This window comes from Lampetra planeri, chromosome 1 (assembly GCF_965212315.1).
Source record: "Lampetra planeri chromosome 1, kcLamPlan1.2.h2, whole genome shotgun sequence".
NCBI classification, from domain to species: domain Eukaryota; kingdom Metazoa; phylum Chordata; class Hyperoartia; order Petromyzontiformes; family Petromyzontidae; genus Lampetra; species Lampetra planeri.
The window spans coordinates 12,814,350-12,941,225 of record NC_136107.1 but is presented as its reverse complement, the minus strand read 5'-3'; the positions used below and the strand labels follow the sequence as shown (position 1 = coordinate 12,941,225).

Here is a 126,876-nt window from a genome sequence, read left to right as displayed (position 1 = left end):
CCAGTGCTTTGTTTGTTAGAGCAGGAAAGGCATCACGGGCGCTTTCCCAGTTTTTTTTAATTCAAGCCGTGACGATGTGCTTTTCTTCGAGACCCTTTCTACCTCTCTTCTCTTGATATCCCTTAACTTTCCAAACTGTCTCCATCATTTATCCCTTCACATCACAGCCATTCCATCCCATTCTCTTCCCCTTACTACCTCAAGCTCCCGGGCTGCCAATTGCTCACTCCACCACATTGAGATCCTCCCAACAGAAAGGAGTACATCAATAGGGGGAACACAGCAGCCAACCAAAACAAGACAAATGCCCGCCCCCACTGAAGGTAGATTAAATAGCACCGTGTTTAATTGAATTATCTCACACCATTTCATTTCTTTGGAAAACTATTCTAAGAAGTTCAGCTGAAGTGCAACACTAATCATTGCACGACCAAGTCACCAAATGGTGTTGAGTTTAGTATTTATTTAGGCAGCAATGCGCATTTGTCTACACTAGAACGTATAAAACTCCATCCATACAGCTCCACATTAAGCAAATTCTTTATAAGCACATGGGTGCATTACTATCTAATTTACATCTGAAAGCAAAACCTAACAATGTGCCTGATACAGTTCAAAAAGGCTGACTTGAAACGACACTTGACTTTTTTAGCTTTTTATAAATGTCAATCAAGATGTAAAACATGACAAAAACATTACTTTTTAGAAACGTACATCATAACATGATCAAAAACGGATATTGAGGAAGGTCACAACAAACACAAGTGTCAATCTAACTACAACAGCACGGCAATAACGTTAAAGTTTAACGTGTAATGGTCACAACTCGAAAACCACGGGAAATCTACTATGGACCAACAGCATGCAGGTCTGCTCCACGTTCAAAAGACGCTCTTAAACGCCAAGGCAGGCACGTGTTGCTTTCGCAATCGATGTTCCGTCGTCTTGCTGCCACCTCACATCATATCCAGCTGTAGGGAAGGAAAAGTATTACCGAGAGCCTCGCAAACCAGCAGCCACCCTCCCAACAACCGATTCGTCACGTGCACCATCTTTGTAAGCAATCAGGGGTAATGCGAGTTGTAGAGCTTTAACCGTGCATAATTCAATATAAACTGCAAGTTGAAGATCATAACGGAACTGTGGTGCATTTTCCAATTGTGTTCAATCATGTTGAAACTAATGCTAATGTCAGGTTTCTTTTTCAACCAAAAGGTGCGAGTACACGTTATTCCCAGCCTTTCAGGCAAGGCCTCTTAACGCAGTGTAATTTTGACATTGGCTGCTCGTGTGTACCTGTGTGGGCTAGGACTGCACACTCGATTGTCATGGTAAAACTGCACCATGGATATTTTCATCTAAAGTTAGTGGCAATGGCTATGAGAGCAACACAAAGATATCACTACAATACCAAGGTTGAGCAGGTCAGGGAAACACTGGGTGATGGACTTCATGCAACTTGAGACTAAAACGTGTTTTTATCTGTAAAGCCTCAGTAAAGCTGAACTTATATTTAGGTCTTGTTTTGGTATGTTTGGATAATCTCCTGAGTATGTCCACGTGGGGGATAAAACAAGAGTCTTTAGAGAAAACTCAACAGTGAGTGTAGATCACAACCTCCACACACAGGTATGCCAGCAACCTACTTGCTGTGTTACATTGTACAGGCAGCTCGCTGCCCTGCATGTGGGTGTCTCTTGAACTTCATACCTTCATCTCTACCTGGTCCTCCAACCCTGCCATCAAAGCGGATTACAAGCATATGCCTGAAATTGTTTCTCATCTCATAGGAATAAGAGTAAATGGGTCAAGTGACTCGCACTTACCAGATCATCGACATCTCCTGCCGGCTCAGCAACCATCAGCTCTTCCTGCTCCTGTTCCACCACAAAGAACTGCACAAGAACAATCGCAGACAGCATTATATGGGCACAGCGGCAAACAAGGGGCAACACAATGCCATATGTTAATGTAAACGTACAACTGACGATCTCTTCTTCTCTAAGCATGTATATACTGTCCAATCAAAATCGTACTGTATAAATTGTGTTGTGATCAACATTTAAAGGGAAACAAAATAGACTACAGACACAGAGAACAGTCTACTGCAACATAAACCCCTGAAACAACGAAAAAATGTACACATAAAACATGTTTTAGTTCAGGGGAAAATGGTAATTTGAGCTGTACATGTACATGTTGCCAAAAGCTCTTACGATTGTAGTTTGTTCTTCAAGACCTATGCACGTGACTGCAAAACATATCCCAAAACAATGAGGTGCTCATATTGTATATTGCACTTGACGTGCATGGTCTTCATTGCTCCCTAACACAAGGGGTCACCTGCTCAGCTTCCTGGCCAGTCACGCTGCTCGCTGAGTTTTCCTCACAGCTGATCAGGGTCAGCCGATCTGAGTAGCAAGGACAGAAACACGAAATGCAAACTTTTCAATCCAGTATCATTGCCTTTCCATACTACAAAACAAAAATTTTAACTTAAAATGAGTACAGACTACGTCTGAAAGCTGGAAAAACTACAGAATGAAAATACTAACATTACAGACACTGCATAACTATACCAAAGAAGCTTAGTTATGACAGAGTAATATGGCCGCAGAATAATAAAAAAATGTATCACTGGTCAACATGCCAGGTGGTTACAACAGTGCACTGCAATTACTGAGGGTTATTGTGCTCCATAATATAGATTTTTTTTGGGTTAGACCGTGTAATATTTACACGATCTAACCCAAAAAAACGATATTATGGATATTGGTCGCGAAAGCCTACGTGTTAAATAGTTATTGTGCTGTGGTTTCAATCATTAGCTTTTCCGAGTAGAGAAGTACGAAGGCAAAGATACCCCATATAGCATTCAGACTTTGGGGGGCAAGTACTGTTAGCAAGCACTTGTACACACACACACAGCGCACACCAGACAGAGCACTGATGGAAATGACCTTGCACCAGCAGCTGCCAAAAGTCCTGCAGGCCCAGATCTGCCACCAGCTGCTTGAGTCTCTTCAGGAATGTGTTGTACTGGTGAGGCTCTTTGGCCTGCCATCACAACCGGCACACACGGCCCACACGGCCACCAACATGATGGGGAAAACGTTTAATTTGCAGCACTAATTTAACGATTTCAAGTTACGGTTGTAAAAAAGTGTATTGTAAATTTCACGACAACAAGTTGGGGCGCACATCAGACTTTTCGATTAACAAGTAACGCTTTTTGAGATTGCAAGACGATTGCAACCACTAGTATGTTTAAGTAACTAAAATTAGGTGGGGATGCATTCGTATAGATAAAAAAATTAACCCGTAAAAACAAAGTTTTTCACTATAAATTCTTTATATGCGTGGCGGCTAGAGTCCTCTCGTCCTCTGGCTTGAGATGGCTGCCACCTATGGGTCAGATGATTGCCTGCCACCATTAAGCAATTGGTAATTAAATATAATTTTTTTTTTCCTTCCTAAAAAGTGTAACATTTTGGAAAAAAAATTTCACGAAAATAAATTGTCACGCACAACGAGTCTGTGTGCAAAATGTCAGCTCGATTGGATCACGGGAAGTGGATTAAAAAACGACCGAAAGATTTGCACGGTCGTAAGCGCGCAAGCAAGCAAGCAAGTGAACTTAATATAAAGGATTTAAAAAGATAAGCAATGTCTCTTTCATAAACCTGTCTCTCCATATTAAAAATAAAAGTATTTTTTTACACAACCCAATGATCAGTTTGATCATGCATACAGTAAATACACAATCCTATACCCTGCATTCCTTATATCTGCCTACAGACAGCCAAGTGAATTAGCATTTGAAACTCAGGTGTTGGGGAGGGCAGGAGAGAAAGGGGAATTCTTGTTGAGAAAGGGTGTTGAGGGAGGAATGTGTCTGTATGTGGATGCACGTGTGAATGTATCTGTGCCTGTGGTGTGTGCCTATGGCCACCCCTATTACTGATTGGACATCATTGTGGTTGTCCGTGAAGGGGGCCAGACTGCTTCTTACTTGAGAATGGCAGATTATTTTGTGTGTTCATGCAGAGGTATTTAATAAGAATAAAAGTATGCCCTATCTTTTCGCTAAAAAGGTAAAAAACATACAATATTTGTATAATTTTCTACTTTTTACATTACTTCCCTACAATGTCTGAATGTTATGTTTTCATTCATTGACTATGCAGGCACACTTCCTTATCTAGTTTCCCTGCCTGGTTTGTGAAATCTCTCTGCGCTGAGGTTTTGCGTGAGATGATGCAGACATTAGGCACTGGCCCTTCATAGCATATATTGTTGTAATCATCACAAAAATGGCCCTTGAATAACTGTAATGGCCAAGTAATGTACAGCCTGATTGCAAAATAACAATGACGCTGCAGTTCTTAACGTGGGATGTGCAACATTATACAAACGCAACAAACTAATGTACAGGAAAGCTAGAGTTCATCTTCGGATTAGGCGGCACATACCTTGTTAGCCTCTTCTCGGTATGCTTTTAGGCAGTCCAATGTCTTCATGTAGTAGGTCCTCTCCCGCAAATCCAGGAACTTTTCCAGGCACCGTTCCAGTTGCTCAGACACTGGGTGCAGACGAGAGAAACATGGATTTGCTCCACCCCCTACAGTGCAATCTGGATACAGTCTGAAGGGAGGCTTACAACGTTGACTTTCGAGTCCCACAAAAGCTAAATGTCCTGCTGTCTGAACTTCAGCGCTACTTGGTGGACACAACCTCAGCACCTTCTTGTGCAATGGATGTTGCCACTGGGATAAGGTACACAATGTGATGCACACGCATGCGTTGTCACACATTTGGGACTTTGATTTTATACAACTAATGCAATTACACTGCACAGTCGAGCAAGATCAGAAAGAGAATTGCTAATGTAAAGCCCACTGGATGACTTTATTGCGTCGCAAAAACAAATGTTTGTTTTATTCATAAAATGTCACAGAATAAACAACACAATGTAGTTTCAGCAGGAATGCACATTTATGCTACTGAAATGCAATTGTGATACCTCATCAAAAGCACCATTTAAACAGCCACAATCAGAAAAAAGCATTACCACTAAGTGTAGGCCAATTCAACTTATTCAGCATTTTCAACAGGATTCAGGTTTGAAACCCAATACCAAAACTGCTGAGATGGATTACGATATAGAATGAGGGTAAAAAAAACCAACGTCTGTTAAATACCAACAATTCACTGTGCGGGCCGGTCTGAATTAGAGTCTGTAGTTGAAGTCTGGGCCTTGTAAAGGAATGCAGCATCCTGCCTGGGACCTTAAACTGGCCCTGTGTCTTAATGCTCCGCACAGCCATAACATATGGAAATTATTAAGGGCTGCATACTCGCTGCACGACGCACAGGCAAGACCGTCAACGTCAAGCTACCAACACGGGCCCAATCTTAAGGGAAATCTAATGTGTGGATTTTAATTATGGCTGCAATGTTTTTTATGTTGAGTTTTTATTGTTTAGGTTTGTAAAAATAACAACGAACACCACTGCGAAACTCCAAAGTTGGTTGATCACAATTAGAAAACAACCCCATGTGACTCCAAGGCATTCTTCAAGACAAGGATGCACAAAATATTAGATTTAAACATAAAAAATGACGTCATTCCCTGTAATGCTACGTGTGGAAGTTTCAGACTCATATTTGGATATATTTTTATACATTTAACGGAATTGTTATAATTTTTCATCACTGTTGTGCTGTCCGAGCAGGTGCCAGCCTCACACAATCTGATTTAGGGAAATAAGCAAAAGGAAAGCTCTTGGCGAGTGCTCTGTGGACAGACGAGCATGGCCCGTGCGGATGCTTACTGCAGAAACTGCTGCAGTGTGTTTGCCTTGGCCAAGACCTCCTATTTACACACATTCGTCTCCTTGTAGCGCACACTCAAACACCGGCAAAATGCAGACAGAAAACACACAGGCTGTCCGTCTTAAGCACAGCAAGACGTTGTTTTAAGTTTGCTATGGCACTGCACAAAAGGGCTATATAAGTTTGCAATGTTTTAAACTAAAATACGACTTAGCAAACAAAGTTTGACGGAATTGCAACAGTTTAATTGAGAGGAAACAGATCATGTTCGTTAACTGACAGTAGTCATTTTAATTTTTACAGCAGATAATATATGCTTCACTTTTGCAAATTAAAATGAAAAGGCAACTAACCTTCCTTGAAGGAAAACTCTTCTCTTCTTGCACACAACACCTGAAAATCATTGCGAGGATCGACTGTGCCAACCTGCAGGGGGTGACAATGCTCATTAACACAGTTTACAACCAGAAAAAAATACAATGTAATTACACACGTTCACCCATGCAGGTGACCTTCAACAGATGGTACCAAACACCTTATTCATACCAGGGAGCGCTCCAGCCAAAACTCAGCGAGTGTGGTATATTGACGAGGTAACATTTTGTATCAGCTGCTCAAGTGTTCAATGTTGCCTGACCTTGCTGACCCTGCCTCCTGCTACACTCGCCACAAGGCACGCGCTTCCATTCTCGTCCCTGTCATCTGAAAAGCGAGGCTTCTTTTCTTCAGGCTCTTCGCGATTCCTGCTGGGCAAAACATGGCGCATTGCTTTGCGGAGATGCAGGATGTCGTTTTAAAATGAAGGACTACAATTAATTACTCAGTTGTTCATTATGTTCTTGTTTTTATTCCTAAAGATCTCCAATTTAGCAACCTACCTGTCCTTGAAGATGTCCTTTCCAGTTAACTGCTCCTTCTTGGGAGCAGCTTGGAGCGGGAAGAGCTTTTGGAGAAGCTCGAGGACTGGCACGCTGGCAGCTGTGATCTCAGGAGGTGGCTCCAGCATGGCCAAGAGGTTTTGTTCCATTGGAGGAAGAGGCTCCTCAGGGAAGGCGGCCTTGTGCTGCAGGCACTGACAAGCGCACCGCACTGTGTGTTCTGTGGTTGTGTTGTAGAATCAATTCCTTTCTCTGCTATTAATATAATAGCTCACCTCTTTGGTCATAAATACTCAAAAGCCCAAGTGAATTTATGCTAAAATGATTATTGAGGCTGTTCTCATCCCCTGTTTACAGCTCTGAGTCAGTGGTGAAAAATCCTCATTCCTATGGTGCAAAATGCGCCTTTTGGCATCCTCTGGTCGAACACCGTTTGAGACGAGGCTCAAAAGAAAGCTGTCTCTGGTGTGGACCAATCAGTTTCAAAGACAATGCATAAATTATCAGAGTATATATATATTTTGTATTTTGACTACAAATATTGTGGTTAATGCAGACATGATTCATTGTAAAAGGTTTCAGTTTGGTGTTTTAACATCTTAACACCTGTTTTGTTGCCAGATAAAAGGGGAAAAACCTATTCTCATAAAATAATTACATTTTCATAACTAATTCAACTGTTGGCTGACGTGTTTAAAACAAGGGCCATCAAACCTGGAAAAGGCGCTGGAACACTGGGTTCGGAATCTTGGTCGTCTTAAAGAGCTCCTCTACTACGCCTCCATCATCCTCCCGCACCAGGCTCATCCGATCGATGAGCGAGTCCACCGCATTCAGTTGCTCCTCTGCCCAGACCGGACGAGGGGACACAGCACATGGATCCGTGAACCCCTGCAGTAATGATATTTACTTATTCCGAACCCAATTGCGATACTGACATATCCTGGCCACCTCTTCGACTAGCAGGTATGGAAATTTCACAAATCTGTGATATAATACTGGTATCAAATGCGCTAGATTTGAGGTGTATACCACCAGAGACACTTTTTTTTATTAATCCGATCTCAAAACTCAGAATAACAATCTCAATTTGTATTTATCCTGGAGAAGTCTGATGAGCTATGAAGCTCTTTTTCGCAGATATCCAGTCGGGGCGGGTCAGAAAGTTACAACAAACATAATATGAAAAAATTCCTTCTCTCTCATTGGTGTTAAAATGTCCCAATCAAAATAAATCCTCACATCTTACCCGACGGAGTGAACATCTTGTTGTTTAGGAGAGGGGGAAACGTGTAATGCCTGAGGTCCTCACAATATGGCAGCTGCAAAAAAACCATGTACTGGAAACACAAAGGAAACATCAGTTAAAAGGTAATGAAAAAAAATCGACCAAATACATTTCCACACAGAGCACAAGTTGTTGATAATAAGGATTAATTTTTTGAAATCATGCCGCATATTCCGAGACCACAACTCATCTCAAACATTTGAAAGGGCACCCCCCAGTAGTAGCCATCCCTGTGAGTACAAGGGGACTCAGCACCTGGCCTGCAAACGGGCATCAGTCTGCCAGTTGGGGCAAATGATTGCTGTTTATTTCAAATCAAGTTATTTTTCAGGTAATTTTCAAATATGGAAAATGTGGACCCCAACTCTTGCGAATTACGTCAGGGGCTCTCACATCCACAGTGATGGGTACGGTTTTATGACAGTTATTGCACACCGCAGAAATAATCAGGGTGGCTGCTGGATTCGAAGCATGAACCTCTGCAAAAAGTGGGGTCGGCAAACAAAATAACAAGAGCTATTTTTTCCAAATTGGTAAAAAATTAAACATTTCAAGAGCTGCAACGCACGTGAATGCAAGATGGACCGTAATAAATAACATTGCGAAGCAGTCCTTAAAGAGCCACATGTGGTTACAGAGCCACAGGTTGCTGACCCCTGCACAAGACCATGTCACCAACCTAATAGGTTAAATAAAAAAAATATTCTTGAAACATTTGCAGACACGTTTGACTGCCATAAGGCACAGCTGGTGAAAACCCAGTGAACAGCGACCAACTTACTTCATGGTTGCTCTTGATGTTGGGGAATCCAAAGCCGACTTGCGGGATTGAAGCGACATTGTAGGCATAACGGACGATGGCCACCATGTCTAGCTCCTCCAAGGCATGCAGCAGTGCGGAGAATGCCACCACCGAGTGCTACTCACCACAAGGGGGTAACGGCGTCAAATTTAAAGGCTTATCCATACATGCTGGCACACAAGCCTTAACAACATGCAAATCCACAATACTCGAGATGTACATTAAAGTAGGATGGGGGAATATCACACAGCAGCCTATGGTATGGAAAGGCTGTCACTTTTTTGAAGATGTGGTGCTATTCAGCAGCTTGAGAATACACATGGGACAGATTCTGTCTTGAACATACAGCACATGAATGGGTGTTATTGGTGGCGTTCACATGCTCGGCTTGTGTAAATAATGGACTGCAATCAGCTCCGTTAATGACATGAGAAAGAGCTGTAGTCAAATGCACATGAATAAAAAATAATGCACGTGACACGGAAGATACACAAATACATACTTCATCATCTCCGTTGCCAGTGATTTTGATGGTTTGGGTACCCATGTAGTGATGACGTTTTATCTGCAGTGTGACAAGAGCAAAATAAGCAAACCTTTATTTTTATATCCCATAGTATGACTCCCACAAAGTTGAAAAGCAATGTATGCACATAAGTCTGTCTGAAATACTGTATTTGCATAGGCACAGGGTTACTTACATGGCAGGACTTGGTAAAGCCCAGCACATCAAAACATTTCCCATCCAACTTGTACTTCATCTGGCTCTCATCCTCTTTCGAGAATGGGACTATGTCACTTCCATAACGATATCCTGCATGCAAATACATCGGTCTGCAAGCTGTCACGACTTTTTATTCCAGAGAAACATTTTATCTGGCTTACTTGTTTATTGCCAGATTATCGCTTTTACTTAAATAATTACAGTTAAAACACGCAAAGCAATTTCTATGCTACAAGGACATTTCAAATATCCGGACCACAACGAATAACTGTATAAACCTGTTAAGGTGACATTTTTCCATCATCTATTTTGCACACCTTGGATGAGGTCGTCTTCGCCAATTTCTTTCTCGTTTTCATCAAACAAGCAGTAGACTGTCTCCTGCTTTATATCTTCCTTTCTCTTTGACTGCGCCTCAACGGTCGTCCAAGCCTTCTTTGGCGTCTCCAATGTCACCTGGATACGAATGTGTACACAAACACACTAAGGATAAAATGGCCAGCACAGAGCATCTGAGCTAAGATTCTAAATTCATAAGCCGGAGTTATCAACCTTTACAATGAGTATGTCACGTTCTCTTTCACAAGGGAAATATAAGCTGCTTAAATGTTCGAAATCACTATGTACATACAGGGACTCGTCTACTTACAAATATTCGACTTATAAACTTTCACCCATGTCAGGGCAATTAACATGTAGATTGGATGCTGCCTTCCTACTCACAGCCTTGTAGCCTGTAATGCGGATGGTCAGGTTGGCGCCCAAGGTCATTGTGCATGGCCAGGGGTATGGCTGCCGCTCCATCCTCTTAAAGAAGCTCAGACGTTCTAGTCCATCACTGCATACGACACACCTCTGTGCTTTTAGTTTCCAGCGTAACACTGTTATAGTACACGTAAAAATCAACGTAATATACTGTATGAAAAATTAACAAAATTCTATGTCTGCGATTGAAACAAATCCAATTACACACTGTCAGAGACAAAAAATGGCTGGAGACATTTACGGAATAACAAAGCATCCATGTACACAACGGACCACCCGTACCTGAAAGTGTAGACTTCATCCAGCTCCGGCTCCCCCTCTGGCCCCAGCAGCAGATCCTTCAGAACCTTCACTCCCTTGTGTTGCACCGCTGTGAGGCCTTTACCCCCTGGACCTCTATAGCGAGGGCCTTGCCCTTCATTACGGCCATCATCACCAAGATCCATGTCCCCCTCTTCACTTAATGGGAACGGAAGACTGCAGAATGGTATAAGGCAACAAACAGAGTGGGGCATCACAAAACATTATATGGCTGCATTACTCACAACTCATTTACTGCATTTACCATCTCAAACATAATTTGCACCTCCGATAAGCACGGTTGGCTACGTACGCTGTGAAAGAATTAAAAATGCATACATCATCACAGCGTGGAAGTGCTGAATATGTGGTCTCTCTTACAAAAACTGGAGAGAGATATCGGCCTTTTTCAGGTTTTTTCTGATGATGTCAACCTGGTCTGAACTGCAGGGGCCACCAAAGTCGCTGAGCACACAAATGCTTATCCTTTCAAACCGCTTTCCCCTACAGAGCGCATACAGACACAATAGTATTATTCATTACAGGATACAATTGCAACAACAAATTATGGCAGAATATGGCTCATGCATATTGCCAGTACACAAGTGTTTGTCAGTTGTACACTAAATTTGTGGAATAGGTTCACCTTGAAACTTAAAACAGATGTAAAAATATAATTTGATCCAAGTAAAAATATGAATACATATTCAACTTTTTTTCTGAAGGAGGTGCATGCATACCACAATAGCATCCACATCTGCCAGAATATGGCTCATGCATATTGCCAGTACACAAGTGTTTGTCAGTTGTACACTAAATTTGTGGAATAGGTTCATCTTGAAACATAAAAACAGATGTAAAAATATAATTTTACCCAATTAAAAATATCAATACGTACACAACTTTTTTCTGAAGGAGGTCCATGCATACCACAATAGCATCCACATCTGTCAGGCGAAGTCAAGGCCTAAACCAGATTACGCATCAGGATGCCACCTCATAATCATGACATATTCGCACCTGAACAATTTTGTTTGCAGATGTAAAGACCAAAACACAACAGAGGACTTACTGACATGGTGCTTACGCTGTGTGGGCAAACATGGGCAATCAGGAAGTGAAACAAGGCCTTTGATTGGTGCCCCTAATCTGGGAGAGACCACCTGGAGTTGACGACGGAAAAAGGGAAGGTATAGACAGGCCTGGAAAGGAATTGGCTAGAGACAGAGAATTGCAGGGATTGGAGGAAAGATACAAACGCAAAGGGTAGGAAACGAAGGTTGACTAAGAGGACGGTTGAGAACCGTTAGAGAAAGAGGACGAGGATTGGCTGTGGAAAGCAAGTCAGGGAACCTTTGCGAAAGGGGGCTCAGGGGATATAAAAAAGAGAAACACAGGGGGAGGGGACGCTTGGAGAGAAGACTGAGCTGTGCTTAAAGACAGTGTTCGTGTCCACAATAAATACTCTTAATAATGGAGGAACGTATGTCGGTCGTCATTATACATATGCGTGCATTTACTCAATTACACATCTCCAAGCGCTCCTGCGTACTAAAGTCAAACACCTCCAATGCAATTACACGTACAAAACTTTGTGAAACAAGTGTCTGCATCGTTGGAAAATTCACAAGGTAAAAGCCGATTATCGCATACACAGATCAAGGATACAGTCACCCTGGCAACTGCATGACTCCAGAGTTTGGATATATTCGAGGAGCTCAAAATCTGCCACTCTGAGAGAACGAATTGCGTTGATGTTCTGGTAGCCACCGTCTTCAGCCAGGTCATTTTGTGTCTCCTCAGTGCCAAAAAGCACAAGGGCCACCTCATCCTTGCTGTCTGCAAAAACCTGTAGGGAGGAAAAAAGATACCAGTGACAAGCAACTAACAAGGGCTTCGCAAACACAGGCTTGACAGAAACACTCATATAGTGTATTAACATTTCATCATTTTCATATAGAATATTGTATGTACTGTACTGCTGTATAAAGTAAAAACATTTGCTGTTGTGGTAATTGAATAGAAACATCCATATTATCACTTAACCGTGGGAAATCACCGTGTTCTGTATAAAGTATGTACAACTGTCTAAATGTAACAAAAATGGAGAATATATATACTCTACTGGGCAATTAAAAATAGCAGGCATACAAACATGTAATGCAACATTTGTAATTTAAAAAGCAAAAAAGATATGCATGTAAAATTCATGAAAAATGTGAGACTGTAAGTTTACATTCAATCTAACAGCAGTGAGCGTCAGACTGCGCACGCAAATCACGATGAGCATGAAGTGGATAAGGGTTGGGGGGGGTTAGAGGTTAAGGGTTGGTGGTTAGGGGATATGGGGGGTGGTCAGGGCTGGGATTAGGGGGATACTTCTCTGAGCATCGGTGCAAGTACCACACGCACCTGCCTCTGGGTGAACTTGGTAAAGACCTCCTTGGCGAGATCCATGGATGTTCCCTGGCCCGGGACTTGGCTTCCCATGCTCAGCCCCACGTCCATGCACACCGCCATGGCAGACTACGGGGTAGTAGTAGTAGGGGTGGGGAGGGGCATCATTCAGAATGTATTTATACTGGAGGAATCCGATGAGCTATAAAGCTCTTTGTCATAGATGTAATTGAAATAACCAATGCCTCAATGTGAGGAGACAACACTGCCTACTAATACTGGGTGCGAGAAATGACAGAAAATCCTCACTGGGTCTCAAAATATGTTTGCCGGAGGGTCCTGCCAAGTTTTTCACAGCAGGGGAGGTGATGTTAACATCTGTATTGAATACGTAATCCCGATTTAGTAATTTGCAGGCGATATTTCAGCATTTGGGTGTTTGGTAAATAACAATTACATTTTTGGAAAGGGAGGTCCCATGAACCAGTTACATTAAGGAACCTTTTGCCAGTATAAAAATATGAAAAAATAAGAATAGGTTTAAACCTTTCTGGCAATAAAACAGTTGTAAAGATGTTGCATGATTCCTTGCAAAAGGTTTCTATTTGGTGTTTGAACATATTAACATGTTTCATTGCCAGAAAGGGTAAAATCTATTCTTATTTTTTTTCATACCATTGGATGGTGTTTAACCAACTGCAGTGGAAACCCATGCAGAACAGGGGGGAGAACATACAAACTCCGCACAGGAAGGCTCCCAGGTAGAGAATCAACGGTCACCGCAGTAGCTCCACTCGACGCTGTGTATGTGTAGTGAGTCCAACAGAGTCGCAGACGTACTCTTTGGAGACAACACATTTATTAACACCAGCACACGGGGTAACTGCCCCTTAACAGGATAACTGCCCCTTAACAGGATAACAACCTATGGTGGTGGACCACCAGGCTAACTACACTAATTACACCGTCACTAGCTACAACGGACCGGACCACAGCTTGGGTCCAGGTCCACGTGTTGGAGACTCTGTAGTACGTAGAACATAGATTTCTTCACAACAGCAGCCGGTCCCTCTGGGGGACCCGGCTTATATCCTCTGTGGCGTGGCTGGCTCCGCCCTTAGCCACGCCCACCTTCCAGAATCCTCGAGCAGGATCTCGACCCTGACACGTGACCACCCCTAGCCCCCACCTGGGGGCCCCTGTGTAGACTTAACCGGCCACGTGTCCTCTAGGGTCAACCAGTGCCACGGCCGGAACTCCCGCACCCTGTCCTGTAGGGGTCGGCACTGCACGCAGAGCGTGGTGCCATTCAGCAGTGTCAGTCAGCGCTTACCGAGCCCCTCTAGGGCCGGTACTGCACCCATATCCAAGTGGGGTCCGCGATGTCACCGCATATAAAACAGTGGCAAACACGCTACCTTTCTTGGCAGCATCAAAGTATAATCTATTCTTATACAAAGTGTCCTGTAAACCATGCAACCACAACTTTTCCAACAAACCCGTCATTGCACGCAGTTCAACGCTCACGAACATCATTAGTGCGGCTGCCGTCTGTCCCCTGCTCTGGTGCTGAATTCGCGATGCGTTCCGCGTTCTGTGCAAATGTTGTGGCGTTATGGACTGCACCGTCCCGTACCCTCTGCAATGTCCCGTGCTATAATGGCATTTGCCGTGTTGCTGTACGCAACACACTCAATGTGCAATGTTGTGTGTTGTATCAGCAGTGCGTTGCCTGCACCGTGCCCTGCGACGTCACTCTGCTGTGTGTGCCCTGCGCGTGTTGTATGTAAACAGACTGCGCTCTACATCTCGCATTGTATTTGCTGCTTTGTCCGTGTTATCGTGCGCTGCCCGTCTGTATACCGCGCGTTGGGTATCATCTTGCTACTGCGTGTGCGGCAGACCAGAATCTGGTAATCTGTGGTGCGTGTGCAGTGTCTGCCGTGTGAAGAGAGAGAGGGAGGGATGGAGGAGAGGTGGAGACGCTCTGCGGCCCTACCCGCGCCATCGCAGCAGCAGCAACAACAACGACGTCGACTTCCCGCGTAAATCAACTTCCGGGGATGACGTCTACAAACCAGCGTGACGTCATCTTCCCGGGCTTGCCTCGCCTGCGCGTGCCTCGGTGACGTCATACCTCCTGAGGGGCGGTGGGGAAGGGGGGAAGGGGGGGCTGGTGAGGATGGGGGGGGGCTGGTGGGGAAGGGGGGGGCCGGTGAGAATGGGGGGGGCTGGTGGGGAGGAGGCGGTGGGGAAGGGGGGGGGCTGGTGAGGATGGGGGGGGGCTGGTGAGGAAGGGGGGGCTGGTGGGGAAGGGGGGGGGCTGGTGGGGAAGGGGGGGGGCGGTGAGGATGGGGGGGGGGGCTGGTGGGGAAGGGGGGGGGCCGGTGAGGATGGGGGGGGCCGATGGGGAGGAGGCGGTGGGGAGGGTGGGGAAGGGGGAGGGGGGGCTGGTGAGGATGGGGGGGGGGCTGGTGTGGAAGGGGGGGGGCTGGTGAGGATGGGGGGGGGGCTGGTGGGGAGGGGGCTGGTGGGGAGGGGGCGGTGGGGAAGGGGGAGGGGGATCGGCCTCTGTGGAGGAGGAGGAGGCTGGTGAAGGACGATGCTGCTGCTGCTGGGGGCGAGTTGGAGGCAGTCGCCTTCCAGCAACAACGGAGGGCAGAAGAGCGACGCTCACAACAACGAGCAGAGCGCCGGGCGGTTAAAATTCCGCAAGTTGGCACAGTGGGGGGGGGGGGGGTATAGCTGGTGTGCATCTACCAGTGGTCATCTCAGTCAGCCGACCCATGGCACCTGCTGAGTCTGTCCAGAGACCTCCCTGTCGACACTTCACGGTGGTCTCAAAGTGCACCTAGCCTGGCACATGCGCCGCGGTGACGTCTCCGTCACTTAGTAGAGAAGGTGGGGGGGGGGCAGATATTTCATTTAAACACCGAACACATTAAATTAACACTTCGACCAATGTTATGATTAGTAATATAACTTTTTTTGTGTTGTAAATCTTCCTACGCAACTTAATTGATTGTCTGTGTCGGTTTACGACATGTTTCACTAACGCGATTTGAGCTAAAAATCTACTAGGTTACTAAAACTCAACACGTGCCAATCATCCACCTTTAAAAGGACGTATATCTAATAAGCGACGTTTTGGGCATTGACAATGTTTAATATTAATATCACACTCATAACTTGTAAACGTAGGTCGTTTAATTTGTTTATGGTTGCTTTACATGATAACATGCAGAGGTGGGACAAAGTCATTGTTATGCAAGTCCAAGTCGAGTCGCAAGTCATCAAATTCATGACTCGAGTCTGACTCGAGTCCAAGTCACATGACTCGAGTCCACATCTCATAGGTGGGACAAAGTCATTGTTATGCAAGTCCAAGTCGAGTCGCAAGTCATCAAATTCATGACTCGAGTCTGACTCGAGTCCAAGTCACATGACTCGAGTCCACACCTCTGATAACATGTCACCTGTCCTGTTCATGTAACACTTAAAAAAATCAGGGAAAAGGTTACATAAATAAAATGTATTATGAAACAAAATGCAAAAAACTATTATGTATATATAAGTACGTAGTTTAGTCCTTATTCAGTGTCTACTCGGCGATTCTTGGCTTGTCTCTTGTATTCATTAAATGGGGCATCTTTTGTCACTGCCCAGCAATTGTCTGCAAGCATTGATGGGCTCCCATTTGCCCTGATAGCGTTTCTCCATTCTTGCAATCTCCTGGTGAAATCGCTCGCCATTCTCGTCGCTCCCTGCTCCGCAGTTCGGTGGGGGGAAAATCTAGATGAGAGTAATTTATTTTTTAAATCTTTAGTGACATGTTGCAACCAAGGCTTTTGTATGCCTTGAGGAGGTTTTCCACCAACTCCTTGTAGTTGTCTGCCTTGTTGTTTCTGAGAAAATGTGTTGCCACTAACTGGAAGGCTTTCCGTGCCGTCATTTCCTTGCCACGCAGTGGACTGTCAAATGCATCATCTCCAAGAAGTTCACGAATCTGAAGACCAACAAAGACACCTTCCTTTATCTTAGCTTCACTTAACCTTGGAAATTTTCCACAGAGGTACTTGAAAGCTGCTTGTGTTTTGTCCATGGCTTTGACAAAGTTCTTCACCAGACCCAGCTTGATGTGTAAGGGTGGTAAAAAAACTTCCTTGATTCAAGAAGTGGTATATGCTGAACACTTTTCCTCTCAGGCTCCAATGACTGTCGGAGTGGCCAATATATCTTGATGTAGTTAGAATCTATCGCACGACTATCCCATTTGCAGAGAAAACAGCAGCACTTTGTGTATCCAGTCTGCAGACCAAGCAAGAGAGCAACGACCTTCAAATTGCCACAAAGCTGCCACTGATGTTGGTAATAGTTTATGCACCTCAAAAGTTGTTTCATGCCCCTTCACCAGATACAGCCTATGGTGGGGACCACCCAGCTAACTACTCTATACAGAGGAGTTACTGCTACGAAGGGTCGGACGCTCAGTCGGGCCTCGTAGGACGAAGAGCTTCAGATTGAGACGTAGAGCTTCCCGCTTCCAGATGTTGAGCTTCCAGCTTGTCGAATGTAGCGACCCCGGTCCCTCTCAGGGACCTGCCTTATATCCCCCTACGGTCGGGGTTGCTCTGCCCTTGGCCCCGCCCAGCCTTCTCGAGCATTCTCGTTCTCTCTCGATCCTTCTCAAGAGCTCTCCCCGGACACGTGACCACCCAATAGCCCTCCCCCCCCACCTGGGGCCCCCTGTGTGGACTCTCCGGATCACGTGTCTACGGGGTCAACCAGAGTGCCATGACCCGGGGCAACCCTGCCCCTGGGCTGACGCTCACCCACTCCCCCTCGTGGGAGCCCCCACCACACGCTGTGCGTGGTGCCCGCACTATCCCAGTGCTCGCCAAGCCCCGCTAGGGCTGGTGTTACACACAGCCGGTGCTGTCCACGATGTAGGAACATCGAACGGCGCGACCCTTCTGGGCCGGCACCATACAGTCACATCCCCGATGTTACTGCATATTTAAATGAGTAGAAACAGCAATAATACTCTGAGCTAAATGTCGAGTTTCTGAAACGTATGTAGGAGTATTTGATCAGAATAGGGTTGTCATTAAAACGTGTGGCAGTATACACAGGGCATGACAAGATTATGTTTAATGGATGAAGAATTTGAAAAGCTACAATATTGGGGTTATATAAAACAAACGGATTATTCACAAATGTATGCAGAATAGAAGCTACTGAAATATTAGCCCGTTATAAAATGCATGCCACCTGCACATGTGCATGTCAATAAGCCAGAGGTTGTTCCATGTCAGATAACAGAATGCAGAGCTTTAGAAATAGATTCAGACAATAAATAAACATTGAAGTTGGATACTACAATAGTCATTCTATTGATAGAAATGTGAGGTTGCGTTTCGTAGTATATTTAATGTTTGTAAAAAAGAATAGTAAACTTGACAGCCTATTATATCGCGTGAAAATGGAAATATATACAATGATGCCTTAATAGCTGCATGGTCAGTGGGTATTGCATAGCAACCGGAGATGTGCAGTTCACATCTATAACTTAAATCGTACATGCCAGACAGGATGTGAACAAATTACATCAGTGTCTATAGAACGTATTATTTATCTCAAGTCCAAACAACACATTCCTGCGGAGGGAGCTGGTAGGAACGTTGGGTTGCTCGGTCAATGGCCAGGGTCAACGGCGGCGTGGTGTATTCCGCAAATATGCCCGACTGTGAGGGCGGGCACAAGCCGGCGTTAGTAGGTTAAACGTTGAGTTTTATAAGGGCACCACGGGGTGACCAGCCCCTCCCCACCCAGCCCCACCCCTCCCACCCAGCCCCATCTCACCCTACCCACCCAGCCCCTCCCCACCCAGCCCCACCCCTCCCACCCCCCACCCAGCCCCTCCCTATCCTCCCCACCCAGCCCCTCCCCACCCAGCCCCACCTCACCCTACCTACCCAGCCCAGCCCCTCCCCACCCAGCCCCACCCCTCCCTCCCCCCACCCATCCTCCCCACCCAGCCCCTCCCCACCCAGCCCCACCCTCCCCACCCAGCCTCTCCCCTCCCTCCCCACCCAGCCCCTCTCCACCTTCCCCTCTCCACCCAGCCCCACCCCTCCCATTTTTTGATTCACGACGGACGGACACAATAATCCCCTGTGGGCTGGTGGAACCAGGAGGTTCCTACCAGTACAACTTCAATCATATTCGGTTGGTTTTAGGAAGAAAAAAGTTATCTGTTGAACGGACAGCATCTTGATGTCACAAACCATTGCACAGAAGATGCAATTGATTGCATCTCACGTGCAACAAAGATAACCGTAATTGACGTTTGGGACAATTGCCGTTAACGAGGCCAGCACGAGGGGTGGGTGGCCAGCACCACGCCCGGCCGCCTTTGTCTCTCCCTAGGAGGCCAAGAACCGGTTCAGAGAATCGTGTTTGGTGGCCGTGAGCAGAAACCGAAACTCGGGTGGCCGGGCTCGTAGCGCAGGGCGCTCTTCGCTATTCGCGACTCCACCGCTTCCAATTCACGCAAGCGCACACACGGACCCAACGCATATGAATACATCAATACACGAGTCTGCCGATACAGACAGAGAGAGAGAAGGGGCCAGCACAGTGGACACGACACTCGTTCTCATGCCCGCCATCCCGACACTTACTCATCATCCTCTGCATACATTTAGTGTCACCGCGTCCAAGCGCAATCATTAACATCGCCCGGGGTGCGCACGCCACGGACACAAACGTACAAAAAAACATCGAATCGCACGTACGCATACACACGAATAGACACACACACACACAGACACATCGACACACACATCGACAGACACACGTACACACACAGACACACGCGTTTCGGCATACAAACGGGAGTATAAGACACCACGCATAGGCACACACAAACGCGCGTATAGACGCATACGCATATTGACACACGCACAGACAACGCTGTTAAGCAAGGGTTGGGTTGGTGGTGTGGTGGTGGTGTGTGGTGTGGGGGGGGGCACGGGTGGTGTGTGGTGGGGGGGGGCACGTGTGGTAGTGTGGTGGTGTGGTAGTGGTGTGGGGGGGGGGTGCACGGGTGGTGTGGTGGTGTGGGGGGTGCACGTGTCGTGTGGTGGGAAGCTGGGGGCGGTGGCTGTGACCGGCACGGGCACTCGGCTCGCTCCCTCGGTCGTTGCTGTTGTTGGTAGTGTCCAGAGGCCGGTGACGGGATGGCAATCCTGGGCAGGTACTGGCCCCTGGTGCGATTCCTCGCCCCTCTCGCAGTCACCATCCTGGCCTCGGATCTGAGCGAGCAGGTGAGCCACCACCACACGCACGTTTACACCTACGCAACAGACGCACGCACATGTGCAAGATCTGTGTGTGCATCCACATGCTGACTGAATGTTTTTTTTTATACGAATAGTTAATTGTGATGGAACGTCGCCTATGCAAGGATTATCCAGCTGATACGTGCAACTCAATTCACATTTACTGCGCACAAACACCTTGCGTAAATTGCGCATACTGCATGTGTTCCTCGACCTATATAGCGTACACACATCAAATATTACGTCCACACAAGCATCAGCACATGGACGCATTCATGCTGATATATTAACAGACCACTTCGACACACGGATGCCAGGATGCAGGAGGAACGTGTCACTGCTGTTAGCGTGGCGTGGCCAGGGATCAGAATAATACTTTAAATTTTTATAGCCATCATTCATGCTAATATCATTCCATAACGCTGTTACATTCATTATAAAACGGACCAAATCCCACACAAAGCCACAACACGCACACACAACCGTAGATTGAGCAGGCATCATCCGTGGTGCACACAACAGAGAGATATGAACACTTTTTTTTTGGCATTAAGTGCCATTCATGCCTTTAACTATTCCTAAACGTACATGAAGAGTAAACCATCGTAGTCTGCGCTCTACACAAAATCTCTCCTAAATTCCTCTCGTGGTTAGCACACATGTATACATTGGCGTTCATGATATAATTGACTTACGTTATCTACGCACAATGATGGTTGTTGTTATTGGATACTCGCTGCCACCAGAGTATGTGCACGTTAGTACGTTCCCATGAACTGTACAACTCAAGTAAATTCTACATTCTACGTCACGTTTTGGGCCGACCTGGAATATCCGGTATTTATGGGTTAAAGCTGCCTCCAATATGTGATTTGCTCGAGTAACTCTGAAATTTACATCAGCCGCCACTTTTTTCAAACCAATTTTAGTTGTCCTCCATGAACTCCAGTTCTAAGGAAAAATAAGGACTCAAGTTGGCAGTCCCTAGAAACGTGGTATATAATAGGGTTAAACGAAACAGGCCTTATGTATATGTCTGCAATATTCATAAATGAAAACATTTATGAAATTGAATTTTAGGATATATGTATGGCACCTAATGTTAACAAAAATGAGCAAATATTAATTATCTTACATTTGTAAATAAGCAGATTATAGAATATCAAATTCACGGGACCAATACGTGCAAGTTGTTACTTGCTCGTGTGTGCACTGATAAAATTGTTAAGCTGTTAACACCATTGCACAGGATATTGGCAACTTCCATCAGGATGCTGGTTACTAAACGGTAGTCACCAGGAAGGTGGTTCCAACCAACATCCTGTGCAATGCTGATGGCAGCATCATTTAATTTTTATCAGCACACAAGGAAGTTAAACTCTGTACGAATTTGCTTAACGCTTATTTGAGATGGAAAGTTCCATCTGTGACAAATTAACATTGTGCGCAGCTTTGTTACACTATAGGTAGTTTACTTTCGTGAAATGAAACGCTGCTTGTAATTTTAAAATTAAAGTACAGTATCTGAATGTTTTACCCCAGGTGTTAAATCGTGGGATAGCGTCGATGAACAGCAACTCGGTGGAGACACTGGCCAGCTATGGCCTAGCCTACTCCCTTATGAAGTTCTTCACGGGACCCATGAGCGACTTCAAGCACGTGGGGCTCGTGCTCGTGAGCAGCCGGCGGGAGCGCTCCAAGGCCCTGGGCTGCATGGCCGTTACCGGTGCCATGGTGGCTGCCTTCCACATGCTCATTGGTCAGCAGATGCTCATCATTCTGGTTCTACCCCATCTGACCCGTGCAGCCAAATGTTGGCAAATAGTTCCTGACTATATTATAGCTGATTTTTTATTTGTGATGCTTCCACGCTTTTTATGGTTTTAGTTTTTATTTAGTTGCCGAGATTAGTTATGCAATAGCTTAGTCTTTTTAATTTGTAAGTCATAAGTAAACTTCGGAGCAAGATGAATAACTGGAGGAAATTGTGCAGAATAGGCACAAGAAGCAGAGTTCAGTGCAGACCCACTTTGCTCATTAAGTGACTTCTTGATGTTGTGGAGAGAGTAACCGTTTATAGGTGTGCACTAAGATGTAGTCAAATTATTGTCGCCTCAATACAGCTCACGGCTCAAAATGTATCGTGGTTGATCAATATTTCTTGAATGAAATTTTTTTTGCTCAGCAACAACGACTGGGTGTAAAAATAATTGGCCTTTTTGTCAATGCAAATGCTGGGGAAAAGTGTGTGATGCATTTATGTGATCACTAATGTGGAACTCTCATTGTTCACAGCGCTCACTGACTTGGGTTATTACACCATTGATCGGCTACATCAAGTGGACGAGGCTGTTGGGAGAAAAACGCGGCAGGCTTTTCTGTACCTGGCGGCTTATCCTCTAGTTGATGCCCTGGTGAGTTACTGGTGACTCATTACACCAACATCCAACTTAGGGCTCTTCCAGAAAAAAAAATGTTTATCCAGAGAGCATTATGCATAAAGTATACAAGTGCTCTTAAAAACACTTTTTTTTAAATACTGTAGTTGCAATTTAAAAATGTAAGCAAGGCAAATACTGTAGTCTTTGCCAACAATACCAACGATTTCAGCTGTATTTATATGTTCCCTTCAGGCGTGGACACATGTGGGCATATTGCTGAAGCACAAGTACACCATGATTGTAGGCGGTGCCTCCGTTTCTGATGTCTGCGCACAGGCAAGTCAGGCCGCAACACAGTGCATTCTTTGACATTTATGAATTAAAAAAAAAATCTTCAGGATTAAGTTTCACAATTCGATCAGTTTATGCCATGTCTCAACTACAAATGTTTAAAATATGTCCATTGGAGGCAAGCTGCTACTTTTTCTAACCTTTGGCAACCGGTTTGAGCTGCACTTACCAAAAATGTCTCTCGGTGTGTCGGCAGGTTGCATTTGTGACAGCGTTTGTACATAGCAGGATTGAGTGTGACCCGCTGCTGGTCCCCATCCTGGCCTTATACACCGGCGCCATGGTCAGACTCGCCATGGTTTGCCTTACCTACTACATCAAGGTGCAAGGCCTTCTTCTTAAGGAAGCCAGACCCGATGTGGTGAGAACACGATTGAAGACATTATTTCAAATGCTTTTAGAAAAATATTACAATAATGCCTGACTTATAGACCAATCGTTATTTGAGAATTTTTGAAGAATGTGCATAAAATAGTTCTTCGTCCACATGGTTCTCTGGCAGGATTGTGACTGTGCATTTATGAACGCTTGGGGTGTATGTTTAGACAGAGGTATCGGTGTGCAGAATGCTCAACTTCTGGTGGCCATTGGCACTCATACTGGCGTCCCAGAGAATCAGTCGGCCCATTGTCCATCTGCTGGTATCTCGAGACCTCCGTGGAACACCTGCTGCCACGGAGGTAATGCAACGATTGACATTCCATTACGTACTTGGTTATACTGCTTATATGTTTGTTGTTGAAGAAAACTACAAAAAAGATTAATATGAAATATTTAAATGAGGAAACCCGTGTGCAGTGAAATGTCGCTTGAATATGTGTGCAGTCAACTAGTCATTGTAAACAAAACAAGCAGTGTCGTTGTGGAGAATGTACGTAAAAATAAACAGATCATACGGCTAAATCTTGACTTAAAGCGTTCGTGACTGCAGGAATTTATATTCTTTAGGTCTTTCGGTGAAAAAATATAGCGGGAGATCTATATTTTTCACCTGATGACGATTGCTTGTGTTGCGACCGAAACGTCGTGATATTTTTATTATTTTTCTTCTATCTACGTGGCTTTACCGTAACAAATGTAAAGTATTTTTACACATCCCATCAGCCATCTGGCACTCTGGGAGTGCATAATCTCAGCAGGATAAAATAATAAAACTTTGTACCTGTTTTGACATTCAGCGTTTCACAAGCCTGCCCGCAGCAATGTTAGCCAACTGCCAGATTTCGATAGGCAAGGACCCTCCCCACCAGATGCGGTCCCAGTTCGACGAAAAAACAGACAATGCAAAACGAAATAATCATCAGCATCGTGGAGAGTACAAACGACAAGATAAATAAGCAGAGAATGAATTCATGATTCTCCTATTGGGATGCTCAGTGTCGAGGCCAGTTTGCTTGTGTTGAACACATCCTGCTGACATGATGCAATCCTAGAAGGCCTTGGGGCTAACGGGATATGTAAACATTTGTTATTTTTTCATATGGAGGAACAGATATGTGAAAGAAGCTGTCGTTTGCTTATTTACTATCTTGTCCACTGTAGAGATATTTTTAAATGTAGTTATGGGTATGATGTGTAAATCTGATTTCATACTCTGCCAAGTCCTGTTACAAGTGCAGCCTGTCACAAACACACTGCTTTATACACTGATTGCTGTGTTGCCTTCCTGTAGGCTGTAGCAATCATGACAACAACCTATCCAGTGGGACACATGCCTTATGGATGGCTCAGAGACCTGAGAACAATATACCCAGCTTTTTGCAAGGTACAACATTGAATCTGTATATTTATGTAAACATAACACGTAATTTTTATGTGGGAAATATCTGCCTCGTTAAAAAACCCAACTTATTTGTGTGGCTTATATACAACACCAATAGTGCTAAATGAACCATGAAGGTGAAAACTGCTCCCTCAACTAAAATGCAATTGCAAATGCGATGATTTATTACCCAATAATCCCATGGGGTTTAACACCACGCTGGAATCATATAACCAAACAAGAAAATGTATTTTCAGCCTCTAAGAATGTGCAGGATATACATTTGAAGGTCACTCTAAATTTTTGCATATTTAGAAAATGCAGCCTATACTTTAGGGGTTTTACTTGTACAACAACTGTATGCTACAGACTAATCCCAGAAACCGCTCACTGTCAACACCTGGAGGATACTTCTCTCCTGCAGAGATAAGGAACTTCACAGCAGCCTGTTTTGCTACTGCCTTCAGCGTAAGTACAATTCATGATAATTTTACCAATACAATTCTGGTGAATCGCCTAACAGCAAAATTTGTACTTTCTGATTCTGTTATGTCTTTCGTATAAAACAATGTTCCCATACTCTGCCACAGTTGTGCCTGCTGATGTTCTGGTTCCCTGGCCTGGCTCAGAAAATTCTGGTGACCATCATTGGGCTGGAGCCCACATTTGCCCAACGCTGCATTGTTCCACTTCAAATTTTTTCGTTCTTTCCAATCCCAAGTAAGTGCTCGCTTTTTCCAGCTGTGCATGCTTCCCATGTGCATCATCATGGGATCTGAAAAAACCCTCGACTATTTAAATGTCTTCCCTCGATGGGAGGACTTTCAAAACTAGAAATGGGTACACACCCAAGACAGCATCCACTATGGAGTAGTATAGAGATCAACTTGTGTTCCAAGAGATAGGCAGATTGTTGCATCGTCATACCCTGAAGAGTTAATGATGGCTATGGGAGGTCTTTGTCCAGCAGTGGATAGATCATGGTTGATTATGATGAGAATGAAATATTTACAATGGTGCGAGACCATTGGTACCTCATTTGGCAGTAAAAAATATAATTGTTTTTTTACCCTTTTATCTGGCAACAAAACTGACACCTTTTTTACTCCGAGCTCTCATACTCTGATGGTGCATTGTCTTTGAGTTGTGCGCCTTTTGGCGTCATCTGGTCCAACCCATGTGAGACTAGGCTCTAAGGAAAGCTGTTTCGGGTGTGAACCAATCAACTTCAAGGACAGTGCACATTATCAGAGTTATGTTTTTTGTTTGCATTATGACCGCAGGTATTGTGGTCTATGCAAACATGACTCCTCGTAAAAAAGGTGTCAGTTTTGTTGCCAGATAAAAGGGTAAAAAAAAACAATTATCAATGGTGCGAGAGTTAAAAACAATGACCATGGAGTGAGAAGTTAGTACATCCCACCCTTGATCACAAATGACACATTTCATCTGAGCCATACCAGCCAGGGTCCACCCCAAGGTTGATGCAGATGCAGTTATTGTTACTCACTGTTGTTGGTATTACCAGGACTTAAAAAAAATAGCAAATTGTAATTTCTTGTATATTTCTTCTTTTAACGGTCAAGCGCTAAAGATTAATATCTGTCCGATTTGGATTTGGAAGCTCAGCTGAAAATAAGGTTCCATTTGATTTTGCTGTGATGGATTTATCATTCCTATTTAAAACATTAACCACATGCATTATTTATCTTTATAATGTCACAACCAGAGAGAATACTAGCTATCTCAAGACTAATTTAGTTTCCATTTTATTTATTTTACAATTTTATTATTTGTCGATCGACAATAATTATCTATATAAATTCAACTTTGCATGTTTAAATAAATAAATTACAGAAATAAATGCAATAAGCAGGATTCAAAATCGCCTACCTTGTCACACTTTGTATCACCAAGGTCAATTCGATATTGTGCTAGAGCATTACCTTCTGCCACTGCTAGATACCGAGTGATCGTCATGTCTCTTTCCTTCACAGTTACAATCCGTGCACATCTGAGTGGATGGCTCATGATGCTCAAGAAAACGCGAATCATGGCCCCAAGCCCGTTTATTCGACTCACTGTACTCGTTAGCTGCCTCCTCGCCCTACCCTACCTCGGGTGGGCATTGACACAAAGAACATTCACAGAACCACAATGTACAAATCAGAAAACGCAACACATTTGTCAACAAATGCATCACAATGTACACATGCTAATTAGAGTGGTTTCTTGTGCAAATGAGCATCGAGGTAGCAATCAACTCCTGTTCATAGCCCTAAATTAATTATGGAAATTTCCCATTCCTATGGCAGGGCTAAGTCTATGTATATGACAACCACTTCATTTTCCCACAGTGGGCTGTCAATCCCCAAAATACATACAGGTATTTTGTCTACTGTTTCTTAAGTTGAGTTCTTCTGTTAACTGATTGGTGCACTTTTTGTAACCTGAAACTTTCATTTTTTGAAGCATTTAATTTGAAAAAATAAAATGTATTTTGAACAATGACTTAAAATAAAAATAGTTTATTTTATACAATGTTGTGGTACACTGACCTGAACCAAATATTTGGATTTGAATTAGGCAAATACAATACTTAAACATGTCTATGCTTAAAATGTGCACACTGCCAAACATTGGGCGTTTGATCGACTTCACTATGAGCGCCCAGCTTAACCATCTTTTATTAGAGTGTCAAACACATGCTTGCACATCAAATGAACACAAATTAGACCATACATTATTCTTCAATTTGCTTCTCGAGTTTGACGGGAGATGTGACGGCTGTGCACACATGGTGTGTGGTGGTGTGCAGTGTGCACGGTGCCGCTCTGGGTGTGGGATCACTGCTGGCGGCCTTTCTCGGCGAGGCCTTCTCTGTGATGGTTGCTTTCTGCTACATCTGCTACAAACAGGCATGGTTACCTATCTCTCTGCTCTAAAAGCATAAAAGGACAACTGTTGGGGATGGGAATTGAAATAAATTACAATCAATTGCCAAATAAAGTTCAGATGGGCACATATTGCATGCATTATTCACAAGTAAATGTAATCACGTTGGAAACGTTGATACTTTTTTATAGTCATTTCTCTTTATTTGTGTTCTTGTTGTTTTTAAAGCTGCTTGATGTCCCAAAGGGCTTGCCGAGTGCAGAGACGTCCGAGCCATCAGACGAGAGCGACTGGAGCATTTACGATGACGGGACGTGTGAGCGTGCCACGCTTATCAGCGATACGACCGGTGCCACTACCGTTCCACACAGAAAAGGGCTGTACACATAGCAATACTCAGACCAGTAAAAACGGCAGCTTGCAACAGAGCAAATACTCCACCATTCTGAGAGCTCTCAATCAAGACAGTTGACCTCTGGGCCACAGTGGAATCATAGATATGTAATTGGTCAGCATTTAAGGCAAAGGACCTCTTTACAGTATTGTGCAGCCTGTGTCAAAATATAAAAACACGTCTTTGTTGAGGTGGATATTTATTATTGAGGTTTTTATAATTTTTTTAATTTGACAGTTATTCATCTTTGGATTTCATTTGTGTATAAATGTTTACTAAATTTAATTCAGGTACGTATAATACATGTGCATATGACCACATTAGTTCAGGGGAAACAAGAAATGCCTTGATGTAACAAATTCACACCAATTTATTTGTAATATGTACAAGTTCTTAAAAATGTTTGTTCGTGACAAATAAAAAAGGCTTCTTACCATAGAATGAACCGTTGAAGGTATGCTATTATTTCTTCATTTTAAGTGTTTGAATAAAAAACACAGCAACTAAAACCACGTGATACAATCTAAAGCCAACAAAGTCAATACATCTGCAACAATACTTATTAAGCACAAGGCACTTTTATTGGTGTGGATATTTTCTGCTATTATTGATGGCAAACATATGGAGCAAGTCATATTCCAAAATCAGATTTGCTTAAAACCATCAATCTATGCACCGAACATTTTGCTGCATGGTATTATAGAAGCCAGCTGATATTGTTCCACTCATATCTTTATCATCTCGTTGAATTGGATTGCCACTGTAATTAGCATCACTTTATAACAGGCATGAACAGAAAGGAAACACAAGCTTCATTGACGAAATGCAAACCCACTGTAAGCACATTCTCGAATCTATATAATTTAGCACAACAGCAAATTCAAGCCATTTTATTGACCCTTTTTTTATTTTCCCGGTTTACTGTAAGTGTATCACTCATAGCAACACAACTGCATACTCTCGTTGAACTCATTGTCTCTATGAGAGTTATTGTTCCCCCAGTACAAGACAGATGTAATGATTTATATATGCTTCCAGCATTAGAGCGAAATAAAAAAACACCAGTTTGTAAAGCAACTGTACAATAGTTTATTAAAGTCATGAAAGCAGTTGTACTGAATTTAAATGTTGGGGATGGTCACCTTGTGATCATCATCTGTTTCAATGCCAACTTCCTCCTAAAAATAAGAAAACATATATCAACATATTTTACAGTGAACATTGATATTGCTGTAGTTACAATCCAGTTTGGATTTATAAAACGTCTACATGCAGTCTCATCTCTCAGTGATGTTCTATGTGTCAAATATCATCTAGACACAGTATCTCAATCTTCAGTATGGTCATCATGGTAAGCATATAACCTACACATATCCTGAAGGTCTCAAGACAGGATGGCAAATATTTGGAGAAAAAAAAACTTTCGTTCTTTTGGCAAAGTAAAAAAATGTTTGCACTTACGTAAAAGTGTTTTTTAGTCTTAGGGTAGCCTTCCAAAACTGCATCAATCATATCTGTAGCCTGTAAAATAAGATTAACCAATATTTTACAACATATCTTTAAGGAAATGTACAATATCAAATTAAGTCCCAGTTCAATGCAACGTTGCTTTGGTAAATTAAACCACACCCAGCCAATGCATCAGCCATACCATTCTCTTTCTTCTTCTCCACTCCTTCACATATTGAACCCTATGTTTGTACACCTACAAAGGAACAAAAACTTCAATATTTTAAACAATACATCTTCTTTATCAACAGAAGATTCTAGATCTAACGTAGCAGTCAGAACTTGCTTATACAACAGCACATACCGCATAAAATCCATCATAAATGTACCTCTTCCTTCTCCTCCGGCGTGACGACATTAGAAGAGTTTTTGATCGTGTTGAGCCGCTCCTCTAGTGCGGAGCAGTCTGCACGCAGCCGCTCTGTCTCCCCCTTTAGGTCTTCGGTGACCATGGAGTTAGTCAATCCTCGCAGTTCTACACACACACAGCCCATGTTTACGGCTCTTGCCTTGCTTCATGATGATGCTTCATGATGATCATGGACAGCAGGGTGGTGCAGTGGTATCACTTTTGCCTCACACCAAGGAGCTGGTTTAAATTCCTGACTCGGGTGGCTTTCTGTGTGGAGTTTGTATGTTCGTTCCTTATTCTGCATGGGTTTCCTCTGGGTTATCTGGTTTCTTCCCATAGCTAAAACCAAAAAAGGCATTGGTGTTAAATACAACCCCAATGCTGGAAACAGCGTGGCTTTCTTGGGTGATTGATGAAGGAATTAGTATGAGCTATGGGTAATCCACTGCTGGATGAAGGCCTCCCGAAGCTGCTGTGTTTCATATTGACATAAAACATTCTGATTCTTTACAGCATTACAACCTTACAAAATTTCTAAAACTAAGGTTTTATTTTTCGATTTAAAGCTTTCGTGACTGCAGGGATTAATCTTATTGGTTCTTTCGGTAGTGTCACGTAGAAGGGAAAGAACCAAGAAGACTAAGGTTTTACTTTTAAGATTCACCTTGGCCAGGTCCCCATGTTGTATAAATCATCATCAGATCTCTTTCAGATGTACAATACCTGACAGTACGTATATGATTGGATACTACTATTCTCACACATACAGGAGCATACATTTGTGCATGCTGTCACACATTACAAACGCACCCCACGTATGTCAGTTAAACACAGCAAGGTAACACATGCAATACTGGTAAAAAAGAGGAACTCTTACTCTATATGAACCAAATTATTTATGAAGCACAAGCAAATGTCAGATTATTTCCCCATCAGTTGCCATTCCATTTCATTGCCTTAGATTCATAATAATAATGCACAAGGTAAAATATTTGCCTGAAGTGCACAACTGTATATGCACCACACAAACCTGCACATTTTCAGGGAATACTTGGCAGTGCAGTGGGGCAATGTAGCAGTATGCCTTACCTGTCTCCAGCTCCTTGCAGACCTGCTGATTCTCCTTTATCCCTTGATTGAGCTCCACGACCTTCTGGTCCAGGTCCTTCAGTTCATTATCTGCAACTATCGGAAACTGGTCCTAAAAAAAATCAAACAATATTTTGTCATAATTTTGAGCAATTTCCATAGACAACAAAAAAATTGTTTATTCAAGTACATTTTTCCAATTGATAATTTACACGGCTATAAACACGAAGGATTCTTACATCTCTAATTTGCTAAATGCATTAAGGAAATGTCTTAAATGCCAGCTTTGTGTGGGGAAAAAAGTGTTGGTTTTTCACCTGGTTGGCAAAGTAAATCTTCTGCTTTCCATAAACTTTCTCTTTGATCTGCCCTTCCTGAGCAAGTTGGTCCAGGGCTTTTACCACAGCCTGTGTGAACAATTACAGGACACCAGGCATAAACAGATATACTGAAAAAAAAGCCAGCATGCACTTTGAAATAACATTTGTAAACGGTCGATTTGTGAGGATATTTATTTTCCTATTAATCGTTTTTGAAAAAACATACGTGCATCTGTCAAATGCTCACCGTCTTTCCGAAGGCATGTTGCTTGTTCAGGTTTCCCTGTATATCTTGAGCACTGTATGGGCGATTCTGGTGATTCAGGTAATTTAAAATCACTCCAGGGGCTGATAAGACAGAAAAATTGTCATCTCACATTAAACATGTAAAATTTCGGTCTATCAATGTACCAATTCCAGAAACGTGAACATTTAAGGGTGCAAATGCCACACAGACTGCTGCTGTTACTGTCAGCATTTATGCAAGGTCAACCTGTCTAAGCCACGTAAGCGCATCTGCTCTAACGTCAATAAGATTGCATGACGAAGAGGCCAGGGGCCTCTTGTCAGTCGACAGGGCAAATATTCAGGCCCTCTGCGTGGACGAGGCTGAAACAGGGCCCACTGCTCGCCTTCGCAGAGCTCAAGTCACGGCCACGATGAACGCTGGTCCCCAATTCCCTCGCTACAGAGTGGTGGTGAGTTGGTGGAACAGAGCGGGCCCAGGGTGACACTCGCCTGTCGCGTCCTTCGTCTTGCTCATGGTGATGACCGGATACTTGTTCACCTGCGGCAGCGCAGAAAAGCCAGACACCTCAGTCGAATCACCCAGACAGCCCAAGTCACTCAGCATACATTGCCATTCATCAGGCAGCCAAGTCACTCTCCAGGCAGCTCAGTCACTCACTCACGACTACATAGTTACCCAAGGGGTCGCTCACCTGCCAGCCTATACCCTCAGCGGACAAGGTCACCGATTCCGGTCGTCGGGTCAGGCACTGTGGCTCACGGGACACTCACCAGGCAGCCGAGTCGCTCACCAAGCGCGTTGTCATTGACACGAGTAGTGTAAAGTTATTTACTGAGTTGAGTTAATTATTGTAACACGAGTTGTTAGGTTGTGTACGTATTTGTAGGGTGCTAGGAGTTAGTGTGTGAGCGTTAGTGGCTGTCGGTGGCTGTGTTAGTGGCTTTGTCAGTGACCGTGTCAGTGGCTGTATCAATGACTGTACTAGTGACTGTGTTAGTGATTGTGTTAGTGACTGTACTAGTGACTGTACTAGTGACTGTGTTAGTGACTGTACTAGTGACTGTACTAGTGACTGTGTTAGTGACTGTACTAGTGACTGTGCTAATGATTGTGTTAGTGACTGTGTTAGTGACTGTACTAGTGACTGTACTAGTGACTGTGTTAGTGATTGTGTTAGTGACTGTACTAGTGACTGTACTAGTGACTGTGTTAGTGACTGTACTAGTGACTGTACTAGTGACTGTGTTAGTGACTGTACTAGTGACTGTGCTAATGATTGTACTAGTGACTGTACTAGTGACTGTACTAGTGACTGTGTCAGTGGCTGTACTAGTGACTGTTAGTAACTGTACTAGTGACTGTGCTAGTGACTGTACTAGTGACTGTACTAGTGACTGTGTCAGTGGCTGTACTAGTGACTGTTAGTGACTGTACTAGTGACTGTGCTAGTGACTGTACTAGTGACTGTACTAGTGACTGTACTAGTGACTGTGTTAGTGACTGTGTTAGTGACTGTACTAGTGACTGTACTAGTGACTGTACTAGTGACTGTGCTAGTGATTGTACTAGTGACTGTACTAGTGACTGTGCTAGTGGCTGTGCTAGTGACTGTGCTAGTGACTGTGCTAGTGACTGTGTTAGTGTATGTGTCTGTACTAGTGTTAGTGGCTGTGTTAGTGTATGTTTCCGTGTTAGTGTATGCGTTCGTGGCTGTGTTAGTGTATGTGTTAGTGTATGTGTTAGTGGCTGTGTTAGTGTATGTGTTAGTGGCTGTTAGTGTATGTGTTAGTGGCTGTGTTAGTGTATGTGTCTGTGTTAGTGTATGTGTCTGTACTAGTGTTAGTGTCTGTGTTAGTGTATGTGTCTGTACTAGTGTTAGTGTCTGTGTTAGTGTATGTGTCTGTACTAGTGTTAGTGTCTGTGTTAGTGTATGTGACTGTGTTAGTGTATGTGTCTGTACTAGTGTTAGTGTATGTGACTGTGTTAGTGTATGCGTTAGTGGCTGTGTTAGTGTATGTGTTAGTGGCTGTGTTAGTGTATGTGTTAGTGGCTGTGTTAGTGTATGTGTCTGTGTTAGTGTATGTGTCTGTGTTAGTGTATGTGTCTGTACTAGTGTTAGTGTCTGTGTTAGTGTATGTGTCTGTACTAGTGTTAGTGTCTGTGTTAGTGTATGTGTCTGTACTAGTGTTAGTGTCTGTGTTAGTGTATGTGTCTGTACTAGTGTTAGTGTCTGTGTTAGTGTATGTGTCTGTACTAGTGTTAGTGGCTGTGTTAGTGTATGTGTCTGTACTAGTGTTAGTGTCTGTGTTAGTGTATGTATCTGTACTAGTGTTAGTGGCTGTGTTAGTGTATGTGTCTGTACTAGTGTTAGTGGCTGTGTTAGTGTATGTGTCTGTACTAGTGTTAGTGTCTGTGTTAGTGTATGTATCTGTACTAGTGTTAGTGGCTGTGTTAGTGTATGTGTCTGTACTAGTGTTAGTGGCTGTGTTAGTGTATGTGTCTGTACTAGTGTTAGTGGCTGTGTTAGTGTTAGTGGCTGTGTTGCTGTATCAGCGAGTGCTCAATCTGTTGAACGTTGGCGCTTCTCTCTTCCTTCTAAATTGGCGCGAAACCCGACCACGTGACCAGCGAATCAGTCACGTGACTCTCCCGGCGAGCGAGAGGGGTTGGTGGTGAGGGGCGGGGTTAGGGGCGGGGTGAGGGGGTGAGGGGCGGGGTTAGGGGGAGAGGGGCGGGGTTAGGGGGAGAGGGGCGGGGTGAGGGGATGAGGGGCGGGGCTATGGGGTGAGGGGCGGGGTTAGGGGCGGTGTGAGTGTGTGAGGGGCGGGGTTAGGGGGAGAGGGGCGTGGTTAGGGGGAGAGCGGCGAGGTTAGGGGGAGAGGGGCGGGGTTAGGGGGAGAGGGGCTGGGTTAGGGGGAGAGGGGCGGGGTGAGGGTGTGAGGGGCGGGGTGAGGGTTGAGGGGCGGGGTGAGGGGAAGGGGCTGGGTGAGGGGGGGATGTGGCTTGGGGTGAGGGGGTGAGGGGCGGGGTGAGGGGGTGTGGGTTGGGGTGAGAGTATGCATCCTTGCAGTCACGAAAGCTTCAAATCTAGAATTAGTTGACTTTGATGGCAGTTCTTCAAGACGGTTGTATAACACAGTCCTGTAGATGTCTCAGGTAGTGTGAATATTGTCATAAAGGCACCGACGATCAGTCATACCCGTATTAAACACGTTACTTGAGTTTCACAATCAGAATTTTTTTTTTTACTGGAGAGATCCAATGAGCTATCAAGCTCCTTTTCACAGATGTCCTGACAGTCCAATCACTCACCAGACGCTGTCACTCATCAGATAGCCAAGTCACTCATTGTCAGTACTTGTACTGTTAAAGTCCCCATTGGATTTTCATATCTCTATAATGTGCTGCTGTTAGCGAGCACCTATTGAGGTCGCACGTTGGGGGAGTGGTGGTGGTGGCCATGCACGTGGCCTGTATGGGATAGAGTGTTGCCCCCTTGCACGCGTGGGGGTTTCTTCGAGTTATAGAGGACGCCCTTTGTTTCTTCATTGCTGGTGTTCACCCACCTCACCAGGTCCTACTTCATTTAATCGTGTTCGCACGCTAACGGCCCTGTGTATCTTAACAAAAGGAGGAAATTCCGCATTCCTATGGCAGAGGCCAGTCCATCCAACCACGGTTGACATTTCCCAAAGCGATTTTCATGTTTATCGACCCTGGTGGGATGACGAGCCGGCTCAACCCCGACGACTTTTGTCACAAAATAAGCATGTGTCCTAGTTGAAGGCTTATCGTCCGCCTAACTAAATAAGCGACGGTCTTTACCTCTAAATAGCTGACAGTTGACGAGCATTGGTGCAAGGGAGCCTGACTGCTACTGAGATACTAAATATTGAAGCTGGTTCAGAGTTTGCTTGTACGGAATGAATGCTGCTGAAACAAATGCCCTCCCAGAAAGAAGGCAGTGCAGCTGATGGGATGTGTAAAGATACTTAAATTTCAATGTGGAGACACAACTATGCTATGATAAAGGACCATTTCCCGAAACGTCATTTAATTTATGTTTCCTTTTCAGGAAGTCTTGGCTCATGTGGTGGGGGTATTTTTTTTCTACATGGGAAGGAGGGGGCTTAGTGTCTACTCATTTACTCTGCCCATATTAGTGTGTAGGTGTTTGCACACAAAAGCGAACATTGACACCCAAGCCCGCTGTGGGGTGGCGGGGAACGTGGTCTCGTCCCGACACCCCCCTGGGAGACTCCACGCAGATTAATCCCAACCCAGACTGAGCGGCGCCCACAGCAACAGCTGTGGCAGCCACAGCCACTTCACGCCGAGGGGATGAGGGAGAATCAGTCACGAGGTGTGAAGACCAGGGCAAGGGGCCCCATCTGCCCTGTCCAGATGCCCCCGCCGGGCAAACCCAGTGGGGTAGTGATAATTAACTCCTGATGAGAGCTTGAAGCCATCTCTGATTTGCGTGGAAAGTTTGTCCTTAATCTGCGTGATGGGCCACTGCTGTTAAAGTGGATGGGAAACGCTTACAAAAATTACACAGGTGGCTAATGCAGTAATATAGTAAGACCAACGTGTGCATTGTTTTAATACAAGGTCGTAGCCATGGAGTCAACATTGGGGGGGACCAAATCTTCCAGGGGATCTGGGCCCCCCCTCCCCCCCGAAAAAAAATCTGCCACCCTTCCTCTTGCTCATGAGGACACTCACTGTGAATGGAAGCTGACTGTAATAAAACTGCTTGCACTTTAATCAAAGAAACACTAATAATGCTATTTATCATAAGCAAGTACAGCTATACGAATATGCAATAAATGATAGCTACTACAGTACAAATATCACACATGCAGCGCAACATAAATGATTGACACTTTACTCAGACTTAACGTGGGCTTTCTGACAAATATAAGGTAATAAAGACATTAACGTGAGTTGAATCCGCCCGTGAGCGCCACTGTTGGTCGCTGGGTGAATGTGTGGCTAATTAACTTTCCAAGTAACTTTTCAAATGGTTGATTGATTAGCAATCGCAAATCTGCCCGTTTTCACCAAAAACGTTTGTTCCCATTCGACAGTGAGATAGCCTACGTAACACTCATATTACATTTTAGTTTTCCACTTTTTAATACATTTAAAAATAATGAAATTGAGAGACAGGACAATGTTTGACATTGATTGTACCTACCCACAGCAGTCCAGCAACGGCTTCTGCTGGGGCACGGCAACACAACTTGGACAAACCACACTCAGAACTGCAGTACACCGTAATACTAAAACCGGTAGTAATAATAATGGCAATTTTAAAGTTTAGTTATGATTATGATTACATTTGCTAATGATTATTTCGGACGGCGGTGCGTGGTTGCCTGTCGTAGCATAGCAATTATTATTTTAAAAATATTTCTTATATCAATATATTGGGGGTGGGACATTTTGAGCATATTTGAATATGGGGGGGGGGGATATGTCCCCCCCAATATATATAATTATGGCCTTGTTTTAATATAAAGCGATACAAAACACTAGACGTAGCTACAAGTACACAGGATCCAATCACGACAGAGCAAAATACTTTATAATTAACTAACAATGTACGGCACTTATTGACTTTACGTAATGCATGATGCATGTTTTCCTTTCAAACATACCTTCTGTAATTTTCTCAATCGGGCTGGCCACATAAAACACATTATTCTGTTATAAATAAGAAAATACCGGATACTTCGACTGAAAGTGCTATACGCTATCAGCCAACGATCTATCTCACGGTAAAAACTCAGAATCAACAATTTCAGAAAATGTTATCAATGTTAAGAAACAAAAATGAGACTAAATTTGTGCTACGTATTTACATGGGTCATTGTGGCTAAAAAGTTTAACAATGTAATTAGATATGGCCATTCAAAGTGATTTTCAATACAATACCGTCTTGTCTCTCAATGGGCTAGGATGGTGGCGCAGTGCTTAGCACTGAACATGGGCATCTGACCCAGAAATCATGGTCCAACTTTGGTCCAAAGGTTCCAAATCATGGCCCAACTTTGGTCCAAAGGTTCCAAATCATGGCCCAACTTTGGTCCAAAGGTTCCAAATACTGTACATTCCAACGCTGGGATGTTCACCGGGGAGTTAGATTCCTGACCATGGCTAACATCAGTGGGTAGTGATATCGAAACCGATCCTGCACCCCCTTACCAATTTGCACTGACCAGTGCGGTGGAGTTATGATCAAACAACCGCAATGACTGACACGACGAGGGAAGGCCTTTATCCAGCAGTTGATTGATACAGGAAATACTGTAAGCTTTAAAAGAAATACTGTAGCGTTTTAGAAGTTTAAAATGTACAAATTATATATTTAAAAAGTATGTAATACTCCAGGTGCAGTCGATTTATGCGTGGAGCATGGAGAAGGGTTGCATGGTTGATCCTTCCCAGCCCTTGACGTACCTGTGGAAAAATAATACACACAAGTACAGGAATACGACGTTAGTATTATTTCAAATCAAGTATATTTGCTGATCATTGTCACTGTGCAGAAATAACAAAAATCTCCCACTGTAGAGATTAAAGTACAGCAATTTACGATTACAGTACATATCACATTACTTCGATTGACCATTTTTCAACATAAGATGCTGTGTTGCAATTCACTACTAATTTTTGTATGCACAGATTGCGAAACTATTACGATTTTCCCAAATGAATTGCTGTGTATACTATTTAAGAGTGCATAATGTGTTTAACATTTGTGAAGCATCACCAACCGTTGCACCGCAAAGGCAGAATTGTTTCAAATAAATGAGACCAAAGTATCTCTCAAGGGAGTCCTCTCTTGCCAAAACAAGAATACAAAATAAAAACATCCTTTAACACATTCCAAGGACATGCAGCCAGCTTTCACGCGCATGGATTAGAATACAAGATATGTTATCCTTACCGGGGACTATATTGCTCGAGTGGCGATTCAGACTTGTTTGGGGATGAGTGCGACCATGTCTCCTCGCTGTCAGATGCCCACCGTGGGTCAGGATCACAGTACACGTGTGAACAGCTATTCCACGAGGGTTCCTGTTTGCATACAACACCACCCCTCTCTTCCTCCACCGCTGCTCCATGCGAGACCCACTTTTCAAGAGGCAGTGGCTGGGATGCGAGCAGAGTCTGTGAAGCGTGCCATTGTCCCATTGTCCCCATTGCAGGGTGAACCAAATCTTCTTCCCACTTCCAGCTGCTGCCCGGAGACCGGTCGTGCAGGAGGGATGGAGGCTCGGAGCAGCTTTGTGCCAAGCCGTCTTTGACCTCCTGTGACCCGCCGGCCTCCCCGGTTCCATGCTGCAATAGGCGAGATAGCTGCGCTATGTACCGGATGGTGAGTCGGAGTGTCTGGATTTTGCTGAGTGGACGACCGGCGGCCACCAGGTGAGGGGGCAGGATGCCCTGCAGTGCCCGCAGTGCCCGGGTCAATTTGCGCATCCGCAGCTTCTCACGCTCGTTTTTGCGTGCCCGCCTTACTCCAACACGCTGGTTGGGTTGGTTTTCTCTGAAAACGTTGTGTTAAAAAAAAAGCATGACCGTCGGTTACTTGCAGTCGATGCAAAGTGACACCACTTGATTTGTTTTGGTTAAAATAATGCAATTCAGCGGGTGAAATAAAAAAAATAAGCCGGTGTACTGCTGAAGCATTATTTTATTTCAAATATTTAAAATGTACAGCACAATATATGAATAAATTAGACGTATTCTTGGTTCTTTCGGTAAAGTCACGTAGAAGGGAAAATAATAAAAATATAAACAATAAAATTGTGTGTTTTTCACATCTGATGATGATTGCTTGTGTTGCAGTCGAAACGTCGTGATAATTGTATTGTTTTATATTTTTATTATTTTATTGTTTCCCTTCTACGTGACTTTACCGAAAGAACCAAGAATATGAATCCTTGCAGTCACGAAAGCTTTAAATCAAAATTAGACGTAGTTATTTTTGATTTCTTATAGTTTCATGAAAATTCAAGACAACTGCAGCATATTTCCATTTGTTTTCCTGAATATAAAACGAAGTACTTTAAAGTTTACACAGTTGTGCGCTGAAATAATGTGCAATAAAGATACGGTGTGGAGTATAAATGAAACATATGGCACAGTAAAAGCAGATGTACAGTAAATAAATCCACAAATAAAGTATAATGTACGTATATTAATACTATTGTACTTTCTTAACATTGCAGTACTCCATCAAATCGGATAAAAAAGCATGTGCTATGTTCTATGGTTCTTTCGGTAAAGTCACGTAGATAGAAAAAATAATAACAAGTAAATAAATCAAATAAAGTGAATAAAAATAATAAAAAAAATATCACGAAGTTTCGATCGCAACACAAGCGGTTTATTTTTTCTATCTACGTGAATTTACCAAAAGAACCATAGAATATGAATTTCTGCAGTCACGAAATTTTTAAGTCAAAATCATGTGCTATGTTCTTCATGAGACGAGAAATGGTTTCAAAGGGAGACACATACCGTCTGCTCGGAGCAAGTGGACCTGCGGTCTGAAAAGCATCCTCCCTTATGTCCAGGAACTCACAGCTTGCCTCCATGCTTCCGTGATAATTCTGTTGATGAAAAACCAAACATTCGTCAAACAAAGGGTTCATAAAAGTGCATTTGTTTTATGAAATAAATATTAAAAACGACCGTTCGTTATACCACAATTGAACAGACAGCATTTAGAATTCATTGGTGAAAAGCCTCTTTGCAATTTTTAAACAAACCCTCAAACGTTGCACTTACCTATGCTGATGTGACCTAAGTCTTCACTACAGGTATTTGCTTTTCTTTACAATTTTTGCGTAATAGAACTCACAATGGGGCCAACCCGTTAGCAGGAACATAAGAAGGTAATGGACGAAATTGAAGACAGAACCACTCTGATGAGTCTTGTGCTGTAGTCCACGTTTATATGCAGTTGAGTTTGAGGGCTGGTGAAGGATTGGGAGGGTGAGTGAGGGGTACTTCCCAACATGCCCTGCTGCAGCACATCAAAGCCACTTCTCTGCATGGTGTGAAATTGCCACTTAGCAGATGTCCGAGACACCAAAGTTCTAACGAAACTGCAATGTGAAGGACAAAATAAATACACCCACAGTGAAATTTACTTAAGCAGGTTTAGTGATTGCACATTATAAGAGACTCGTTAGATAATAACACATAACATCTTAATTATAACAATATAACTGGTTATTAAAATATGCAGAGATAAATGCCCCGGGTAATGTTGATCACTGTGTATACAGAATGTTAATTTGTTAAGTGTGTATCGTCGGTGGCTCATTAAAGCCGAATCTTTTACGGTTTGCAGTTATCTACCGTGTAACACATGCAAGCACGCATACAAAAAGCACAATGTTCCCTCTTCTCTGCGTGACAGCTTTGTATCTTTGTATATATATGAGCCACATAGTATCTGTAGACGAGCCATCGCAAATTGCAATTGCATGAGTAAGACAGATGTGCAATTCCTCATACAATATCCAATTCTCCTTTATCTAACACACGTGTTTTTGAATTATACTGGAGTAATAAATGGACGCCAAGCTTCACACATATTCCATCACTCTGACTTCATAAAGTGAAGCGTTTACAGTGACAACAGCAGTCTCACCAACGGGTTTACACTTTATTGATATTCACTTTTTTCTGTGGTGAGCATCAACCCAAGTTCTGTTTAAGCCTGACAGACGCGTGTTCATTAGCACATAACACACAGGTCATGGCACCGGTTTGTGCTGTACCGCAAGCTTTCCCAAGCAGGCCGGTGCCTAGCATGCTGTGTCTGTTGCTTCCCCGTCTGTCACCACCAGCATGACGCGACTGTCAGGGTCCACTTCAAACAAGCCCACTTCCCCATGGCACTGGTGTCTGACACCTAAAGTTTGCACACCATGCATACTCAGTGATGTTTTAAGTTTCACGCTCTCCCACAACCTTATATCTATTGGGAACTTTCAAATGTGGGGTTATTTATAATGCTAAATTATTAGATTTTTTTTCCTATTTCATAAAGGCTGTTGATGGGGTTCTATGCTGAACGGTGGGTATACAATGGAATTTTGAAATGGCTGCAATCACCTTAAACATTTTGCAGGTTTACAAAGGCAATTCTGGCTTCGGTTCAGAATGAGCCATGGCACCAGAAAGAATGTTGCTGCCCTTTGCAGGGTAATGTGGTCATCATTTACAGTCTTGAGGTCCTCCTTATAAAAAGTAAGCCATTGTGTGTTGTCAGATGACAACTAGTCAAGCGAGGAAAACCTAAGATATTTCTCTAAACACAAAATGAGGAATTATACAATGCAGTTTGGATTTATATATCGTCTAAATGCTACCACATTTACACACAATATAAAGATTCTGCAAATAAAGTGTGGGCATGTTTATTGTTATAGATGTACATAAACAGTGGACATGTTTATTTATAGAGAGATAGTCAGGCAGGGGAAAAAAAGGTCTTGAGCCTGGACTTGAGCAGGGCCAGGGAGTCAACAGCACGGATGGTTAGTGGAAGAGAATTCCAGGCCGTGCCGGTAGCATTGGAGAATGGGAGGCCTCATGTATGTATGTTGAACTTCTTTCGCACCGTATGTAGCCAACCGTGTTGATTAACTGAGGGCTTCAACAGAACGCCTTGGTTGGTGAGTGTTCATTTTACTATCTTGTTTTCAGAATATTTTAACTTCACTTTGCATACAAAAACACATAATCGCGTCCCTTAGGGGCCATCTATAATTGACGTCACGCGATTTTGAACGATTTTTGACCCCCCCCCCCTCATCACACGGCGTCACAAAAAGTCAGACCCCCCCCCCTTCAAATATGACGTCACAAAGCTCTACCCCCCCTCCCCCAAAACCACATTTCCATTTTGAAAATAAAACATGCTTCAAATCGCTTTAAACTACTGTATTGTCATTGTAGTGCGTATTTAATGTATATTTAATTAAGTAGAACGTGTTGTCTATATTTATTTAGAGTTGAGAATTTTGATGTGACGTCACATTTCTCAACCCCCCCCCCCCTCGTCACACATCGTCATTTATGGACGGCCCCTTAATTGTTATTGTAACTTTCAATACCCATATTATATATTTAAAAAAAGACTCAATATTATTGTTTTTATTTCAATAAGTATATCTTGATCCAATAGAGAGAGAACCTTTTAAAGTTATAAACACACGGTGGGGGCTCAGCTCATCAGCTGTGGCATCTCTAACGATCATTCACACCCTGCATGCCATCTCATTAGCTTATTCCTCAGAAGAAGTCTGGTGTGAACATAAGTGAAGAGTCTTGTGAAGTGAAGAGCCTTGCCTTCGTGTAGTTGTCTATCAGCTGATTATTTCTTTCCTGACTGCTAAGCATCTTAAGATGACTTATTAAACGTGCTTTCTCTGTCACATGCATATTTATAGTGTAGTATACTAAAGCCTAACGTTCTGATTTACACATAAATTGAATGTATAAAAATTATATTCATGTGCAGTGTTTTATAAAAATTTGAATGGATCATAGAATAATGAATGTGAACATACACCAGAAAACTGGAATACTGAGCAGTTACACAATTATGGCATTAACAATTTTAATTTACTGGAAATAGCATCTTAAAGAAATTGCATCTCATGACACTTGACAAGTGTGGAGGCTACCTTCATGAGGACTGTGGTGAACGGGGTGTAGAGCAGGGCAGGGAAATGTGGAAGAGGAGTGAAACTCCAGAGTGATGTCACGAAGTAAGAGACTGAAGGCCAGAACCAAGAAAGTCCCAAGGCAACCTCAGGGTGGCCAGTGCCTCTCACAAACTAGTGTGGTCCTCGGACAGTGTCAGGATATTAAATGTATACATACTCTACATTCAATTTCGATTTAAAGCTTTCGTGACTGCAGGGATTCATCTTCTTGGTTCTTTCGGTAAAGTCACGTAGAAGGGAAATAATAAAATAATAAAAATAACACATAATAAAATAATTATTTTATTATTTTTATTTTTATTATTTTTAAAGTCACATAGAAGGGGAAAAAACATTATAAAATAATTATTTTATTATGGTTTATTTTTTATTATTTTATTATTTCCCTTCTACAAAAATAAAACATAATAAAAACATTTTTGTAAATTTTTTATTATTATTTTATGATTTCCCTTCTACGTGACTTTACCGAAAGAACCAAGAAGACGACTCTACATTGTTTTATTGTAGTGCTAATGTCTCTACTTCCAATATGTTCATTCAGTGACTGGCAAAAACTGTAATTTATAATGTATTTAATAGTAATACTGTAGATTAATTTCCAGCTCTTGTTAATCCACTGCAGAGTGAACACATTTCCATGTCATCATGGTCATAGGGGTTGTTTGACCATACTTTACCATGCTGGTTCGTGTCAGTTGTTGAGAGCAGAGGCCTAGGACTGCTTCAGATATCACTCCCCACTGGTGTTAACTGTGGTTTGGAATCAAACTTGGGTAACCATATTGAGAGCTCAGTATGCTAGAATAAAATAAACATTAAGGGTAGGGCAATTAGGATGATAAAATTAAACAAATTAGCAATACCCTACATTATTCAAGTAGCCTATATACCATGTAATGTCATAAACATGTGGAGTATGTTAGTATCTAGAATGTTTTTAGGGAGTTATATAATCCAAGAGAGAAACATCAAATATAGCTGAACACAAGTAGCATCAGCTATGGCTGGTTTACACCCTTTTGTGTCAACAAAAACAAAACCATGTGTGTAGAGAAACTTGGATTTTGAGACCTGGTTTAGGTTTAACTTGCTTTTTAATGGTGTGAATCTGGAAACCAACACTGCCAAATACCACAGGCTTCTGAAGGAGGTGTGATTAAACAACTGTGTGCTAATGAACCCACTTTCTTATTATCCAAGGAAGTGGCAAGATGCTAACATGAAAGACATAGTAATGGGGCTAACAGTGTTTTGCCTGTAATTATGTTTTCTTTGATTAATAACAAATATAATTTGTTTTCACAATCGTCAGCAAATATGGATATATAAATATTTAGGACCGGAAACTGGGAATGTATAATGGCAATGAGCGTTGTCCACATCACGCAGACTATGAAGGGCCTACATAGTAAATTGAACGAGCTAAGTGATGCCCCCCGATTATAGTGGACAAAAACAAAACGACATTGCGCAGTAGAAAATACTTTTAGGTCATACACAACAAATGTTGTGCTTAACACAAAACGTACATTTAAACCACTAACCAACCAGGGTGCCAATGTGTGCTGCAGTTAATTGCAGGCCTCCTGATGTTTAGTGTTGAAGGTGGAGAGGACTTGTTATTGCACAACTGCTTAAAATCAGGTCCCCTTCATGTTGATTGAAAGTGAAAAGATACGGTTGCACAACATGCTCTTTTATTTAAAAAAATTGGATACTCAATAAAATACTTAGCATTAAGAAACCACTTAAAATGTCAATACTTTGAAAAAAGTGTTACGTCAACATTGTCAACAGTTGAATCTCATTAACATTCACAGAAATAAGGAAATATTACAATTCTTATTATGCATAAACCCAGCTAATCTATTACTGTATAATTTGTTTAAAATGACTGATAATATGACCTTTTGTACCTTTAATTTTTATAAAACTGAAAGAAGTATTCAAACAGACTATCAAGAATGATTTTTTTTTTATTATAAAGTAATGTATTGCATATACAGTAATTTGCTAAAGTGTATGGACAATTTTTACATATGAGCAAGGCAATTACCAATTAAAGATTTTAAAAATACAATACTGTCTACATCTCTACATAGGTAAATACCTATTTAGGTATATTATTTTTGCGAGTAACATTACTACTTAACATACTCTACAAATAATATACAAATAAGACCACTATTAATATTGGACATAAGCGATATCAATGTATCTTCATTGAAGCAGAAGCTGCCCATTTTGTACACAATACACAGGTGCACATGTGGAACAACAATTACAGGTGTAAGTCATGCAATTCAGTGTTCAAACCTGGAAAATGTGTCTACAGTGATGACAGCCCACTTCATATTAATGCATGTTTTTATGCTTTATGCCAAGTTTCCGCAGGAAGGGACGATGTTACTCTGTAATGCCAGTTGATCAAAGCCATCGTGGATGAGCAGCACCTCTAATGGAGACATATTGATAACGATCTCAAAAGATAAAACGCATACACTGCCTTATTACTGTACTGTAAATAGTGCTACTATATTTATTATGTGCAGGGATGTGCCTAAGAAAATAAAATGAAGTTTAATCATAACGCACAAGCCCATTTCTTGTGCATTAAAGCACCATGTATGTACTGTATTTTCCGTTTTACAGAGTTAAAATGTTCTCTAAGTACTTTAAAGAACACAAGGAAATAATTTCAATGAAGGGCTGTGCAGTGAAAATACAAATGAAACCAGTTGAATATATTATGTTATTACAATACCCCCCTCTTCTGCCTCTGATTTCTGCACCTGATGGGTTCAGTGATGGACGTCGTCTTGCTCTATTTAAGACCGGAAGCAGGTGGATGGCTTCACTATTCTGGCAAATCGCCCGATGATGCTGGATGTAATTACCAGTGAAACATCGCATTCAAATTGTGAATATTGTGGATTTACTCTCCAACACACCGGTGGGCTGAAGTAGTAACTAATTGGCGCGTTTTGTTTACGTGACAAATCCCTTATTGATTGGCTGTGTCGGGTGGTGGAGGGTTACGACACATTTATACTTACGCGATCTAACCCAAAAACATTTAGTATGAACAAATGATACCCTTTATTGGCTAGTATTGCACTGCTGAATATCGAGTGTTATTCCTTAAATTAAGGCACTAGTCAGATAAAGCTTGGCCATAGCTGACGAAAAAGCTCATTTTTTTTAAGTGCACCCAATCGTGTGGGGATGAACGTGAGCCAGCACATTCTCACGTACTGTAGGCTGGTCAACATGTGATGGTGCTCATTATTGTGTGCTGGTATACTTTAAATCTGGCTACGGTATGCAGATTCCACACCATGAGATTCACATTTTCATCCATGGCGAGATTGGAAAGTCAGACGCACTGGAAAATACCACACCCACACCCAGACCCATGACACAGCTTAAGTTGCAGTGTCAGAGTCAGGGTTTTTTTTCTCTCTCTCACTATAATGCACAGCACAAGCTATGGCAAGGACTGCGATTAGTGATTGTACAACTCAACATTTAAGAAGACATATTCTATATAAGGTACTAGTGGGCAGCCCATCCTATGGATAGTGACATGACTTGACCATTACCCACTTGGTTCAACCAGGTTTTGTCTTTTTTTATGCTGAATTGTACAATGCAATATCTATGGAAGCAAGTTAAAATACTTTATCTGGTTGTTTATTTGACTAATAATGGATCAAATTTAGAGAAATATTATACAACTGCATTTTTTTTTTATTAGATGCTGTATTTGCACATTTTCAATAATACTGAACAGTTATAGGCTTTTATAAACTCAAATGTAGTTTTCCAAAAGCACCCTAGCCTGTTCTCGTCCACCGATGAGCAAAACAAGGTCGCAAGACAATGTAAGATATTTGTTGGAGTGACACAGCTGGAAAACATATCGGGGGATGTAAGCCCAGGGGTCATTAGAGGTGGCCCGGGAACACATTGATAAATGAAGAGGCAGACAATAAAGAATAGGATGGAGTGCTTTCAGAAAATGTAATTTTATAATGAAAAAAAATCACAGCAAGACGCTCAAAAAAAAAATATCTTCATGTAACACAAATGAATACAAGTCAATAAGAAAGTAAATAAAAAAGAACACATTCACTGTGTAGTGTTGTTTTATCCGAGTAGGTGAGACAAGAATCCCGTGGATGCATTTCCTGGAGAGACCGTGTTAGATTGAGTTTGGTTAAATATGGCCATTTCCACCTCCATTTGCTGTAGCTCCTCCTGTTGCAGAACTTCAAAACCTTCAGCGTTATCCTCCTCATCTGTCTCACAGGTCTGGGTTGACGCTTTGTCTATCTTTGACTCGGAGGGGGTGATCTGCTGGGGGATGCTGGGGGTATCTGTAGACTCCTCAGCAGAGCTGGGCAGCTGCTCCGGGTCTGCAGCAGGACTACATAATGGTGGAGCCTCCTCCAGGGCAGAGGACAGAAGCTCAGAGAGGTCAGGTGCAGTGGACAGCAGCAGAGAATCTTCAACACTAAGGTATGAGTGTCCATGTCTGCTGAATGCCTCTGTGCTTGTGACACAGTAGCTGTCATTTTCCTTGGCTGCAGCCCCTATCTCTGACCCATCCACGTAATGCTGCATTTCTGACACTCCCTCCATAGTGGAACCTGCGTAATTAGATAGCAAAGGAATGTTGGGGGTTAATTCAGTTATCTCAGCATAGTGGATGATGCATCCTTCGGAGATAATGGGTCCATATTTGCTCACATTGCTCTTTATATTCGGTGAAGAGCCTGAAAGTTGGGAATTGTTTACCATCTGGCCATGAGCCTCATCCATGTTAGTAAATGGAGCTTCTGCAGGATGAAAAACATTTCCTGACTGCTCACCAGTAAGGCTGAGTGGAGAAACAAGCGACATGGTAGCCAAGTCTGACGTTGTGTAGTTATCTTGGTCAGCATGACAGACATTGCTGTGAATGCTATATTCAAAACTTGGCACAGAACCAACGCTGTCCCTATTCAAACTGCATACTGGCTCTTGCTTGGTATCCTTTTCTGTAGAATATTTGTGGGGTTTCAGCTTACAGGGCTCATGAGGTAGTTTTTCTTGACTGGCTTTAGAAGTATTTTTAAAAACTAATTCTATTACCGCTTTATTATGTTGTTCCTCTCCAAGAAAAGTATCCGGTTTTCTTATTTCCGTGCAGATTATTTGATTGGCTTCTTTAAATGGATCTTCTGAATTCGGCTGCTGCTCTTGTTTAACCTCTGAGCTGGATTCCTCAGTGGACGTTGAATCTTCAAATGTAGCACCTTCCTGGAAAAGTAAAGACTCAACATGTATTCATTGATATTTGAATTGATCATTATTTCCTCACAGATTAAAAAAACTAATCTTCATATATTTTCGAAAGCAAAAGTATAGGTGCATTTAAATGCATAAACTATGCAGTATTAATTTCCTAATTTAATCTATAAAACAACATATTTTTAGTCTTCGAGTTACCCATAAGCAATATAAAGTCACAAATACAATTACTGTGTTATATTTTATGAATACAGGACCATGTAAAGTTTCTTATATTAGGAAAATACTATACAAACATGTACACCTGCATTTGATTTTAAAATGTAATGTGTGCTAGGTTAGTGTGGTATAGTTTCTCCTGCTGGAAATGTATTGGTGTAAAACATCCACCGTAAAACAATTTCCTGTAAAATATATAAGCGTTTACATATTTATTTTTATACTACAGTATGCTTATCATATAAACAAAGGAAAGGAAAGTTACCTTAGCGGGCAGGTCACAGTTGAAGTTAATGTATAACATTTTTATTACATAATTCCCTAGACGTGAAAGGATGTTTTTGCCAAACAAACTACATGGGTCTTTGTGCGTGGTGCCTTGGGTGGTACCTGTGAGTGGGTGGTTTCTTTGGCTGCACCATCTTCGGCTGCCGTGAGTGTGTCACTGGGCCGCTGACCGATGCTTGGTCTGCTTCCATGGGGAGCTTGCGCAAGGAGGACTGTCCAAGCCTTTCGAATGGCCTCGTTGTGGTTGACAAACTGCCAAATCAGTGTACCTACCACTGCACAAATAACAGGACACCATTAAACATGATTATTGCATTCCCTTTATTTTAAGCTGGTAAATGCACGCGTATATAAACATTTAAGACCAAAGGGAAATGCTAATAAAATTGCTCACAAGCATATAACTGTATACCAGACTCCTAATACATTATTCACCTTCAATACGCCATACTGTTTTTGAAACTAAAATGTGACTTAGATTTTATCAGGACATTGTACACCACCACCACTAACCATTTAGATAACTCTCACGTAACAAATCATTATTGTACTCTTTAAAATAGATATGCTTTTGATGATGTACAACAATCGTTATGCAACATTAACCTTTCAATCAGTGAAGGTGTTTATAATTGTGGAGAATTGTTGAGTTCATACAATAATAAAAGGACATACAGACAGAGAGTGAGATCAGAGTTCCAGGAACAGCATGGCCCACAATTGCCAGCCCCGCACAGCATGCACAGAACTGTATGTGGGATCATCAAAACAAAAAACAAAGTTGATGTTACAGAAGCCAAATACACGACTATACTCCGTATAGTAGGGCCTCGCTTTTGTTTCCAAGTATATGTATGTCTATTTATTTAGTTTAAATTCGAATGACATTTCACCATATATCAGAACTGTAAAAGTAAAGTAAAACGCAAAGCTGGTGAATATGAATGTGTAGTGGTGTGGGGTTAAACTCTGCCACTTTACCTTAGCAGGATGCTGTCTGCGGAAGCGAGTCAGGGTCAGCCACGAGTCATTCAGGCCCCCACAGAGCTCAGACAAGCTCAGCTGCTTTGACAAAACCACCACCCAACTGCATAATCAAATTAACAAATTAGTTTCTGCTTACACATAAAGGCACCTCCACATGAGAGGTGTAAGTCACAAAAATAACCAATGTATTGACATGATTTTGAAAGCACACATTTTACAAATTACTATTTCACTTGTTTATCCAGAAAATCCCCACTGAGTCTCGAGGCCACATTCAGGAGAGTCCTGCTAAATTATCACAGTAGGGGGCGATGATTGCTGTATTCCCAAATTTAGTCTTTTGTGGATATACAATACTAGATGTACTACCCGGCTTCGCCCGGGACTTGGATCCACCACGCCCAGCCGCCTTTGTCTCCCGAGTGGCGATGTTCACACACCACAACAGTTACTCGTTTGACGCCGAGTCGACCTAGGGGAGGCCCAGGACCGGTTGAAATAATCGTCACTGGTGGTGGCCGTGAATCGAACTCGGGTCGCCGGGTTCGTAGCGCGGCGCGCTACCTGCTACACTACACTACGTTACGCTTCCACGTGCATGGGTCACGTGACAGATGTGACGTCACAGCTCACTTGCCGTGCAAAAAATAAATGCATTATTGAGCTCCCCCCCCAAAAAAAATAAAAACGAAAGTGTATTTTTATAATTTGTGCATGGTGTACAGTCTGGAAAGTACCCACATGGCAAATTTCCAGTTTGTTGCATGTCGGGAAGTACGCTAAACTTTTTGAACAGACACACATATTCACAACTTTGACTTTTATATATATGGAGATATTTATTTGGACCATGACGCCAGCACACAATGAGCTACTGTTCTTCAAACGACGTCACGGGATCTTTAACGTCCACTGTGAGACGGTGCATATGTGATGGTTAATACACCTACAGTATTAACCAGGGTGCCCTGCTGGATTCGAACTCCGAGCCTCTGTAAGAAACGGTGAATGTGCTATCCCAAGGCCATGCCACCACCCCATACCAAGCTCAAAGTGGAAAAATTAAAAGACCCTTCAAGATCAACATATTATCATGGCCAAAGCCAGCAATGCATTAGAACGAGCCATATCGTGACTCGGGCATTCACCATTCACCCATTTCTTACCAGTTTCCGCTCCGATAAAAGTGACCATTTACATCAAAATATCTGAAACCACAAAACAGTCAAACACAGCAATAGTTCTAAACTGTGATCAAAAACGTGTCTGTAGGGGAGATACGTAGAATATATAATTATTTTGCAGTACATCAGAGTTCTCTACTTTGTAGACTAATATGTACTGAATTGTATATGATTTTACCAGGAACGTTACGCCAAGTTGTGCTGATGAATGCATTCGATTCATGAGCTTTGATTGAATGGATCTCTTTCACAAGACAAATTATGTGTCACATGTAATTGTAAAGGAATCCAGAGTCATTAAAAATCACCAATGTCTAGCGAAGTAACGCATCAGAAAATTAGATGTCACAGCGATTTATTTTGTACATGGGCCGGTGGGAGTCTACTGGTGAGAAATTCAGAACACTTAAACAAGTTACCGATTTATGACCAAGAAAGTTAGGATTCAAGCCCATCAGAGACACCAACATTTGTTAAGGAGGGTACTGCTAAGTTTTCATAGTAGCAGGCAATGAAAGGGACCATGTCTTTGAAGGTTGTCGGACAACCTGGGTAGCTCCAGGAGGAGAGGCTTGCAGGTGGAGGCAGCTATGCTGGCTTCAGCCTGGGGAGTCTTTTGGCATCTTATATTTTGAGAGTTTTATTACAAATATATGTTCTAAGTCCTTGAAAAATGATCTAATTTGTCTATATTTATCGCTGTAAAATTTTGCATTACATTTTATAAATGCCAAAACATCAGTGTTAATATAAATGTGATTTTTGCAAAAATCTTATTTTCATATTAAAGATGAACGAATTAATTCCACTTGTTGTGTTCACATTCAACTTTTATTTTAGTTGCATGATGCAACTCAAATATTTGTTGTGTTCACATTGTCAAATGGTATCCTATTGTGCTGCAATCAGAACAGAATACTCAATGTTTACAAAAACAAAAAGTAAACAACTAGTTTGTTTGTAGAATTCAATAAACGCAACTTACTTAAAATGAATGAAGACATTGATTATAATTATTAGTGTTGTGAGCCATGGCTACAGTATACATTGACCGCTAGCATTCACATCATTGGAATTCCGTGACCGCTCGTATTGGTTTTCTCCTGTGTCACATGGCACAACCATGTGAGCTCTTGTGTCACTGGAGGGTGTGTGCGCGTGTCGGGGGTGTGGCAAACATTTCCACATGTGTACAGTAAATAAATTACTAAAAAAGGTCACGCGGAGCCAAATGTTTTGGTGCTTACCAGCCAAGTGGCTGCTGTGAGTGCACATTAACAAGGTGACGTCTCAAGGCTTGCATCCACATGAAGACTTTATGTAAAACACACCATGGCTGTTGTTGTTGTATGCGTGTTTTGCCAGAACTATTGATCAACTATAAATCCCCTTTATCCATAATTACCGAATTATGTTAAAACAAGAAGTAATATCCCATTAATGTGGGTTACTTTTGGGGATGTAAAAAATCCACACTTGCTTTTACTACTTTCCATATTCCAGTATTATATTTAAATAGCTATGAGGATAAAAAGGTTGGTTGTAACATGAGTTATCACCAGAACATTTAATATGGCCAGAAGGAAATTATATAAGATAAATGTAAACACATGAATAAATATATAAAAATAGCATGTGCCCTATCATAAATGTGAAAAAGTCAACACGTCCCCCCCCACCCGTGTGCTGATCTCCATACGTGGCCCTCTGAGCCAGACGTGCCAATTCTACATTTCCATGGTGGGGGCAAGTCGTTTCGTAAAGTAGTGGTCACTTGATCAATCCTGGGATGTGATCTCATCACCTTTTGATTGTCAAGTATTCTAATCATCGCACCGAATGGCCTGGTACCACATTTATTATTCATTGTCAGTATACAGTGGTGCCTCGAGATGGACTGTATATGTGGCACGGAATGAATAATAAAGAATGATTCAAACACCGTGTGTACTTCTAAATACTATTAACATTGCCGCTCACCATGTTGTTGCTCGTCTTTTTGAATGCCCAATTTTGATTTTTTTTAAACAATTGCGGAGCCAGTAAGTTGGCAACACGGTTTAATTGAATACAAAGATCAATGATCACCCAACAACAGGATCCACATTCTTTCCGATTTTTTTTACCGAGGCTATTTATGTGGCCGTGTCAATAACCACTGAGGGGTTTGAAAATTGTCATTCGCAAATACCAAAATATCAGTGGGTGTGTTTATTGTGCACTTTGTACGCATGAGTGACACACCAGATGTGCTCTTTGGAGGCTACATTGATAATAGCAGCTGTGTGTACGTGCACGCCCTGACATGTCCCTCTACCAGGCTATAAACAGCTCAGATGCCATTAATAGTTCCAAGAGTTTGACATGAAAGACAAATCACATGAAGACATTTTCTCGTGATATTTCAAATTAATGTATCTATAAATGTCAACTGATGGTGCCTAATGGTTGTGAGAGTTGATATATTCCACGATTTAGACAAGAAAACATTGTTTTGCTGGACTGTACTAGCAGTGAAAGCTATACAGAATAGTGTGCGAGTTCTATTTATTCCAGGTAGAGAGGAATACACCAGAACATATCTGGCAGGGACTTGTTCAAGTCGGTATCTGACCTCTGTCAACTATGTTCTTACCTCGCCATCCTTATTAGTACGTCTAAATTCTAGTTGAAACGTTCCCAAATCAACCTGATTACAATGTATTTCCTGGTGTGCCCTTATGCGTTAGATAAAACAGTATGTATTACTTATTTACAGTACCTGGTATATACATTACATTGGTGTATTGTTACAATGGAAATATTTTTACCATAAGTAAACTGAAACCCTAAGACATGTAGGCTACAGTATAGTGCCGTTTTTCCTTTTAAAATGTATTAGTTCTAAGAAAAGAGGAGAACGCTCAAAAGCTGGCACTGCATCATGCAGTGCCAGCTTTTCAAGTGGAAGTAATTCGATCAGCCTCGTCTCAAACGGTGTTAGACCAGAGGACGCCAAAAGGCGAACAGCACAAAGACAACGCACTATCAGAGACGAGACTCAAAAGAAAGCTGTCTCTGGTGTGGACCAATCAGTTTCAAGGGCAATGCATATATATTATCAGTGTGTTTTTTTTTGCATTCTGACCACAAGTATTGTGGTTAATGCAGACATGATTCCTTGTAAAAGGTTTCAGTTTGGTGTTTTAACATCTTAACACCTGTTTTGTTGCCAGAAAAAAGGGGAAACCCTATTCTCATATTTTGGTACTGGCAAAGGAGGTCCCATGATGATTATTATGGCAAAATAAATTGTATGTTTATTTTGTCATCCAGCTTGTTTTTGTAATTGCAATCCTTAACTTTATGAATGCCACAATAGCAATTACTCAACATTTGAAGTTCAGTTTTTCATACAGGGTTTTCATAAAGTGATATTTTAAATATGAACAAATCTGATCTTTCTGTTTTATGGTGTTCTCATGACAAGCAGTACATCTTGTAGGAAATGTGTATGGTTCCCCTTAAGTTACTAGTACCCTGGTGTGTATGTGATGAAGGAAATGTGTCATTTATGTCATGTGTGGTTTAGCACTGCATTTATTCCCGACAGAAATAAATCCGGGTTCACACAACCTCCGTTCAAACTAACACCGCTGTGGAAGCAAGCGTGCCAATTGCTGTCATATTTGGGTTATATTTAAAATCTATCTTTGTCGAGTGGTTTATTTGTGTCCTCCTGTGTTAAGGCTTGGCAACTAGGTAAAACACGCCACGTGTGCCATGACCTTAGCATTTTGTTCGTATCATAGTTTCAGAGGGAAATAGAGTAGCCGATCACAGCTCTTGACATTTTAGTGTGAAGTATAATTGCATGATAAAGATGGATATTTTATAGGTGGTAACTTGGTTTACATGCCAAACTGCAGGGCCTCTCCTATATTTGCATTTTTTCCTAGGTAGGAAAGAGTGCTAATCCGAGATAATTAGTATATTGGTTACATGCAACAGCCTGTGCAGAAATAGGGTCAACTTGACATTTAAGTGAGTGGGGCAGATAGAGATTAAATCCCTTTCTCGGAAGGTTTTCCTGCATATGACAGTGTGGAACAGTGACTTTAACACCCTCTGTTGGTTGTATAACCTGTTAAAAACAAGCGGTCATGTTCAGTCAACAATCAGTGTCTGCGTAATCTGGGCATGTGACTTTTAGTGCTGTTAGCCAGCAGCTATTATGGTCTCTCAGTAACAAAATCATGTGATCGTGAAAGGCAGAGTTTCAGAATTCACAAATTAAATAATATATAGATCACGAATATTCTTTTCAGTGCCCTTTAATTGTTTATCCCAAAAAGTGCACAGCAAGTTCACGAAACAATGTGATTTATCTGTTATAGGTACACAGCTGCAAAACACAACAGAATACAATACAATTGATGTGTTCATACAAGGGCAGTTTTTGAAGGTGTATTTGGGCCAAAATTATGAAATAAAGAGGCGAACGAAAGCAAGCTGGAGTGCTATTGCAAAACTGTAATTGAAGGATTAAAACAAAATACCATTGTGCCTGAATATAACAGTTTTCAATCAGTGCATATTACCTGCTATGACATTTCAATCAGAAACAAGGACACTGACATAGAAAATGGAATAAGTTTGCAAAGACGCGTGATGAGGTTCATGCTTGGAATCACACTAGACATAAAAATGAACTAATGAATCAGAGAAGATGTGCGAGTTACATATATCATATTGAATTATTCAGGAAGTGGGGCATGGACAGGGCACATCGCTAGAAGTGATGATGGCTGGTGGTCAAGACGAACAAAGGAGTTGCGGCAACACACCTAAGATGACCCCTAAAGTGGAGATAGATCAACAAATTAGCTGGATGGATTCTACTGCGAGACAGCGAGAGATGGCAAAGGCCTGGGAGGTCTTCATCCAGTATTGGATAGATCATGTTTCAATGGTAAACAAATTTGTAAGGGGATATGAAACACGTTTTCAATTTTCTACTAGTTCTTTTGTGACGAAACAAATTTGTCTATTAAGCTCATTCGTATACAAACAAACTACTGCCTTTCAGAGGGTATTTCCGATTCCAGAACATAATAACATTATCAAGGGTCAATCATTACATTTAATTCACACAGTTAATATTGTACATGTAAATTGTGCACATTTGTTAAATAAGCACAATTAGGTGTAATGCTTCAGTTGTAACTGTCAATCAAGGAAATAACGTTGCCAAACACGTTTGTCGGCATCACTGATACCTATCTTTGAATTGGTCATATTATAACCAGGTGTATTGTGCTTTGTGATCTTACCTTGGCAGCTGGCTACAGCTGTTGCTGGCGTGCATGGTGTGTGTCAGTCCTGCTTTGGGCAGATTGTCCTCCTGTTCCACAAACGCCGGTATGGTTTAGTGAGTGTACAGCTCTCTCTCTCTTACTCCAGCACTCTTGTCAGTCTGGTGAAATGATGCAAACGCCACTGGCTTGGCAGAATCTCTATTGGAGGAAGTCTGTAAGAGAGGGGGCGTCATAGCCTTTTATTGGCTGGCCCTGGGATGAGTCACTGGGCACATGGCCTGTGCAGTGTTTATAAATAACTGCAGCAACTCATTTTCAAAAATAACATTGTATGATTTTTTTTTGGATTTTCACATCAACACACAACACTGCTGATGTACCATGTACCTAGTGAGGATCCCTGTAATCCCATATCTGTGTACTTGTTTTTTACCAAGCACCAACTGAAACTTTTCGCAAGTCATTGTTTGGCTTGCATGTTTAAGGAACGTCTGCTCTCTATTTGTGTTTTATTATACATTCTAATGTTGACATACTGCAGTATGTTTTAAAGATATTAAGACTATGAACACATGAGGTTTAAATATATCTCCTCAAAATTCCTAAACACAAATTAAAGAGACAACCTCATTAATAAAATCGTGCCATTTTAATATTGCTAAGAATACAATGTAATTTTATAATGAAAAAAAGACAAAGTTCTAAGAAAATCGATAAGTAAACCTGACATCAAAACAACTCTTATCGTGCAGAAAATGTAACTTATGTTTGTTTTAACGTATGAAAATTGTATGATATTATATCATACAATACTTTACTGTAACATCTTATGCCCACTATATATTTGGTCGATGCTGTTGTGCAGTTTACACACAAGTGAAATCTGAACATCCCAGAAGGGTTTGGGAGAATGTTCCAGCATTAAGTATCAAGGCCCTTCCTGGAAATTAAAATGAAATGCAATCAAGTGTGATAGGGTTTCAACTTGGGAAATTAACCACTTTGCCTGTTCAGTACCAAGGGTTAGCGGCAGATCTAACTTATAATTAGAGTTGTTCAAATTCGTTTTTTTTGCATTAATTTACTGGTAATCGCATGCAAAACCGGTAACAAAACGGTTTGCCACACATGTAGAAATTAACACAAAATGTTTAGTTTTTCAACTGAGAAACGAGGTGAGCTACCGTGACCTCCGGACTTGCAATCCAATTATATCTCCCGGCGCGGCAGTTGAAACAATGGGTAACGTTTCTTACATCCCATGCCCGCCTCTATAAAATGATGCACCACGGTGTGTGATGGGATAAAGTGTGGGTATGCCCACCTCTTACAATTAAGACGTCTGGTCTGCGTTGAAGAGTAGCCCAAATAGAACTCCCTTGAGTGGGAGGCACTTCTGCCAGCAGTTGTGTGAGCGAGCAATTGGCAGAGCTGCACCATTAACCTTTAAACTGAGAAACGAGGGCAAATGTATCATGTTGTGACTTAGGCCGCCGTGCCATTCGTACGCTTGTTGTGTGCCAACCAGTGCATTCATTACTAAACTTCCACTGGAAACGATTATTGTTTCCTTACTTTTGTCACTGGTAAATCGGTTCTGAAAACGGTTATTAGTTTATGGCCACTGCTTAATGCCCCTACTTAGTTACACGACGATGTGAATTTGTAAATAATCTATAATGTAACTGCATCTCAAGCTAGATGGTGGGCAAATATAAATGGCAATGGTCAGAGGAATTCAGATTTCCAAAAGCACTCCAAAATTCTCTTATCTGCCGGAATATTGGATCTCAACAGTGTACATAATACTATTTGGTTCTTTCGGTAAAGTCACGTAGTTAAAAATAAAATAACCATGGAGAAACATCCCCCTGAGAAGCCAATCAAAACCATCATGTTACCATACATAGCAGGTGTTATAAAAAATATTTCAAAAATCTTAAACAAACACAAGATCCAGGTCCAATTCAATACAGTACACACAATCCGTGATCTAATCCCATCTGTGAAGGATGTAATTCCTGACATGCAATATCCTGGAGTTTACAAACTGAGTTGTACCTGTGGTAACAATTACATTGGGGAAACGAAAGGCAGATCTGAAACATGGCAGAACCAATACCTCTGCCATGGCTGACCATTGTTATAACGCTGTGGGCTCGCATGATATTGTTTTTTCCGAGACTAAGATACTCTGCAAACCTTCGGGCTACTATCAAAGGTTTGTTCATTAAGCCATTCAGATATATAAACAGAGACAACCGAGAAGATGGATACAAATTGAGCAATTATTGGAGGGATGTTATTAACCAGGTAAAACCTTAACTGTTTATGGTTGTTTCCATCATATCTGCCGGGTACTAGTCTATTTTCTGAGTTTATTATTCTTTTTGCTCTTTTCCCTTTTTCTTTTTCCTTTCTTTTCCCCTGCATCCCCAGCTTTCCCAGCCTCCCACTTCCACCCCCGGCCTCACGTCTTCTCTCCCCCTAGCGCTCACCCCCCTACCCCACCTCCCTCTCTCTCCCCCCTTGCTCCTCCCACCTTTCTTACCTATGTAATAAAAGACTCAGTCAGGCGATGCTGGTCTCCTTTTTTTTATTCAGGTTCTTCTCCGCACCCCCCACCGGCCTCCTCTCGGACCAGTGTCGTCTCGCGCGCGCCCCGCGCACACTCCCTCTCGCGTGCCACGCACACTCTCTCTCTCACGTGCTCCGCACGCTCCTCCGTTAGCTCCTCTATTCCCGCACTCCGCACACCGCTGGCCGACGGCATGCAGAGGTCCTTCGGCCACGTGGCCGAAGGCGCGGATCTTTCCTGACCACCCAACGTGGCTCAGCCTCTTAACTTCCCCGACTGCCCCGATCTCTTCCGGGCTCCCACTTATATACATTCCCCCCACGTGACCCTGACTCCTCTCCTTCCGGATCGTCAAATCCGGCCTTCCCATACTACCCCGCTGGCTCCGCCCCCATTCACCTCGCCTCCCATTGGAGCCGAGGTGAACGGTGGCCCCTCCCACACACCCCACAGACCAGGCTCCGCCCCCCAATACCCCGGGCCGTGTGATTGGACCAGAGCCCAGCAACAACCCCATTTACGTTCGCATTACACCTATATAACCTCTTGCCACGGCAGCTCTCTCGTCCACTTCAGCATTTTTTTTCTTGCTGTGGTTGTCACACCTGATGAAGATCGCTTGTGTTGCAATCGAAACGTCGCGATTTTTTTTTTACGTGACTTTACCGAAAGAACCAAAGAGTATGGATTCCTGCAGTCACGAAAGCTTCAAATCGAGAGTGTCCATAATATGGAATAACATCTTAAAAGGGGACAAGTAAGCACAGTCGTTTCATCACTCCGCTGCTGGATGACGGCCTCTTCCTGCACCGTGCTGCTGCTAATAATTTTGTATGGCAAATGAAGAGCAACGATTAAAAGAGCCATTCAATGTCTTTTCTGAGTTGGCGAATCGCATATACACACCACCATCACATTTACATTGGGTGGGGGCGGGCAATGGGAATTCAGTTAAATATTGGTCTCATGGTTTGTTTGGCAGTACAAGCTGCTGATGAGACACTGGGTGTCAAAACCGGTGCAGAGTTTGCTTTGTGTTGCTGACATGCTGCAATTAAATGCACTCTCAGAAAGAAGATGGCCATGTGGCTGACGGGATGTGTAATTATAAAACTTACATTTATTCATAAAAAGGACTTTAAACAAATGCTTTAATTTTTTCTATATGTGTAGTGGCAGATATGTCAACAAGGTGTATTAATTACCCGCTTTTGATGCTAATTTCAGATGCGGATAGCTGATGCACAATGGATCATTAAAAACTCTCTAGTAATGTGCGACTGTGGTCATCCAGAACAGACTACAACAACATATCATGACGCAATGCTCGATCCACAAAAATGAAGGAGTCATCACTGCGATAACACTCCACTGCTCCTGACGCAGTTATCCAGCTTGACCACCTGAATGTGAAATTGTAGTTGTTGTTCTGCGTCTACATGAGCCGCACGAAAGAAGAAGAATGCTGAATTTTATTTTTCAAATCAGATTACGTCATCGATCCATAATAGAGGGGGGTTTTTGCCCGGGGGGTTAGATCGCGTAAATATATCAATGTGTCGTTAAACCTGCCACCACTCGACACAGGCAATTTGTAAGGTTAGTCGCGTAAACAAAACATACCAATTCATTATTTGTACAGCACACCGGTGTGTTGGAGAGCAAATCCACAACAGTTACAATCTGAGTACGACGTTTCGCCAGTAATTACAAACGGCATCATCAGGCGGCAGCCAGATTTGTGGAGAGAGTTGAGTGCACCGGGTGTGTTGGAGAGTAAACCCACAACACTGAAAACACTTACAATTCGAGTTACGACATTTCGCCGATAAATTACAACCGGCATCTTCAGGCGGAGAGCCCAACGTCGTTTCGACTACGTCATTCATCTCGCCCGCCACCTCCACCCTCCAATTCGAGTTACGACGTTTCGCCGATAAATTACAACCGGCATCTTCAGGCGGAGAGCCCAACGTCGTTTCGACTACGTCATTCATCTCGCCCGCCCCCTCCACCCTCCAATTCGAGTTACGACGTTTCGCCAATAAATTACAACCGGCATCTTCAGGCGGAGAGCCCAACGTCGTTTCGACTACGTCATTCATCTCGCCCGCCCCCTCCACCCTCCAATTCGAGTTACGACGTTTCGCCAATAAATTACAACCGGCATCTTCAGGCGGAATGCCCAGCGTCGTTTCGTCTACGTCATTCATCTCGCCCGCCCCCTCCACCCCCCGTTTCTCCCGCCCCCTTTGCCCTCCCCGCCCCGCCCCCCATTCACGTTGACGTGCGCGCGCCGCGGTGACGTCACCGCGGGAATTCTCCCGCCATTTTCGGCAGCGGAATCGCGGCGGCGGCGGCGGTGCAGTAGCAGCGCGGGCCCGGATCGAAGGCCCCCCCCCACACCCCCCTCTCCTCCTCCTCCTCGAGACAGACACACACACAGAGAGAGAGAGAAGATGCCGCGAGAGATCATCACCCTGCAGCTCGGGCAGTGCGGGAACCAAAGTGAGTTGGGGGGTGGTGGTGGTGCAGCGGCAGCAGCCCGCGCCTGTCGCGTTCACACTTAAAGAGCCTGGCGGCCTCCATCGCGCTCCACGCCGATCGTCGCCTCTGTCGTTGTCATCATCATTATCCATTATCCGTCGTCGTCTTCTTTATGAGTCGTCGGTCGAGCGAGCACGACGAGCTCTGTGCGCGCGTTGCTAAGTGACGGGAGATGCCGCGGCGTACAGTGCGCACTGTACGTGATGCACGACGTACAGTGCGCACTGTGCGTGATGCCCGGTGTACAGTGCGCACTGTGCGTGATGTCCGGTGTACAGTGCGCAATGTCCGTGTTGCCTGGTGTACAGTGCGCACTGTCCGTGTTGCCCGGTGTACAGTGCGCACTGTGCGTGATGTCCGGTGTACAGTGCGCACCGTACGTAGTCAACTGTGCTGTAATGGGACAGATACATACGGGTTTCAAGCCTTTGTTGACAACTACATGAGAAGGCCGTCTGATAGAATCTGATCAAATAGGCCGTCGAATTGTATACAACGTTCAAACTACACTTGTAAAGCGAATATATAGTCAAGTACAGCGATTGTGATGTCGATACACTTGCCACCGCCATGGGAATGTGGTTCTCCATCACTGGCTCAGGGCTATAAGCCGGAGGTGAGCACCACTTGTGCTCATTTGAGATCTACATCTTATTGCCAAAATCTGCATTGTGCCAATGTAATGCTTTGGCTCTGGGTTTCCCCAATGCTTCATGCAAAGCACATTATGAAAAAATAAGAATAAGTTTTATCCTTTCTGGCAATAACACCTATTCTTATTTTTTCATACTTTGATACTGGCAAAAAGGTCCCATTTCAAAGCACATTATTGAACTGGACTGCTTTGTTTTTTTGTTGCAGTCGGGTTTGAGTTCTGGAAGCAGCTGTGCGCCGAGCACGGAATCAGTCCCGATGGGATCCTGGAGGATTTTGCCACGGAGGGCACGGACCGCAAGGACGTTTTCTTCTACCAGGTCTGGTTTCATTTCAGGTCGAGATGATTTCCCCCCCCCCCCCCTGGAAATGCGGGGTAAGGAAAGCAGCCTTGTGCGCTACTGCCCATGTAGATGCAGGATAATACCGGTCCTATGACTAATTCAAAATGTCCCCGTGTGGGCCACACTAGCTGGTTGGTGGGCATGAAGTGGGCAGGTTTGGGTGGAGACGAACATTGTTTTATTGGTAGAAAGGGTAAAGCATATTCTTATTTTCTCATAATTTTGATACAGGCAAAAAGGTCCCATAGATATGACATTGAAGTGGCTCAGCTTATTCTGAAGTATGGCGGATGTAGATGCAGACCAACAACTACAATTTCACATTCAGGCGGTCAGGCCAGATAACCGCGTCAGGAGCAGCGGAATGTATCACCGAAATGTCTCCTCCGTATTTGTGGATTGGGCATTGCGTCGTTATGTTGTATGGTCTGTTCTGGATGACCACTGTCGCACACCGGTTCAGCTGATTTCTGTGATGTACTGCACTCTGCAGGCTGATGATGAGCACTACATCCCTAGAGCTGTGTTACTGGACCTGGAGCCACGCGTCATCAACTCCATTGTAAACTCGTCCTACGCCAACCTCTACAATCCTGAGAACATCTATCTGTCAGAGCATGGCGGAGGCGCCGGCAACAACTGGGCCAGTGGTCACTCCCAGGTACACAGACGTCTCTTTATAATGTGCACATGTAGTTAGTTATACGGTGTAATGTATACTTTGTATGTTAGCTGGTTATTTTCTAGCAGTTGTTTTGCGATAGTCATTTTGTTAAAGCTGGCCATCCATCCAAGGGACAGTATGTGGTACTGCATCATTATTAGTAACTGGGTTATTACCGTTAAATTATTGTATATTGCAATTACCCTTTTTTAATGTCTTGTAATGTTCCACAGGGTGAAAAAATCCATGAGGAGATATTTGATATTATTGATAGAGAAGCTGATGGCAGTGACAGCTTGGAGGTGAGTGCCAGTTTACCCCATTCAGAATAGAATGTGACGATGTTTTGAAAACAGACTACTCGTTATTTTCATATTAGTAAACGGAGTTGTATGATTGTGGTAATCCTTTTGTGAATAATAATATTTTATTTAAAGCCTGGAATTCAGCTAAAATGTCCAGGTCTTCCTGTCCTATTCGTGACTATTAAAACACTTGTTTTACCTGTATCTGTTATTTTATGTCTAAGTTCACTGAAGCAGCAACTTGATATGAAATGCTTCATTTTTTTGTACAATATTTTGGTTTCTGTATTGCAGGGGTTTGTGCTGTGCCACTCCATAGCAGGGGGAACAGGCTCAGGCCTGGGTTCCTATTTGTTGGAAAAACTCAATGACAGGTATTGTAGTTCACATCAGACAGCTACATAATAGTAACACAGTTAATTATAAAATTTCTCACTTTTCAGAGTTAACTTTACACGTGTGCTTGAATATATGCAACTTGTTGTTAATTGGCAAATTGGAATGAGCTTTGTAAATATTTTTGCAGGTTCCCAAAGAAGTTGATCCAGACATACTCTGTGTTCCCGAACCAGGATGAGATGAGCGATGTGGTGGTGCAGCCGTACAACTCCCTGCTCACGCTTAAACGACTCACTCAGAATGCCGATTGTGTGGTACATGTGGCTCACCACCTCTGCATATTCATTTCAGTTGACATTTGTTGGCCCTGAAGTAACTTACATTAAAATGATTGTATTTTTATATTTCACCTTTAGGTTGTGCTGGATAACACAGCCCTAAACAGGATAGCCACAGACAGACTGCACATACAGAATCCTTCCTTCTCTCAAATCAACCAGCTGGTAAGTACTTTGCATCATATTGTTGATGCTTGAGTCTTAGACTTGGAATTAGTATCAAGTATTTATCAACAGGAACTTTTCGATTTGAATTCAAAAGTAACGATGCACCTTACCAAATTAATATATTGACAGTCGCACCATAAGCCTAAACTCTAGTTGGATCTTGATTTGAAGCTTTTGTGACTGCAGGAATCCATACTCTTTGGTTCTTTCGGTAAAGTCACGTAGGTAGAAAATAAATCACGACGTTTCGGGCGCAACACAAGCGTCCGTCATCAGGTGGGAAAGCATGGCCTGCTGCTGATGCAGACTGTTTTGTTGCGCCCGAAACCTCTAGTTGGATGATATTGATGTGGGGTCCTCTGTGTTTTGTTGCTTACTGAGCTAATGCAAATGTATTTTTTTCAAACTAGGTGTCGACTATCATGTCCGCCAGCACCACCACTTTGCGCTACCCAGGCTACATGAACAATGACCTCATCGGCCTCATTGCCTCCCTCATTCCAACCCCCCGTCTGCACTTCCTCATGACTGGCTACACACCCCTTACGACTGATCAGTCGGTAAGCTGGCACATGCCCTCAACCAGGCTCATGTCCCATGCCTGCTTAAATATGTTTTAATTCAACTGTTTTTATTTGGTGTGTCCTGAGAAATTAAACATAAAGGGTCTTAATAATTTGTCCAAAAGTTAAATATGCCTAGTATTGATCCATACGACAGAGACAGTAGATAATTGATGCATGGCTGCCTAATGGTGTAATGTTTTGTATTGTTTGCTAACATGCTTATTGAAAAATCACTAGGAAAGGTTTTTAAGGAAACAAGTGGAGCGCACAGCAACTAAGATGGTACCCATATAGTGCTGTATACAAAGTATTTTATGCATTATTTACATTTTAAAGATTGTGTTTCTTAAGTGATGGGAATGCATGGTTTGCCGTGTTTGAAAACATGCAGAAAAAAGGCAATTCCTTGACCTTAACGCTATTTTATATAAATTATAACTGGTCAATATGACCTTTGAATCAAGATAGAAAAAATTATGTACGTATTGTTTAAACATTTATTTTAACATGTATGTTTGAGAGGTTATATTTTACTGGTAGGAACGAAGTGGACCAGACCACCAATAGATTAATGTGTCCGTCCGTCCGTGTATCAACATCGCCCCCTACTGCAAACACTTGGCATGACCCGGTCCGACAAGATGGCCGCCCGCTCCCCCTGCGATCTGTGAATTAAACAAGATGGCCGTCGCTTCCGGCGCATCACGGCAAAACTTTAAACTTACGCTTCAAAATTACTTTACTGAAACGCAGCACGTTCATTTAAAAAATTACTTTACTGAAACGCAGCACGTTTTTTTAACACAGAGACAAGAAACATTTATTAACACAGAGACGAGATACATTTAATCGCCTTATTTGTGCACGATAATTTTTTCTTTAACTCCTCATGAAATGTTTCTTTCTCGTGTAATATGGCCATGTTTTACACCACCAGGTGGCGAGTGTGCGCAAGACGACGGTTTTAGATGTAATGAGAAGACTACTGCAGCCAAAGAATGTGATGGTTTCCACTGGCCGTGACCGCCAAACCAACCACTGCTATATTGCCATTCTCAACATCATACAGGGGGAAGTAGACCCAACACAGGTAAAGTCAGGTTTCTTAAGTCATACACATGTACACTGCTCAGACCTAAATGTACTGAATCAAAAACAAACACAAAATGTTTACGAATTAACGATTGTGCTTGCACAGGTGCACAAAAGTCTGCAACGGATTCGGGAGCGGAAGCTTGCAAACTTCATCCCGTGGGGCCCGGCCAGTATCCAGGTGGCCTTGTCACGCAAGTCACCTTATCTCACTTCTGCGCATCGTGTCAGCGGCCTCATGATGGCCAACCACACCAGTATTTCCTCTGTAAGTTTCTCACTGGAAGTGAGCATATAAAGTGCACACATATGCTACAGTTTAATGTGTGGGTGAATAAATAATAATTATAGTCCTTTGTGAATCGGCGGCGGGCGGCTGGATAAAGAGGCCTTCCCAGGCCACGCTGTCAAAGGTCTGATGTAATTAGCTGCCGTTTACTATAGCTGGAAATAACTGGTCGCCAGGTTCATAGTGCAGTGTGCTAGCTGTGCCACAGCTCCCCCTAATGTGTCGTATTTAAACAAAACACATGAACAATGTAACTGCACAAGCCTGTTTTGTTGAAGTGTTGTTTGGCAGTATGTAATGACCACTTTACCTGTCTTGCAGTTGTTTGACAGAACGTGCAAACAGTACGACAAGCTGCGGAAACGCGAGGCATTTTTGGATCAGTTCCGCAAGGAAGACATGTTTAAAGAAGATTTGTCTGAATTTGATGATTCGCGTGAGGTCGTGCAGCAGCTCATTGATGAGTACCAGGCAGCCACACGGCCCGACTACATCTCCTGGGGTGCTCAGGCCTAATATGGGCATGGCAACACCTCTGTAAGTGACCTGACAAATGACTCAGTTTGTTTTTAATTAGAAAATGTCGATGAATAAATGTTTTTCATTTTTGCCGAGTGGGTATAGCACGAACATTTTCAGGATTCAAGTTGATTATTTCAGTACTCACCACTGAGAAGCTAAGGTCTACATTTACAGCTCTTCTGTTTATATTGGTGTATATTGGTGTGATTATATTTGCTTTAAGGTTTATTAGATGCAATAGATACATGTCTGAAACTGCAGTGATGATATATAAACTAGGATTTAGGACAATGTGTGAATCTTCCAATAGAGTAATACCATGTGACCATGTGTAAAAATGCATTTATATCATTTTTCTGTTAAGTTAACGTGTTAAAAATGCACTGATGTCTAATAAAGTCCGCTAAATGCTTTGAATAGTTTAGATAAATTCTTCAATAAAAATACAGTGAGGGAAAAAAGTATTTGATCCCCTGCTGATTTTGTACGTTTGCCCACTGACAAAGAAATGATCAGTCTATAATTTTAATGGTAGGTTTATTTGAACAGTGAGAGACAGAATAACAACAAAATCCAGAAAAACGCATGTCAAAAATGTTATAAATTGATTTGCATTTTAATGAGGGAAATAAGTATTTGACCCCTCTGCAAAACATGACTTAATATTTGGTGGCAAAACCCTTGTTGGCAATCACAGAGGTCAGACGTTTCTTGTAGTTGGCCATCAGGTTTGCACACATCTCAGGAGGGATTTTGTCCCACTCCTCTTTGCAGATCTTCTCCAAGTCATTAAGGTTTCGAGGCTGACGTTTGGCAACTCGAACCTTCAGCTCCCTCCACAGATTTTCTATGGGATTAAGGTCTGGAGACTGGCTAGGCCACTTCAGGACCTTAATGTGCTTCTTCTTCAGCCACTCCTTTGTTGCCTTGGCCGTGTGTTTTGGGTCATTGTCATGCTGGAATACCCATCCACGACCCATTTTCAATGCCCTGGCTGAGGGAAGGAGGTTCTCACCCAAGATTTGACGGTACATGGCCCCGTCCATCGTCCCTTTGATGCTGTGAAGTTGTCCTGTCCCCTTAGCAGAAAAACACCCCCAAAGCATTTTTCCACCTCCATGTTTGACGGTGGGGATGGTGTTCTTGGGGTCATAGGCAGCATTCCTCCTCCAAACACAGCGAGTTGAGTTAATGTCAAAGAGCTCCATTTTGGTCTCATCTGACCACAACACTTTCACCCAGTTGTCCTCTGAATCATTCAGATGTTCATTGGCAAGCTTCAGACGGGCATGTATATGTGCTTTCTTGAGCAGTGGGGGACCTTGCAGACACTGCAGGATTTCAGTCCTTCACGGCGTAGTGTGTTACCAACTGTTTTCTTGGTGACTATGGTCCCAGCTGTCTTGAGATCATTGACAAGATCCTCCCGTGTAGTTCTGGGCTGATTCCTCACCGTTCTCATGATCATTGCAACTCCACGAGGTGAGATCTTGCATGGAGCCCCAGGCCGAGGGAGATTGACAGTTCTTTTGTTTCTTCCATTTGCGAATAATCGCACCAAATATTGTCACCTCATCAAGCTGCTTGGCGATGGTCTTGTAGCCCATTCCAGCCTTGTGTAGGTCTACAATCTTGTCTCTGACATCCTTGGAGAGCTCTTTGGTCTTGGCCATGGTGGAAAGTTTGGAATCTGATTGATTGTTTCTGTGAACAGGTGTCTTTTATACAGGTAACAAGCTGAGATTAGGAGCACTCCCTTTAAGAGTGTGCTCCTAATCTTAGCTCGTTGCCTGTATAAAAGACACCTGGGAGCCAGAAATCTTTCTGATTGAGAGGGGGTCAAATACTTATTTCCCTCATTAAAATGTAAATAAATGTATAACATTTTTGACATGCGTTTTTCTGGATTTTGTTTTTATTCTGTCTCACTGTTCAAATAAACCTACCATTAAAAATATAGACTGATCATTTCTTTGTCAGTGGGCAAATGTACAAAATCAGCAGGGGATCAAATACTTTTTTCCCTCACTGTATAATATATATGGGTTCCACAGTGGCAAGATGGTATACAGCTGGGTTTCCTCTGTAGTTGGAGCACACCTTCTGGGTTCCCCTTTTAAAAAAAAAAAGAGAACCACGACCCGTTTTCCAGTCCAGAAGTACTGTACCCACCTTTCATCTAACATTGAAGATGTGTGTTAACCACAACACTCCACTGTCCAGCGCTTTCAACAACTCTGGACGAATTTCATCCACCCCAGAAACTTTGCTGCCACGAAGGCCCTCAACCGCCGCAGCGACTTCAGCAACCGTGATGGATCCAACCACCCCAGCTACTTCCAGGGCTGCCTCCTAAAAGGGCATATCTACCAGGTTGAGCTACTCAAAGTGGTTCCTTCCACCTCTCGACTATCTCCCTAGATTAGGTCAGTGTTATATCACCCTTACTGAAAACAGCCTCGGCCATGTCCTACAGAACATCTATGAGGCTGCTTGGTAGTCCCTCTCCATGGCCTCTCCAAACTCCCACGCCCGGGCTTTTGCTTCAGCGAATGCTGCAGCGGCTGCCCTCTTGTCAAGCCGGTACCTCTCAATCGAGATGGGAGACCTTTTTCCAAGCATAGATCAGAAAGCCTCCAACTTACTGTGGGTGTATTTCTTGTCAATCTGCTTCTCAGTGGAGCTTAAATATCTTATGACATACAAAAACGAATATAGGCCACGTGATGTTATCTATATTTGAAAAATTACTTTATTGGAAAGCAAAAAAATTTCCCCCTAATCGAAACTTGACAGGGTCGTCAACATTTTGACGGAGGTTGTACCAGAAATAATAAAAGTAACACATTTGAGGCTTAAGTCTGAAATAAATATTTTACTTGTTTTCAGTTAATGTGACGACAGTATTGTGTAAGCTTGGACTTCGAAGCTCTACAAGGCACTGCTGGAAGATACGTTAGTGTACACACGAAAGGAGGCTTACAAACATTTATACTTTATTTTATTTAAGGCAAACATCTGAAACAAAATATGGCTGCATTGTGCTGCAGTTGAAGCATTTTTTGACAAAGCAAGCAAAACAGGAATATGAAAAAGTTATCAATGCCATTTCAAAACTAGGCACAGTATTCAAGTTATGCCAAGATATTACATTGTGGAAAATGTAAAGAATTATAAAATGCCAAACTCCACAAGATGGTATTTCCACAGTGCAATATTGCATTTCAAAATGCCAGATTTTTGGGCTTTTTCTAGTTTCCTTAACTTGTCCAGTTCTCCGGTGTGTGATTCCAAAGTTCAGGACAAGCGATGCACCTGTACACGATTGCACTTTACAAATCTATTAAACATATTTAAATAAAAAAGTTACTTTATTCGAGTTTTTTTTATACAAAATTTGATTATCAAAAAACAGGGAATAAATAAGTAAACTCCCTGCAATCCATTTTGCAGAAATGCTGCCAGCAGCATATTTCACACGTCGGTCCAAACCTGGATGAGTCCCAGGAACGTATTGGCTTTGTAAACAAGAGTAAGGCTATGGCAGTGTAAACCATACAAAGCCTACCTGGTGCTGTTAAAACCGATTGTCAGCTGGCGCTATTTTGGGACAAAGACCCTTGTGCGATAAAGGGACTGGTGGGATTGCTGCAAGGCACTAGTTCATTTCTGGCACTTTGCAAGAGGATATAAGAGTGCAATGTTTTTAAACCTCAACAGTTGGGCTATAGCAGTCAACAGTGGTGAAAAGCGACACTGCATTGGCAGTGGGAACGATGGAAAGTGCTTTTAAGTAGTCTATGCTGGTTCGTTTTACATGTACAACTCTGTTTTGCCAGGCATAAAAAAGGAGAGATGATTAAGTAATAAAAGCTGCCCGACTTTAGCGAGCCATATCAGGCTTGTCAGTTACCACCTGTTTGGGTATGGAGCTGTTGCAGCGAGCATGGCTTGCAGTTTTATTAATGACCAGTATTTCAGGTTCAGTTTATATTTGTATGGTTTTGAATTGTCTGCATTTCATATTTTTTTGGACAAAGTTAAATTCTAAGGCTACATTTTAATATCATTGGTAATGCCTTGTTAATGTCTGTAGCAAGTGCTTTCTCAAATGAAAACATAGTTTTCAATGAATAACCCAACAACACTTAATTCTCAATTTATTGCCCAACATATACAGCACTATCAATCCTACAGTACAGCGGTGTCGACTACATACTCAAGCACATCAAATAGTGACTTTGGGCTCAATTTCAAGTTCCTTCCATCATGTTGCTTTGTGGAACCTCTTTCATTTCAGGAATTTACACATACTTGTAAACCATGTGGATAAGGCACTTACCAAGGTGCACTGTTCCCAGTATTTCAAACATGAGGCTTTATACAGTAGTTTGTGTTGAGTTTTCATTTCCAGCGGATTGGGTAGAGGTATGAACTGATTAAAACTTATTTGAACAAAATAAAATATATTTACTTAACAACCGCAAAGACAATCGTCTATCACGAGTTGGAAGGAGGCTGAGCAGTAACAAGGCAGGAATATATCTCATAGATTGGTACCACTGAGACATGCGTCTTATTTGGCATTATTGTTTTACTCATTCTACTGCAACATATTTGTACATTCTTTGTTTTGCATCCCAGATCTCCCTTGCAAAAAGAGACTCGTGTCAATGGGCTCGCCACCTGAAAGACCCACACGTGGGTGCTAGGCGAAGTAACCTCAATACATCTTATGAAATTAAATTACTCTGCGTTCCCTAGGTTAACTTTTACAGAGTTGGCTCTTCGAGTGCACGCTTTCCCCTTTACGCATGATGACATTGATATAAGCCTCCATTAACTTGGAGATTTCTGCCACCTGCAAAGAACAACATCAAAATAGTCACAAAAATAATATTTATGGAAATGTCAAATGCACAACAATACAAGTGTCAGTTGAAAAGTCATCATACCCACCTCATTGGTTTGGAAGATAATCTCTTGTCCATCAATGATTAACTGGAAGGTGGGAAGGAGGGGGGTGGAGATCAGGCTCTGGTGTGCATCATCGGCTGGGGGCGCCGCCCCAAAGGAGAGAATTCGTTCGTACGGGAAGGAAACAATTGGCTCGGCCTGGCCCCGCACGTACACCGACAAGGACTTCAAGCTGACGGCCAGCCACAGCTCACGCGGGAACTGCCCATCCGTGCACTGCGGCAAAGGGAAGATAAATTGTCTCATTTTTCACTCAAAAACGTCCAGAACTTTAATTCAGAATTTTCCAACAATGTGGAAAGGAAGACAATCTTTAACTGACTTTTAGCGTTTTTAATCTTTAAAATGTGAATGTGGCTCAATCTGTGGCAATATTTTCTACACTATTTGGGTTCAGTGCTTATGCAAGCAATGCAGCCTCAGCCTGGGCAAGATGCTGTGCCATCTGGGATTCCACCCACCTGCACGTCAAAGAGAGTGGCACCGTAACCCGACCACTGCCGCACCAGCTGCATGTACTTGGCAACGGCCTGCTCAGGGTCCGTGTCGTGCAGAAGGCGCCACTTGGCCAGAATTTCGGCTCGCAGTGTCAGCAGCTGCACCCTGGCATCATCCTCTGCTCGCTCCTGCCGGTCCCGACGGGACCTCCTCAAGCGCATGAAGGATCCGGCAGCCTCGCGCAAGCTTCTCCTAAGCAACCCTTCACCCCGTGTGCTCCTCTCCACAACCCGTACAGCAGTAGAGTCGGGAGGTGTTGGAACTGTAGGAATAAAATGAAACTTGATGATTAAACGTTTGTGTTCAGTTTTGTTTTTGAAATGTCAAGGTCATCAATTTTGTTTTCATTAAGATACTAGTCCTGTGATGTATACTTTTTGTCTGATGTAGCATACTCACTGCTACTGAATTCATTGAATGAGAATCCGACTCCATAATGTGGAGTGGAGACTATAAGAAAACACCACCGCACTGTTTGGGAGTCTGGCTAGCCCAAGAGTTGGTGCACTCAAAGGTGAGCCAGTTTGAAGAGCGAGCGCAACACTTGTTTCTCACAACTAGCCAGTTGAGCTGAAGAGAATAAACGCTGAAGCAATGTCAACGACAAAAGCAAACATTACGACCTCCATGACAATTCACAAGGAAGATCGGTGTGTTTCAAGTTCCTGGCCTAAATCCCAAAACTTGAAATTGCCTGAAACGAAGTTGTTTACTCCCCCACCCCTCCATGCAATAAAAACAATGAATCCAAACTAGATTCTCGCCATGTTAGGGTAAAGTATGTTGTAAAATGAAATAAAGTGACGCTATATAAACTCACCCATGTCCTGGGAGAATGTGAACGGCTGGCTCACACTGCCAGGTGTGACTGGTGATGCTGGGGTAGTGGGCGTGCCGGTGGAGGTAGCGAGGGTGCTAATGGAGCTGGAGAGGAACATTTGTGAATGGCCCGTGGGGTAGAAGTCCTCCAGGTGCATCTCAAGCGGGGAGTTGGTGGCGCAACTCGACGCTTCGGTCTCCACGGTGGCACAGTTGCCGTGAACAAACTGCAGCCTGAGCGCCGCCATCCACTGCAGGGTCTCGCCACTCACTGGGAATCGTCCCCGTGCCATGCTGTCATGGGCCTGGGGTAACACAGTGCAGCCAAGAATCATTCACACATGGAACATACGCTGCATATAACATGTAATAATGAATTCAGTGTGGCAGGACAGGCTAAGGGAACTGCGCAGGTGGTGTACCCCTGTAATCCAGCACTGGAGGTGTGGGTTGGTGGATCGCACATTTGTTCCGTAACTCCCTTCCCGTTGGTGTTGAAGTACCATACCCTGGGCTAGCCAGAAGGTGGTAGAGTAAAGCGCAAACTAATATCGTCTGTTCTTCCTGTATGGGATAGCGTCGCCCCATTCGAGTGGGTTTTTTTCCGTACTCAGGAATTGGTCGAGAACATCTTACGATATATACAGCTTCATATTTGTGAAGTGTGGAGTATTGTGAGATGCTGTTTGCATGAATTACACTGTAAAAACGCTCATTATTTATTAACTAACCTGCTCAAACATGAATGCCATTTCAATGCTGTCTTCCTGAGCCATAACAGTGTCCAAAACAAGATAGAGCTTGAAGAAAATTTTCCACTGGTTCTTATCCACACCCTCCCTGGTTGCTGCCAGCCTGCAGCACATGCAGTAAAGATACACACACACATCTTAACATCATGAGAAACAATACACATGCAGTAAAGATACACACACACACACATCTAATAACATCATGAGAAACAATACACTTTTAATCTTGATTTTAAGTTTTCGTGACTGCAGGAATCCATACTCTTTGGTTCTTTTGGTAAAGTAACGTAGGGAGAAAAAAATCACGACATTTCGATCGCAACACAAGCAATCGTCATCAGGTGGAAATATGCAACAGTAGAACTGATTTTTTGTTTGCGATTTATTGTTTTTTCTGCCTACGTGACTTTACCGAAAGAACCAAAGAGTATAATACACTTTTAGTTCTGCAGAATTTACAGCAAAAGCTCCATTATCTGGCATCCATGGGGAATGGAGGGTGCCGGTTAATTAAATGTCGATAATTATCTGAGTTATACTTATGGTTCACCAAATTTTACAAATACATAAAACTTTTCAAGAAATAAACCTAAACCTACAATTTAACCTCCAATTAGCACGGTTGGCTACGTATGGTCCAAAATAATATTCAGTGATAAAGTCATGATACAGCACAACGCGATCACAATAGCGGATGCTTCCAATTGAGGCCGCTAGCACCACCGCTCGGCAGCATCCTGAAGCTTCCGTAAACAACAAATATGAGAAGGGCACGGAAAAATAACAGATGGCTATTGGAATTTTTCCAGATACGTCAAGAAATATTTGTATTGCCGTCTTTGACAGATGCCGGTTAATAGAGCATTCCGGATAGTAAGGTGCCGGATAACAGAGCTTTTTGATATACTTAACATACCTTGCTGTAAAACACAATCCATGCTCACATTTTCTTTGGGTCTTTCGGTAAAGTCACATAGATAGGTTCGAAGAAAATAACAAAATTACGACGTTTCGATCGCAACACAAGCGGTCGTCATCAGGAAAAGGGGGTTAGCTTCTAAAGACAACTGCTTATAAAGGTTTGAAATGGGCGTAGCCCAAATGTCAGCAGCCAATGCCAATGCAAGTGGTGGGCTGCAACCGCAGCGGTGGTGGGCTATCCACCAATCAAAGGGCTGCAGGCAAAAATTACCGAAAGACCCAAAGAATATGAATTCCTGCAGTCACGAAAGCTTTAAGTCAAGACATGCTCACATTCTAAGACAGTAGTCCCGTAAAGGCGGCAGACGAACCTCTCAAACCTGGCCAGACTGTCTACGAGGAGGGCGTTCTCCTCGATGGCTCGCTCCCCGTCCGGGCCACATTCAAACAGCGCAAACTTGCTACAGCTGCCCTCCATCTTGAGTCCTCGCAGCAGCCGAGCGACCACCTTCTCACCCCGCATGGAAGGGGCAGGGATGACATTTTCTCTGCAGCCTCCTCACGCCATGCAAATGAACCTCACGCTACAATGCACAAGCAACACAAGCGACCGAATACCGGGAAGCCACTCACCTCGCCTGCGGTGACGTGCGAGGTGATCGAGATTGGGCAGGAGCCCCCTCCATGGCAGAAGATGGTGGTGCTGATTTCTCGGCCTTCGGCCAGTGCTTGGATTTCGTCACGGGAGGGGACGCTTTGCCGGCACAGCTTGCACTGCAGTGCAGTCCATGTGAAGGCCACGTACCGGCAGATCTCCTGGTCTCGGCTCCGCTCAAGTGCTCTGATTGTCATCGTAAGAAAACGAGTATACGATGAAAAGTGTGCGCAGAGAACCCTCTATTAAAATGTATGTCGAAGAATTATGATTGAACCGCAAGAGTAACACTACTCTCTTATAGAGAAGTACTGGCGCTACGCAGCATATGCACATGCCTGACAGCACACATCATTGAGCTCACCGCCGCAGGTGCAAGTGGAGGTACCGCAGCACAGCGCGACTGGGCGCGAAGGTGCAGCTGGTACACGCCAGGAGGTGCCATACTCGGAGGTTGAGGCTGCCGTCCCCCTTGCCCTCCCACTCACCCATCGTGGGCCCATCCACCCCCTCCCAAGTCATTGTCTGCTTGACCAATTGGCAGTAGAGTTCGTCCCGGAGAGGGAGCAGGTCCCAGCACGTCTGCAGGATGCCCTGGACCATGGGCGTGGGATCCCGCACTCCCTCCAGTTCCAGGAGACACAGGGACAGACGCACGGCCTCCTCCGAGAGAGAGCTGTACCCATATGCTGCACCAACATGAGGACAGCACAAACAGCTCTTTGTTTACCCAGGAGACTCAAGAGTTTCAAGAATAATTTTCAGCAGAGTTCTTGCATGGGATGTTTTGGAAGGTTGAGTGCCTGGAGTAAATGCATTTAATCCATGCATAGCAGTTAAACTTGGGGTGGTGAGAAACTGTTTGTGTAAAACTAAAACAGCAATCGAAAAACAAAGCAGGAAAAAGTTTTATTCAGACGTTCTTTCAACCCACTCATGGTGAATGGGAATTGGTAGTTCATGGCTAGAACACAATACCACAACATAATATGAACAGCAATTTTAACCACAACTCCGTCAGAACTCCATAAGTGGCGTTTATCAACCAATTCAGTAGTTACATTGTAAGAATCAGACACAGCCTCTTAAAAACGAATCCATAAACATAAAATAACATTATTATATAGCTATTTAGCAATGTGGCCAACCAGAAATTTAAAGTTATTCAACCTTGGATAAGAAATGTAGTTAACTTTTTAAGCACATAATCAAGTATTTGTAATTTGCATTGACAGATTATTTAACAAATATGCCATTACTCATTATTACCGTAACTCATGTTTACAGCACTTAAGCGATTTTTTCTGTATCAGACGAGCCAGAAAAGGCTCCGGTGCTCCCCTAGGTGTGCACTCTGACCCCCAGTGTGGGTAATAAGTTGAGGCCTCTTGTGTGGGTGCCATTGCTCACGATTAGAGTGGTTGTCGCCATAGGGGAGCGGCAGGAGAGGGGAGAGCAGTGCGCGGGGAGAGTAGCGCAGTATCGGGTTTCGCGTGCACGTGCGATCCACCAGGTCGGGGTCGTCACCACTCTCCTGGTGAGGCACAGGGTCGCAGGACAAAGACACGCATGAATACATACACGTGCATACACACAAAGACCCACCCATATATCCTTAATAAGATTGCTGGGGAAAGTGCTTTTAGCAAGCACCTATAAAAGCTGGCACAGCAGACGAGAGGGTGGGTGGCCAGCACCATGCCCGGCTGCCTTCGTCTCCCTAGTGGCAATGTTTACACACTGCACCATGTACTCATATGAGGCTGGGTTGACTTAGGGGAGGCCCAGGATCAGTTCAAATAATCATCACTGGTGTTGACCATGAGCGGGAATCGAACCCAGGTGGCCAGGTTTGTAGTGCAGTGGCTAGCACCGATCCCCACACAAACACAAGCATGCACACACAAACACAAATTCATGTACGCACCTAATTACGTAAGCACATGTAGGCACACACCCGACCCAGATGTCATTTATACACAAACCAAATATAAAATCTCAAGTATAGCCTTGAACATACTGTTGGGGTAAGTTCTGTTCGAGAGAGCCTTTGAAATAAATTAATCAAACATTCTTCAAATAATTACAAATGCTTTGTGACCTTCTCCAAACACAGTCAACTAGGCACATTCCAGGCACTATATATTATACATATTTGACAACATACATCTATAATGCTTTCCAAAGGACAAACACTTACAGCGATGTCTTGGATGAGCAGTGAGGTTGGCGTATCTGCGCACCCCTTGCTGTCAATGGCCCTCTGTATGGCATGGACCCAGCGGGTCGCCTCTCCTTGCTGCCGGCTGTACAGCGTGTACGAGTCCCTTCGCCCGTACACCGTGAAGCTCCAGTTCCCTACGGGGTACAGGCATACGTCAGGCGAGATGTTAATTACCTCAACTGGCACACAGGAGGTCGTGGGTTCGATCTCTACCCTGACGCCTGTATATTTGGAGTTTGCATGTTCTCCCCATGGTTGCGTGGATTTTTTCTCCAGGTCCTCCGGTTTTTTCCTCCACATTTTCAACTATGCATTTCGAGTATTTGGCTGCTGTAAATTACCACATGATAAGCCACTTCGTTGAGCTATCATTTGTGGCCAGGTCGATTCTGAAAAATAACTATATAGCTCAGTGGGCCTTATCTGGTAAAATACTAAATCGTTGAGTTTTTAGACTCATGGCCTTGCAGACGTCTCTCAGTGCTGTTAGCCATCACCTGCTCTGGCTGGTGTGAGGGGCACAGAGCGCGTAGCACCGCAAAGCGTGGTCTTCAGGGTTAGGCCGCCGCATGTTGAGTATTTCTTCTCTCAAGCTTTCTCCACCAAGCACAACCCGCGGGAACCTTCGTGAAAGTTCACGAATTTAATCATTTGAGAGAAGAAATGCTCAACAAGTAGCCCAACCCAGAAGATAAACATTTAGATTTTGAGTGGCTGTGGAGTTCTTGACTCCACTTGACAATATTCAGTGTTGGGTTGATTGATACTCCTACACTTACCGATTCACCCAAATGACTTTCACACAATTTCCTTAAAACTGTTTTTTATCGTTATAACCAGTCATTGTCCCCATTAACTTCACCCTTTGATATTTTCATCCATGTAACAGCCTCACTTTACCAGACAGATTGTTTCAACTGATCCACACGGTGTTAAACCACGCTATGTTAGGAGGTAACATTTCTAGTTTGAATCTGTCCTCACGTTTTGGAACGCCTTCCCATCATCTAATTTCCTAAGTTTCTATTACCTTACTTAATTCAATACAAGCATCACTTCTTATTTTAGACATTTTTGTTATTGCTCTATTGCTGGCCGCTCATCTACAATCGAAATAAACACTTACGTTTGGTAACCACTGCTCAGATGAGGATCTAGATACTTCCCAAGGGGACTGGGGAGAGAGGGGGGTCCAGAAATAGGACCTTACCTTAACTAAAAACACTGAATGTGTTTTCTCAAGGAGATATCAACAAAGTAATTTTTTTGGGGTCTCAAGAGGGATTTTGGGGGTGGGGGGAAGGCAGTCATACTAAAGATGGTCACTGCATCGATCGCGCTTTCAGATGCACTTCTGCGGCCATCTGGAATGCTCTTCCTTCCGATATTAGGAAGCCACGAGTGCTATGCGCTTTTAAATCTCGATTGAAAACTAATTTGTTTAGAACTGCTTTTGTTTTTAGTTTGTTGTCCTTCCCCCACATGCGATTAGCATAGTTGGCTACGTACGGTGCGAAAAAAGTTCAACATACGTGCATACACACGCCCTCCATCACTCCCTTTGCCTCCAATACTGCCGCCGGTCGCGAGCAGCCCTCACCGGTGCGGCCCTGCTGGGTGCCGTCAAGCGGGGAGACGGAGCACATCGGGGTCAACACGAGGCAGCCGGCACGCGGAGCGTTCGCCTCGCTGCCACGGTAGTACTCGAGCGCGCCCGCCGTGAGCACGAACCAGCGCCGCCGCAGCCGAGGACACGAGACCCGCAGGGGCCCCTGGGGACCCCTCCCCGTGGGGACGAGGGAACTCGCATCCGAGGCCGAGGCCTTGTACAACCAGCCTGCGGAGGGAAGGGGGAAAAAACATCGTCAGATAAAAACACGGAAAAAAACACTTCAATTAGGAAAATAGTTTAATTATAACCGCTGTATCTAGATTGTTTCTTTTCCTCTCTCGAAAATATGGTTTATATGATCATAATCATCAAGAAAGAGTTATTCAATTCTCTAAGTCAAATTTGCCAAAGTTAATGATCAAATACAGAAATAGCCATGAAAAACAAATAAAAGCAATGCTTTTATTCATTAAATAAATAAAAAGTTACTCAAAAACGAATTTATAATATTTCATTCCTGACCATATACAGTAAATATTTTAATCAGTGAACTTTAAGAACCGTAAACATTTTTTTAAAGATCTTATTGATGTATAGGACAGTGGTAGAGAATTCCAGAATTGGTGTTACGTGTGTGAAACAAATGTCATGAATACTGCAAAAGCTTCACTGAAAAATGTGGAATCCTGACAATTTCAAAACACCGACTTGGAATACAAAATATATTTTGTTCATTAATTGATAAATGTTTTTCAAAGTAAATATTTGCATTGTTATTATTCTGGTATACCTAGCAAAGCCTCACTGAGTATCAAGACATTTTTAGGAGGGTCTTCCAACGTTTTTACAGAAGGGGGAAAATGTTGCTGCTGTGTGTAATTCCAATTGAGTAATGAGCAGGTAATTAGGTTTAACATCCATAAGAGTTTTTTTTGGGTTAGATCGCGTAAATATATAAATGTGTGGTCACCACATCTACGCCTCTATATAAGGAACTAAACGGTTAGACTTCTCCACAAATCTGGCTGTCGCCTGATGAAGTTAGTTGTAATTACTGGCGAAACGTCGTACTCAGTTTGTAAATGTTGTGGCTTGGGCTCTCCAACACACCGGTGTGCTGTACTAGTGACGAATTGGCATGTTCTGCTTACGTGACAATCCTTACGAATTGGCTGTTGGGTGGTGGCAGGTTTTAACGAGGCATTGATATATTTACACGATCTAACCCAAAAAAAAACTTCTGTTATGGAAGCAGGTAATTTTTCAGCATTGGTATGTTTGGCCAAAGCCAGTTAGCTAGAAGAGGAATAGTTATCGGAGGAAACAGAGAACCCAGAGTAAACCCACGGATAACTCCTCACAAAGGCATCCCCGCATCAGGAATCAAAGCAAGCTTTATTTGCTGTTGAGGCACTTTGCAATATGAATGTCTGAATAAAACCCGCTTAAACACTCTTGCGCTCAGCAATAGCCAGGGTCCCACCTCGCAGAATGTTGCCGCCGTCGCCAGGAATGTCCCTTTTGCTTCGCTGCAGAAGCATCAGCCAGTGCTGCACATCATCCGCAGTGTCCGCATTACAGAATAGCGTGCGCGAGCCAGACACCAGTGCAAACGTGTGTGGTCTGAAATACAGTAACGCACGGTGTGGAACTCCAACACTCCTCACGCCTACTCGACCGCTCCTTTTCTCCTCCCCACGAGTTGAAATGTTCCTGGGATTGGAAATCATTGGGAAATATTTAAAATGTTATCACTACTCCGTTTCAAGCAGAATAATAAGCAATTTAATGGAACATTTTTTTACTTAAAGCTTTCGTGACTGCAGGAATTCATATTCTTGGGTCTTTCGGTAAAGTCATGTAGATAGGTTAAACAAAAATCCAGAAAGGGACACCCCTTCGTCCTATCGTCTCCACCATTGACTCACCCACCGACAAACTGGCCCGATTTCTGTCTGAGACCTTACAACCATTCACTGGTAAGACCACCTCAGCTGTACTCAAATCAGCTCACTTGGTATCGTTAATTGAGGACATCTCACTATCTCCAGGTGATTTGCTCGTTAGTTTTCAATGTGGTCTCTTTGTTTACCAAAGTTCCTGTGCTTGACACCATTGCAATCATTGAAGATTTGGTCCAACAAGGACTGAATGCTGATGTACCGGCCCTGGTGAGACACTGCCTCACCAACACTTACTTCATCTGGAATGGAACATTCTATAAACAAGTTGAAGGTACCCCCAATGGGTTATCCCTTATCTCCAGTTGTAGCCAATGTTTTCATGGAGAAATTTGAGACAGATGCCATCCAGGCATCCACTCTACATCCGTCCTTGTGGAAGAGGTATATAGATGACACGTTCGTCATCTGGCCACATGGCCGACCAGCTCTGAACCAATTTCTCAACCACATCAATTTCCTACACCCAGCCATAAAATTTACCATGGAGGTGGAAAAGGATGGCAAGTTACCATTCTTGGATGTTTAAATCGAAAAGAGACCAGATGGCTCAATGGGACAGTCTACAGGAAAGCCACCCATACGAATGCCAACCTAAAACCTGACTCCCACCACCATCCTGCCCAGAAGAATTCCCTCATCAACACTCTACACCATAGAGCTCTATGTATTTCCGATCGTTATCACCTAGCCAGTGAACTGGAACACGTACATCAAGCTCTCAAGATGAATGGATATTCAGACAACACACTCCGTAAAGCCATCACCCCAACCGTTGGGAAAGAACCATTTGAGGACCCAATCAAAACCATCACCTTGCCATACATAAGCAGGGGTCACTAAAAAGATTTCCAAAATCATGAGCAAACACAAGATCCAGGTTCGATTTAATACAGTACCTAAAATTCGTGATCTGATCCCACCTGTGAAGAATGTGATCCCTGACATGCAATACCCCGGCGTCTACAAACTAAGCTATGTCTGCGGCAGTAGTTACATTCGAGAAACTAAGCGACATGTCTCGGACCGTGTTCGTGAACATAAGGCAGATCTGAAACACAGTAGGACCAATACCTCGACCGTGGCTGATCATTGTTTTAATGCGGTGGGCTCACACGAAATTGATTTCTCTAAGACAAAGATATTTTGCAAGCCCACTGGCTTTCAACAAAGATTCGGTCATGAAGCCATCCATATATATAGACACAGACACAATTTCCACCGAGAAGATGGGTATAAACGGAGCAATCATTGGAAGGACCTTATCAATAAGTTTAAGTCATAATTGGCTATGATGTTAGTTGTGCTTTACTCCCATTTCAAACTTGCTCTGTCACAGTCACTTCGCGCGCCGACCCCTTGGTTGCAGCTCTGCGATCTGCCATTAACATGATAATCTTACATTAACATGCTAATTTTCACCTGGCAGCCCTTTGGTGGAAAACCAACCATCATTGGGTTGGCTGCCCACCACTTACATTATCATTGGTTGCTGACATTTGGGTTTACGCCCATTTAAAACCCTTATAAACAGTTTGCCTTCTAATCCCCCTTTTCCTGAAGACGACCGCTTGTGTTGTGATCAAAATGTCCGAGTGTTTTGTTTAACCTATCTACATGACTTTACCGAAAGACCCAAAAATACAAACGTTTTTGTTTCCACGTTTATAAAAAAAAATGTCAGCTGCTGCGGTTGTCATGGAAAGTAAACCATCCAGAAGTGAGCACCTTCTCACCACACTCATCGCACCTTGCGAATAAACAAAGTACTCAATATTAACACTCATATGATCAAAGGACAATTCAGAAATATATAACAAACTCAAATAAAACCAGAAAATGAGTAATAACAATTACCTAGAGTTTTTATATATCAGATGCCCCCCACTCCTACCGATAAAGTTAATACATAGCTTATAACTAAAACAACTTACTTTTATGTGTTTAAAGGAGCAGAACAGGCCACACAATGTAGACTTCGCATATACAGTATATCTTGCATATATATTACACCAAAGGGAGCTTGTGGCTGTGCAATCACCACAGATGAAGGCTGCTTGAATTTCACCCACGATAAATTCTTTGGCAGATAGTTAGCCGGGGTAAAAAGGCAGCTTCATCAGCAGGCGCAGCTGCGAATCCTCTGAGCAGCAGCGCTTAGCTGTGGGAGCTGACCGGGCAGCAGCGTCGAAGGGCAGCCGCGAATGAGCGAGCAGCGTTTGGCTGCACGCGTCGCAACGCTGCGGCGTGAGCAGGAAGCCAGGATGTGGGCGAGTGCCCCCCCCCTCCAACCCTCCCAACCCCTCCAACAACCTCCACCCCCCCCCAACACCCTCCGCCCCCAACAACCCTCCCAACACCCTCCACTCTCCACCTCGCCAAGTGACCACGTGGTTGGAGAGTCACGCCCAGCGTGACTCGTCCGCCGTCTGAGGGCGCCTCGTGGAGGCGTCTCGGCACGGGTGGGGGGCGGGGGTGGTGACCGCATTGGGATCATGGCCAGGAAATAAACCCAGAAGCCGCCCTCCCTCATGATTTAGTGGCTTGGGCCGCAAGCGCATGCGATGAAACGTGGCCGGCTGAGTTTTATCCCAAGTGCTGATAAATACTGTGCAGGAAAAAATGGAGTGTGCAGTGTCATGTAATGTTACATCTCCACGACACATAAATGTGTGTTGCTCATAACAAATTTGGAGTTTAATCATGTTTCAACTGTCAATTAGCATGTATGTGTCGACAGTCTGCCCATTTCGAATAATTTGTTTTTAAACAGTTACCGATTCGGAGGATACACTTTACTGTGCAGGTCTTTAGATTTATAAAGGCTGAATCACATTCACCCTGATTATTACAAGTGTAGTGACATCGCGGGATGTCACTGTGTAGTGCCGGCCCGAGAGAGGCACGGTGTGCGGTGCATTGACATCATGGCTACCACTATGGTGTGGGTGTAGTACCAGCCCTAGAGGGGCTCGGTGAGCGCTGATTGATAGCGCAGGATGGCATCACGCTTGGCGTGCAGTGCCAGCCCTACAGGATAGGGTGTGGGAGTGCCGGCCGTAGGAATGAGGTTACTAGAGGCCATGCCACTCTGGTTGACCCGAGAGGACACGTGACCGTTTCAGTCTACAAAGGGGCCCAAAGTGGGGGCTAGGGGTGGTCACATGGTCGGGGTCCAGATCCTGCTCGAGGATTCTGGAAGGTGGTCGTGGCCAAGGGCGGAGCCAGCCACGCTGCAGAGAATATAAGCCGGGTCCCCCAGAGGGATTGGCGTTATTGCCTCCAAGAGTACGTCTGCGACTCAGTTGAACTCAATACACAAGTTTAACCAAGTAGCGTCACCAGATATGGTCAACCCCGCTGCCAAATGAAGGCCTCTCAAAACCACCACAATCTCAATCCTGCGATTTAATATGAAACTGTCACATTTGGCCAAAAGTGCTAAACCCACTGAATGTCAATGTTCACCCAATTATAAAAGTGATTTCACTTCAGTTCGGGTGATCCGTAATGCACAAAAACAAGCAAATGCTTCTTACACTATCATTAGCTCATTATCTGACATGATACACTTACCCTATCTCACCTATTTAAGACTGTGTACAAGTTAATATTCCTAAAGGATGTCATTTGGCACTTTCCTGATAGTGACACATTTAAAACCTGCCATGTTTTTTTATTAAGCTGTTAGTATTCTAATGTTTATATAAGCATCAACCTATTAATTCATATCAACATTTAGTCTAAGGATGGCTACATTATTGACTTATTTTTTAAGCCCTTGGACATTTAACCTCATAAATACAAGTTTCACAATTGGTACAAGGATTCTGTCATTCGCAAAGATTTATATGTATTGCCACATCAAGGGAATTCCAACGCTGTCATTACCTCACAACATAAGCATGACTTCAACCTCACACCACAAGGCCCTGGTCTCCGCTGAGAAAAATCAGCATTGCATAGTCTAACCAGCAAGACCTCGGCGTGACACACGCACACACGGGGTGTTATGACGTCACATCAGTCACCCACGCAGTAAAGCCCAAGTTCATTTCATTCTGCAAAGCACAACGACTTGCATAAAAAACCCATCGAGAAATAATAACCAAACAATAGCTGTAAACAAAACCAAATCTAAATAACAAACAGTATATTCAACTTTTGATTTAAAGCTTTCGTGACTGCAGGGATTCATATTATGTGGATTTCACACCTGATGATGATTGCTTGTGTTGCAGTCAAAACGTCGTGAAAATGTTTATTGTTTTATTTTTATATTATTTTATTATTTCCCTTCTACGTGCCTTTACCGAAAGAACCAAGAATATAGTATATTCAACGTTGGCACAGAATGTGTGCGTCAACGTCGGTGTAAGAGAGAATTTGAATATGGAAAGCTGAAAGTAAAGACGAGTGTGGGTTAGGTGTGGCCTCACCTGTCAGGATCGTCTGCATCTGCGTAAGCCTCATCGAGCATGCCAGCCTCCAGCGAGCCCTGCAGACAGCACAACAGAACCCTTCAACACACAATTACAAATAACCCAATAAGCCACTTTCGGTTATGTCGTCTTGCAGTATTGGAAGGGTGTGTCAAGTGATGTCGGCTTTATAAAAAAGACACTTGTGAGTGAACTGGTACCAGGGCTGAGTTGGGGTCAGACGACTCCTGGAACATTTTCTGGAGTTGACCTTCCGTGGCGCCTCGCACTCGTTCCAGGAGGCCGAGCCACCGACTGTGTCGAGACAAAAAAGGTTGAGGAAAGAGATTGCGAGAGAGGTAAATTGAGTGGGGGAGAGGGAGAGATTGAGAATAGGAGAAATTAAGCAAAGTAAAAAAGAGCAGAAATGTGTTTTTGTGGATAATGCAATATGGGGTGACAAAATATTGTTTATAAGCAAAGGAAGCACAGGAAGGGACTGTTCTTGGCTAATCCCTGGAATGAAGCTGTGAATGGTACACAGATGGCCAGGATGCAGCGTACGTCCACCACATGAAGTGGAGTAACACCGAGTACTGCTGTGGCAGAGACCAATCCTGCGGTCCCTGAATGCACCACGTACAAAGTGCAAGTTATTTCATTTTCTAAATGTTTGGCACCGAAACAACTGGATTGTGACTGGATCACACCGCAGCAAGTGAAAGCACAATTAAATTTGCTTTGCTACTCCAACTTGCAAAAGTTTTTTATTTTATTAATTGAACTTTTGTTATTTTTAAATCCTTTATATTAAGTTCGCGTGCTTGCTTGCGTGCTTGCTTGCTTAGGACCGTGCAAATCTTTCGGTCGTTTTTTAACCCACTTCCCGTGATCCAATCGAGCTGACATTTTCCACACAGACTCGTTGTGCCAGACAATTATTGTTCGTGAAAAAAAAATCCCAAAATTTTACACTTTTTAGCCAAAATTTTTTTATTTTACATATATTCAAATAGAACGCATTCATGGCTTTGGCTGAACGTCAGAGTGTAAGAGCCCAGAGCGTAACCCCTCCACAGGCCGTGGCGGAGTAGCGCAGTTGGTAGCGCCCTCGCTTCCCATGCCAAAGGTCGCGGGATCGATCCCCGCGTCCTCCACAGGCGAATATATTTTTAAATCCTTTATATTAAGTTCGCTGCCACGCATATAAAGGATTTATAGTGAAAAACTTTGTTTTTACGGGTTATACTTATTAGTAATTAAAAAAAAAAGTCATAAGGCTTATTAAATGGAACTAGACCAGCATTGGTCTAGTTAAGGGCTATCAGCATATTTTCTCAAAGACTATCTTTTTCATTATCTTACCTAAATAAAGTTACTATAATAGACAACAAAAACGTTGCGTTTGTTTAAATAGTATGCACTCAATAGTAAATATATTTTATTTTAATAAAAGTTTTTTGGACATCCAGTTGGCTTAACCCAGATTTGCTATGTATAGTTTTACACTTCAAAAGTCTAGACTTCTTGACACTGAAGAGAAGTGGAAATGGTAACGTTAAGAAATTTCAACTGACAAAGACACAAAATGTAAGCGGTTTTGTTTTTATAATAAATCTCCGAGAAAGCTGTGGTCAAAGAATGTTGTGTACTTTGTGTTCTTGGCTCAGCAGGGGGTTATCAGTCACAGAAACATGGAGGTGTGGGTGGGACATCACAATGCGCCTTTCCTGTTCTGGCATGTGGTCACCCACTGTGCAGTAGGGACACTGAAAAGCCAGACACACAGGCCAGTGCAACTGGTTCCCCGTGTGACAAACGCCGTCAAGCAAACGCATGATGAAAACCATCAGCACAGATTGCACTAACATGCAATTTGTCAGGAAAGACGCAACTTTTTAAAGTAACAAATCATAAGCGTTTTTTTTAAGAATTAGATTTTTACTTAACCAAATTAACTAATGGCACTTTGGCCTACGGGACATACGAATTCAAATTTTCTTTCTCAAACTTTCGATTTTCTTGCCCTAAACCATTGTCTCTTCTCTGGTCACTATAGTCCAGAATTCCACACTGCTCCCTCCTTGTCCCCTCGTTTGTTAGCTGGTCCCGCTTCCCCAGTCCTCTCTCTGCGCGGCCCCTCCCCCCTCTCTCTATTTAAGGCCTCGGCACAGATTCGTTGTTCTTCTGTTTGTCTTGGTGTGTGTCTCACTCTGTGTGTGTCTCTCTGCATATGTGTCTGCCTATGCTGTTCTCGTGTCTGTGTTTTATCATTAATTCTTACCTGATGATGGCTGCTTGTGTTGCAACCGAAACGTCGTATTCTATTATTATTTGATTAGATTTTCTATGTGACTTTACCGAAAGAACCAAAGAGTAATTCCGGCAGTAACGAAAGCTTTGAATCTATTATGTTACAAGTGAATTGACTAGGAACAAGATACCCTGTCATGGGATCTCCTTTGCCAGTACCAAAATATGATAATAGGTTTTCCCCTTTTTTCTGGCAAGAAAAAAGGGGAAAACCTATTCTTAAGATACCCTGTGCCTGAAATGATAGTTTGTTCAAAACTCTACATGTAACACAATGCTATGTTGAAAACACTTGTGTCAGGGAAGAGTCTTTGGCAATCTTTGTGGCCCAGAATAAGCTTCAAAGCATTTTTCTCTGATGGCAAAATTTATAGACTTAAGCAGCAATGCCCAGGTGCAGGAGGCATCTCATGAAAGCAGCAACAACCAAAACTAGTGGCAGCCCGTCAGCGTGTCCGTCGGTTGCAACTGCACCTGGCATCCTCTTGGGACGGAGCGCGCAGGCGGTAGGTGCGATCCTCCGTTATGACGTCAAAGCAGTTCTCCCTGTGCTCGTCACCAAACACCTCCCTGCAGACACAGACCAAGAGTGAGTTTCGTGGAACAGGCAGAAGCCATCGGCAGCGCATGTTTATCTCACTTGTGACCCATGAAAGCCCGTTGGATTTACAATCATGCATTAAACACTATAATCGAATATTAATGTCTAGATTTAAAATTATCTGACGGTGTACTTCATTCTTGTAATCTTATGATTTTATTCAATTGTCTGTGTAAGCCCTCACTGGAAGTCAAGTTCCTTTTTCAAGGTGATAGTTTGTTAAAAAGGAGGAAACGAACACTCATCATACGAGAAGAACAATCAATACTGGTTCTTTCGTGACTTTACCGAAAGAGCCAGAGAGTATGGATTCCTGCAGTCACAAAAGCTTCAAATCAAGGAAGAGCAATCAAGCTCCGCAAAGATGGATTGATTCTACGGTTGTACTGCCATCTCTTGTTTATCCTGCAACCCAAGCCTACAACACGTGGTATTCCCAGGCAGTCGGCTAATGCAATTACTAACCAGATTCAACTCTGCTTCGTTTCCAAGATCTGATTAGATCAGGCATTTTAAGGGTGATCCCATCGTAGGCAAACACCGAAGTGCACACAAAAGTGTACACTTCAGTGTTATTATGTAGAACCATACAATTCAGTACGAGTGAAATATAAGTACATTATACAAAACATTGAGTTCGAATTTTTATCCTAAATGCATTCATTCGACCTTAATCACACGGAACTTTTGGCCTTCAAACCCTTTGTTGGTTTAAAACAGAAAATAAAGAACCTCTCTAATTTTGACTACACACATTGCATAATGTTAAAAAGAGAGAAGTGAAAGCAGAAATGTATGTTAGATGCCACCAGCACAGCCCAATGTGAAATAATAACTCACAGGAGGCCCTGGGAACACACAGAGTGCGTCCATGTGAAGCCACATGACCTTCCAGGGCTGCCTGAAATGGCGTGGGGGAGTGCGTGGGAGTGCGTGGGAGTGCGTGGGAGTGCGTGGGAGTGCGTGGGAGTGCGTGGGAGTGCGTGCGACTCAGGGGACCTGACCTCACAGACGCGAGATCGATGGTACCGCGCTGCCTCTCCTCACGATCATTGTCGTAGTATGCCAGGCCGGAGGGCTGCAGCACGAACCAGCGACGTTTCCAGCTGCGGCGAGCAAGACGCAGCGGTGGCCGCCCCTGTCCCTGCTTGTCCAGCCACCCGGACAGCGTGGCCTCCCGGCGTGTGCGGAACCACGTGAAGGTGCCCTCGCTCAGCACACACCATCGCCGCTTCCACGCAGCCGCCAGGCTCTCTGCTCCGGGGCATCGGCCGGCACCACGTGTCAAATTCATGCGATTTCGCTACGATTTATCTGCTAGCATTCAGGATTAGTTAATCGTTTTCAGATAAACGTTAAGCAGGTGAAATGTTGTTTCATACTGACAAGTTTCTATCTTGCATCAGCTGGCCAATTTTACAAATGTCTTATTCTGTGATCCCCCAAAATAACATTTCGAAGAAGCACTTATTTAATGATGTCAATAATTTATTCCGTTTGCTCTAGAAGCCTTTAATCCTCCTGTGAAAGGCTATGTTACGTCTTCGAGTGTGACATCTAGTACTTCCTCTTATTATTATGATCTAATTCTTATGTTTGGCATATTTGGCCCATTTCATATTTTTCCTCTTCGTCAGACATGTTAGTAAGAGGACGTAAACAAACAAAATGCAGTGAAATAAACTGGATGCACAATAGCACAATATGATAACTACACCACTCATCGAAATGTGCAGACATACGTGTACGTTGCACTCGCACAAATAAACACATATTTACACTGCAACTACGAAGCCAGTCTGATCAGAAAGGATGGCTCAACACACCCATGTGCCAACATTCTTTCTCAACGTGAGATAACAATCACACCTTGACATTTACCGCATTAAAGTTGATTGTTTTCTTCTCGAGTACATTTCAGTTGGTGGCAATGACAGGTGTTCCCCGGGACTGCTATGCTTGTACGCTCATGCACGTGGATGTGCGTGTGTGCGCGTTTGCGCATGCAAGCCTAATAGTGCCAGGCAGCACACACATACGGGTGTGTGTGTGTATGTGCAAGACTAACTGTGCCAGGAAACACACGATTGCGTGTGTGCGTGTGTGAGTGTGTGTACGTGTGTGCAGGCATTAGTGCCAGGAACACACACATTGGTGTATGTGGGTGTATGAACTGGGGAGTGGTAGTGTAGTGGTTACCAGCAGCCCGAGTGCGATTTCTGCTCACAGCCAACATTGGTGACAAATATCTGGACTGGTTGCTGGGCCTCCTGTAGGTTGACTCAGCCTAAAATGTGTACCTCGTGTGGTGTTTGTTACGTGTGTGCCTGTTTGTGCATGCTCACCCTGGAGAGAGAGGAAACCCTGGTGGAAGGGGGGACCGATGCTGCTGTAGACGGACTCGTCCTGCAGTATGGACTCTTCGTCCGACACACCGCCTCGTACCACGCACTCCCCCTCACTCTCAAACTGGGCAAATGCACGCACAATGTCCACAACATTGCTGCATTCATGACAGGTGTTAGTGCATGATTTATATAAGCCAGGGCACTCGCTTGCAATGCCGTGGTATAAATGGTGCTTTAATTTACACTTATGCAAGCACCATATTTCAGAGAGCTTTTTAAGACTCACCGATGACAACTGTTCCCTTGGGTTGCCCCATCCTGTGGCCGAGTTATTTCGGGAGAAATCCTCTCTGAAGCTCCCCTGGTCCGTGCACATGCTGTTACGGTACAGTTCCCCTTTGCAGCTCCTGTTTTGGGTATCCGTTACACTGGGTGAGATTAAGGCGTCCTTAATGCCTTCCCTCTCAAAAGCCGAAACGTTTCCCTTCACCGTTCCTTCGGAGCTTCCCCTGGCTCTGGCAGACTTGGTGCCAGAGCCGAAAGAGAAGCGGTAGGTGCAGTCCAGCGTCACCGGCCGACTGTTCTGCGGCACCTGAAACGTGGTGCTGCAAGTGAACACTGCATCGTGGTTCTCCACCGTAGAGTAAACGTTCTCCTCGTCCGGGTTCGTGTGGGGGGAGCCCGGCTCGGTGGAAGCTTCGCTGCCCTTGTCTGCCGGGTCGGCAGGGCGATTGCTGAAGAATCCAGAGTCGCTCACTCGCTTGTTATCCACTATGGCATACTGGATGAGGGGGTTGCACGTGGCAGGGGGCACTACGGCCGGTGGTGGCACCATCTCGTACACGTGGGTTTGGGAGTCTAGTTCGGATGCCAGCTCATACCAGTACGGGGCGCTGGGCACAACTGCAGCGTCACAGGCTTGGGGCGAGGAGAGGGCTGGAGCCACTGCCGCTTTGACAATGCCGACATCCATGGTTTCGTTTGCGTAAAGCTGCTCTTCAGAAGAAAAGTCTACCTCGCTGCAGGTATGAGCGCCGCTCGTTCGTTGATCGCTCAGCTGCTCGACCACATCCAATCTGATAGCTGTGGGCTTCGACAGCAAGGTGGCATCACGGTACAACACCTCCTCCTCAGCTCCAAAACCCTCGTCCTCATCCTCCTCATTTCTGCCAGTTTCATTAACAGCAGTGGATGCACCATGTGCGGCAGGTGTTGTCAGCTCAAGCTCTGGGATTTCAGCATACTCGTTCTCTAGTGGTCCCTCATTTTCTTGATGCAAGCCATGATCCTTTCCGGTGACTTCTGTAGCGAAACTGGACTTGCTGCTCTGTAGAGCAGGCAAAGGTGGACACACAGCCTGTGCTACGTTTCCTTCAAGAGACTCTTCAATGCGGTGGAAGATGTCGTCAAAGCGCAGAGACTCTAAAAACTCGTGGCCTGCCCTGGTGGCCTCGGCGTCAAGCCGCATGGCCTCCTCTGCACCCAGCAGTGGGGGGCCATGCTCCTCTGAGCTGTATGGTGAGACCACTTCAGTCTGCCCACCAGCAGAGCATTGCTCCTGCTCTTTGCAATTCTCGGATATGCGCTGTGATCCAATGGCAATGGGTTGAATGTCAGGAAAACATTCAGTGCAATGCGGCAGTGTCACATTAACCTGCAAAAGTTCAAATGCTTTGGTAACGTCAACATCTAAACCTGTTTGATTACATTGCACTCCCGAAATTGTGCCTCTAAGTGGCTGGGCCATCGGTTCCTTGTCAAGAGGCAACTCTAACAAGTGGAACTCTTCAGCTTGTTTCATGTGCAGCATATCTGGAAAAGCTAAGGTACCATCCTCATGACAACTGTCGGAAACCCTTGTAATCACAGTATCATTCTTCTGCCCCACATTCAGGTTTAGGTAATTTGAAGAGCCAATAAAGATACCAAACTCTGCCATCTCATCAGATTGCCCTGACCCACCAATGTCTGTTTGAAAAGTGTCAGTGGCCATTTCTCTTGCAGGCAACACCAAGTGGTTTTTATGACTTCTCAAGTACACGGATTCATTATCAGTAGTCAAAACTTCTGGGACAGGACTTTCCTCCATTCTTAACACCGTGGCTTCCTCCACGCCTTCAATGGCGAGCGACTCTGTACCCATGTGAGAGGTGTTGGTGTTGTCATTGAGTTCAATAGGAATGTTCTCATCCGTCAGGACGGATGGCGTTGTAATCTCTGCTGTGCCTTGATAATCCAGCTTGGCTGCGCTTGGCGGACACGCAAACTCCACGCCCGGTGTGGAGGCGACACATGGAGTCAAGCAGCACGAAGGGATGGCGCCTGTCCCTGGGAAGGCGCTGGCAGCTGTGGGCAGCAAGTAGCGCCTCCGCCAACGGTGGGTGCGGTAGCTCCTCTGAATGGTCAGCACACTCTGCAGCACCGTCCTGTACCACTTCCTGCATCGCAGGGAATCAGGAGCAGCACGAACACTAGCAAAACACTAAATCAACTGTATTGTATAAATTAATAGCCTTAAAATAGGAGTTCTTTTTCACGTGACTAAATGACACCCAAAAAACACATTGATTACATTTTAAACTAGATTCGAAGCTTTCGTGACTGCAGGAATTACTCTTTGGTTCTTTTGGTAAAGTCACGTAGAAAATAAAATCAAATAATAATAGAATGCGACGTTTCGATTGCAAAACAAGCAACCATCATCAGGTAAGAATTAATGATAAAACACAGACACGGAAACAACATAGGCAGACCCAGATGCAGTGAGAGACACACACAAAGACACACTGAGTGAGATACACACCAAGACTTCTTAATTTGACTAAATTTGCTTTCTCAAACTTTCGATTTTCTTTCTCTAAACCATTGTCTCTCCTCCGGCCACTGTGGTCCAGAATTCCTCTCTGTTCCCTCCTTGTCCCCTCGTTTAACCGCCTCCCCAGTCCAATCTCTGCCCCGGCCCCGCCACCCCCTCTCTATTTAAGGCCTCGGCACAGATTTGTTGTCCTTCCTCTTGGTGTGTGTCTCGCTCGGTCTGTCTTTATGTGTGTCTCTCTTTGAATGTGTCTGCCTATGTTGTTTCCGTGTCTGTGTTCTATCATTCATTCTTACCTGATGATGGTTGCTTGTGTTGCAATCGAAACGTCGTATTCTATTATTATTTTATTTTCTACATACATTTTAAACATTGGCTCTTCAATATAACTGTCGCAAAATACTCTTCTTTATATTAGCCCTCAATTAAAACGTATTTAAATATATACTTAACAATTCCCACAGGCTTAAATGGCAATACACGCACGCGAACAGTAGATTCATATAATTGCTGTGCAAGCTAGGACACGACCATGGCGTCTTCTTTGGGATAACATGGCAGCTGAGGCCTCCAGCTCCAACAACACAACTGGTTGCCTTTGCCCAGGGAAAAACAATCCAGCAAACAACTGTGCACATTTTCAGGCTGTGTTGACGCTTATATTTTGTTCAGAATGAGTGCATGTCTGCACAACTGCAACAACTCAAATGCTACGTTGTCATAATGGTGCCAATTATTTAAAAGCCCTTGTGGTGAGGAGATGTATTTTTATTTGGTTGCAGTAATGTTGTTAGAAAATATAGACAATATGAGTAAAAAGGTTTTTTGCAAGTGGATTTTTTGTAGTAAAACCTATATTAAGTTCGCAGAGTGTTATGGGGTTAATCCACAATACTTGTCAGGCACAAGATTTTTGGTCCAAACGGGGAACTGCAGTGGTGCAATGGTTAACAAAAACCAAACACATTGTGGCATCGAGTAAAATTCCCACCAAATGAAATACGGGGGAACTTGTGAAAAAAACCCCAGCAGAAAACCAATGTGGGTGGCTGTCAAACTATAACTGCGGCGGGCGCCCATCTGCTGGTCTGGACACGCCGCCAAACGAGTGCGGAGCCCTCACCGTGTGGCGTAGCCGAGCGCGTGGGCACGGATGACTGTGGCCGCCCTGTGCCACTCCTCGTTGCGCTGTCGCTCCAGCTCCCGCTCCAAACCCTCATGCATAAACACCTGTTCCAGTAACAGCACGCACAGCAACAACGATCCCCCCCCGTCTATTAAGCTTTGAATTTGAATAGACTGCTGGAGCAACTGCTGTTGGCAGGAATATGTGAAAGCTGACACAGCGAATGAGGGGGTGGTGTGGCCAGCACGGTGCCTCGCCACCTTTGTCTCCCCATTGTTGATATTTACACAACCCACCAAATACTCTTTTAAGGCTGATTCGACCAACGGGAGGCCCAGGATAGGTTCACATTAGCGATTGATGTTGGCCATGAGCGGGAACGAATTCAGGTCGTCGAGTTCAAAGTGCGGCGAGCTAACCACTGAGCTAGTGCTCCCCACTCCATGCATGTGCACACACGCATACATATGTATGCACCCATATATGTAAACACATGCACTCACGTATAACAAAACAGGCACACAGTCATGTATGTGTAATGACAGTGGAGTCCACATGCGGTGTGAGTGGATGAGTGGCCGCGGGAGGTAATGACAGGAGAGTCAGCCTGCAGTGCGAATGCACTAGTGGCCACGGGAGGTAATGACAGGGGTGTCAGCTGTGAGTACGAAGGGACTGGTGGCTACGGAAATGATCGAGAAGGGAGCGTGGTCTAGTGACGGAAGAGGACGGTAGAATCTGCTCGTGGAGCGAGCGTCCAGAGTCAGCGAGAAGGTTCGGAAAAGGGGGCGTGACCTCGGTCCGTATGCAAAAAAAATGCGCAGGAGACTCGGGGCTGTTGCAGTGGGGTCTCCGCCTGTGTCAAGTGAACGTGTCTTTAATAAAGTGCCATCTCAAGAAAAGTGTGTCAAGTCGTCTTTACATATGCAAACATGCAAAAAAACATGTACGCATATATACACGCTTGTACACACACGCCCAAAATGCACACAAGTTTTCAGGCACCAATAAACAAAGTGCATTTACAACAAAACAATAATGACCAATGACATAAAACCTTCATGTATGCATCCTTTTGTGTTTGTAGAAATACATCAATAGATTTAAAATAGAAAATCCGAGTCTTAAAGACAAATAACAGAGGCCACAAGTTCATTTAATAGTCTGAGACCACCCCAGATGAAGTCATCCTGGCCTGGGGAATGCTGTAGCCTAATTGGAGTGAAACACGATCATTACTAATGACAAGCGGTGCGCCTAGGAGGGCAGCCGTATCTGCTCCTCATGCATACCGGCTCTAAAAACCTGCCAGCCAGTGCTTCTGTAGGAGTTCAATTTAATGACAAAGAACTTACTGGACACAAATACAAAAAACTCTTTGTATGATCTCCAGTGATATGCTCAAAGCTCTCTAAAGTAAAATATGTGCACGAACATGCTTGAAAGCAATCCTTGCCATCAAAGACAAAGACCACCTCCCTCCCCGTATAGCCTTAACAAACGGTTCTGTTGGGGCAAGTTAGCGAGCAGCATCTATGAAGGCCGATACAATACACGAGGGGGTGGAATGCCAGCACTAATTTGAGGCCGAGTCGACCTAGGGGAGGCCCAGGACCCGTTTAGATAATCGTCACTGGTATTGGCCATGAGCAGAAATTGACTTTGGTCGCTGGGTTTAAAGCAGCACCCTAATCGCTATACTACCACTCCCTCACAATCCTTGCCATCTACCCCCTCCTACACATGCATTCAGGACAAAATACATTACTGTGCAGCACACAATGGGAACTGGCTTCCCTTTTAGGGCCACAATTCCGGTGATGACAGACCGTGTTTTGCCAAACGCACAATAAAAATGTACTGGCAATGTGTGCCCTCTCCTTGGAAATTGAGGCACTTATGGGAAATCACACAGGCTGAGTAAGCCTTTATTAACCATACTGGCAACCCAGAGCACAGTGCACGACACAGGAAATAGAAGAAACATAAGTAAAAAAACATACAAATAAAAACATCAAATGCACTTATTACAATTGATCTTCTGAACCTATTTCCTTTAGACCACACAGAGTGGCAATGTAAAATGATAGGGATGCTTTCCAAAGGCTGGAATATTGTCACATGATGCCAGCTGCCTTGGCAACTCAGTTCAAGTTTATTTATTAGGTATAGCCCTGTGAGCCATTCGGCTCTTGAATCGGGTGCAACCGCAACAAACAAAAAACAAAAACATGAACAAGAAAACAGTGTAGGTACCAATGTGACTTTTTCACACCTCAGGCGTGACCTGTCATGCCTTTGCTGCCATCCCCTCATTTCCTGTCTCGTAAAGGCTGCTGCGCTTCCTCTGCCAAGAGGTTTAACAATTTGAAAAAAAAATCTTCCTGCAGCAGAAGACACATTTATAGTATTTCCTCGAGAACCCACAAAATTTAATTGAGATTATTAAGCATGTACAAACTCATCACAAATGTGGACTCTCCTGAAAATTGGGATATTTAAGTGGTGGTCATGGTTAAAAGCTTATTCCCCTGTCTGGGAGACAGAGTTGTGCATATGCACAGGAATGTAGATGACCAATCTTACATCACATAAGTAGGTGTGTGTTCCTTTGCGAACATGCAATCCTTTGCATCCCTGTGTGTGCATGTGTCCCTGTATGTGCGTGTGTTGTGCTGGCCGCCAAACCCCATGTGTACCGTGGCGGGTTTAATAGGTGCTCACTAACAGCACTTGCACAAATAGTCCAAGGCTATACGGGGATCTTTGTATGTCCTGTGTATGTGTGTCCCTATTTATGCGTCTCCGTATATGTGTGCGTGCGTGTCCACATTTGCAATGCTGCCTTACCCTGCTCTTGCCAAGCTGCCACTGTGTTTCCGAACTGTCATAAACGCGCAGGAACGAGGCACAGCGGCTCCGCGTGTCCTCCGGCAGCGCTAGTTTCCTCATCAGCACACGGTATCTATGCTCGGCATCGCACCACACATGTACACAATTTCTACTGTGATATAAATGCGAGTGACATCACGATTTTACAAGCAACTCACAACAATAATACTCAGATATTTCAAGTTTGAACAAGAATTACTCCATCAATAATGGAACGGCTAAACCGATATTGCAAGAAGACATTAGCAAATCACACATCAGAATGGGAGTCAGAAAATTAGCTATGTTTTTGCCAAACTTACCCAAGTGAAATACGCAAAATGCAGGAACTATTACAACAGTTGTTTAAACCATTGTAACCAAACACAACTTATCCTTAGAAGTAAAGAAGAAACATACATGAAGCTATACTTGTTAAGGTAACAGATACATTTGATAATGCTTGATTTTTTAAAATGTTTTTTGTGTTTTGCTAAACAAAGCTGGAGGTCGGTCCTACAGGTGTGTGCCGTACAGGCTATCTGCGTGCGTACCTGTTGTGAAATTCGTGGACGTCTCTTCGAGCTGGGAAGCCGGCCTGGCGCAGATGCACCATGCCCAGCACGCCAGAAAAGCGCAGCTGGCCCAGCACGCTCGCCTGGTCAAACTGCTCTGGCATCTGCCAAGAAAGACACCGATGGGGAGTACACACACATAACTTTCAAGCAGAGACAAAGACCCTCTGTGGACCATGCAGGCTGGGTGGCCAGAACCACACGTGGTTTGCCTTGGTCTGCCCAGGGCTGATGTTGACCAACACCACCGGATGTAAAATGCTCATTTTAGGACGAGTCAAACCAAGCAAGGCCCAGGCTGGGTACTACATCAAATAACACTGCAGATGTCCATGGCTAGCATACGACAGAGTACAGTGAAGGCCACTATTACTACACATCCACAGCACATAGCACAGAGCAGAGGCATGACACACAAAAATAAGCATGACACACAAAAATAAGCACACACAGTACCATACCCCCCCTGCAATACCACACCACATACATGCAGCCACACACAGCCCCACATATGCCCACACACAGCAATACACACACATGTAGCATACACACGTTTCAAGGTTAAACAAAATGCCATTTGAGCAGTGCTAGGATTAGAACCGAAATTAAAAAATTGGTTGAAGTGTTGAACATATTTATTATTTGTCTCAATAAATAAATACATGCATACAATATACATCATGATTCAGAAATGTCGACATTAGTATTGAGGTGAAACTATAGTACAAGCGACTGGCACAATGCCCTATGAACCTGGCAACCCGGGGTTCGATTCCCAGCCACAACCAATATAAGTGGCGAGTGAAACTTGGTCCCTCCACTTGATCAATCCACACCGGCCATCGTGGTGAAGTATGGTTAAACAATCCCCATGACCGAAGTGGCATAGAGAGGAGCCTTCATCCAGCAGTAGATTGATAAAGGGTTGTATATGATTATGATATTTGTATTGTAATAGTAATAATATTACAATATCTTATATGAAGCATAGTAAATAATTATTTTCAATGAGCTGTTAAAAACCAAAATGAAGAGGTTGAAAATCCTAAATTATTTTGACTCAAGCAATTCTACAATATAACTTACAAAACTCTTGTTCAATTTTACCAAGCGATTCCCCAAACACGTATTAAGCTAACGATATTCACCTCTTCAGTAGGTGGTAAAGGTTTACAACTCAACGCTGGCCTGTGGCTTTAGCATTCAACAAATGGCATGCAGATTTAAGAGAGTAAATTTGCAAGTCAAGCTTTTTTTTATTGCTTATCAGTTGGAAGGAAACCATAGTCAAGCTTCCAACAAAGCAAACAGTCCCACTTCAATGTTAGAACATTAAAGTGTCATTTAAAATGCTTTCAGACGTTAACCGCTAATTTTAAAGAAATCAAGTACAGGAAAGCGACCAAGGGCTACCACTGTTGGTTGAGATTGGTACCTGGGTTGCAAGCAGTTGCATGCAGCCTGTGAAACGCAATACACAAAGAGCTTCCATCAACCCCCTCGGCTTTCAACCCTCCCCCTGTCCGCTCCATGTCCCACTCCGAATTTACTCCAGGGCCAGCACTTCCTGAGTGGCTGGTCACTGGCTGGGCACTGGTGCTGGGGTGGGGGGGGCATTCCTGTCCAGTCGGTCCACATGTTTTATGGCTGCAGAGTAAAAGGCTAGGCCAGCCGGTAAGCACGTTTATCAAGTCACGCCAAAAGACATGGGCATGTTTGGATTGCTGCAGACCGGTGGTCAGCTATAAACTCTAAAATAACCTCACCGGTCTTTCTTACATATATATTGCAGTCACGAAAACTTCTAATCTAGAACTATATAACCTCTTACCACGGCAACTCTCTCTCCCACTTCAGCAAAAAAATAATCTTGCTGTGGTTTTCCCACCTGATGACGATTGCTTGTGTTGCAATCGAAACGTCGTGATTTATTTTATTTTATACCTACGTGACTTTACCGAACGAACCAAAGAGTATGGATTCCTGCAGTCACGAAAACTTGAAATCGAGATTGTCCTCACCGGTATGTTCAACAGTGTTTGGCCGAATTTTCTTCCCTGCATCGTTCATCCCAATTTTAAATGTATAGGAATTTTTCATTAGCACTTTTTTGTACTTTAAAACTGATTTTATTATTGCAAGTGTTTATTTAATGTTTCCAACAGCATAGTTGTAATGGAAGTTGAATACTGTATATATTGTATGTACTCATGTTTTACTAGGTATATAGGTAGCCATTTACTCAGTGTTAGTACTTTAAAACTCAGTCAACAATATGTCAAGTGTGTTCATCATAGATCATTTGCATGTAACCTGCAGGAAATTAAAATTAGAGGGGCATGTTTTCCCATGGAAAATGAAACTAGATAGTTCGTGGAAGTCACCAGCTCTCTTTGGCCACCATCCTGTGCCCTAGTGCCCTACCCACCGGTCAGATATTCATGGTACCTGTGATGACAGAACCTCTAAGCAGCTGTAGTATTTCAGCACTCCTCTTATGCTGCCAGATTTGTTTATTTTTCCACACCTCTAAAATTCTGAAGGTTGTCTAAACGCCAAGCATACCGTTGTACCTAGAGATGTGTTTTTTTAAACATTGGTATGAGTAATCAATTGCAATGTTGCTTTTATTTATTAACACTTTCCTTGTCTATACATGGGAAATCAACGTCATCACGACTGGGTGGCTACTCTTGGATATTAGTTCCAGAGGTGGCTCTAATTAATATTTATTCTGTGTGTGTGGCACCCTTCATAATTTTTACGAAGTTGCTTTATGATATTTACAGTTAGTCAACTTTTGAAAAATGCAGGTCTGTTGAACTTAGTTACACCCTTCTTATTTAGTATGCGCATAAAAATCGCTGACTTTGCCATGCCTAAATGCCAGATGCAAGGGTTAGTGATTCTTTAAGAAAACTATGGAGATAAAAGGACATTTATCAGCAGACACCCAATTGAAATACTCGGTAAATATTCACCAAGCTTAAACAGATAGCTGGGCTCATAGCAAGCATCTGCTGCTGTTATTCAGAGCTTAGCTGGGTTTTGTTAAACAAAAGGCAAGAGTGGGAAGGACGATTGTGGTCAGGGTGTAAGTGAGGAGGGCCAAGCAATCGTTTCGAGCAGAACTTCTAAAACCACTAAAAATGAAGCTTTCTAAAGGTTGCCTTGTGATGTTTTGATTCTACCAGGCCAGCAGTAGACTATACTGAACTTTAAAAAATAGCAAAAGGGCAGTCATGGATTTAAATGAGGTTTTTATTCTCAAAGGTGCAGTTTTCATAAATTACTAACACGTATCTACTGCACTGCATTTCTTTTTACTTGGACATCTCTTCGAGTCGCATCACGTTTGAGCTCACTACAAACGTGAGTTCACATGAATACTTGAGGCATGTTGCTATACAGTCTGAGTGATGGGACTCGGCTTTAGACAAATTCTGGGGGATGAGTATGAATGTTGGTGCTGTATATCAGTAGGTGTAATGGTTTTTGGACACAATCCAAACTGCATGGTACACGATAACCTACTCTAAAGCCTAATGCAAAGCATGTTTCCACAATGACACATAGTAAACATAAATACTATACTGTACATAATATTAGACGAATCTTCAAAGGCATGACATCTGAATTAAATGCGAGCGAATGGATTGAAAGTTGACATGGCAATGCACAACAGAGAATGATACTTAAAATAGCATGTAAAGATGAGTATGAAAGGGACAAACAGCACGATTGTGAAAGAGTTGATGTTAGCATGGACTGAAACGCTTGTTAGAGCAAATTCATAATTTTTGAAAAATTATCAACTTCCACAAAATACTTATTACCGAGTCAAAGTTACCAAACATATATGACTATTACAAACCACACCTCTGCGGCCCCCCCCCCCCACAAATCCCTCAAGACCACACCACCCCCCATTACTCCAATCTCTCTCCACTGGCTCCCATTTAAAATTTCAATTTCAAGATCACACTCACCATATTTAATATACTCAATGGATTCGCCGATGCCTATCTCCCTTTATTCTATTCCACACCCGTGATCTCCTACCTTTCCCTTCCATCTCGCTCTACTCTGTATGTATTCTCTGTTCTTGCAACCAAGGCTTTCTATCAAGCCCCCAATAAACCTTTGCTCAATGGAGGTCACTCATTCTCCTATACTGCCTGCAAGGTCTGGGGCTCCCTTCCCCAAGCCATGCATAGCAATGGCAGTGTTGGCTCACAAAGTTGAATTAGCTTACTCTTTGGTTCTTTTGGTAAAGTCACGTAGGTAGAAATAAAATAAAATAAATCACGACGTTTCGATCGCAACACAAGCAATCTTCATCAGGTGGAACAACCACAGCAAGAAAAAATGCTGAAATAGGCGAGAGAGCTGCCGTGGCAAGGGGTTATATATCTGGATGGCTTCATGAACAAACCTTTGATAATTGCCCGAAGGTTTGCAGAGTACCTTGCTTTCGGACAAAATAATATCATGTGAGCCCACAGCGTTATAACAATGGTCAGCCACAGCAGAGGTATTGGTTCTGCCGTGTTTCAGATCTGCCTTGTGTTCGCGAACACGGTCCGAGACATGTCGTTTCGCTTCCCCATTGTAACTGCTATCGCAGGTACAACTCAAGTTTGTAGACTCCAGGATATTGCATGTCAGGAATAACCTCTTGACAGATGGGATTACATCACGGATTTTGTGTACTGTATTGAATCGGACCTGGATCTTGTGTTTGTGGGGGGGGGGGGGGCAGCGACTGTGTAGCGTTTCGCGTGCTGCGCTACGAACCCGGCGACCCGAGTTCAATTCCTGCTCATGGCCACCACCAGTGACGATTATTTTAACCGCTCCTGGGCCTCCCCTAGGTCGACTCAGCTTCAAATGAGTAACTGGTGTGGTGTGTTAACATCACCACTGGGGAGACAAAGGTGGCCGGGCGTGGTGAATCCAAGTGCCGGGCAAAGCCGGGTAGTAAAGCTATATATATCAGAGGTGTGGGGGAAGGACAAGGACAACAAACTAAACACAAAATGCAGTTGAAATAAATGGTCTGGGCTCATGGACGATGTCTGTTCACATTTAGTAAAATATGATTCACAAAATATAACTGAGGAAACCATGAAGCATGAAGACTGTGGAAGACTTTTGACTCACACTAATTTGGAGATTGAATGCTATTAAACTTGCCTGGGTTATCTCATTCAGTCCTCACGTTAAGGCCATTAGAAACATATTTGTTGAAAACTCCCCTCAATCACAGCTTGGTATCATTGAATAACATTCCCAGGAACCATTGAGCAAAGCAAACAACACCACAGTTGGATTTACCGAAGACGTTAAAGCTCTAAAGAAGCCTCTACAACATCTCTCCTCGCCACAGCCTTCCCAAAGTGAGGCTGGGCTCGTGAAACACGGCCCATGTTGAACACCTAGCACACCCAAGGTTGTACACACTGCACTGTTTCCTATGCATAACGTTATAGCTCTCAATATAATGTAACGTTACGTGCTAACCCCTAAATGCCAGGCAAGCATATGGGTTAAACAAGTAAACCCGTAAAAACAAAGTTTTTCACTATAAATCCTTTATATGCGTGGCGGCTAGAGTCCTCTCGTCCTCTGGCTTGAGATGGCTGCCACCTATGGGTCAGATGATTGTCTGCCACCATTAAGCAATTGGTAATTAAATATTTAATTTGTTTTCCCTAAACAGTGTAAAATTTTGGAATTTTTTTCACGAAAATTAATTGTCACACACAACGAGTCTGTGTGGAAAATGTCAGCTCGATTGGATCACGGGAAGTGGGTTAAAAAACGAGCGAAAGATTTGCACGGTCCTAAGCAAGCAAGCGAACTTAATATAAAGGATTTAAAAAATATATTCGCCTGTGGAGGACGCGGGGATCGATCTCGCGACCTTTGGCATGGGAAGCGAGGCCGCTACCAACTGCACTACTCCGCCACGGCCTGTGGAGGGGTTACGCTCTGGGCTCTTACACTGTGACGTTCAGCCAAAGCCATGAATGAGTTCTATTTGAATATATGTAAAATACATTTTTTTTGCCTAAAAAGTGTAAAATTTTGGGAATTTTTTTTCACGAACATTAATTGTCTCGCACAAAGAGTCTGTGTGGAAAATGTCAGCTCGATTGGATCACGGGAAGTGGGTTAAAAAACGACTGAAAGATTTGCACGGTCGTAAGCAAGCAAGCACGCAAGCAAGCAAGCAAGCCCGCAAGCAAGCAAGCGAACTTAATATAAAGGATTTAAAAAAAAAACATTTGCAAGACTTTCAAGCACTAAATGTTAACTAAATATACGGGAGGAAACTGGAATAAATTTACGGCAGATCCAGCAAAGTTTCTCAGCTTTACCATCAAATTCACGGATATCACCAAAAATCCTGGACACTGCCGATGGTGCGTTGGGCGGCATCTCGATTCTTCGGTGAAACTCATGACCCCGCGGTGCACATGGCAACTCACTGCCACCACACCGCATGTTTTATTATTACACGCTTTTATATTTATTACATGCTTTTATATTTAGTACACGCATTTATATTAATTACACGCTTTTATATTTAACTCACACCGTCTGTTGTATTCTCAAAAAAAATCTTGCAACTCAATTTTTACTCACTTCCCAATGTGCTGTCGACTGCAAACTTGAAATACCTATGTCATACTGATGACAAGACTACATTCTATCATTAACATTTCAAAATATATATTTTAAAACATTTTACACGCTTTTATTTAACTTACTGTGTGTTGTCGTATCCTAAAATCTTGTAACTCAATTTCAACCGTATTCCCAATGTCGTATCGACTGCAAACCTGGAAGAAAATAGTGTCCCAGAAATGAAATATTTAATTGCCTCGACCATTTTGTATTATTTGGTACCCTGGGGAACCGCCATGAGGATAATATGTTGTGCCTTAAGAAATTATAACACGAGATATACAATTCATGTACAACTCTTTGTAAACCCACTGCTGGACTTAGGCGTTCCAGTTGCGCGTCAGTCATGGACGCAGTTTGATCATATTTCCAACATGCTGGTCAGTGCGGTTTGGTGAAAGGAGGTTGGAGACCCAGTAACGTTTGACATATATCTCGCCCCCTGATGTTATCCATGGCTAGGGGTTAAACTTACTAGCACAGTGCGCTAGCCAACGTGCCACCAATTAAGTATAAAAAAGAGGGTCCCAACCAGGGGCGGTTTCTTCATTAGGGCGATTGGGCGACGCACCACCAATGTCATTCAACCACAGAGTTTCGCGAGCCGTTACTGTGCCTCTGGATATAGTCTAATCAGCGTCATGCTACGTTCTGTGGAGTACCGCCTCTTTTTGGGCGATTTCACTCCGGCTGAGAATCGCCCCGAGTGTTCCCATAGACTTACATTCAAAGATGTTTTTTTTCGAACGACGGGCGCTGCAATGCATTCTCTATGGCTTCCGGGAGGGCTCGCACTAACGTGCTTACGTCATCATACTGTAAGCACGTTTCATCCAACAATATTATTTGTCGCCACCTAGTGGAATCTTTAATAAAAGAAACTGAGTGGATTGTAATAATAGTAAGTATAGAAACAAACAAGATGTATTGTAAGAGTCACTTTATTTTTCATTAATATTAAAGAAGTGAAGTTGCCTTTACATGCTTAAGCTGTTAATTTATCCATTGCATGGGTGGACCTTATCCTTATCAATCATCCAGACATTTGCCCCCCCTGAGAGATTTTGCAGGAGCCGCCACTGGTCCCGACTGATAACATCTGGCAGTTCATCAGCATTCGTTAAAGCAAGCCTGCCTTTGTTGACGAGACAGTGTATTTTGAAACATGTCCAGAATTTGCTGCTGAAAAATGACAGTGTAACAAATGTATTTTGCTCCTGGGTAGTAAGTGTTATTTTCCAATTGCTTATGCCTCAAAAGTACAGAAAATGCCCATTATTCCCCACAAACTTTGCTTTTGTGACCGGGACAGTGATATTTTGATATGTACCTATTTTGAATAAGGGGCGAATTTGTGTCTTTTCATTCACATAAAGTCAGATAAAAACGACATATTAATCAAAATTAACATTTATACTAAAGTAAAACAAAATTTACTATAAAAGATTTAGACACCAAGGGGCACTACCACAGGCGGGACTGGCCACAGCGGACCGAGTTCTCTGTGGGAAGGAACGTCAAGTTGGAGCCACTGGTGGACCCCCCAAAGGTGCTGATGCCACCACTGCACATCAAATTGGGCATTATGAAACAATTTGTCAGAGCTGTAGATAAGGAGTCGGCAACCTTCAAGTACCTTCAAGACTTCTTCCCGAAGCTGTCTGAGGCAAAGGTCAAAGCCGGTGTCTTCATCAGACCACAGATAAAGAAGATCCTGGAGTGCAATGAATTCCCCAAGAAGCTCACTAGTAAGGAGAAAGCGGCTTGTAACAGCTTTGTCGCAGTGGTTCGTGGCTTCCTGGGCAATTACAAGGTCGAAAACTATGTGGAGCTGGTTGAGACTCTGGTGAAGAACTATGGCACAATGGGCTGTAGGATGTCCCTCAAAGTCCATACTCATCTTGATAAATTCAAGAACATGGGAGCGTACTCGGAGGAACAAGGCGTGCGCTTCCACCAGGATATACTAGACTTTGAACGCCACTACCAAGGACAGTATAACGAGAACATGATGGGGGTGATTCGTGAAAGTGATTTACATTATAATCGTAAATGTCGAAAAACTATTCACTTCTACATCTTTTGTCGTCATTTATGTATTACTTTAGTCTAAATAAATGTTATTTTTTATTCATGTTGTTTTTTCTGACTTTATGTGAACGAAAAGACAAATTCGCCTGTTTTCTCATTGAAAATAGTGTAAATTTCTAAATATCACTGTCCTGGTCACAAAAGCAAAGTTTGTGGGGGAATGACCATTTTCTATACTTTGTAGGAATAAGCAATTACGAAATAACACTTACTATTATTGAGGAACAAAAACTGTGCTATATAGTGTTATCAACTCCCAAAAGCTCGTGGTTGATGGGAAGTATTGAAATACTTTTTTTTATGGAGACAAGATATACTGCATAAAGGAAATATATTGTCTTCCTATTTATCAAGTATATAGAATGTGCTCTTATGAAATAATGCAATGCAATATAAGTACACATCATTATTATTTGAATCTTAAAACAATTGCATAATGTGCCATCCCCAGATACATATGGTGTACATAGCCGTTGCCAAAGGTCAGTGGACTCATTTGTATTTATGTGCCTCTATGTTGGGTTTTTGGAAATGCTAAATGTGTAGTAACTCTTGGTCGTGTGGTAAGTGCCAACATGCTGTGTGTTCGTTCATGCTGGCACAAAAACAGCAGCTGCACAAATCTCAAGCATATGTGACATATAACCCTGCACAGCAATGAGTGCTTTACAAGCTTTGTCTCCTAATCCTATTCTTTTGGGTCATTAACAATAACAACCCTTTTACTCCCAATGGGACGCTAGAAGTTTAAGCCTTCTTGACGTACAGTATACCACATTATAAATGCCAGTGTATAATTCCAGAAATAGCGCACTCATGTCAGACAGTGCCAACTATTCATTCAACTTATTTTTTCCAGAGGTTAAGAGCGGAGGCTTTATCTCGGGTTTTGTAAATGGGATCCAGGCAATGATCAAATACCGATCGAAATGGACGGCAGTTCTGGTGACCTGATCACAAATCCTGGAGGGGCCCATGACGAGTGTTCACAAGCGCACAAAGAGGGTGCGCGCTCCTGGCAAGCACCAGCTTGTCATGCGGGATAATCCGCTACGACCTGCAAGTGTTAATTTCTCCAATGAAAATTCGAAATTCAATCGGTGGACATCCAATATGCAAGAACCTCTCAAAAGAAGCAGCACAGAGTAAACGTTGTCCTGTGCAAAGCACTCAACAGAACAATCCTATTTCTCTTATCAATTGCTGCCATCTGCCCATCGAGCTGCCCGCGTGTTGCCAATTTCCCTTTGAAAGGGGAATTAACTATTTTTTTAAATTAGAGCTTTACTCGTTAGCCGACTCCAACAAAGGTGACTTCATGCACAAGTAACATACGTGGAGTAGTCAAAATCCTTTGAAAAAGCAATGCCATACATATCTACAATATAACACGTTCTGATACGATATTGTTCCGTTTTAAAAACCTGACAATATAACGTTCGCGTAAAAAAAGACATCTGGAGTTGGGTGGGTTACAACCTTACAGAAAAAATATGGTGTGAACTTGCGCACCAACAATCGCACAATTCTTCTGGAGACATGGATTACCTCTGAGAACTGTTAAGCAGTCTAAAGTCTGGCCTCTATCTCTCTGACCTTATCTCTCTCTGCTAAGGGCCATTGCTTTAAAAATGACAGATTACACTGGTCAACAAATGTTTTTTTTTCTGGCCTGGACTTTTGCAGCTGTTTTAGACTAATTTCAGGGTGCTGATTCCAAATATGATCTCAGATTTGCTCTATCACATCTCATTTTATGCTATCGGCATACCCCATTTTCATTGATTTTACCGAAATTAACTGTTACTTTTGATTGCAAGTTGTAACGAGTCAGTGACTGCTTGAGTGTTAAAATATGGCGCTGTATTTTTAGGATAGTGTGTTTATAATATCATTTTATGTAGATATCCACATTTATTTAATATTTTTCTTCTGCAGTTTTTATTTAAAATGTAATATTTGATATCTCAAAAACCTGATGTGATAGACAAAAACTGATGCCATATTTGGAATCAGCACCGCAAAATTACCTTATAACCGTTGGAATACCTTATGCCAGAAAAAGTGTGTTGACCAGTGTTATATATTTGTTTCCCTCTTTTAAGGTAGTGTTATTGACAAAGGTGTTGAGACGTTATATGGGGCATGTGGCCCCACTTGTCAATACACATTTTTGTCTAACTCCTTAAGTAGGCTTGCAGTTAAGTCTGTGGTCTGCGTGTGCGGGGATTAAAGGGAGAGAAAAAAACATTTCCTCAAATTACTCTTTAAACATTTAAATATTTACCATATCACTGCATATCGAATAACCGCCATAACCCACATGGTGTGTGGGAGTCCCTTTACCCAGCAGTGGATTGGCGAAAGGGATGTATGCACATTAATCGCCAAGCGGTCAATGTCCTGTACTTAAGTGGTTTAAAACATTTATGGGGACCGATTTGACACTTTTCAAACATGGGAAAAAATAGTAGATTTCACTTACATTTAAAAGCGTATTGCTTCCCAATCAGTTTTTGAGGGCCACTAGGATGTGTTGCTTAAACAGGAACGTAAAATGTTACTGAATCACAATTCATAGCTCACCCTGTAACGCATCTTAAACGAAATGCTCTATTTACACGCAAAACTTGCACTGCCGTTAACGTTTTGTAGTAATTTAAGGGCCTGCAGTAATGTTTAATATTCTGATCACAAATGGTGGTTGGCATTTTTTTGGAAAATGTACAATCCTTAAGTACACTGTATTTCTACGGTGATCCATGCCACCACCTTTGAGACTCATCATTCTCAACGGTCTTCCTCTTCTTAAAAAGAGTCTCTCCTATATGTGCATCAAGCACACGCTACCTACGTTCAAATCCAATAGTACTGCAAGTAGTAGATTGCAGAGGTGTGGACTCGAGTCATGTGACTTGGACTCGAGTCAGACTCGAGTCATGAATTTGATGACTTGCGACTCGACTTGGACTTGCATAACAATGACTTTGTCCCACCTATGAGATGTGGACTCGAGTCATGTGACTTGGACTCGAGTCAGACTCGAGTCATGAATTTGATGACTTGCGACTCGACTTGGACTTGCATAACAATGACTTTGTCCCACCTCTGGTAGATTGCATACTATAATACTGGTAGGAACCTCCTGGTTACACCAGCCCACAGGGGATTATTGTGTCCGTCCGTCCTGCATCCAAAAATGGCAGGAGTGGGGCTAGGTGGAGAGGGGTGGGTGGGGTGGGGCTGGGTGGGGAGGGGCTGGTCACCCCGTGTGCCCTTATAAAACTCAACGTTTAACCTACTCACGCCGGCTTGTGCCCGCCCTCACAGTCAGCCATATTTGCGGAATACACCACGCCGCCGTTGACCCTGGCCATTGACCGAGCAAACCAACGTTCCTAGCAGCTCCCTCCGCAGGAATGTCTTTGTATAACACTGTTCCACATTGGGTAGCCCCCTCTTCCCAGCCCAGTAGCATTCTTAGGAACGTGGTGACACTGCTACTTCATCTTTCACCCAAAGGGAGCAGTGCCAAGGTCTGTGGCACTGGGTTTTTGCTCCAAGGTTGGCTCAGATTGTTCGGAGAGCACAAAAGATAGGAGTATAATTATGGCAAAATGTATATACAATACAGTAGAACCCCTCTTAATGACGGTAGTTGGTTCCACGAAACCGATCGTTAAGTGATTTGGTCGTTAAGCGAGAATAGGAAATACAGATTAAAGGCTTAATTATTTATGATAACATCAAAAGTTACATTTTTTTCCACCCAAAAAAGTACTTTATAACATGTAAACAATAGATATATTAATACATAAAGATACTAACAACATTATAAACACATTAAAAGAAACATAATTAATCAATGCATTAATGAATATTTACTGTACCAAACAACAGCCCGTCGTTACCAGGGGGTTGGTAAGCCAACACTTTGGGCTCTATGGAGGCACTATTCTACTATACACTATATACCAGTGGCGGCTCCTGCAAAATCTCTCAGGGGGGGCAAATGTCTGGATGATTGATAAGGATAAGGTCCACCCATGCAATGGATAAATTAACATCTTAAGCATGTAAAGGCAACTTCACTTCTTTAATATTAATGAAAAATAAAGTGACTCTTACAATACATCTTGTTTGTTTCTATACTCACTATTAAAACAAACCACTCAAGTTTCTTTTATTAAAGATTCCACTAGGTGGCGACAAATTATATTGTTGGATGAAACGTGCTTACGTATGATGACGTAAGCACGTATGATGACGTAAGCACGTTAGGGCGAGCCCTCCCGGAAGCCATAGAGAATGCATTGCAGCGCCCGCCGTTCGAAAAAAAACATCTTTGAATGTAAGTCTATGGGACCACTCGGGGCGATTCTCAGCTGGAGGGAAATCGCCCAAAAAGAGGCGGTACTCCACAGAACGTAGCATGACGCTGATTGGACTATATCCAGAGGCACAGTGACGGCTAGCGTGACTCTGTGGTTGAATGACATTGGTGGTGCGTCGCCCAATCGCCCTAATGAAGAAACCGCCCCTGCTATATACAGTACTACACTACTGTACACAACAGTACTATACACTACCCGACTATAAATTACACTATTACACTACTATACACTATACATTGGGCTCTATGGAGACCCGTCGTTAAGTGATTATTCATTAACAGGGTTGGTCGTTAAGAGGGGTTCTACAGTTTTACGCTCAGGAATAGAATGTAGAGAAGCTCTTTTTCAATCTAATACTAGATGAAGGGATCATGCCCTGCCAGTCATGGGGGTTGTTTGACTATACTGTACAGTAACTTCATCGTAGTGACCAATAAGAGCTGGGTGGAATTGGGGCCCAAGGCTGGCTTTGATATTACTCGCCAAAACTGCGGTGACCTGGGTTCACAACACAGTGCTTGAACCACTGCACCACCACTATAACTTCATATGCTTTGTACACATTCAGAAGAGGAATATGTAGGAAATGTTGTCAAAACTTATGTACCAAAGCAACATAGCAATGGGTCTAAAGGATAAGTTTGCAGTCAGTGCAAACTGTATGACCTACAACTTACATCCAGTTTTGTAAACAAGGACACTGACAAAAAAATGAAACAAAAGATACAAATTACACAAAGAAACATTGGGATTTACATTCCACAAATGACACTGAACCAGAGAAAAAGGAACACATGGGTCAGAGAACACAAATTGGATACACAATAGTGGCTGTTAAGAAAAATTCGCTTGAGCAGGACACATTAAAACTTCTTGGGCGAAAGGGTTTCTGGCTGATCAGACTGGGGTGGCAGCTCTGGGAGAAATCTTGCCCGAGAGGTTAACCACCGCGGAAACATAGCGATGAGATGGGAGCGACATGGTCTGTTGTATCGTGGTGAGTGGCAATGATGTGGGAGGCCTTCATCCAGCAGAGGATGGAACATGGCTGATTATGACGACAAACAAGAATGTTTAATCATGAATAAGGTACTGTAGTTAAATAACGCAAGAATGGCTATGCACAAAAAAACGTGTAATCGAAGGTTATGGGAACCATGTGACATTGGCATTGACTTTAAAGTTAAAATGCTCTACAATACAATATTCCTTAATAATATACTCCGTATAACATTCCTTATTTCCCTCAAAACGTAAATCTTTAATCTCAAAATTGCAGTGGTTTTGCCATATGACTGTACTGGAATGAATAGTGTAAGGAATCATATCCACCAGTTAGGACAATGTTCCACTGGTTTCTATTTCCCTGCGCATCGGCAACATTTTATTTCCATGATCTTGTGCCTCATTAGAGGTCGTTTATATGCACTGCCATCCCTCCTTACATAAAACCCTGCATCACTGGGGGGGGGGGTCTCTCCTTTGCTTTTCAGGTCAGTTAATTTATTAGGTATAGCCCTGCGAGCCATGCGGCTCTTGAATCGGGTGAAACCGTAACAAACAAAACCATGAACAAGAAACATCTTAAAGTGACTACGCGCAACAGAAAAATCCAGGAAAAAACAGCAGTCTTTCAAAAAGCACCGTATATCAATGCTGTGTGTAAAAATCCCAGTGGGATGCAAGTCAAACAATAACCATAAGACAATTTAGATTAAAGTTATCAGTCTAACTCTGTACTACAACAAACAAATATGGCTAAACCAAAACGTTTTCGAAATCACCAAAATAAAGCTATAAAAACAATGTAACTGTGATTCAAATTTAACAATAAACGATATACATAGCAAGTACGATGAAACTTTGCAGCCATAGCTGGCAGCATGAGTCATTCCATAACAGCAGGAGTATCAGTAGGAGTATCAAAATTTTTCAATGCACCTTTAAAGATCAGCAAACTATAATCAAAACTCAAGATCATACTTTGCTGCGGTCATCCGGAGCGAGACATTTGATTTCAGGTCATTCTGAATAGCAGTGGCAGCTAGGGGTGCACAGCTCCTCTCGAGCAGCTTTGAGTGAAGATCTCACAGGTAGTGATCCAAGTTGCAGTTTATTGGCGAGAGCATTCCAGACCCTGGGAGCATCAATAGAAAAGGCCCTTCCTCCAGTATTTGTACGGCAATAAGGAATGTGAAGCTGGTAAATGAGCGAAGATCTTAGGTCACATTTGTTCTTCGAAACAGTGAGGAGATTCCAGCAGATATTCTGCTGATTTTTTTTGTAAGTACATCGTGAATAAATAAGATCTGATGCACAAGCCGTTGATCATTAAGAGATGTTAAGTTTGACCAAATGTAGAGATCGCAGTGGTGGGTCCTATATGGGCAGTTCAATGCAAATCTTAAGGCCGAGTGATAAATTGAGTCAAGCAGCTTCTTCAGTGCGGTACTGGGGGCTGATTTATATACGATGTCACAGTAATCAAGATCACTGTATGCATAAACACAATTAACATGCAGCTGTGATGAGTGCTATGACAATTTAAATCGTGAGAGATTCATCATCACATCCCCATGAGTCACGTAGCGGTGAGCAGCAGTGAGCGTGTTATCTGAAGGGTAAACTGACCCTACACCAAAATGAAAAGGATTAATCATTAAAAGAGCTGCATACAGTAGGTGTATTTTCATTCAAAAAGTAACATTTTTATTTTTTACAAAATCCCAAATAACTTGAGAGCGTCCAGAGATGTGAATATGGTCTAAACCACTGTGAATTCACTGTTGTTAACTCTGCTCAAATTAATCAGGGTTCAAGTTAATCAGTGCTTGCTTGAGTTTCAACATGGCTTTTAATGCTGCCCAAAGGCATGTCAGCCGAAAAAAAGAGAGCACACGCAAACGTGTTTAATTTTACATTCTTGCACAACACTTGCATTTTGCCATCTCCTGCTGTTTATTTAATGTGGATCTGTATACAGGAAGTAAGACAAAATTAGAAACTGGGAGAGGCCCATAGTGATTAGTTACGATCGTATCCCTCAGGCCGCCCTCCACAAGTGTCTGGTCACAGGGTTACGTCTGCTCCCATTGAACCACCATTGGACGGCTCTTTGAGGTGAAGCATTCATGATTGAAGATAATAGCAAAGATCCAGTCATCCACAGTCGTTTTGCAGCACAAGTTTAACATACCTGTCAGCCCATACGGTTTACCCGTATTTTTGTACAGGGAAATTTAGTTTTCAGGTCCATACGGCGTACAGTCGTTTCAATCGGGCAATTTTTTCGTCTATTTGTTTATCCTTCTTTTTGATGGGACTTTGTGGGATGAACGTTGAGATTTATACGGGCACGGGGTGACCAATAATGTCTGAATTGGTCTGTAATAAGGTAGGCACTGATAAGGGATTGACAGATATGTAAAGTATTCATTATTGAAGATAATAGCATGGATCCAGTGTCATCCACAGTCGTGTTGTAGCACAACGTTTAACAATGCCGAAACTTATCATTCCTTCCACAAGGCAAACAGATGTAGCAATGGTTGCCCCTTTGACAGCAGGAACAGTCTATTTATTCTATTACTATAAATGCCGGTTTGAAAGTTACGCAACAACTTCAATCTATGTCTAAACGTGTGTGTATATACATTAAACACTGCGTGAAGTACTGCACGTTGAATTTTACAACGTTGATGCTTGTATCTTATTGTGCACTGTTCGCAGTCTCTGCCCCAAAACAGGTGTGTACCGTGCTTTTATGTAACACTAAACACTGTACTGTAATATATTTGACACAACTTGCATTGCAGTAGTCACATTCATAACATGAATCGTGCACTGCTGTGTTACGGCGTGTATGCAGGTAAACTGTGAATTCTGATTTTTTTTAAATGCATTATTTCTTAAACTTTTCAAGTGACGACTTTTAAAAATGTTTGTGCGGACACGCACCACAAACTCACGACTTTCTGCCAAGCTACGCAAAAACTCGAGGAGTTTAAAACCTTTGGCTTTGGACTGGCAATCCATGAAGGGCGGGTTGTCAACGTTCGTCTATTTCGGTTCTAGGAATTAAAAAAACATTCACCATGTGAAGAGATGCGCTGGCACGCACGGTGCGAGCCAGCATGTTCAAACCTGTCCCGACTGATGTTACAGCCAAAGAGGGCCTCTCTCTCTCTGCCTGTGCCTTGCTCACACCCCAGTAAGTTTGGTGGTGTTGGGAGAACAAGAGACGAGTCACTTCTTTCTCTTCACCATTTTTTACTGCGGCCGGACAGACAGCACAGGTGACAGGCGTCCTCGGCCACCTTCCGGAGGACAGGCGCGCGGCACCAGCAGTGAGAAAGGGCACAACAAGAACAACAAAAAGACCTGTGCTCCATCCATTAGCAATTCTGTGGAGGGGTTACAGTGGCAGGTGTGCGCGCATCACTGTTTCATGCGCAGCGCTCTCACGCGTGGAAAGGAGCACCAAACTCTGGGTGGGAATTGGTTGGGCGACGTGTGGTGGTGCCAAAGTAAACACAATTCCATCAGCTTTTCAACAAACTCAATGCAATTAAACTAGGCGTGAACAAGAGGCGAGGTGTAAATCCGACCGACACAGGGCGACAGTTGCAATCTGACGAGTAGAAACCCACCCACCCCCCACACAAAAAGCCTCAGCAACTTGGTGCCATTTCGATCACAGTACCACTAACTCGCATGTGAATGTGTCCTTTGTACAGTGATTTATGAAACAGGATAAGCATTGGTGGTCTCAGTAGTGCCATGAGACAAGGAGAAAAAACCATGCGGGAGAATGGCAGTGTACTGTTGAGAATAGGGGCTTCTTCCCTTCAGATGCTCCAAAACTCTCCCGTGAGCAGTGCAGCACTGGCCCACAGTGATGGGGCTCAAATAGCCGCATGGCTCACAGGGTTATACCTAACAAATGAAACTGAAAACAGAGAAACGCTGCCCACAATCACAGCAGTGCAGTGGTACCAGGGGATTGCAGCAGCAGCATGGCACACATCTGGCATTGAATGTGGTCAAATTACATGGTGTTAGAAAGAGCCCTTCCTGTCTAGACGTGGCAAAGAAAACCCACACCAAAAAAAATTACATAATACACTTAAATTGGCCGTTCTAGTTTTCCTCGTCAGTCTGTCATTTAATCTGAGTACGAACCAAGAGCATCGGTGCCCCCGTTGTTTTGTGCCACAGGCATATCGATACATTTTCCCCACTTTTCCTACTTATTATTTACATTGACCAAGCTAGCATGGTCCACATAGGAGGTGATTGGGCACCCCCTTCAACTCCACTTTGGGAGCACATGTTGTTCCAAAACTAGATGGAGTAACGTTACGAAGTTGAAGGGATCACTCGCCTGAAGGGTTCGGATAAGTCACAAGCATGCATACAGACAGAACCAAAGAATAAGCATGCATGCAGCATGGGCTAAACTTTAAAAAAATCCGAGTTTGAGGACCCAGGAATTGCACCAAGACCTCGCACATATTCACCCAGACACAGCAGACCATTGATATATTAAATTGGCTAAACATTTTTTTTGACAATTTAGGGCACTGCAAGCGACATCATAAGGGTTAGGTTATCTGTTTAAAGCTATACGGTAGTAAGAGTTTATAAACTTAAACTTGTCTTTTATGTATTCCCCACATTTTAGCAATATTATTTGTGCACGATACATAAAACATTCACCAAGGCTTGCAGCAGCATTTCTGAGCATTGTGTTGCACCACCACGCCACGTATACAGCAGCATTATAAACAAGATGAGATCGAGCTACTTTGGACTTGAATGTTTCTGCGAAAGGGACCGATGACGCCAATGTTACAACAATAGTTGTCCCCAAAAGTCTGAGCGAGTTACAAAACTGGAAAAGCTACTTTCTCTCTCTCTCCCCCAACACATCTCTATTCTAACTACACACACACAGAACCACCCATCATAGCCTTGTACTCATAACGATTCAGTCTTCGACCCATGTGAATGGGGCAACACACGCTGGCCCATACGACCCTGCTGCTGTACAAGCCACAGCAGAGCTTATTTGCCATCCCCGTACCTTCATGGCCACTGCGAAGTGGCACTCGGGCGAATGTTGGTGGTGGTGGTGGTGGTCGCATCTTGGGACGGATTCAGAGTGGCATAGCACGCCCGCCCGGCTGAATGTTTGCACGGCGCGATTAACTGCTCGTGTCTCATGGAAAAGTGGACGGTAGTTCCGTCTCTAGCCCCCTTCCTCTTTCTCTCTCTCGACAAGAGAGAGAAACGCGAAGCTTCAACGAGACTCCTCCTCCCCACACAACACTGGCAGGGGACACCCCTCCCCCAACAGGCAAAGCCAGTCAGCCTCTTCCACCACCACTGCCTCCCTCGGAGCCAGCGCCTCCCCCAACCCCCACAATGAAATGTGATCCATCACTCCTCCACTCGTGGGGGAGGTGTGGCTTCACATTAAAAGCCCCCCGACCATCCCAGGTGAAGGCAGAGCCAAGTTTATGATGAATGGCTGAGTGCGTCGGTACGGCGTTGTGTTTTTTGTGTGTGTCGGGACTGTGTGCAGTGGCTGTAATTGTGTAATCACTTTTCACAGCAGGAAGAAAAGGAAACCGCACGATAAATTATAAACACAATGCATAACAGTATTGATGAAGTTACCTTGAAACGTCTCCCAAGCGTTCGATGCATAAAACTAAGTTTTCATGCAAAATGCTTGTTTCCTGTTATGTTTTAAAACGTGTAACAATACAGTACTAGCAAAGCTTTGGGATTGATGATGTGCAGTGACATATGCATGTGTTGGCAATGGTTTTAATATGCACAAGTTGGTAAAGTGGACTCAATACTATTCCATTCAGGACAGTTTACACTGTCGGACACAGCACTGTCACACTATATAATTAGACCCATTTAAAATCGCATTAAAGCTCTAAGTTGAAGTATGTGGATTGGGTGGTGGGCTGACAGAAGGAGTGGTAGAGGGGGGAGGAAGTACAAGGACAATAGTGCATGGGGCATTGTCTTGGGGTAAGAAAGACTAGAGCGGGGGAGGAGAAAAGTGATGTGAGTTCAGGATTTTACCACCAGGTTCCAAAACCTGCCACTCAAGATGTTGTGATTAACTTCATTGTTGGCATTGCTTCGACAAGTACCTAACGTCAATGCTGACAGCAACCAGTTCTCACATTGATTATCACACAGGCAAACAAAAACATATGTAGAAAGAAAATGCGTGCATATTGCAAAAATCTTGAATTATCATTTCATACTCTGAAAGACAAATATTATTTTATGGCTATAGGGTAAACAGGACAATCTCGCGAGTGCAGTTACAGGGGTTTTCAATTGGGCACACAAGGAGAGCGACTATTGTGAATACACTGTTATAATTTCAATACAATATGAGTAATTCACTATTTTGGATTTGGACTAAAAACACTGGACCAAGGGCACTTATTCGATTTCTCTTGCAAAAACATTACGATCTAGACATCGTAAGCCATCCAACCTTTGCAAGTGCACTGACCATGTAAGGCAGCAGCAGCGCTTACAGTTGTAGAACCTACAATATGTATTTAATAAAAATCAGTACCTCAACTGTTGTGAACATGCATGGAGGCTTTTAGCCATTACAGTACACTATGGGGTAAATAGACTTTAAGCATAACATACATGTACATTATAAATACTGTAACATATAAACAAAGTTTTAAGTGAGAACATTACTTCATTAGTAAAACATACATACTGTCCTGTAATATGTTACCAAAAGCAGTGAGTGTAAGTAATCTCAAAGGGTTATTAAAAAAAACTGTGGTATCTGTTCATATATTTACTTTTATGACTGCGATTAGACTACGTTTTATAATTACAAAATACTATTTCTGGCATGGCTGCATCTTCATCCTAAATTTAGCAAAGCAACAGAAAAGCCATGCCTCGCATCTAGCAAGTACAACGGCCACTTAGGCGCACTGGGTAATGGCCACATTCAAAACAGTTTTGACTGCACATAAATATAAAACCGGGGACCATTGTTCCCAACACGCAAGCTTACAGAAATACCGATGTACTGAAGAGGTTTCCTTGGCCTGTAATGTACAAGCTCACCTTGATGTGTGAAAATTGAATAACGATAGGGATGTTACGGTTTTAAATATAACATTTATTTAACTTGGGTTTTCTCAAACCTAATTTCATAAGCTTCCTTTCCCAAAGCCCTCTTTTTACTGCATTTGTTCATCTGTATTCAAATCCAAATTGAGTCGTTCCACACTACACCCACCTGACAAACGGTAGCCAGGGAAACTGACATCACGGGGGCCACCTTCACAACGTGCTTTGGAAAACTGACAGCAGATACATTTCATTGCCTGTATAGTGGGTCCAACTGAGTCGCAGACGTTGTTCCTTTTAGAGGCAATACTTTTATTTGTACTACCGTAACACTATAACACAAAGGGGTAACTGCCCCTTTGCCAGACTACAGTGAGTTACTGCTATGAAGGGTCAATCCCTCACTCGGGTCTCCGACCACGTGGTTGCCTCGTAAGATGGAGAGCTTAAGCTTGAGATGTAGAGCTTGCCGCTTGAAGATGTTGAGCTTCGAGCTTGTAGAACGCAGCGGCCGCGGTCTCTCTCAGGAACCCGCCTTATATCCCTCTCCGGTCGGGGCCGCTCTGCCCTCGGCCCCGTCCGCCTTCCCAAACATTCTCGTTCCCTTTAGATCCTTCTCAAGAGCTCTCTCCGGACACGTGATCACCCCCGAGTCCCCCCACCTGGGGCCCCCTGTATGGACATTCCGAATCACGTGTCTATGGGGTCAACCAGATTGCCATGGCCCGGGGCAATCCTGCCCCTGGGCTGACACTTCCCCCCTCCCCTTCGGGGAAGCCTCCACCACACGCTGTGCGTGGTGCCCGCACTATCCCAGTGCTCACCAAGCCCCGCTAGGGCTGGTACTACACACAGCCACCCACATGGTGCTGTCCACGATGTAGGAACATCGAACGGCACAACCCTTGCGGACCGGCACCATACAGTGACATCCCCGATGTCACTACACCTGTAATGAAGTGCAGACATCTCGTCTTTAATTAAGCTTGTGTTTAAATACTTTATAAATCTAAATTGCACTGTACAAGGCACAACTGGCAGCATGCCAAAGCACTGACAAATCCACAGGAAATATAAATAAACAGTTTCTCTGAAGGCAAAAAAGTCATTAAATAACACATTGAAAGACGAGCAACGTGTGTTGTCATTCGTATACAACGTGATGCTGCAATGTCTGTCAAAAGAACAATTGAGTTGAGCTGCATTGGCAATGTGTTTTGAAGAAGGTATGTAACGAGTACACACAAATCGATCATTTGCCAGGGTAACTCGACAGTACGTGTCACAACATTTGCTAAAATAAATGCTTATTGGTAATATACGAGTAACCTGATACATTCATTTGGTCGTTTCTCAATCTGCTTGTCGTGGTGAGGGTCGCGGCAGCAGCATGTTGAGTATGGCAGTCCAGACGTCCCTTTCCTTAACTACAGACTAGGTCTTCCTAGGGAATTCCCAGGCGTTCCCAGGCTAGCCGAGCGACATAGTCCCACCAGCGTGTCATGGGCTGACCCCGGGGTTTCACCCAGTGGGACGTGCCCGGTAGAGTTCTAGGGGGAGTCTACCGGGGGGCATCCTTACCAGGTGCCCGAACCAGCTCAACTGGCTCCTCTCCATCCGGAAGAGCAGCCACTTGAATCTGAGGCTCTTCCGGATTAACGTGCTCCTCACCCAATCACGGAGAGTGAGCCCAGCAACCTTGCGGAGAACTCCTTTCCGCCCCTTGTACCCACGATCTCATCTTTTCGGTCATTACCCAAAGCTCTTGACCATTGCTGAGGGTTGGAATTTAGATCGACCTATAAACCGAGAGCTTTGTTTGAGAAGTCAGCTCCCGCTTCACTACCACGGAATGGTACAGTGCCTGCTACACTGCGGACGCCGCACCTCCCGCTCCCACTTATCATCACTCGCGAAAGAGACTCCGAGGTACTTAAACTCCTCCAGTAAGGGCAGCTGTTCCCCCCTCACCTGGAGAGAACCATGACCTCAGATTTGGAGGTGATCCTCATCCCAGCCGCTTCTCACTCTGCATAAAACCGTTAAAGTGCAATTCTGGAGATCACAGACTGACGAGGCAAAGAGGACAACATCATCTGCAAAATGCAGCAACACCACCTCCATGCCCCCGTACTAGATACTCTCCATACCTCCGTACTAGATACTCTCCATACCTCGGCTGCACATTGATATCCTGCCCATGAAAATCACAAACAGGAGTGGAGACAAGACGCACCCTTTGCGGAGTCCAAAACCCACAGTGAACGACTTTGATTTAACGTCAAGAATACGGATACAACTCTCACTCTTGGAATAGAGGGATCAGATAGCATACAAAAGCAGTAAATTGTACTCCCGCAGCACCTCCCACAAGACATTGCGGGGAACACAGTCATATGCTTTCTCCAAGTCTACAAAGCAGAGGTAAACTGGAGAACCATACTCCCATGAGCCCTCAAATATCTGTGAGGGAAAAGAGCTGGTCTATTGTTCCACAACCATAATGGAATCCACATTGTTCCTCCTGAATCTGAGGCACGACCACCGAGTGGAGCCTCCTCTCCAGCACTCTGGCAGAGGCTTTACCTGGGACGTTGAGGAGTATGATTCCTCTGTAGTTGGAGCACACCCTCTGGTCCCCTTTTTTAAAATGGGAACCACGACCCCAGTTTGCCAATCCAGCGGGACTGTACCCGCCTTCCATGCAACATTGAAGAGGCGTGTTAATAACGACACCCATACACTGTCCAGCGCTTTCAAAAACTCTGGGCGAATCTCGTCCACCCCAGCAGTTTTGTCGTTTCAAATGCCCTCGACCTCTTCAGTAACTTCAGCAGACGTGAAGGATCCGACCCCCCCAGTTGTTTCCAGGGATGCCTCCTGAGATGAGGGCATTTCCACCGGGTTGAGGATCTCCTCAAAGCGTTTCTTCCACCTCTCAACTATCTCCTTAGTTGAGGTCAATGTTATGCCCTCTTGGCAAGCCGGTACCTCTCAATCGAGTTGGGAGACCTTTTTCAGAGCATAGTTCCTTCTTCAACTTGACAGCTTCCCTCACCGCTGGTGTCCACGAGTGGGTCCTAGGGTTGCCGCTATGATAGGCACCAGCTGCCTTCAGACCACAGCTTTTCGCAGCTGCATTGACAATTGAGGTCCTGAAACATTGTCCACTTGGACTCAATGTCCACGTTCGGGCCTTCCACGTCTATCTGATCAGTGCCCCAAACGTCAGATCCAACTGATCACCAGGTGGTTATCAGATGAAAGCTCTGCCCCTCTCTTCACCTGAGTGTCGAGAACATATGGCCTTAGGTCCGATGATACAACTTTAAAGTAAATCATTGACCTTCAGCCCAAGGTGCTCTGGTACCAAGTAAACTAATGAGCATCCTTGTGTTCGAACATGGTGCTTGTTATTGACATTCCGTGACTAGCACAGAATTCCAATAACAGATCACCATTCGGGTTCAGATCAGGGGGGGATTCCTACCAATCACGCCCCTCCAGGTATCTCCATCGTTTCCCACATGAGCATTGAAGTTTCCCAGTAAGACTATGGAGTCAGTATGCGCCATTCAGTTGAGCACTGCACCCACTGTCTCCAAGAAGGCAGAATACTCTGAACTGCTGTTTGGTGCATAAACACAGACAACAGTCAGAGTTTCCCTTCTGAGACCCGAAGTCTCATTGAGATGACCCTCTCATCCACTGGGACAAACTTCAACTAAACAGCACCCAGCCGGGGGCTTGTCAGTGTCCGCACACCCGCCCAAGGCCTCTCACCAGGGGTTACTCCAAAATAGGAGAGAGACCATCCCCGATAGAGAAGTTTGGTTCCAATGCCAATGCTGTGTGTGGAGGTGAGATTGACAACATCTAGTCGGTACCTTTCCACTTCCTCCACCAGCTCTGGCTCCTTCCCCCCCCCCCCAAGTGACGTGACATTCCACGTCCCAATAGTACGTCTCCATTGCCAAGGTCCAGTCCATCTGAGACTATCCCTCTCGCTGCCATACTGGCATCGCACCTGCCCCTCACTCTTCAGCCTGTGGATGGTGGGCCAACAGGACGGCGTCACGTAGCAATTTCAGGATGAGCCCGACCGGGTTACATGGGTCACCCGGCCACAAGGTGCTTGCCGGCCAACACCACCCCCAGGCCTGGCTCCAGGGGGGTGCCCCGGTATACCTTGTCTGGGTGAGGTTCTCTGATTTTTGTATTTTTAAACCATTCACGAGGGTTTTTTTTGGACCTGATAGATAGTGAACATAAAACTAGTATAAGCAAACACCATTACACCTTACAATATACTTAGTATAGTACAGCACGCAGAAGATATCTCAATAGATTATAGAGAACTAGCGGAAGTACCCGGCTTTGCCCGGGTGAAAAATATATTTCTTAAAAACCTTACATATATATACACAGATACTAAGGTATTGTCAAAGCCCGGTGGGCTGTTTGTACATTTCTCCACCAACAAATATATAAGAGGCTTTCACAAGTCCAAAAAGTTGTAGAAAGTGTGGGGTAAATAGTTGATGTCAAAAGGTTTCCGAAAATTGCGGTCTCCCCCCCCCCCTCAAAAAATATCTTTACCCCTCGTAGGTATATATACTAACAACACCTTACATACAACAGAGGAAGTGGTATCTATTGACTCTGTAGTAGTATCTACTGACTGTACCGTAGTATCTACTGAGCCAGTAGTAGCTACTGACTGTGTAGTAGTATTTAGTGACTGTAATAACTACTGACCATAGTAGTATTTACTGGGCCTACAGTAGTATCTACCGACTATATACTCGTAACGACTAACTGTATAGTATCTGCTGACTCTATAGTTGTATCCACTGACTATAGTAGTAACTACAAAATCTATAGCAGTATCTACTCACTCTATAATAGTATCTACTGACTCTAGTAGCTACTCACCGTGGTAGTATGTACTGACTGTATAGTAGTATATACTGACTGTAGCAGTATTGACTGACTGTAGCGGTATATACTGACTGTTTTAGTATTTACTATAGCGGTATCTACCAACTCGATAGCAGTATCTACTATCGCTACAGCAGTGTATACCGACTGAGGTCGTACCTGCTATCACTACAGCAGTGCATACTGCTGTGTTGGTACCTGTTATGATGACAGCTGTGCATATTGTGGTGGAACCTGCTATGATTACAGCAGTGCATACTGCTGTGGTGGTATCTGCTATGATGAGAGGAGTACATATTGTGGTGGTGGTACCTGGTATGATAACAGCAGTGCATATTGACTGTACTCATCATTCACCCTCACCATTCACCACTCACAACACGCCCTTACCACTCATCCTCACCACTCACCACTCCCACTCACTATTCACCATTCACCCTCACAACTCACCACTTACCAACCTCTCTCACCAATCTCCCTCACCACTCACCCTCACCACTCACCACTCACCCTCACCACTCACCACTCACCCTCACCACTCACTCTCACCACTAACCCTCACCACTAACCCTCACCACTCTCACTCACCACTCTCCCTCACCACTCACCACTCACTCTCCCCATTCACCCTCACCATTCAGCCTCACCACTCACCCTCACCACTCACCCTCACCACTCACCGTCACAACCACCACTCACCCTCACCACTCAACTTCACCCTCACTACTCACCATTCATCCTCACCAATCACCACTGACCAATCACCACTCACCACTCTCCACTAACCCTCACCACTCAACCTCACCACTCACCCTCAAAACTAAACCACTCTCTCACCACTCACCCTCACCACTCAGCACTCACCCTCACCACTCACCCTCACCACTCACCCTCACCACTCACCCCTCACCGCTCACCACTCACTCATCACCACTCACAACCGCCACTCATCCTCACCACTCATCCTCACCACTCACCCTCACAACAACCACTCACCCTCACCACTCACCCTGACCACTCATCCTCACCAATCACACCCTCACCAATCACCACTCACCCCTCACTAATCACCACTCATAACCGCCACTCACCCTCACCACTCACGCTCACCCTCACCACTCACCCCTCACTAATCACCACTCATAACCGCCACTGACCCTCACCACTCACCACTCACCCTCAACACTCACCCTCACCACTCACCATCACCACTCACCCTCACTACTCACCACTCATCCTCACCAATCACACCCTCAACAATCACCACTCACCCTCACCACTCACCCTCACCACTCACTCTCACCACTCACCCTCACAACAACCACTCACCCTCACCGCTCAGCACTCACCCTCACTACTCACCCTCACCACTAATCCTCACCAATCACACCCTCACCAATCACCACTCACCCTCACCACTTGCCACTCACCCTCACCACTCACCACTCACCCTCGCCATTCACCCTCACCACTCTCCCTCACCACTCTCCCTCACCACTCACCAGTCACGCTCACCACTCACCCTCACTACTCACCCTCAACACTCATCTCTCACCACTCACCCTCACCACTCACCCTCACCACTCACCCTGACCACTCACCACTCATCCTCACCAATCACACCCTCAACAATCACCACTCACCCTCACCACTCACGCTCAACACTCACCCTCACCACTCATGCTCACCACTAACCCTCACCACTCACCCTCACCACTCACTAATCACCTCTCACAACCGTCATTCACCCTCACCACTCACTCTTACCACTCACCCTCACCACGCACCCTCACAACAACCACTCACCCTCACAACAACCACTCACCCTCACAACAACCACTCACCCTCACTACTCACCCTCACCACTCATCCTCACCAATCACCACTCACCCTCACTGCTCACCACTCAACCTCACCACTCACGCTCACCCTCACCACTCACCCCTCACTAATCACCACTAACAACCGCCACTCACCCTCCCCACTCACCCTCACCACTCACCCTCACCAATCACCACTCACCCTCACCACTTACCACTCACCCTCACCACTC

General features: G+C 43.6%; 6 protein-coding genes across 13 annotated transcripts; 2 read left to right on the top strand and 4 right to left on the bottom strand.

Moving 5' to 3' along the window:
• Window positions 1–639: 639 nt before the first annotated feature.
• On the bottom strand, window positions 640–15,101 carry XRCC5 (X-ray repair cross complementing 5). Of its 3 annotated transcripts, none has more exons than XM_078593907.1 (21): window positions 14,989–15,101; window positions 13,005–13,118; window positions 12,261–12,441; window positions 11,491–11,539; window positions 10,974–11,096; window positions 10,575–10,769; window positions 10,251–10,365; window positions 9,845–9,983; window positions 9,505–9,617; window positions 9,306–9,368; window positions 8,783–8,920; window positions 7,963–8,053; window positions 7,428–7,558; window positions 6,714–6,907; window positions 6,473–6,581; window positions 6,189–6,261; window positions 4,473–4,582; window positions 2,961–3,057; window positions 2,344–2,411; window positions 1,827–1,895; window positions 640–971 (listed from the first exon to the last, which is right to left on the bottom strand). In XM_078593907.1, exons 1-21 carry the CDS (start codon window positions 14,995–14,997, stop codon window positions 957–959), a joined length of 2,196 nt encoding a protein of 731 aa, XP_078450033.1. In that variant the 5' UTR covers window positions 14,998–15,101; the 3' UTR covers window positions 640–956. The 3 variants fall into 3 exon arrangements, with proteins under 3 accessions (XP_078450033.1, XP_078450034.1, XP_078450035.1); XM_078593908.1 differs by having other exon boundaries at window positions 6,473–6,578; XM_078593909.1 differs by lacking the exon at window positions 14,989–15,101 and adding an exon at window positions 14,521–14,581.
• A 5,056-nt stretch (window positions 15,102–20,157) lies between these two features.
• LOC144718294 (mineralization regulator ANKH-like) lies at window positions 20,158–28,560 on the top strand. 2 transcript variants are annotated; one of them, XM_078593901.1, is made up of 12 exons: window positions 20,158–20,317; window positions 21,875–22,091; window positions 22,628–22,746; window positions 22,966–23,049; window positions 23,261–23,425; window positions 23,610–23,744; window positions 24,737–24,829; window positions 25,196–25,294; window positions 25,417–25,546; window positions 26,824–26,947; window positions 27,645–27,744; window positions 27,950–28,560. In XM_078593901.1, the coding sequence occupies exons 1-12, from the start codon at window positions 20,231–20,233 to the stop codon at window positions 28,109–28,111; spliced, it is 1,515 nt and encodes a 504-aa protein (XP_078450027.1). In that variant the 5' UTR covers window positions 20,158–20,230; the 3' UTR covers window positions 28,112–28,560. The 2 variants fall into 2 exon arrangements, with proteins under 2 accessions (XP_078450027.1, XP_078450028.1); XM_078593902.1 differs by having other exon boundaries at window positions 27,968–28,242.
• A 111-nt stretch (window positions 28,561–28,671) lies between these two features.
• Window positions 28,672–32,958, bottom strand: PSMC3IP (PSMC3 interacting protein). Of its 2 annotated transcripts, none has more exons than XM_078593904.1 (9): window positions 32,406–32,958; window positions 32,124–32,172; window positions 31,633–31,733; window positions 31,383–31,472; window positions 31,066–31,177; window positions 29,954–30,099; window positions 29,767–29,820; window positions 29,577–29,636; window positions 28,672–29,293 (listed from the first exon to the last, which is right to left on the bottom strand). In XM_078593904.1, the coding sequence occupies exons 2-9, from the start codon at window positions 32,146–32,148 to the stop codon at window positions 29,237–29,239; spliced, it is 645 nt and encodes a 214-aa protein (XP_078450030.1). In that variant the 5' UTR covers window positions 32,149–32,172; window positions 32,406–32,958; the 3' UTR covers window positions 28,672–29,236. The 2 variants fall into 2 exon arrangements, with proteins under 2 accessions (XP_078450030.1, XP_078450029.1); XM_078593903.1 differs by having other exon boundaries at window positions 32,327–32,761.
• Window positions 32,959–47,412: 14,454 nt separating this feature from the next.
• Window positions 47,413–56,851, bottom strand: LOC144718273 (uncharacterized). Of its 2 annotated transcripts, none has more exons than XM_078593900.1 (5): window positions 56,686–56,851; window positions 50,184–50,289; window positions 49,878–49,950; window positions 49,305–49,477; window positions 47,413–48,704 (listed from the first exon to the last, which is right to left on the bottom strand). In XM_078593900.1, the coding sequence occupies exons 1-5, from the start codon at window positions 56,718–56,720 to the stop codon at window positions 47,550–47,552; spliced, it is 1,542 nt and encodes a 513-aa protein (XP_078450026.1). In that variant the 5' UTR covers window positions 56,721–56,851; the 3' UTR covers window positions 47,413–47,549. The 2 variants fall into 2 exon arrangements, 1 of the variants encoding a protein (XP_078450026.1); XR_013585329.1 differs by having other exon boundaries at window positions 47,763–48,704; window positions 50,184–50,267; window positions 56,686–56,837.
• A 4,712-nt stretch (window positions 56,852–61,563) lies between these two features.
• LOC144718220 (tubulin gamma-1 chain) lies at window positions 61,564–70,095 on the top strand. 3 transcript variants are annotated; one of them, XM_078593896.1, is made up of 12 exons: window positions 61,564–61,756; window positions 62,657–62,769; window positions 63,287–63,454; window positions 63,691–63,759; window positions 64,057–64,136; window positions 64,289–64,415; window positions 64,518–64,604; window positions 65,018–65,167; window positions 66,111–66,263; window positions 66,372–66,533; window positions 66,876–67,091; window positions 69,338–70,095. In XM_078593896.1, the coding sequence occupies exons 1-11, from the start codon at window positions 61,708–61,710 to the stop codon at window positions 67,068–67,070; spliced, it is 1,353 nt and encodes a 450-aa protein (XP_078450022.1). In that variant the 5' UTR covers window positions 61,564–61,707; the 3' UTR covers window positions 67,071–67,091; window positions 69,338–70,095. The 3 variants fall into 3 exon arrangements, with proteins under 3 accessions (XP_078450022.1, XP_078450023.1, XP_078450024.1); XM_078593897.1 differs by lacking the exon at window positions 69,338–70,095 and adding an exon at window positions 67,851–69,042; XM_078593898.1 differs by lacking the exon at window positions 69,338–70,095 and having other exon boundaries at window positions 61,577–61,756; window positions 66,876–67,537.
• Window positions 70,061–118,072, bottom strand: LOC144718178 (unconventional myosin-X-like). Its single transcript, XM_078593892.1, has 22 exons — window positions 117,829–118,072; window positions 98,545–98,669; window positions 97,970–98,084; window positions 95,117–95,223; window positions 91,465–93,616; window positions 91,176–91,299; window positions 89,835–90,084; window positions 88,704–88,799; window positions 86,138–86,231; window positions 85,935–85,993; window positions 81,018–81,157; window positions 79,523–79,759; window positions 77,899–78,056; window positions 77,109–77,232; window positions 76,063–76,387; window positions 75,677–75,884; window positions 75,415–75,551; window positions 74,102–74,225; window positions 73,372–73,675; window positions 72,515–72,813; window positions 72,036–72,269; window positions 70,061–71,937 (listed from the first exon to the last, which is right to left on the bottom strand). The coding sequence occupies exons 1-22, from the start codon at window positions 117,832–117,834 to the stop codon at window positions 71,842–71,844; spliced, it is 5,514 nt and encodes a 1,837-aa protein (XP_078450018.1). The 5' UTR covers window positions 117,835–118,072; the 3' UTR covers window positions 70,061–71,841.
• Between the last annotated feature and the right edge of the window lie 8,804 nt (window positions 118,073–126,876).

What these genes read in the sequence shown, in the direction of transcription:
- XRCC5 (XM_078593907.1), bottom strand. An exon ending in CTCCTTCAGAAAAAAGTTGT is followed by an intron (nt 11,097 to 11,490) that starts GTACGTATTGAT and finishes TGCGCTCTGTAG; the next exon opens with GGGAAAGCGGTTTGAAAGGA. An exon ending in TGTTCCAGCGCCTTTTCCAG is followed by an intron (nt 6,908 to 7,427) that starts GTTTGATGGCCC and finishes TGCGCTTGTCAG; the next exon opens with TGCCTGCAGCACAAGGCCGC.
- LOC144718294 (XM_078593901.1), top strand. Translation starts at nt 20,231, where the DNA reads ATGGCAATCCTGGGCAGGTACTGGCCCCTGGTGCGATTCCTCGCCCCT. An exon ending in CCTCGGATCTGAGCGAGCAG is followed by an intron (nt 20,318 to 21,874) that starts GTGAGCCACCAC and finishes GTTTTACCCCAG; the next exon opens with GTGTTAAATCGTGGGATAGC. An exon ending in TTTCTGATGTCTGCGCACAG is followed by an intron (nt 23,050 to 23,260) that starts GCAAGTCAGGCC and finishes GTGTGTCGGCAG; the next exon opens with GTTGCATTTGTGACAGCGTT.
- PSMC3IP (XM_078593904.1), bottom strand. Translation starts at nt 32,148, where the DNA reads ATGAGCAAGACGAAGGACGCGACAG. An exon ending in CGCCGGAGGAGAAGGAAGAG is followed by an intron (nt 29,821 to 29,953) that starts GTACATTTATGA and finishes GTTCCTTTGTAG; the next exon opens with GTGTACAAACATAGGGTTCA. An exon ending in AGACTAAAAAACACTTTTAC is followed by an intron (nt 29,294 to 29,576) that starts GTAAGTGCAAAC and finishes TCTTATTTTTAG; the next exon opens with GAGGAAGTTGGCATTGAAAC.
- LOC144718273 (XM_078593900.1), bottom strand. Translation starts at nt 56,720, where the DNA reads ATGCACGCCAGCAACAGCTGTAGCCAGCTGCCAAG. An exon ending in AGCTGTAGCCAGCTGCCAAG is followed by an intron (nt 50,290 to 56,685) that starts GTAAGATCACAA and finishes TTGATTATGCAG; the next exon opens with TTGGGTGGTGGTTTTGTCAA. An exon ending in GCAGACAGCATCCTGCTAAG is followed by an intron (nt 49,951 to 50,183) that starts GTAAAGTGGCAG and finishes TCCCACATACAG; the next exon opens with TTCTGTGCATGCTGTGCGGG.
- LOC144718220 (XM_078593896.1), top strand. Translation starts at nt 61,708, where the DNA reads ATGCCGCGAGAGATCATCACCCTGCAGCTCGGGCAGTGCGGGAACCAA. An exon ending in CGGGCAGTGCGGGAACCAAA is followed by an intron (nt 61,757 to 62,656) that starts GTGAGTTGGGGG and finishes TTTTTGTTGCAG; the next exon opens with TCGGGTTTGAGTTCTGGAAG. An exon ending in TTGGAAAAACTCAATGACAG is followed by an intron (nt 64,137 to 64,288) that starts GTATTGTAGTTC and finishes ATATTTTTGCAG; the next exon opens with GTTCCCAAAGAAGTTGATCC.
- LOC144718178 (XM_078593892.1), bottom strand. An exon ending in CGGCGGCAACATTCTGCGAG is followed by an intron (nt 79,760 to 81,017) that starts GTGGGACCCTGG and finishes TTCCCTCCGCAG; the next exon opens with GCTGGTTGTACAAGGCCTCG. An exon ending in TGCTCATCCAAGACATCGCT is followed by an intron (nt 77,233 to 77,898) that starts GTAAGTGTTTGT and finishes GTGCCTCACCAG; the next exon opens with GAGAGTGGTGACGACCCCGA.